At 36.3% G+C, this 144179-nt stretch overlaps 1 protein-coding gene and 1 long non-coding RNA gene across 3 annotated transcripts; one reads left to right on the top strand and one right to left on the bottom strand.

Moving 5' to 3' along the window:
* Positions 1–24348: 24348 nt before the first annotated feature.
* LOC121144063 lies at positions 24349–101297 on the bottom strand. The gene is made up of 4 exons (XR_005881402.1): positions 101145–101297; positions 35269–35339; positions 26990–27063; positions 24349–24477 (listed from the first exon to the last, which is right to left on the bottom strand). It is a non-coding gene; the product is annotated as an uncharacterized LOC121144063 (long non-coding RNA).
* A 62-nt stretch (positions 101298–101359) lies between these two features.
* Positions 101360–104317, top strand: Izumo3 (IZUMO family member 3). Of its 2 annotated transcripts, none has more exons than XM_005074302.3 (7): positions 101360–101819; positions 101960–102034; positions 102186–102275; positions 102476–102493; positions 102925–103005; positions 103403–103493; positions 103716–104317. In XM_005074302.3, the coding sequence occupies exons 1-7, from the start codon at positions 101588–101590 to the stop codon at positions 103870–103872; spliced, it is 744 nt and encodes a 247-aa protein (XP_005074359.2). In that variant the 5' UTR covers positions 101360–101587; the 3' UTR covers positions 103873–104317. The 2 variants fall into 2 exon arrangements, with proteins under 2 accessions (XP_005074359.2, XP_040613397.1); XM_040757463.1 differs by having other exon boundaries at positions 103403–103476.
* The last annotated feature ends 39862 nt before the right edge of the window (positions 104318–144179 follow it).

Genomic DNA, 144179 nt, shown 5'->3' on the forward strand with positions numbered 1-144179 from the left:
TCCAAGGTCCCATTGATTGCTGAGGCCTCTACTCTGAGACCCAGGTTTGGGAGTGGGGGTGTCTGGATCAGTCCCATGCTGGCCTCTCAGTCATCAGTCTGGGGTCCATGCGTTCCCTCTTGCTTAGGTCAGCTGCTTCTGTGGGTTTTGACAGCCTGATCTTGGTTCTTTTGCTCATCAGACCTCTTTGCAACTGGGTTCCAGAGATTCAATTCGTTTTTGGCTGTGAGTGTCTGCCTGTGTTTCTGTCAGCCACTGGATGGCATATAGGATAGTCATCAACCCTATCATCAGGGAGGGGCTATTAATGTAGTCACTCCACTATTGCTTAGTTTGCCAGTTGGTGTCATCCTTGTAGATCTCTGGACATCTCACTAGTGTCAGCTCTCTCCTCAAGCCTATAATGACTTGATCTATTATGGTATCTCTCATCCTGCTCTCCTCTATTCTTACCTCGACACAACCTTCCTGCTCCCTCATACAGGTTTTCAAAGTATGTCCTAAAGATTCTCTTTATTTTCTCAGTGTCTGTTGTTATATCTCCCTTTTCATTTCCGATTTTGTTAATTAGCATGCTCTCTCTCTACCTTTTAGTTAGTTTGAATAAAGGTTTGTCTATCTTGTTCATTTTCTCAAAGAACCAACTCTTTGTTTCATTGATTCTTTGCAATGTTTTCCTGGTTTCTACTTTGTTGTTTTCAGCCCTCAATTTGATTATTCCTGGAGTCTACTCCGCCTGGGTAAATTTGCTTCTTTTTGTTCTAGAGCTTTCAGTTGTGCTATTAATTTCCAATGTGATTATTATCCAGTTTCTTCATGTGGGCACTCAATGCTCTGAACTTTCCTCTCAGAACTGCTTTCAAAGTGTCCCATAAGTTTGGGTAAGTTGTGTCTTCATTCTTTTTGAATTCCAGGACATCTTTAATTTCTTTTTCTATTTCTTCTTTGACCCAGGGATGGTGCAATTGTGCATTGTTCAATTTCCATGATTTGTAGGTTTTCTGCAATTTGTGTTGTTGTTGAATTCTAATTTTAAAGCATGGTGGTCTGATAAGATACAGGGGTTTCGATGTTTTTGTATCTGTGGAGGTTTGCTGTTTCTGATTATGTGGTAGATTTTAGAGAAGGTTCCATGTGGTGCTGAGAAGAAGGTATGTTCTTTTGTATTTGGATGGAATGTTATATAGATGTCTGTTAAACCCAATTGGGTCATAACTTCTATTAGTTCCTTTGTTTCTTTGTTAAGTTTCTGTCTGGAGGTCCTGTCTAGTGGTGAGAGCAGAGTGTTGAAGTCTCCTACTATTAGTGTATGAGATTTTATGTGCATTTTGAGCTTTAGTAATGTTTCTTTCACGAATGTAGGTGCCTTTGTATTTGGGGCATAGATGTTTAAAATTGAGACTTCATCTTGATGTACTTTTCCTTTGATGAATATGAAGTGTCCTTCTTCATCTCTTTGGATTGATTTTAATTTGAAGTCTAGTTTATTAGATATTAGGATTGCTACACCCGCTATTTTCTTGGGACCGTTCTATTGGCAGATCTTTTCCCAACCCTTTACTCTGAGATAAATTCTGTCTTTGATGGTGAGATGTGTTTCTTGTATGCAGCAGAAGGAAGGTTTCTGTCTTCATATCCATTCTGCTAGTCTGTGTCTTTATAGGCAAGTTGAGGCCATTGAAATTGAAGGATATTAGTGACCATTGATTGATGATTCTTGTTTGTGCTTGATTTATTGTTAGTGAAGTTATTTTGTGTAGTTTCTCCTCCCTTTTTCTTTTGGTGTTTTGTAAAGTGGGATTATATATTGCCTGTGTCTTTGTGAGTGTAGTTATCTTCCATGGATCTAGATTTTCCTTCTAGCACTTTCTGTAGAGCTGGATTCATGGATATGTATTGTTTAAATCTGGCTTTGTCATGGAATATTTTGTTTTCTCCATCTATGGTAATTGAAAGCTTTGCTGGATATAGTAGTCTGGGCTGGCATCCATGTTCCCTTAGAGTTTGTAGGACATCTATCCAGGATCTTCTGGCTTTCATCATTTCCATTGAGAAGTCAGGTGTAATTCGGATAGGTCTGCCTTTGTATGTTACTTGGCCTTTTTCTTTAGCTGCTCTTAATATTTTCTCTTTACTCTGTAGGTTTGATGTTTTGATTATTATATGCCAAGGTGACTTCTTTTTCTGGTCCAGCCTATTTGGTGTTCTGTAAGATTCTTGTATTTTCATAGGCATATCTTTCTTTAGGTTAGGGAAGTTTTCTTCTATTATTTTGTTGACTATGTTTTCTGTACCTTTGAGTTGTATTTCTACACCTTCTTCTATACCTATTATTCTTAGGTTTGGCTTCTTCACGGTGTCCCATATTTCCTGGATATTTTGTGTTAAGGATTTGTTGGTTTTGAGATTTTCTTTGGTTGATGACTCTATAAACTCTAATGAGTCTTCAACACCTGAGATTCTCTCTTCTATCTCTTGTATTCTATTGGTGATACTTGTATTTGTAGTTCCTGATCGTTTACCCAGCTTTTCTATTTCCAGCATCCCCTCGTTCTGTGTTTTCTTTATCATTTCTATTTTAGCTTTCAATCCTTCAACTGTTTGAGTTGTTTCCTTAATTTTTTTGGTTGTTTTTTCTTGGTGCTCTTTAGATTCTTTGAGAGATTTGTTTATTTCTTGAATTTTTCCCCCATTTCATGGATTTTTTTGTTTGTTTTTTTTTCTATTTCTTTGAGGGATTTCCTCGTTTCTTCTTTGAGGGTCTCTATCATCTTCATGAGATAAATTTTAAGGTATGTCTCTTCTGCTTCGTCTATGTAGTGCTTTTCGGGTCTTGCTTGTGTTGGCTCCCTAGATTCTGGTGGAGTCATGTTGGTCTTTCTATTGCTGAGTGTGCTCTTATTCTGTCTTTTTCCCATCGCTTCTTCCAGTGCGTGCAGGTGGGGTCTTTCTGTCTCCACTGGTCTCCTTCTGTCCTGAAGCTGAAGCTGGGAATGCTGACACTGAAACTTAAGCTGATTCTGGGGTTGCCAGAGGTTGGGGCCTGGAAGGACTGATGTCTTTCCTGTGTGGGCGGGTCTTCTGGATGCCAGGAGAGGCCCCAGAAGATCGAGGGGATAGGTGTTGGGCAGGGGATGGGGGTTGTCCCCGCCGGAGACCCAATCTCACCAGAAGCTGGGCTCGCCCGGGTTTTGGGCCTGGAAGGGCTGATGTTTTTCCTGTGTGGCCAGGTGCGAAGGTGTGGGGAGAGCTGTTGGTTGTGTCTGGAAGAACTCAGCCTTTCCTGTGTGGGTGGGTCCTCTCGATGACAGGAGTAGCCCCCGGAAGATGGAGGGAGTAGGTGATGGTCAGGGAAGGTGTCCCCAGGAGGACCCAAGCTCACCTGAAGCTGGGGTGTAGGTGTGGGCTAATTTCTAAAATTTTAAATGGTTACATAATAGTACAAAAACAAGAACAAATTATTAATTCAAATACCACCAAATATTAAAAACTTTTAAAATCAGTGAGTGAAAACAGATATATTTTGTATATATATGAGTATATACACACATATGCAAAATATATCCATTACATAATAATGTTTTTGAAGGTTGATATTTACAGATATTTAAAATTGGTCAGAAGAATATTAACTTCATAAAATAGACCCTCTGGTAATAATTATGTAAAATCTCTTTCCTTTGTAAAGCTCTGGGCCTTATAAAGACATAAGGTAAAGATATTTGCTTTGAAATTTTACTTTTGCCTCAATTATGTACTTCTGTTGTTGAAAATTAGGTGTTCCTATTCTCACTTTGTGAAAATAAAACTGCTGATTCAGGAATCACAGTGTACATGGAAGTACCTTATGTTTCAAATCTGGTCATTTTCCCATAAGAAATGACATAATTCTGACAAAGAAAAAGTAGGCCTGCTTCTTCCAGGAGGCCCCTAAGTCACAAATACTGTCAGTATACTGCAGCCCAAACACTGGATCAAAAGTCAGTTGTGTTTCAGTGACAAAGTAGCCATTTCTCAGGTTTCAGAAATGCCATTAAACTATCCTTTACAACAAAATTTGAGGTTTATCTAGTTGTTTGCTTTATTCATTTTTAGTATTTTGAGTATGATTGTGTTTAGCGTAACAACATAACCATGCCTTCTACCGAAAACCATGTCTGTTGTATCAATTACTTCATAGGAAATGTTCTTGCAGTGGAAGATATAGAGCAAAACTGGTCTGCTTTGATAATCAAGAACAAAACAACTGTGTTTTGGTAGTGAAGAATTTTATAGCTCTTTTATTCAGTTTCTACATGTTCATTTTATCCAGGACATCAGAGGATGAGGTGGCCAAAAAAATAACTTCATTTAAAAGGATTACATAACAGGTTAAATGACTTACATATATTAAATACATACCAAACATTTATGCCAAAATATGAAAGTGTACCATTTTCTGCATAAATATATACTTATTCATAGGTATATAATTTAATATAAAAATGTCACCTTTGTTAGGAGCCCAAATATAACACAAAATATTTTGCTTAATTTATCATTATTTGCAGTTTATTTTAAGAGAGACATGCTATTGTATCTTGATTTAAGTTTATTTATTCTATTTGGGGTTTGCCTGCATATGCCTATATTACTACTTGCATGCAGTATCTGTAGATGCCAGAAGGGAACATCACCTTCTGTAGCATTGGAGTTACAAATGTTTGTGAGTGGCCACATCATTCTGGGAATAAAACAATTTTTTTCTCAGAAAGAACTGTTTCTTAACCACTGAGGTATCTCCAGATCCAGGATTTTTATGTTACATCAGTTTCCTGGTTTTCATCATGAAAATGTAGACAAATCTTAGTTTTCTTGTTCTAAGAGGCAATTAAAAAACAATCAGTTACTATTATGTGATATAATCGTCATCCTTGTGAACCATACAAGAGATCTATAGACTATAAGTTTATTGTCTTGTGAGAAAATGCAGTCATTCATTCATGTAGTTCTAAATAAAGGGGATTTATTTTTCTGTTTTCAAATGGTCTCCATTTAATTATTTCCCTAAATTTTAACATTTCAATTAATTTGTCTTTTTTCCACTCTTTATGAGACTGAATCTGAAGTTCATTGACAAAATGAGATAACTGCATAGAATAGTGGCTGGCATAAAATTGTAACAAACGTCATTCATGTAAGTTAGCAGCAATCACTAGTGTTAGTATTGTTAATCTGATTGGGGTAGAAATTTGTAGTTTTTTTTAAATCTGTATTATTTCCATGCACTGTCTGATAATTCCCTTTGAAATGGAAGTGCAATCCCAGGCTTGCTGTTCTCAGAATAATGATCTCTTAAATCTTCCTGGCACTAACAGCATAAAGTACTTACTATAAAAGTCCCAGTCACTGCCCACAGCAGTCCAGCAAGAAAATTGCTTATTACATAGATCCTTTGTGTATCTTGCTTGCCATGATAGACAGGGACATGAAAGAAAGGGAGTTCCAAGTACATCACATTATGGCAGATATTGATAGACTGGAATACACACTCATAGTTGAGGTGATGAAGGAAAAACGCTCCAGTAGATTTAGAGGGAAATTGTCTCTCAGTGAAGCAAGCAATGGGTAAACAGAGCCCCCAGAGCTTGGGAGGCTCAAGAGATGGATAGCCTGAAGAAAAAAGTAAAATGACATAAGAAATCAAAGAATATTTTACCCACAGAAAGAAGAAAAAAATCAATGAAAATGATTAAGTACTGCTTGAAGAGAATAAAATGATTATTCTGGTTTTACCAAGGAAGGGTTGGGTCATTGCTGAAGTTGAAGAAACCCAGATCTGATCACCTTACTGTAATTATTTTTCTAGGACCAAACTACAAAGTGTCATATACATGTTACAATGTAAAATACATTTCTGTATTGAAATGAGGAATCTTAGAAAGCACTTAGTTCCATTTTTTTCTAGGTTTCTGTTACATACTTCAAAATAAAATGTTCCCAACACACAAAGGACATTATACAAAATACATGCAGAATTTTTAATAATAATAAACAACAATAATTATGGAACAGAATAAGAATGTGTTTACCTAATTTTTAGGAGCCTACTGAGTTCTTCAATTCACTTGTCATTGATTTAATATGGAGAAAGTATCCACTCCAATATTTCTAATTTAATCTTGTAACTTGTAACTTGTTTCATTTATAATTATAAACATTGAATATCTAGATCATAGATAAATAATAAATGTATGAAGAGTATACGAGATAAATGATGGGCAGACAGTATACTATTCAATGTTTTCTTCTTTAGCCTTTTTTTCTTTTACAAATGATTTAATGTAAAAATTGAATGTGAGATTTTTTTAGAATTCTATGATTTTGAGAGTTATGCATGTTTATATTTTGGCAAATGTGTGCTCTCCATATTTTACCCACTTCATATTTGAAAAGTGAGTGCTTTAACGTTGCTAATTACCAAAAAAATCAGCACTTAATGCAAATAATAGGTTCTTGGCTACATTCCGATTATACAAAAACTTCTCAGAAGTGTGTTTCCATTTTTGAACCTCTAAAACTTGGAGAATTTCCCTTGATCTTCACCCTGGAAAGAACTTAACACTGTTCTATTATACAGCTTTAATCAAATGGCTTATAGTTTTGACTATCTGTCAGTGTATATCTTAATTATTATCTAAGAATATTGTTGCAATAGATAACAGTTAGTACAGAGGACATTCAGTTGACCAACATGCAAGAGAATAGGAGACTAGAGGTTTCTCAACCGTAAATAGAAAGCACATATTGCATGCCCCTTTCAAGGCTCAGATGTCTTTGTATAATAGAGGATAGAAAGACTATACGGCCTGACTGTATGACCCATACATGGTGGGTGACTTCAAAGAAACAATGCCTCAAGGTTAAAACAAGGTAGTTACACATATTATCTCAGAGTGCTTGTGTCAACATTTAGAAGAGTTGCTCTATCTCAAGACAGATAAATGCCTCTCATTGAATCAAAGATGTAAGCACAAAGCCCTACCATTAGATAAGGGCCCATTATAATTGGATAGGTTCTGGAAGATGTCAGAATAAATTGTCTTTAATGGTATGATTCCTTGTAGGTTGACCATACTCCAGGACAGGTATTTTGCCAATTGTTTAATAACTTAATGGCAACATATTTTAAAGCATAGACCTTTTACTTGCATGAGTAGAGAAGTCATGGCAGATCTAGGAGGAGTTATGAAGAAGAGGATGAATATAACCAAAGTACAAGGCCTAAAAATTTCAAATAATTAAAAATATATTAACTCTGCAATCTGTGTCATTTTAATCCAGTTAAACAACAATAGAGAATTTGCCTCTCAAGCCCATGACTTTAGTGAGCATCACTGATCTGAAAACAACCATGAGGAAAATAAATATTTGAAATAATGAAAACAGTTTCCCTAAATATTTCATTTAACCTTGTTAGATCAAGGAAGATTTTTTAAATTCAAATTATTTCAACGTAATACAGCTGTAAGTTCAGATTGCATTTCTATCCTATGAGTGCTTTTACGACACGCCCCAACTCTCACTGTCCATTATTCTTCAGAACACAACACATTATAGATGTGTCATCTGGTATGGAGGACATACAACTGTGTTTTCTTTTTGAAATATGTTTTATTTTATACTCACAACAGTCATTTTGTAGATGAAAAACCAAAGGCCCAAGGGTTATGCAACATACTCAGTATCAATTGGTCTGTCTGTAATAGAACAGAAACTTGACCTGAAGCCCATCTTATTTCAAAGCCTATTCCATTTCCATTTCCCACGCTAATGTCTCACAAAGACCTGTTAAGAGTGATTGGCATTTTCTGAGTGTGCCAGACACCTCACTGCTTTTACTGAATGCTTAAAACCACTCTACTGGGAATCAAGGATTAGTGGAGTGAGAAAACTGAAATTCTGTAAGGTATTTGTCTAAGTTAATATCAGAGCCAGGATTTTAATCATTATTTGGCTCTAAACACTGTGTATTCATTCCCTGTAATGTTTTACAATAATACTACAAGATATGCACCGGGCTGTTAAATTTTTCTTATTCCATGCTTATAAAGGTCTTTGACACATCACAAAGCCTCCTATCTTATAATCAAATGTTTTTTTTCAAATTAGAGTAGCTGCACCTTTTGTGACTGTGAATTGATTAAAAGTATGAATTCCCAGTTCTCAAAACAGACCAATTGAGTCAGAAGATCCCGTGGTAAAGCCCAGCAATACATGCTCTATCAGGTTCTGGGAAGTGTTTGATAAATGCAAATAACAGCAATTCATGGGTTCCAGTCAAGGTTCAGAGTGTGCTCTGCCAAAGAGACAGTGACTAGATAAATTTCCTTCCTGGCTTTTGAGAGCCAAAAGCCTGAGATATTATAATATACTATGTTTAAGAATAGAAAATACATAAATGTGAACGGGGAGTTTATTTCGTTGATTAAGTACATGTACCCATGCTGGATCCTGAACTTGATCCCTGAATCTGCAAAATTAGAGGAGAGAAATTACTGTGGCAAAATAAAATAAAATTATTTTATAGAATGTATAAATGTCTGGGATTCTACCTGTGCATATTGTAATTTAAAAAATAAGTAGATTGAGAGAGAAAGATGTCATGTAACAGAGGTCAAGAGGAAATTTTGTTTTTTTTTAGGAGGGGTAAAGGGATCATAAAAAGGGCAAGGGGAGGGTAGAAACCATCCTCCAGGGACAGGAGCAACTGGAGAGAGGAAAGAAAGGCAGAGAGAGGGGGGCAGAGAGAGGAAAGGGAGAGGGAATGGGATGTGGGCAGGGTCCTTTTAAAATGGAACATAGTGAATATGTACAGGTGGTGCTCTTAGTGGCTGCAGCTGTGGGCATATCCTGTCAGAACCCCAAAGACAGGCCAGTACAAATGCCTAAATACTAACAGACATGACTGCCTTTGTGAGAATTGGAGTATCCCTCGTGGAATATTCTCATCTGGTAATTATTTAGCAACTTTCTCCCCTAGAACATCAAATTAGCAGAAAAATTAAAAGTGCTATATTTTAGAATCACATAAATGGGCCCAGTAATTTTTATTAAGTCAAAGAATCTCTACCTAAAATGAAGATGATATTATGAACAGAAGTTGGGAATATAAATATTGATGACATGGACTTCAGTATACTATTTGTACTAGGATTTTACAAAGAATTAAATAAAGGAGTCATTTGCTAGAGAGATAACAGTTTTAAAGAAATGCAGTAACCAGTACCCATCCTCTCCTCCAAAAGCTATTTGGTAATAATAAAAGAGAGCACACCACTGCTATTCTCCTTGCTTGAATTAGGAAATCACAAAATGGGTGTCTCATTTCTTCTTTCTGTTGCATAAAGAAAGGATGTTAGGGGCTGTACAGACATAAAATTATTCCAATTCCTCAAAGCCCTAGACCTGTTGCTGCTTTTAGAAAGAAGCCAGGAAGAATCAGCAGTATTTCTGGTTTGAAAATACCTTATCAGTTTGCAAAGAGAGATGGATTATTATTGTGTGTAAATTTGTTTGATGGTAAATTCTTTGTGAAGAAATTGCTTAGAATGAAATATAATCTGAAGTTTTCCGTGTATAAATTTGGTAAAAATTCGGTTGGTACTTAGCACCAACACAAAGTTGTGAGACTAGTAAGATAGAAGACCAAGGACAGAGAGAAAAGCAGATAAGTAGAGCTCACTGACCATCCAGTGTAGACAACCTGAGAACTTCAGTGACAGTGAGCTACCATGTCTTCCACAAATAAGGTAGAGAGCAAATAAAAAAGAAACCCTACATTGACCTTTGACCCCACAGGGATTTAAGTAAACTGTGCATGTGCCAAACACATACATTCACATATATACATGAGCATGTATGCATATACATTTGTACACATTTAAATAATAGTTAAAATTGTAAATGCTATACATTTTATTGCACTAATAGAAGAGATAAGAATTGTATCTCGCCCGGCAGTGGTGGCACATGCCTTTAATCACACTAATTGGGAGGCAGAGGCTAGTGGATCTCTGTGAGTTGGAGGCCAGTCTGATCAACAGAGCAAGTGCCAGGACAGGCTCCAAAGATACAAAGGCTCCAAAGTTTGTCTCAAAAGAAAAACAAAACAAATAAAAGAAAAAGAAAAAAAGAAAGACAGAAAGAAGAAAAAGAATTGTGTCTCTTCTATGTTATCTTTTTCTCAACTTTCCATAAAAGGAAAGTGAGAAGAGCAAAGAAGTATGAGAATTAAACACACAGTTATTTAGTAGGTACTCAGATCTACTCACTGTAGATAAAATTGCCTTTTATTTTAGCTTAAAGCTATAAAAATATAATATTGAAGTTTTCTAGTTTAATATGTATAACATGTGTTATAATAGGTATTCAAATGAATTTGGAGAGATTCATGCTGTCTTCCAATACTGGAGGGTTCTACAGAATTTAAATGAATGTTTTTTTACAACACCAAGAAGCCTTACATTGGAAAATGATGAATATCACCTCCTTGAAAATTCAATGACCTTCACATAATATTAATTACACCCACAAAAATTATAAATCTGTAAGATTATTCCACAGAAACAGTTGACCAGAACAAGGGGGAGCTCTTTGACCCCAGATTGATGGCTGTGTGGAAACCATGGACTGACCGAGACCCCTTGAAGGTGGGTGTCAGTAAGGAGGCCTAGGTTATCTATGCGGCCTTGCGTAGTATTTATCCATGGTGTATGAATAGATATTGAATGCCAATGCCACAATATGGGATGCTCTCTCAGCCAGGACTCTTGGGGTAGGGCCTAGGCCCTGCCCTGGATGAAATGATAGTCCCTGGAGATCCAACACTCTCCCTGGGGATCAACGTAGAGATTGGGTGGGGAACTGGGAGACCTGGTGGGGAGGGCAGTGGAGTAGGGGAGGGAGAGGGAGCTGGGATTGACATGTGAAACAAGATTGGTTCTAACTTAAATTAAAAAAAAGAAAAAAATCTACCAAGAACAGCAATGTATAGCTTTCTCTTCATAGTATAGTAATACTCTTAATATTATTTATATAATATATTAAAATATAATTTATATAATAGTATGTGACTCTTAATAAGAATATTGTCCACACCCAAGATTATGAAATAATCCATAGCAAACTCAAGTCTTCACTTCAGTTTTGACAGTAACTTAGATGATGAATGCCAAAGCAAAAATGATTCATCTTATCAAAACTGGTTCCATGTCAGCATAAATACATAAGATATTGTCACTGAGAGCAAAAGCAACTTTGATAACCATTGCAGTGAAGTAACTATGAACAGAAATTTTATTTGTAAGATAATGTATCATTGAGTAACATTTTACATATAAAATAATTATATGCAAAACATATTGCTAATATATACACAATTATATATGTTTCTGCCTATGCTAATATCAAATCCCCACATGGTAGTCATTTCAGAAAGAGAAAAATGAATAATATGATGTTGAAGATAACAGGGTAACAACTTCAAAATGAAGTACACTTGTTATGAAAAAATGTGTCTGTTTGATGCTTTAGCTTGGCATTAAGAGTTAGATATATGAACGAAGTGGAGAGCAATTATTATGGTACATAGCTCTTAGTTCTATAATAGGGATTCCCACTACCTATACCCAAAGGAATGTAGACCAACTTTTAAAAATGCTGGTGCTGAGTGAAAGGTTTTCTGTAGAGCCCAACCCTTGTCACGGAGTTATTGGTTGTCAATAATGTGTATAGATTATTCCATATTTTGAAATAGACTGGTGAATAGTCACGTTTTTAAAATGATAGCAGTCTTCCTTAGAGGTAGAGACACAGCTTAGATTTGTTCACAGCCATGTTATTTGGGATAAAAAGAGAAATACAGATGAACCTCAAGAAGAAATACTCTTGAAATTGAAATTCAACAGTTTCTCAGCACTTTTGTACCCTGAATATTGTGGCATTTGAGTAAAAGTAACTAAGTATGTAACTGTGAGGGATGTTTTAGATTATGAAATTGGTGACTCTCAGCATAAATTCCTATAATTTATAGTTAAATTCAATGCATATGTTTTAAAAATATTAGAACTGCATATGCATTGGTATTGATTCACATATATACCAGTGTTAGATTAAAGTATATGTGAGAGTAGTTACAATTAAAAAAACTAGTACATAAAAACAATTTATAATAAAAGTGAATACAAACTCACAAAGCTCTTTGAAATTTAACCTAACTCATAAATTTAGTTTGAGATTAACTCTATAGAAGTAAAATTATAGTTAAGACTAGTTGCTGTATATTCAGACAACAAGAACATCTGTTCCACTATATTCATAGCAGCATTATTTGTAATAGCCAAAACCTGGAAGCAACCTAGATGCCCCTCAAATGAAGAGTGGATAGAGAAAATGTGATACCTTTACACAATCGAGTACTATTCAGCAGAAAACAAAAACACAATGGAATCTTGAAATTTGTAGGCGAATGGATGGCACTAGAAGAATCCATCCTGAGTCAGGTAACCCAGTCACAAAAAAGACAAACATGGTATGTACTCACTCATATATGTATTTTAGACATGGATCAGGGGAGTGTCAGCCTACAATCCCACTGCCAGAGAGTCTTGGAAACAAAACCTTCAATAAATGACTGATGGAAGCAGAGGCAGACACCCACAGCTAACCACTGAACTAAACTCAAGGAATCCAGAGACAGAGAGAGAACACTGATGAGCAGAGGGGTCAAGACTGGGCTTGTTTAACCCTTGATCTGAACAAGAGGGCGCTCTTGATCCACAGACTGATGGCTGGGAATCCAGCATGGGACTGATACAGACCCCCTGAATGTGGGGGTCAGTGAGGAGGCCTAGGCCATCTATGGGGCCTTGGGTAGTAGATCAGTATTTATCCCTGGCATACAAATAGATTTTGGGTGTCCATCCCACAATGAGAGATGTTCTCTCAGCCTGGACTCTTGGGGGAGGGCCTGGGCCCTGCCCTGGATGAAATGATAGACTATGGACACACCTAAGGAGTGCCTCACCCTCCCTGAGGAAAGGAGTGGTGATTGGGGGAGGGGGAATGGAGGTTGGTGGGAGGACATGGGAGGAGGGGAGGGGAAGGGAGAGGGAGCTGGGATTGACATGTGAAGCAACCTTGTTCTAATTTAAATTTAAAAACAAAAACAAAAACAAAAAATAGACTGGTTACTGTGTGGTGAAGTTATCAGAAAATGAAGGAAATTTTAAAATATGTATAAATGACTTCATACTGGAGCATAATTTATTTCATTATTAATAAGTTGTTTTTATCTTTAATATTCTAGAAGTATTACACACTATTAAATAGAGGAAATAGTACAGCAGAGTATTTGTCATAGTAATGGATTAAGGAGGCAAATATACTTCAGTGTAAGGAGTATAGCAAGAGCAGGAAGCCACTGTCACCACTCCCACCTTGTACTTAAGGTAGACAAAGGGCTGAGGACCACCATAACATATGGTTACAGGGACAGCAACATCCTCAAAAGTATTGTAGAGGGTTGGGGATACAGCATATGGATATTGTACATGCATAGCATGTACCCGGTATGATTCTAGTACAAAAAGAATAACAGGAAGGAGAGAAGGAGGGAAAGTAAGGGAGGAAGGGAGAAGGAGAGGGAAGGAGGAAGGGAGGAGAAGAGGGAAGAAGGAACCACAGATTTTTAGTATGTAAAACACAAACATTATCAGTAGGCACTGATCTAAAAAGAGGGACTTAGCAATCACCTTGAGTAAGCTGAACGCCAAAGGTCAGTGAGTCCTGTTGCACTGGTCTTTGGACCTCTGCTTCTGGGGACCAGAGCAGAATGAAGAAAGGCGTTGTCCCCAAATTTGGAATCCCCAAGTCACCAAGAGGGCCATTTCAATGCAAAAGCAAAGAGTCTTTTATTGAAGTTGTTTCATGAGCTAAACACATTAGCTCAGGCCCCTTATCCCTCCTCCATGGCAGATGGCTGGAGAAAGACCCTGAGCAACCTCAAGGCAGGAATCTTTTTTTTAATTCTTCTTTTTAAATTTAAATTAGAAACAAGGTTGCTTCACATATCAATTCCAGGTCCCTCTCCCTTTCCCTCCCTTCCTCCCATGCCCTCCCGCCAACCTCTCCAATATCCCCTCATTTCCCCATGGAGGGTGAGGCCCTCCATGGGGGTGTCCATAGTCTGTCATTTCATCCAGGGCAGGGCCTAGACCCTCCCCTGGGAGTCCAGGGTGAGAGTGCAGCTCTCATTGTTGGATGGGAGCCCAAAGTCCATTTGTACACCAAGGATAAATACTGATCTACTACCCAAGGCCCAATAGATTACCTAGGCCTCCTCACTGATACCCACGTTCAGGGGTTCTTGATCAGTCCCATGCTGGATTCCCAGGCATCAGTCTGGGATTCAAGAGCTAACCCTTGTCAGGTCAGCTGTTTCTGGGAGTTAAACCAGCCCAGTCTTAACCCATTTGCTCATCAGTTCAAGGCAGGAATCTTAAAGGGCAGCATAAGGGTAATTGTCTAAGGGAATGAAACAGTCTCAGGATTGATGTGCTTCCAAGTTTGGGAGACCTGACTTGTTGATTGGTCAACTGGTTGTTATGACCCATAGGTTGTCCCAGGGCGGTTTCTATGCTCTGCATGTAATTGCTGTGCATTTGTCCATAAAGTATACCCAGAGCCATAAAGCACAGTCACGTTAGCTAACTTCTGATTTGTTTCTTGCCACGAGGAGAGCTTCTGACCTCCTAGTGACCAGGACATGATCCACAAGATCATGCAAGCACACGGTAGCATTTCATGGCTGCTAAAATGGGGGGCTAGTTGCTACAAAGGAAGATCAGAATGTCAAGAGAAAAAAAAACAGTGACAAGCTAACATTCCTACAGTGCTCTTAGCTCTTACACATTTCATCCAAATCATTTGGTTCAATGAACTTTGAAAAAAATTAGCAAGACTTTCTCAACAATGCCCAATTCATGTGTAAATAAGCAAGTAAATCAGCATTCTTACAAGTCTACATTGTTTATAATATTTGCAAGACTTTGTATCCAAGAAAATGCCATTGTATAGGTTAAAAGGGTGCTTCTCAAAGCTTTCTGGCTTTAATGCTGGGTAATTAAAATATAAATGCAAGAATATGTAATGGGGACATAGGTTTCAAGTAAGCTTTTCCAGTTATGTGTCCATTCCTTCAGTGCTTAAGCATACATGCACAGGTAGTGAGGTCCTGTGTGAATCTTTTCAGAGATCTTTCACTGAAGTGCCTATCAGGAGAAAAGTAAGGAACCTAATACTGTGTGTGTCACCTGCATGTTCATTGCAATGCACTACAGCAATAAGACACCCAGCCTACTGTGTTCATGAGAACTAACTGCAAAGAAATATTGATCTCAACATCTGGAAACCTAATAACAGACAATGAAAATTGCAGCTCACCCCAGGCACAACAATATTCGTCTTTTTTTAGGAAAGAAAAGCTCTTTTATTCAAAAGCTATCAAGGCAAAATAATCTGCATCAATGTGAATCCAAATACTAGATACTGTTAAATAAATTAAACTGTTTTGTATACATTTTTAGACTAGCTTTTGTTGGAAGAAATTGTTATTTCAGAAATCTAACATGTATAATAAAACTAGCCCCTCATAAAAGTTCTGATTTATTTTGATAGAGCCTGTTGTATAGTGTATGATATTTTGAGTTGTGTGTTTGAAGGCAAAGTGAAAGGAATTTGAGGCACATTGCCAAAATTATAGACTTTGAGTGATAATCCAAGGCTACTTCATAAATTATAGGAAACAAGAATTACCCCCTTCCTTGTTTATCCTGGAGCTGAGTCTTACCAGTAAATCTCTTTGGGGACAGTTCAGCAAGCATTTTCCAATCTTAGAAACACTAAACAGCACACACATTGCAACTACCTAGGAGGAGATGGCTATTTTGTTACTGTATGCTGGAAAGATACTGCACCATTCCTATGATTTGTAATAAATCTTTTGTGTTTTCCCCCACAATAATTTATCTGAAATAGAAGCCAACACCTTCCAGGTTACTGAGCCTACCTATTGAATTAATTCATGAGCCACACTGCAAAAAGGGCCATTCTTCACCACCAGGATCATGAATATTTTAATGTCTGAATAAAGATAAGACAAAAGTTGAAGCCATTCAACTTTGTAGAGATGCTAACAGGAGAAAAACTGAGTTAGATGCTATAGTCAAATTCATTTTATATTAGCATAATTGAAATGAATGAGAAATGTATTTATTGTTGTGGATCAAAACAAATCATAATCTAAACACCAGCATGGTTGTTTCATGGAAAAATGACTAGTGTCCCCTTATGATCTAGATCAACCTCCAGAGAAATTATTTTGTTGTTGTTTTTAATTGAAGGTTCACACAACCTCATTATATAATGAAGTTTGGTCTGTGACATAATACCAGTGTTATATCAACTCAATAACAAGAAGTGATTTTAGAGTAATTCTCCAAGGTGACGGCAGGCTTCTTTTGAGTATACAACTAAATTGAGTATGTGACGGCATATGCCCAAAACTTACAGACACAGCTATGATGAGATGTTGCCAACCACAACAATCTGACAACTCAAAAAGAGAAATGAGAAAAACAGGTATTTTTTTTAATCTGCTGTCAAACACCCTTTTCAATATGTTTTCCAAAATCAGAAAAGATAATGCAAAGGAATGTCCACAGGTAACTGATAAATATGATTATGTTCAACTGTGTGTAATACTTTACTACCCATCCTTTAAGTAGATGAGTTGGCTGGCTTCTCTGACGTAAGAGTACTCAGCACATGCCTGGCAATCAAGATAATGGTAAATCAAACACTTTCAAATCACTGCTAAATGAATAGATCCTCAGTCTAGCCTTGGAGCCTGAATTACTTACACTGGTTCACTTTCTTTGTGTTTTCACATTTAACTGTAATATTTCTATGTTACTTTCATGGTTTTCTATAATTTAATTCTTATGTATACAAACATTAATTATAACCAAAAATTATTTAATTGCTCTCATGTCCTAGTATCTTCTGTATAATGGGGAATTAAGATGAAACAGATAAAATCATTTTTCCTTACTCCTATATGTGCTATCTATTTAGAATTTCCAGGAACTTTAATGAATATTATAATAAAGTTGCCAGTCATTTTGAAGAATGTGTGTTATAGTAAGTTCAGTAAAGAGGTTATACACACAATTAGTATTGATTTCATAGTTTAGATACAACGTAAAACTTAACCCAAAGGTGGGATTTTTCATGCCTAAATAACAGAGAATGTATTTTAATAAAACTATAAAAATGTAAATATTTTTGAGAAGTAACATCATAACACAGCAAAAGGGAGATACTTTGGAAAAGTACTGGAGTAGAACAGCATATAATAAAGGGAACTGAGGAAACAAAATGAGAGAACCCAAGACAAAGAAATATCTTCATGTTACAGTTCTTCCAGCATGACCAAAGAATGTTGAAATATTTACTGTACACATACAAAATTCTTAATTTAAAACATGATTATAACACCATAGTCTCACTTTAAATATACACACATTGTTCCTTCTTTAAAAATGAAGACATCTTTATTGTTCACTGATTTTATATAAAATTTAAGTCCAGGATTGTAAGGGAATAAAACAAGTTTTTGGGCAATTATAACTGCCCAAAAGAGGAATTTAAAGTCAGGAAAAATTATGTGAAGGATTAATGAAAATGATTTAAAACAAACAAAAAAACAAATGAAAGACTTACAAATAGTGCTTAATTAAAAAGACATCATCATTACCTTAATTACAAAATAAAATCCTGTGTAAGAAAAGAGGTCTTGAAGATATACTATTGTATCATCTTCAGTCAAACTCCTTAAGTACTAAAACAAACATGATCATTTCCTTTGGCATAATGATCAGTTATAAGACCACTCTCCATTAAAGGTCAAAATGATATCTAGAGAAAAAATTATCTACTAAACAATTATTTGAAGGGAAATTAAGTTAGAAGCTATTCTAGAAAGGAGCTGATATGACCTAGCAGCAAACACAAGGATATGGATAAAAGGTTTCATGTGCCCGTTGGGACCACTTTAGTTGCCACTCTGAAATATAAAATATTGTAATTGTGTTAGCATGGTCATCAACTACAGGCAGTATAGAATATCGTGCTCTTAAGCAGTCATTCATTGTGCAGCCTGATAAAACACACTGTCTGCCATTTTAACTGCTGATATCGGAGGTTCTTGCACTCTGCTGAAAAAAAATAGTGTATTTGATTTCTTTCATGTGAACAAAACTGAGTTAATAAACTTACAATTTCCCTGAAAAAGGAGGACCCAAAGAGATACACATGGATCTTCCTGAGAATTAGATGATATCTACTATGCAAACAGGGTGGGAGAGGGGGTAAGGGTAAGGGGACAGGGATGAGAACAGGAGGGAATGAGATGGCTGAGGCAGTGAGGGATGCAGTGGAGGAGCAATGAAAAAGATACCTTAACAAGGAGAGCCACTGTGGGCTTAGGGAGAAACCTGGTGCTAGGGTAACTTTCAAGAACCACAAAGAGGATCACAACTAAGACTCCTAGCAATAGTAGAGAGGATGCCTGAACTGGCCGGCCCTTGTAATCAGATTAATAAATACCCCAGCTATCATTATAGAGCCCTCATCCAGTAATTCATAAAAGGATATGCAGAGATCCACAACAAAGAACCAGGCCAAGCTCTGGGAGTCCAGGTGAAGAGAGAGAGAAGGGAACATAAGAGCAAGGGAGATCAAGATCATAATGGAGAAATCTATAGAAACAGTTGAACCAAGCTCAGGGAAACTCATGAACTCTAGACCTACAGCTGTGGAGATTCCAGCAGACTGATCTAATCCCTCCACATGGGGAAACAATTGTGAAGCTTAGAGTATCTAGGGGACCCTGCCAGTAGGACAACAATACAAAACTGGTATATGAGCTAGCTTGCTGGAGCCCATTCCCTACAGTGGGAGGCCATGCTCAGTGTTAATGCATAAGAGAGTGGCTGGGCCTTGCCCCAACCTACCATAACAGACTATGTTGACTTCTCATGGGGCCCCTTATCTGTGAGGAGCAGTGGACTGGATGGAGGTGGTCTGTGGGGAGGTGAGGGACGGTGGGAGGAGGCAAGGGGGAATGTGAAGAGGGTTGAGAGGGAGAACTGCGGTTGGAATGTAAAATGAAATGAAAAAAATAATACTCATGTTATAGATTCCTGCAGATTTGTGTTGAGTAAGTAATGTAAGTGTCTTATAATGGCATATGCAATCCAGTTATTTCTCTTTATCCCTCAGGATAAGAGCATGGGAATCAGAGTGCTACAGCTATAGGAGTTATGGAGAAGGGTATGCGCGTGCTTTGCACTCTACATGACATTCAGCTGACTCAGGCTTTATTGAAGCTGCATGTTTGTTACTAATGCATGTTCCAAGTGTCATTACTCACATTTATTTCCATATATCATGGCAAATCACAGCTATCATATAACACATAGAATCTTTGGGACAATGAGTCTTTCACTAAACTATAAACTTAGGTTTTTGATTTGTTTTTGCCTATCATTTTACTAGGCCAAATAAAAGCCATGTAGGTCACAAATATATTGAAGTTCATAAAAACATCATATAGTTAAATAAAATTAAAATGAACCAAGGCATATTAGGACTTTGAGTCCTAGGTATATATTCAAGACAAATGAACATACATGTTGATTCAAACATATACACACAGTTATTATTAACTAACCTCCACATAATAACTAAAATTAGATATAACCTGCCAATTACTACTTAATGGAAAAATATGCCTATATATTGAACGAAATATCCTTCAACAATAAAAAGGAATGTGGATCTGATACATAGTCTTGGAGATTATCGTGTACCATGGTTGACTATTATCATACAATGTTGATTATATATTTTTATAATAGTTTTTTACAAACCCTTGCATTTTTGTGTTTTTAGTGTAACATCTTGAAGTTTGCTCTCTGATTTTATTAAATTGGAATGTTTTTCTTGGTCAGCTGATTTTAAAATTATCAATTATATTTATTTTTAAGTATCTAAACTTGTTGATTATTTATATAATTTTTAGCCTTCACTAGGACAATTTCAAAATACTGATGAAACTGAAGATGTCATAGAACAGGGGTTTTCAATCTTCAAATTGCAGCAACTCGTTAATACAGTTTCCCACGTTGTTGTGACCCACCCAACCATAAAATTTTTTTCATAGCTACTTACCTCGTAACTGTAATTTTACTACAGTTATGAACTGTACTGTAAATATGCAGGATTATAACTGAATGCGTGTTAGGATGATGAATATTGTGAAAATCTATATACTATACAAAATGATCTATTGAAACAATGTAATTATTATTAAAATACGATTGATATTATTAAAAATGGAATAAAAATCTTAAATTTATCTGGAAATACAAAAGACCCTGAGTAATCAAACTATGGGAGCAAAGGAAAAAAGCTTGAGGTGAAACACTAGTAGTTTCACTGAGTTCTACAAAGCTGGTGCAACGGAATGGAATGGCATGGGCATCAGAATACAGAACAGAGGAATGGGACAGAGAGCAAGTAACTTCCAGGGTCTTGATATTTTGTCATTGACATTTGTGTCATGAGGACACACTGAGAAGGGGCATTTGTGTCATGAGGACACACTGAGAAGGGGCATTTGTGTCATGAGGACACACTGAGAAGGGGCATTTGTGTCATGAGGACACACTGAGAAGGGGCATTTGTGTCATGAGGACACACTGAGAAGGGGCATTTGTGTCATGAGGACACACTGAGAAGGGGCATTTGTGTCATGAGGACACACTGAGAAGGGGCATTTGTGTCATGAGGACACACTGAGAAGGGGCATTTGTGTCATGAGGACACACTGAGAAGGGGCATTTGTGTCATGAGGACACACTGAGAAGGGGCATTTGTGTCATGAGGACACACTGAGAAGGGGCATTTGTGTCATGAGGACACACTGAGAAGGGGCATTTGTGTCATGAGGACACACTGAGAAGGGGCATTTGTGTCATGAGGACACACTGAGAAGGGGCATTTGTGTCATGAGGACACACTGAGAAGGGGCATTTGTGTCATGAGGACACACTGAGAAGGGGCATTTGTGTCATGAGGACACACTGAGAAGGGGCATTTGTGTCATGAGGACACACTGAGAAGGGGCATTTGTGTCATGAGGACACACTGAGAAGGGGCATGTGTGTCATGAGGACACACTGAGAAGGGGCATTTGTGTCATGAGGACACACTGAGAAGGGGCATTTGTGTCATGAGGACACACTGAGAAGGGGCATTTGTGTCATGAGGACACACTGAGAAGGGGCATTTGTGTCATGAGGACACACTGAGAAGGGGCATTTGTGTCATGAGGACACACTGAGAAGGGGCATTTGTGTCATGAGGACACACTGAGAAGGGGCATTTGTGTCATGAGGACACACTGAGAAGGGGCATTTGTGTCATGAGGACACACTGAGAAGGGGCATTTGTGTCATGAGGACACACTGAGAAGGGGCATTTGTGTCATGAGGACACACTGAGAAGGGGCATTTGTGTCATGAGGACACACTGAGAAGGGGCATTTGTGTCATGAGGACACACTGAGAAGGGGCATTTGTGTCATGAGGACACACTGAGAAGGGGCATTTGTGTCATGAGGACACACTGAGAAGAAGGGGCATTTGTGTCATGAGGACACACTGAGAAGAAGGGGCATTTGTGTCATGAGGACACACTGAGAAGGGGCATGTGTGTCATGAGGACACACTGAGAAGAAGGGGCATTTGTGTCATGAGGACACACTGAGAAGAAGGGGCATTTGTGTCATGAGGACACACTGAGAAGAAGGGGCATTTGTGTCATGAGGACACACTGAGAAGGGGCATTTGTGTCATGAGGACACACTGAGAAGAAGGGGCATTTGTGTCATGAGGACACACTGAGAAGGGGCATTTGTGTCATGAGGACACACTGAGAAGAAGGGGCATTTGTGTCATGAGGACACACTGAGAAGAAGGGGCATTTGTGTCATGAGGACACACTGAGAAGGGGCATTTGTGTCATGAGGACACACTGAGAAGGGGCATTTGTGTCATGAGGACACACTGAGAAGGGGCATTTGTGTCATGAGGACACACTGAGAAGGGGCATTTGTGTCATGAGGACACACTGAGAAGGGGCATTTGTGTCATGAGGACACACTGAGAAGGGGCATTTGTGTCATGAGGACACACTGAGAAGGGGCATTTGTGTCATGAGGACACACTGAGAAGGGGCATGTGTGTCATGAGGACACACTGAGAAGAAGGGGCATTTGTGTCATGAGGACACACTGAGAAGAAGGGGCATTTGTGTCATGAGGACACACTGAGAAGGGGCATGTGTGTCATGAGGACACACTGAGAAGAAGGGGCATTTGTGTCATGAGGACACACTGAGAAGAAGGGGCATTTGTGTCATGAGGACACACTGAGAAGAAGGGGCATTTGTGTCATGAGGACACACTGAGAAGGGGCATTTGTGTCATGAGGACACACTGAGAAGAAGGGGCATTTGTGTCATGAGGACACACTGAGAAGGGGCATTTGTGTCATGAGGACACACTGAGAAGAAGGGGCATTTGTGTCATGAGGACACACTGAGAAGAAGGGGCATTTGTGTCATGAGGACACACTGAGAAGGGGCATTTGTGTCATGAGGACACACTGAGAAGGGGCATTTGTGTCATGAGGACACACTGAGAAGGGGCATTTGTGTCATGAGGACACACTGAGAAGGGGCATTTGCTCGGTTTCCCATTTTAAGAAATTCCACCTGTGGTTCATGGGCTTTGTCGCTTTGTGCCAAGGCAAAACAGAATGTCACAGTAGTACGAGCTTAAGATGTGCGCCTTGTGACATTTGGAAAGATTTCGTGATCCAGTTCCTTCAGTAAGGTCCCATCAAGTTTCTACCACATACCAACAATACCATCACATTATAAACTCATCAGTTTGCTAACCCATCACTGAATGTAGAGACCTCAGACTCCAATGACCTCTTTGATTTTGTCTACCATCTGGAGACTAAGTTTTCAACAGGTGTTCTTTGTGGATACTCCATTTACACACTCTCCTCTCTCTCTCTCTTTCTCTCTTTCACTCTCTCTCTCTCTCTCTCTCTCTCTCATGTGTGTGTGTGTGTGTGTTTATTTCCTTTGTGTCCTTCTTTTTTGTTATTTTATAATTACTACATTTCTCTCTTCCCTTTCCTCCCTCCAAATGCTCCCATATACCCATTCATATTCAACTTCAAATCTGTTGTCTTTTTTTCACAGATTGTTATTGCATGTATACATACATTTTATAAACATATTCCTAAATATAACCTTTTCAGCCTGTAGCACTTGCATATATGTTTTCACGGGTGGTATTTTGGCACTGGACAACCAATTTGTGTGCTCTTCATTGGGCAAGACCATCTTTCCTGATCCCAGCTTTCTTCAGTTGCCTCTTTGTGTAGGCTTTCCCCCATACATTTTGAAATATCCATTAGTGTTATTTTGGTCAGCTCACATTTAGGCAAATAAATATAATCTTTACTCGTCATCTCCCTCACCAAGGAAACTTTCCTTTGCAAACAAAGAAAACCACAATCAATCAAAATACAAAATTTCAGAGCTCATTTCAATGTATTATCTATTTAAAAAAACAATCTAAAGTTCAGGAATCACTGAGGAAGAGAGAGCAGAATGATTGTAAGGACCAAAGGATTAAGGAGGTTTCAGTGAGATCGTGTCTCTTACTGTCAGAAGCTACACCCATAAAATCTGACAAACGTGGAACACATTTTTAATGAACAGTACTTGAACACTTGGGCATTCACATGGCAACAAGGGAAACTATATCCCTATAATTTTCCATGTATAAATAGACAACCAAAATAGAACAAAAAGCTCAAAACTTTGAAACTGCTAGAAAGAAGAAAACAAGCAAAAAAAAGTTTCCAGACAATATTCTCAGAAAAGGTATTTGGGTGTGAATCATGAATATAAGAAATGAAAACATAATTGAGAAGTAGGATAAATCAAACTAAAATGCTTTTTCAACACAAAAGAAAAAGGCAACAGAGTAAACAGAAACATGAGGATGAGGTAAAGGTTTCTAAACACACCAGAAAAGGTAGTTAATATATGCAGTATACAAAACACACTGGTCACTTGGCATGGATCTGACCTAAATACCTGAAAGAAACCCTGATGGCAGAAAAGATTCAATCTTGTCTCACAGTTGCTGTGCAGGATTCCTTGGCTCCTTGTTCATTCAGAATGATACGTTGACGGCAGGGTTCCATGGTCTGATGCATGCTCTCACTTCCCGGAAAATAAAGTGGGACAAAGACAGGAAGAGACAAAGGTCAATCTAGTTCCCAGTTCTGTTCTCCACTGTCCTGTTACCTCGAACTAGGTCCCAGCTCCTACCTTTCACTAGCTTCAAATAATCCATTGTATATGAGCTCATTAAGAGACTGCCTCATTCATTATTTCAGAAACCTTATGAGATCCAATTATCCCAGAGCCACCATTGCAGATAATCTCAGAAGTGTTCTTTTGTGATTTCCTAGGTGGTTCCCATCGGCTAGAAATCAATAGGGACCACCACAACTAAGAAGCCAAACAAATAGAATTCATATAAACAAACATTCTTTATTTAAAATTGAGCAAATAAAAAACTGACTTTCAGAACCTGCACTGTGCATTCTAGAGTAAACTAAGATACTAAGCTACAGGAATTCAGGGTCTCATCCACTTAGGCCATTAAAGTCTGCTCTTAAATTTTTGAGGTCAAGTTGAATTGATTCTTTCATTTTTCTTTGCTGACTTATTTCACGCAGTTCCTATGCATATCTTAGGCAACTGTTCCTACAACCTTGCTTTGAAAAATAGTGTAACCATACAAGTTTGTTTTGATTCCTCTCAACTACAGTGTGATAACAGTTCTTCTCACAAGTGGCCCACAAGGAGACATGTGTGTCTCCTCTGATGCCAGGAAGTGTGTATCACAATAGATCCCAAATGTCCCAAGGCTCAGTAGCACCTTCCTGCTTTAGGCCTTGGGGCATCTAGAGTGGTAATGTCTTGTTTGTACAAATAAAGTTTGCCTAAAGATCAGAGTATGGAGCTTGGTACTAGCTAACCATGGAGGTCTGGAGATCTGTACAGACAGACAGGGAGATAGCTGGACAGAGAGAGAAAATAAGTGGGAAGAAAAGAGAAACTCACTCTTTTTTTCTACTGGGAAGCTAATGAGATAAAGGTGACTTTGACTTTTCTCCTTCTTCTCTCTGATCTCTCAGCATTTTCCTCTATATCTGATTCTGAGTTTTTATTGTTTAGACCAATTAAGAACTCAATTTACAATCCAGTACACCAAGAAGGCAGCAGGTGGTCTGAGACACCAGGAGGGAGCTGAGTATGTTCATACATGGGGAAACATGTACACCACCTGGAAATGCAACTGTACAGCCCAAGGTGGGTACCTTTGTCTCTGTGTCAACTCTTCTAATCAAGGCTCTGGGTTTGAGTAAGTGGAGTCTAATCTTCCCAGGCATCTCATTCACTAACAACTGCCCAACTCACAATAAACCCAGAAGGAGCTTCTAACCACCTCCCCATTCTCCATGACCACCCCTGCTTCTTTCTTTACTATGACCCTGCAGTGATCCAATTGTTTATCAGAACAAGATGGAATGTCTTTGGAGAAAAAAACAGTATGTGATAACTGGAAGAAGTGTTCTTTCCTACAAAAATAGCATAACTGCATAACTGTGCAAAATAATCTTTAGGCAAGCAATTATATCCCCGTTAAAAGAAACTAAGAAGAACCAAGTACCTTTTATATTATCATCAAAAGAAACTAGGAAGAACCAAGTACCTTTTCCCAGAGAAATGGAAATGTACAAATTGTGTAGTGAATAATTCAAGAAATTATATAGATAAAGTTCAAAGAGATATAAAATAAAATGATACATCTACAAAATATTTACAAACCTAGGGCTTGCAGAATATTGCAGCAGAAAGTTGTAGAAAGATGGTAAGAATCAGAAGATAAGGGAGTTTGATATGAGACTGAGTTTCCTGGTAATATCAGAAGAAACACCTAAAAATTCTCACCAATATAGTGCCCCAAATATGATCTGAAAAGGATGAACTGCAAAACTGGACAAAGAAAAGCTCATGAGGCCTTAAGTATACACCAGGAACTATAATGAGAATGATTTAAGTGAAATAATAATGCGAAAACTTACCAATTATTAGCAAAGAAATGGACATTTAGACTCATGAAGCTCTTTGAATTTCAAGACAGATAAATCCAAAGACTATATAAAACTATGTTACAATAAAGCTCACCTAAAAGAGATCCTACCTACATGGATCAGCAGAAATCTTGCAAAGAAGGAAGAAGAATACTCATTCAAGGTTCTGGGGGGGGGGAAGACTTGCAAATCAAGCATATAATCGATGCTCAAGATGTCCTTCAGAAATGAGAGCCAGATAATGGCATTCCAGACAGAGCCTGGTACTTTTATCACCACTAGACCTATATACAGCTTGCTAACAGGAGTGATATAATGAAGGATGCTAAACACCAACAACATGAAAGTGTGTATATCTTGTAGAAGGAAATGCATAGTTCAAAACAGAGCATCTCAATATTGTACTAAAAGTGGATGCATCGCTTATTCGTAGAAGGAATGCCACAGATCTTAATAGGGAAATCAAATGCAGATATTTCAACTTTAATAGATATACTATAATAAATAGTTTCCCATGGTGAAGCATGGTAAGTGTAGCCTGGCAAGAGGGTTCAGGTGTATTGCCTCACCTGTGTTGGAGACATGAGGCAGGAGTATTACTTTAGCCCAAGAGTTTAAGATCTGTCCAGGAGGAGAAGACATTCTAGAAAAGAAAAGAAAATATGACTGTGATTCCCATAACATAAAAGGTTCATGGATAGAAGAAATCTTAAGTGTTCTGAATATACACACACACGTAAGAATGTACACACATGTATATATTCGTGCACACAAATACATATGAACATTCACATGCACTCATGTGCATTCACATTTATGTTTATATATATACCCAAAGCCACAGAGGTTCACATATAGGCACACACACCTACACAAACAATAATAGAAATCATATATTTACCAACTAAATATTATTCTGATCATTGTATAATGTATATATGTATCTAATTGCCACATTATATGCTTTGAGTGCATAGTACACCTAAATGTTATTTCGAAATAATATGCCCTTGATTTAAGTGGAAAAATATGGGGAAAGTTCAGAAAGGCTAGTAGATAATGAAATATAAGTCATCTTAAATTATGAGGTCTACACTCACTGATAATGAACCCAATTCTTAAGTAAATGAAAAACACATACGACTAGATACATGAGAAAATGCAGACCCATGTGTAGAGTAATAGTGCTTTAAAAGTAAACTTGTAGGAAGGGGCTGTTTTCTCTTTTTCACTGTGTTTTCAAACAAGAAAGAAGTATCAGGGTACACAGTCCAACCTCCTTCCGGCTCACACAGAAGAGCTGTAGGCAAGCAGCAGCTACCGACAGGATAGCAATTAAAGCCCACACAATTCATTACCCCTTTAAAAAGAGTTCTTTTGTTTTGTAGCACAAAGGGAAAAGAAACTATGAATTGACACTCAGTCCCATATCAGGGAAGCTATAAATTCTGTAGAGTTATGTAGCAAGCTAACATTTGGCGTCTCAGCTGAACACTGTGTTTATTTGTTTTCTGCTCTGCTTTGACTCAGGCAATGAGAAGTCAGCTGGAGAGTCAGCTTGCCTGCTTTCTCCAAACGCTGCCATTATTCTTTCGCTCCACAGTCTGACTTGGGTCATGTTTTTAAAACTATGTCAATTCTGAGTTCAAGTTTGAACAGAGACACGAGGTTTCAGTCCTTTTTTTTCCTCTATTTCGATGAAATAGAATGCTTCCTCTCTAGGAAAAATACAAATATAAGAGGCTTGCCCAATATCTAATTTTAAAACATTTAAATAAATCAATACCATATGGATTCCTTTCCCTTACAATATATATTTTAAGAATCCTGTAAAGTGAAATGTCTTACTTTTTTTTTACCTAAAACAAAATCCATCAAGGTAGGTTCTTAGCTGCTCAATACAGAACACTTACTCCCCTCTCCAGGTGTCCAGTAGCTGCTGGGACCTGCTATAAATCACCTGTTAAAGATACCTGCTAGACTAGACTGGAGTAGGGGGCGGTGACTATGAAAAGAAGGAGCCAACAAATAATGATCACTTTGTCTGAATAAAGTTTACAACATATCAAAGATAAAAAAATGGTTCCCAAAATTCCACAATGCTTTAAGCGAATAGAAAATATTTTAATAAAGCATTCTTCTTTTAGATGTTTTTAATATTAAACGTGATCCATAATCACTACATATTTAACTTTGTAAGCAGTATTTCTTAAAAGAACAGCAGTAAAGGCTCTTGGCCAAGTCCATCTATACTCCATTTCATTATCGACTACAAGAGGTATGTATTAAGGTCATCTTCCCTGGTTATGAGACAGAAAGTATTCCTATCTTATAGTCCCATGATATCAGTTCACATTCAAAAACTTCAAACTGTTTGTACAGGTACACTGTACATTTGTATCTTCCTGACTTCCTCTGCTTGTTGAAATCATTTATTCATCTAAAGATAGGAGAATATCTCTGAGATAAAACAACCGTTATATGTAACCAGGTTGGAGGGAGAAGGAATCATGATTTCATTGAGAGGTGCAGCTTTGACTCATCACTTGCTGCTTTTGCTGAGGACTCTTGTTTGCTTTTCCATGTCTAGATGGTAGCTCCTAACTATTTGTAACTCCACTGCAAGGTATCCACTACCCTCTTCTAACCTCTTTGGTCACCCTCCAGGAAGATAATACACATGTATACAGGCAGGCAAAAACTAATACACTAAAATTAAAAAAAAAATCAAGGAAGCATTAGGGTGCCAGAATTCTGATTCTAACCCTCCAAGCTAAGATCTACCTTGTCATTCTCCCAGACTCAGTGATTATCATTAAGTAATAGTCATTTGCTATCATATGGGTCAATATTTGTGTTATGGTAGTTACAAAACTTCCTAAATTGAAATAGGTAAGGAATATCTAATATTGCACTAAATTAATTCATACTTTACAGCATAGAATATTAAATGAGAAAAATTCAGCTGGCAGGATATAATATAATTCTGTTATTTTATAGGTAAGACAACTGAGAACTGGAGAGACAAGTGTGTTCATTGATGTTCCTCACATGTAGTGTAAAAAAACTGATGTTTGGAATGGAAGGTTGGCATCCAAGTATACATGAATTTCTCTTTTACTTTGCCACACAAAGGCAACAGAATGTCAAAAGTGATAGGCTTACTGGGTCTCTGTGTTCATATTTCTAGGCTTTCAGAAAGTAAGGTCCCAGATACTGGGGGCACAATTACTACATATCATATGTGCACGTTTCCTCAACCAGCCTAAAAGGAAATCATACTTCCATTTTGATTCTGAAATCTCCAAGGTTGCTGCTCCTATGATGATGTATCTGTTGCCTACATATCTCTTATAGGCAGCATGCAGGACAGCAGAACAGTTGTCACTGAAGCACACCACAGAACTCCTGAAAACTTCAGATTTCCTTCCCTGTTATAACATAAATACAGCTATATTTTATGAGTCACAATGGCCTGAAACAAAATAGAAACATGAAAACACAAATTGTAAATTGAATATGTAACCCCACATATCTTCACTTTTGAAACACAAACGCTTCTAGTAATCCTTAAATCTTTCTCAACTCTAAATTAGTTCTCTAGGACAGTGGTAAAAATTGTTTTTTCATCTCTATCCTTTCAGCTGTTAACTCTTACAAGAAGCTCTCTTACTAGTGCTCAGCAAAATCAGTGTAGTATTCACTGCCTACCATAGCTTCAGGAATCTGCCCTGAAGCCCAGGGCCCCGGAAAATAGAGGCCTTTCTTCAGGGAGGCAGGGTCCATGGTGACACAGCTGATTAGTTAAGCCACAGAAAATTGCCAATATCTGACTGTCTGTGGATAATTATGTGGGCTTTAACCTAGGATTTCATCAAAAATTCATGACATGATTCAGAGAGTAGCCATCAAGTTGGGTTAAAATGTGAGGTGAGAATCATGAATCCTTCCAATGCAAAATCGTTGTTTTAACTGACTTCAGACTGTGCCTTCTCATAGCAAGAGCTACTTCAGGGCACTGCCCTTTTCCTCAGGATGACTAACACCATTGAATCCCCTTGGACACATTACAGTAGAAATATAATAACAGTTTAGGGTGATATTTAGTCCTTCCTTCACATGGTGTTCATCAGTCCATCACAAGGAGTTATGCACACAATGAAAAAATAAAGAGATACTCTTCATACCAAAATTTTTTGAAATTAAGTACGTGAAATACTATAGTCCACCTTAGCTATGCTAACATTACCACCACAGCAGTATTATTTGTTTGAAGATTTGTTTAAATAGGACCCTGTTGATAAATCTGAACTATCATAGTCAAAATTCCAACTCACTGTCTCTCTGCTGTCTGACTCCTTTAACTCTCTGCATATTTTTCTTTACTCTGGTGTCAATGGCGCTTCCAAATTTAGTAAACTGGTGAGTATAATTAATGAACTTTTCACTCTTCCTTCCAGGCCATTAACAAAGGTGTTACATCAAGTCAGTCCTAACACACAGTCCTGCATGTTCCCACTGGCTTCTTCCTCCCAACTGTACACACTGCTCTACATTATCACCATTAATTTAGAGTACTTCAGCCAAAAGCAGTCACAGCTGTGATCATTTGTGGGCTATGTTTTAAGCAGTCAGTATTGCATCAGTAAATTTCGATAATTATAGTTAACCATAGAAGAGTATGCAAACAGAGTAGATCTACCTTACAAAGTCTACATACCATAACACATTAAACCTTTAATTAAAACCTGTAAATCAACCGGGCGTTGGTGGCACACACCTTTCATCCCAGCACTTGGGAGGCAGAGGCAGACGGACCTCTGTGATTTCGAGACCAGCCTGATCTACAAGAGCTTGTTCCAGGACACAGCCTCCAAAGCCATAGAGAAATGCTGTCTTGAAAAACAAAACAAAACAAAGAACAAACAACAAAAAAGCAAACAGTTCATTGAGTCTGGGGTAGAGAAAACACCTGAGTTTTTGAAAATCCCTCAAGATCTGTCAGTGCATCACCTTTGTGCAGAAGGAAGTTTCATCCCATGCTTCTTGCGTTTGGTGTACAAGTCTAGAAATGGCTTCTAGGGTATCTCAGTCACAACAAACTCATTATTAATGTCTGCATCAAGTCTATCACCCATCCCCTTTACACCCCACTCATTGTACACATGGCCATCTGCAACCTCTGTGTCTACTCTCAGGAGATTATCAATACATTTAGAATGATAAGTTAATACATCAAAATGTAATCCCTCTATATTTATGTTCAAAGAAACACCATTTTCAAATAATTTATATTTGAAAACATGCTTTAAGGAACTAAGGCCTTTTCACATACACTCTCACGGTTTAACCCTCCAACATCCCTGTTACAGAAGTAAGGCCGGTAACACTGGCACTGCTTCGTAGCTGAGAAAAAGTAAGTTGTAAGGCCACAAAGGTAGGTAATGATGAAATCTCAGAATCTCAGGCCTCTTAGGCCCTATACTACAATTCTTACCAATGCACTCCCTGTCTTCAGGTATTCTCCACACACAAACAGGGAAACCAAAGCTGGAGCACGCACGATAGTCTCCTAAAGGACTAGAAATTATGACTTTAAATTGTCCTCACTGTTGGTATTTCTTTGTGGTGCAAGGTGATGTTATTTGAAGTCACAAACAAATTTAGGAAGTGAAATATTATAATTTTTTCAAACTCTCTGTCTTTCTCCCTCTTTACCTCTCCACATCTTTTATTCTCTCTCTAAATACACATATAAATATATATTTGATAATTAAGTCAATATGGAGGAGCACTTGTAACTAATTTGCCACCTCACAGAGGTGTTGTAAAGATTAATTAAGCTTAATTAAGTAAATTATTTGAAAGCATTGCCATGATCAAGGAGCTAAGCATTGTTATCATTTGCTTTCCAGATGAGTTTTAAGTTAAAATGACAATCTAGATAATACATTCCTGAATATTATTTCAACTATAGACACATTCACTTTGTTCTCAAAGAAGATAATAAACAAGACTATTTTAGTTATGACCAAATACAACAGGTAAACAGAAACTTGTTATCCTAAGAAAAATGTTACAGACGAGAGTTGGTTTGCAATATGTGTGTATTCCTGTTTTTCATCACTCTCCTCTTCTGCCACCGTGCTATATCTTCTTAGTCTGGATATCACTGTTTCCATCACACACAACCTTGCTCACTTGACAGAAGTCTTCCGGAGAAACAAGGCTGTGTTCAGCACATCTGACATCATTTTAAATGTTCCTTTTGTTTTTTTTTCTGGAATGTGGTTTTGTAAAAATAGCTTTCATTTCGAATGTCAAAAATGTATGAAAAGCATTGAGCAAAACTATAGCTAGTCTACCTGGAGATAAGAAATCTTGATTTCCTAGAACATTTCCTAACGCGTGTCTGCCTCATTTAAGGCATTTCCATGTAAATGTTTTCACATATCCTCTTTCCTTTGGCTAAGTTTGTTGTCAATTCCACTTACCTAACTTATCTGTAAGAATTCATTTTAAACATGCATTTGAAGAAAAGCAAATCAATGTTAATGACTGTTAGCTATTGACAACAGTAAATATTGAGGTAAGTTTTTATTAGTATCAAGGCTCAAGCATACTATTCAGTTATTTTAGGAAATGTAATACATATCTAACTAATATAGGTCTAATACATTTAATTTCATGCAGCAAAGCCCATGAATTGCAGTGGAGTATATTCATGGGGGAAAAGGAAGCAGTTGGTGTGTATTTCTCTGGTCTCAGGGTACTGATTATCTTCCCACTCCCCATAACTGGTTAGTTTGTTTAGTGGATGTTGAATAAATGGTCTGATGGCTAATACCTTCCTCCTATGATTTCTTCTGAGGCAAAGTAAAATGGGTGTTTCAGAAGATGATAAAAAAGTAATCACTATGCTGGGTGGTGGTGGCACACGCCTTTAATCCCAGCACTCGGGAGGCAGAGGCAGGCAGATCTCTGTGAGTTCGAGGCCAGGCTGGACCAACAGCCTCCAAAACAATACAGAGAAACCCTGTCTTGTAAAACCAAAAAAAAGAGTAATCACTACATTAAATTAAAATTATGAAGCTTTATTATTTGTTTGTTTCTGAAAAAAGTAGCACTGGGCATATTGTCTTTTTTGGAATAAAGATCAGTTTTTAAGTTTGGGAAATTGGTATTCATCATGTTTTGTTATCAATCTAGCACTTACCTTCCACAGTATTACTATCAGTGTAGATCATGGTTCAGTACAATTTTTTTCAAAATTACTAATCTTTCTAGTATATATTAGATACTGCTGTTATCACAGCATTTACGGAAAGCAGAGTGTGAAGATTTGCATTTAAATCTCTCATTAATTGATGTGAACAATTTCTTTCCACTTTCTTGTTTTCTTATTTTCTGTAGGAGAATACATGAGGAGACAGAAGGCTACAACACCTTGTGAAATTGGCCAATCCCATAGTCGAAAGTGCAGGTTTGATAATTAGAGAGTACTTTGTGTAAAAGTAAAGCTTCTACTGAATGTTGTAGATTATCACTTTGAAGACGCAAGCCAGGAACGTCCTTTTGGGCAGGTGTGGTCAACTAAAGGCTGGATTAGCCTGAAAGCACATTGATATTTCACAAACTGCCCATTTAAAACTGGGTGTCACTGATCACTCAACTTGATATACATGTGTAAGTGTAAAATAACACTGTATAGTTAAGCAGGAATGAGGAATACAGTAAATGAGTCAAGAAAATGCTTATCAGGAAACACATTTCTATTTCCTGCAATATTGTCAGGATGTCTCAAATGGATTACAAGACTGAGTTATGAATGAGTCATTACCCAACACCTCTTTTCTTGATTAATATATTTATAAGCTTAATGCAATCTTTGTTGGCATGAGACCATAATTGAAATGTATAAACATCTTCAGCAGCCAGCTTTCTTAAATATTGCCTGTTTCCCTAGTTTTTGCAGCAGTTTTAGCATTACAGATGCTTGTAATCCATCATAAATAAAATATTTAATCTGCAGATGAATATATGTATGGATGAATAGATATACCCACTTGAAAAACACGTGTTTTGGAAGAAAAACATAGTGTGTCTTTTCAGCATCTTAATTGAGTGAAGTAATTGGATCATTACCAATTAATTATTAAGTCATCCACATTCACTTCCACATTATAGGAGTCTCACTCTAACATTTAGGTATTATCGTGTGTGTGTGTGTGTGTGTGTGTGTGTGTGTGTGTTCTGATGTTTTAAAACTCTTTCAACTTCTACTGAAATGACTGACCTGTATGAGTCCCAAATATCTCTCAACTAACATTGTTAGAGTGAACTTGTATCCCATCCTACCAATCATCTTCCCCTTTTCCAAGTAATAATAACCCTGTTTAAATCAGGACACAAAATAGAACTGGTAGTGATAGCTTCTCCCTTCTCATCAAGCAATCACCAATTCAGATCAATTCCTAGTCTTATTCCAGACTTTTATAAAATCTAGTATATTTTATGACTTTAATTTGGGCTCTACCTATTTCCTGGCTGCACTATACCAAATCCTTCTGACCCAATAGATGGTCAGGATAACTTTCTTTAGTGGTTTTGGCTGAGCAGAGAAAATGCTACCCACAATAAGCTTTGAGTTCTAGATGACTATTTCCTATGTGCCATAAAAGGCAAGTGTTTCGTCTAAGTAGAATACAGAGAACGACATTTAAAGGGGGATTCATTATTTGCAATATTGGCAAATATTAAAATGTTTAACAGTATTTAACAAGTTAATTCATGTTAACTTAGAATTCTCACAAAGAAGGTATTTAAAAGGTTTTTAAATCACACATACCTGGGGGGATGGATGGAGGGTGGAAAAGTGTGCTGGTTAGATTTTGTCAATTTGACACCAACTAGAGTAACCTGAGAAGAGAACACAACTGAGTTATTACCTTGTCTCCATCAGACTGACTTGTGGGAATTTCTGTTGGGCATTTTTCTTGATTAATGACTGATGTGAAATGTCTCAGCTCACTGTGGGTGGGGAAACCCTGAGGCAGACAGGCCTGGGTGTATAACAAAGCAGGCTGACAGTCATCCATGCTTTCATCCTCAATGGGAAAAAGCTAACTCTGAGGACAGAGACTTGCACAGAAAAGATACTTCTGCTCTCTCCCTCCTGTGCAGCTTGAAGTGGCTATGGATTTCCTCATGTTCAACTCGCTCAGCACTGAGGCAAAATAATACTGACTGTATGAGTCCAAACAAAATAATGGACAGAGCACTGTGCAAAGTCACCAGCATGTAACAATGTAACAAGTCTCATGCAGGTGTCTCCCCCTACTTTGCATTTTCTGGAATTTTTATTTTTATTTTCTGCTGCTAATATGAAGCAGCAGACAGAGTCTTAACTAGATTCATAGCCATTCCTAAATTCCTTATTAGCAAGAATCAAGACCCCTTGTTGCCCAATTGGGAAGGGAGGATGCAAATTTGAAAAACTGTTCTCACTGCTTTTATTATTAAATACAATAGCCAAAACCTCTTATTGGATAACTTGTGGACGTCATGTTTAAGCACTGAATAGATTTAACACTGCATATCTCAAATTGACAAAACAAACAATGCCCAAATGTAGCCAAGGATGTAATTATATCACTAGACCCATGATAAACGATAAATGGGTGTTTATTGGGGAACAATTACACAGAAAAATACAAAAAAAAACCCAGTAATTCTGTGCTCTTCTACCCGACCCACTGACCCAACAGAAAAAGCATTCCAAGGAAAGACATGCCTCAAGCTCTTCTCTTTCTTCTTGTCAGCCTGAAGTCACACCCAAAGGTGTGTGGCGGCTGTTTCAGGTCCACAGACCAGATGCCTACAGTTCCCCTTTAGGTCTAAAGAAGAAGGCTTTAAGCCTGATGCAAAAACTATACACAATGACAACAAACGTGAAGTATACTCTAGGAAAAGGAAAGGTAAACACACATCCTCACCTTCATCCAAACAATTTAGCTTGTTAGATTTCTGACATAATATGCATTTCAAGAAAAATATTACCACCCTATGATTTTGCAAAGACAATATTTTTTTTCTCTCTCTTGTTAAAATCAGTAGTATCAGATAGTATCCACTGGACTAAAGAATTGAAGTTTTTTGGCTGTTTTGCTGATCAAAGTAAAATAAAATCAGTTTAATTCCACATAATTAACTTTTGACCTACTAACATTAGTGGAAACTTTAAGCATTCAAACATATTAAGCAATTAATTATGGCAAAGGAACACTGGTTAGCTGACTTTCACAATATGTAACAATATGGTTTATATAGGTCTGGTGGAAAGAGTATGAACTACACTATGAGAGAAAATCTGGATAACACTATTCTCATGCCAGTTGCGGCAAAAGAAATCTTTTGACTTTTTGAGACTCAGCTTTCACAGCCATAAATTATAGATGATGGGATGATATGATTTCTTATTTGTGTGTGCAGATGAGAATGAAGTGAAAGGATATATGTAAAGATATACTCACTCTGCTTGGGAGATGACAGGTTCTTAATTAATTTAATAAAAAAGTAAGAGAGAAATATATAAAATATACTTTTGGGTTTGAGTAAACCTCTACACATTCAAAGCAGGAAATGTTAAAGCACACCTTTTTTCTTCACTGAAGAACATAGATGCTTTAGATATTGAATTTACTCTTTTGTGTTGTTTTAAGATTTATTTTTATTTTATGTGTTTGAGTGTTTGTCCACATGTATATATGTATGCCTGGTGCCCACAGAGGCTAGGAGAAAGCAATGGATCCCCTAGATCTGGGGTTACAGAAGGTTGTGAGCCATCATAAGGGTGCTAGCAACTGAACTCAGATCCTTTGCAAGGACAGCAAGTGTTCTTAACTGTTGAACCAAGTCTTCAGCCCTCAAATTTTAAATTTCAAGCGGAGTAAGTTCTGGTCTAATGTTAGAAATCCAAAGCATGGCCACCATGGAAAAAAGAGACCTGAACATTTTATTCCTAAGTCAGTTTTGACTAGTGACTTGCTTTAATTGAGATGAATAACTTTTATAGTGACCTTTCTAGCTAGAAGTATAATTCATTCCTGCTTTTAGAATACTTGTGTAAGTTGAACCTCATTGTATTCAATCAGATGATGGCTCCACTCTATCACTCTGGAGGACTGAGTATGAACAAGAGTAGATCACAAGGCCTCCTAGAAACCCACTGGCCACCAGTTTAGCTACATGCTAGTGCCTTTTGCATCCTTGTGTGTTGACCAGAAGGTACGGCTGAGTACAGTGTTTGGTGCATTTAGTTCTTGTTTCCAACTTCCTCCTGTACTCTTTTCTTCAAGAATAGAAACTAACTTTGAGATTATTTAAATACTTCTGTAATGTGGTAAACGGTAGTTGTTTTTCATGCCTTGGAAGGCATCTTGGTGCAAGTCCCATAGATTTCCCCAGAGACCTCATTCTCAGGCTGGCATAAACCTTCTAGGAATCCTGATGCTTCATTTCCTCTGCCAAAGATCTTCAGTGCCTCTCTTCTTCAGAAAGAATGGAGCTCAGGTGCCAACGGGAGCAGTAAATATAATCATAACTAATTTGCATGATAAGTCAATTCAGCTTGCATCATTTGTTAAAAAGCAAAATTCCCTGCCCCCTACTCCCTGAGGATTTGCTCAGGTTTCCATCATATATTGCCAGAGGTAATTTACACAAGAGATAGGGGTTCTTGGTAGAAAAAGAGAAATAGAACTTGAATTTTCTACTTCTTTGAGCAACCATTTTCCCAACTGCTACTGTGGTTGGCTTTTCCTCTAAGAAGCAAGGTCTACTTTTGTAGAGCTATGGTTTTTAAAAAACAATGATTGGAGAAACAGTCAATATCAAACCCAACATATTCACTTCATACTTTTTAATGGCAGATTTGTTAGATGCTGTAATCTGAAGATAGTTGATTTTTTTACTTGTTTTTCCTTTTTAAAAACTATACAATAGTGAATGCTTCTTAGGCATATGCATGTCAGATAGGAGCTAATTTCAGAAAACAAAAAATAATAATAAACAACAGTGTAACTACATTTCTTCCATTCATGTGTATATAACAGCACACATATTAAGGGTAGATTTAAACCTTCTATTAGACATAAATGTCTAATGTACAATAACCCCTTTTATTCTAAACATCTGTCTTCATATGCTGTTGCTGTTCCTTAGGGGTAATGAAATTCTTTGACATACACAGTTGGTATTGCCTGTATTTCAACATAGTATTATTATTTTTACATATTTTACACATAAATTAATCAATTGACATTTGAATTCAGTCTTCATGATGTTTACACTTTTACAGTCCATTTCAACTGAGTCTATAGAAACTCTTCAAAAGTTCTTTCCCATCTGTAATTGCAATTGCAAGGGTGTTGGGGAAGTCCTGTGCATATGTCAATAAAGCACTGCTGGCAATAGGGAATCAAGATAGGTGGGACTAGGAGTCCAGGAGGACTCTGGGTAGGAGAAAGACAGGAAGTCAAGATGTAACGCCATGGGGTAGGAAGCCCGGAAAGTTCTCCGATAAGAGAAATATTTAGATTAACAATTATGGGGTAATTACTTAAGTCAGAGCTAGCCAGTAAGAAACAAGCAAGACCAACAGCTTCATAATTAATATAGCCTCCTGTGTGTTTATTTGGGACTGATGTGGCTCTGGAACCAGGCTTGCGGGAAGGATTCCCTTTACATAATGGTGATCAGAAGTGGGATCATGAATTTCCACATAGAATGACAAAAGCTTTAAAGGAATTTTAGAAACAAAAGAACGGAGAAAAACATGGGTTCTTGGTAGCAGCATTTTTCTCAGATGGGCTCTGTTTTGCTAGCGACAAGCAGAGTCACGCGGCTTGCTTAAGGTAGTCATCCTGACTCCCTGACTCAGAATAAAAAAAAAAAAACAACAAAGTTCTTTTAAGAGGCTCTTCTAACATTTCAAAGGTGTATATGTACAGCTGGAAGTGGCAGAGACCACATCTCCAAGCCAGCAACTTTGGCTGGATGTCAGACTGAGACAGTAAGCTGAAATCACGCTTATGCCTGCCATCTTGGAAAAACGGCAGTTTAAAACAGCTGCGGTTTTACAGATAAGACATGTGGCCAGAAAAACGTAAAGATTTACAGTAAAGTCAGATTTGGATGAAGAAAAACTTCTAAATGTTTACAGTATATTTTAAAATATACAAAAGATTGAGAGAGAAAAAAAATGACATAGTGGTAAGTAAGTAGAGAATCCGGCTGTGGTGGCACACGCCTGTAGGATTTGTTGCAGAGGCAGGCAGATTTCCAAAGAGAAACCCTGTCTGAGAGAAAAATAAATAAAAGTAAAAGAAATAAAGTAATAATCGATAAACAAATAAGCCACGTAAAGATGGAAAATACACAGAGAGTCTGGATACTGTATGCTATTGTGTTTTTCAGTTTTTTGATTGCTCAGGAAGGAACAACTGCTAAAGTACACTTGATTATAAATGCTGCTGAATTAATTCAACTTATAGCTTTTGAAAATGCCTTGACTTCAAAATTTAAGTATAAGGATATGTTACTTGGGAAAGGAGTTTTTATTTCTGATTCTACAGAAAATGGAAAGCTGAGGATTCCTTCCAGGCTTTTGTGGTTTGATGAACCAAGACCCCCGGAAGCAGTGGGCCAGGTGTTCCAACAATAGAGACAGCTAAGATGATGGAGCTTCACAGACCCTGAAAATAAGGACTTATACAGGTTTCTGAGTTTTGTCATGATCCCCATGGTATGAACAGCTCCCCCTTCTAGCACGAAGCAGTTTGGAATGAGCGATGTCCTAATTCCCATCTTGTTTATAAACCTTTGTTTTTATTTAAATGGGATTGTTTATAATTGGTTAATGATCACAACCAATCTCTTTTTAAAGGAAAAAGAGGATTATGGTATGGAAATGAATACTTTGTATTGGTATGGTTTTTCATTTATTGATACAAATTCAAGGTCAATTTTGTGATATGTATATTTTTCCTCTTGATTAAGTATTGTGCTTATACTGATCTTTTAAAACATAATGCATAATTAAATACAGATTATAGATAGTTACTTATAATAGTCAGAATTTATAGTTAGGTAAGTTAGGTTTTCTAGGTATACAGAAATATATTTGAGATAGATAGGTAGTCTTCAAACCATTCAAAGACCTTCAGAAAATGGCATTTAAAATGGTTTAGGGTTTTTCTTGACAATGAGAAATGTCTGTTCCTGGCAGCACCAATTACATCTGAGATAGACATCGAAGAAACTTGATATGGAGTTTGCTTTCAACATGGCAAGATTAGCCATTTGGGCAAGAAACTGCTCTTGCCTGTACTGCTTGACTATTGTTGTATAATTTGAACCTGCAGGACCCACAGGAAAGTGACTTACAGGGTTCCTACTTCATGGAAGAGTCTACAAGACTTTCTGCAGGACACAGAGAAATGACTGACAGACTGCCAATGCAGATGGGCAGTTTTGAAATTTCCTGCTTTGCTGAGAAATCTTCTGGATACATTGGTGGCCTATGGGCTGAAGATGGATGCCCCAACATTACAGAGGAACTTTGGGTGACTGTCCAGGTAGCAAGATGTCTCTGTCAATCCTAGTGTTTATATATTATCCTTCTGTGGTCTTTGATGGAGTTGAAGACAGATAGTTATAGTTACAGTTTTCCTTAGTTATGATAAAAGATAAGCTACATATAGAACTTTAGACTCACAAGGATGGGATGGATGATATTTTCTTTAAATATTACTAAAATATTGTAACCGTGTTCTTACTTGATAACTGTTCTGTTATATACAATTTGACTATGTTAAAGTTAAGACCTTTCTTTTGTTTAGACAGAAAAGAGGAGATGTTGGGGAAGTCCTGTTTATATGTCAATAAAGCACTGCTGGCCAAAACGGGAACCAAGATAGGTGGGACTAGGAGTCCAGGAGGACACTGGGAAGGAGAAACACAGGAAGTCGAGATGTAACCGCCATGGAGTAGGAAGCCCGGAAATTTCTCCGGTAAGATAAATACTTAGATTAACAATTATGGGGCAATTACTTAAGTCAGAGCTAGCCAGTAAGAAATAAGCAAGGCTAACAGATTCATAATTAATATAGCCTCCTGTGTGTTTATTTGGGACTGATGCGGCTCTGGAACCAGGCTGGCGGGAAGGCTTCTCTCAAGGAAAAGGTTTCCCTTTACCCAAGTGTACTTTCCAACCATTACACATTAAACAGAAACATGGGGTAGCAGGAAAGGGTTTAGAGTTCACTATCCTGGAAAGAATAGTTTCTTCTGGTTCTAAAACAGTTTCAAACAAGCAGTTTATTAGATCTGCATGAGGTTCGTCATCTCTACCTTGCAAGTTCAGTTGAGGGATGACAGAAACAAGCAAGTATTGAAATGTCCCAGGGAAATGTCCTTGCTATTCTTGTGAATTCATATCTGGAATGAAATGATACCACTTCCCAGACATCAAATAGCTTAGCTATAGACACAGCTACCCATAGCATTGATTTCCCTGATTCTCAATATTATCACAGACAAGGAGAGACACCCAGCTACTAATAGATTTCAGAGACAGAGCAGGGAAGCTTTTCTTGCTTATGCTTTTGTTTTGCAAAGAATTTTTTTGTTGAAGCTGTTTGCCTTGTGTATATGTTGCCAGCAAAGATAAACTTTAATATATATATATGTGTATGTATATGTATGTATAAATTTATATATATGTGCATATTGCCATGTGAAGTGTTGAATTCTCATTTGTGATAGATTTGAAAACATTGTTCACCTGGTTGGTACAATCATTGTTATTCTTGAAACAAAATACATTTTAAGGACTCTAACAGATTTCCCTTCCTAACCTTCCCAGGGTAAGAGAACTGTATGCTGGTTAGCCTTTGTATTTGCTGCAGTACTCATGCTAATGCTGGAATTCTTCTCTCTCTTGCCCTCTAGTGCAGCTTGTCAATATGACATTGTATATCCCTCACAACTCCTTCAGAATGTTTGTCTATTTGATACAACGATGTGACTTTGTTTGAACTTATTCATACACGATTCACGGCAGACAAGGTTGCAAAAGCTAGTGAGATAAAACTAGGAGATACAATAGCTACACTGAGCAGGGTAGGCATGTGTTGATGTCAAGAAGTTTCCAAAAATGCTGTTACCTTCTTTGAGAAAAGAAAACAAAGTGATAGAAAGGAAAACCTGAGTTTAGATTCACATATAAGGAAAGCATGTTTTCTGGGAACCCAGCCTGCCTTTGTTATACACCCTAGCAAAACTATAGCAGACACGTGTAAAGATAAAAAAGTTTTATTTCCTTAGGGTGAAATTTCGCTGTTTAAATAATATATACACATTTTTAGGAATACTATTGATACTTGAATATTAGTAAGTCATTGTAGCAGATTGGTTTATTCCTTTGTCACTTCCCCTTGTATTTTTACTCAACAGTAACAACAGAAGATATTAACGTCAGTTTTTTTCTTTCTTTTTTTTTTGGTTTTACAAGACAGGGTTTCTCTGTATTGTTTTGGAGGCTGTAGGTCCCGTCGGCCTCGAACTCACAGAGATCCGCCTGCCTCTGCCTCCTGAGTGCTGGGATTAAAGGTGTGTGCCACCACTGCCTGACTCTAATGTCAGTTTTAAGACTAAGAAAACACACACACATCCTATCACTATGAGTTGTGGAATTCAGACTATGTCATATCCGTGTCCCCAACTAAATCAACCATTTATGTTATGTTTTATATTGATATGAACAAAATTCACTAGATTATGTAAAAAATAACATGATGTTCAAAACATATGCTAGTGAAGAGAGTTGTGAGGTAACTTTGGTTTTAGCCATACACTATAGCATTAATTCTGCATAATCCTTCTCATTTCTTAAAAACAGAATGAGGTGAGAAGGTAGTGAAAGACACACCACAAAATAATGATTGGGTCAGAAAGAGCTTCATTTCGTAATTACTCTGTCAGTGTGTTCATGAGGCAATTATACTTAAACACATGGCAACTTTTAATGTGTCTATTAAGTTATATGACATGCTGAATCCACTTCCTTCTAGCCAAACTTTCAAGTAAACATGGAGATCTTATACCCAGAACACTATTTTCTGATAGATCAGCACCCAGGAAACCCACTGTTCTTTCAATAAAGAACGAGAACAAAAACAATTTCAAGTGATTTGATAGAATTAGCATGTATTAATACAGTGCTTTAAAATATTCTAATATGTAAGTAATTCTTAAAGGTTTGAAATGCGACAATCCTGCGAAGAGCTAGAATTCTGGCTACTTAGCTGACCCTCAGTACTATGCTGATGCTAGATCTAGAAGCTAATGTAGGACATACTAATACTGTAAATAAAACTATCAGTGTAAGAAGCTTAAAATAAAACATGATTCCAGTGTTTCTATGTAAAGCTATTCTATCACCCTTGCTTTGTGACCCAGAATTAGGGATGTAAATAATTTACAATAATATAAGTGAGATATCAGCAGGTGTGTATGCACCCAAGATAATTTTAGGTTTAAATTGAGAGACAAACCCATAATGAGTTGCAGAAAAGAGAGGCTACTGTAACCAAAATGAATATATTCAGTTTCTGGTTCCTATTTTTTAAACCTGATTGTCTCTCTATTTTTCAAACATGGTGATACATGACTGATGTTAATTAATATTCAGGCAAGCAATCAGCATTCTGTAGGAGAACTAGCTTTGCTTTTCTGTATTCAGGTATTAGAATCACACAGATAGGCAAATTATACAGCTGGCCACTCTCTTATGTTTATTATAAATATTTCAGAGAATAGACATCATTTATCTATCAAGAAAACAAAATATAGAATTATGTATTTTCCAAGGTATGTATTCTTTCAATATTCCTTAACTATTAGGTTGGGAAGTCTATTAATGTACCAAACTCAAAGAATGATTAAGACCTCTTTCTCATCACAAGAAGGACACTGCATTCCTTTAAGACTTTTGTGTATTTTCTAAATATAATGGTATAGTTGTATTTATTCTTTTTTTTGTTTTTTCAAGACAGGGTTTCTCTGTATTGTTTTGGAGGCTGTCCTGGAACTCGCTCGGTAGACCAGGCTTGGTCTCGAACTCACAGAAGTCTGCCTGTCTCTGCCTCCCAAGAGCTGTGATTAAAGGCATGGGCCACCAACGCCCGGAGTATTTATTCTTAGAGCCACTAAATGAAACTAAGTCAAGAGTAAGTTCTTGTGTCCAGATATGTTGTAACGAATGACTTTTATGTCACAACAGTTTTTTTCCTTTCACATGGAATGACTATCTTTTACTGTTGAATTACAAATTAGGATTTGCCTCTTGAAACCTTTGATTATGGTAGGGACATGGGGGATAATATGAAAACCAAAAATTACTGTGATTCATATGATGATTTTATTTTTGGACAAAGTGATAATAAAACTATAATAATGACTTCATGGAGGAACTATCTATGTGTGTGTGTGTTTGTATTATATATATTATATATATGAAAGAAGATGGCAAACATGAAATCAAAGCAAAAAAAATAATAAGCACCATCATTTGCTTTGCCTATAAAAATAACTGTGCTGGTGAAAAATCAAGAAATACACACTGACATATATCTAAGCACATGTATCATTTACTACAAAGGCATTTGATGTCAGTGTCTATGTTGTTCATTATTCACGTAGACAGAAGATCGCAGAGAAACTTGTTTTAAACACCAAGAATAACTCATTCAGAATATTAACATTTATCCATATTCTCTGAGTTGTGTCTGTGTGTGTGCTGTTTATGTATCAAAAAAATTCTACTTGAGCCAGGCATTGATGTTGCACGCCTTCAATCTCAGCACTTGGGAGGCTGAGGTAGGTGGAGCTCTTTGAGTTTGAGGCTAATCTGGTCTACAAAGCAAGTTCCAAGACAACTAGGACTGTTACACAGAAAAACCCTATCTCAAAAAACCAAGAAATAACTTGAACAGAACCGTGGCAGTAATCATTTAATTTAGTCACTGTTCAAATAATATCCTATTAAAGAAAAAATAAACATAAAGGTAACAAATAGTACTGGAATACTGAGAACAGTGGCTCCTGGCTCTTCTCTTCTCAAACCCCCTTTCCTCAACTATCCATAGTGAAGATCCACACAGCCAAAAGTGTTCACAGGGCAATTTGAACACTGAATTCTAGTCCTCATTTGCACTGTCTAAAAGTTGAGAACCTTGATCAGAAACGTAGTGGGACTTAAGAGAACATGCTCTCTTCATTACATGCAAATTGAGAAGTCACATATCTCATATCACAGCTGGACTCTACAGGATGCTCCTAGGGACTGTTCTCTGGTGAGACAACTCACCAGCACTATTCTTTTATTCCCCAGAGAATAAGAAAGGATGCTCACAAGCAGGATAATTTTGCGCCTGAAACCCTAATTCATGCTTGTTTTGTGTGTATATGTTAATGAAATTTAGCCATGATACCAGAATATACTGATTTTCATTACCTCGTATTATTTTTTATATAGGCTACTTATTTAAGAGATAATTTTAACAAGTATTCATCTAACTGACACAAGCACTAAGGTTGCTGTCACCTGTGAGAATTAGCCATTGAACTAAAATCGGTATCTCTGGTGCAGAAAAAGCACTCTCATGCTAGTCAGTCAAGGCACAGCTCCAACTCCTGTTTCATTATGTTGATGCATAATTCAATACAATTTAAATTTCCTTGCGTGTTTATAGATGAACTTCCAAAAATAAGAAAAGGTATGCGAGAAGACTAAATTCAGATTACTCTTTGATGTATTCTCATGAAAGAAGAAAGATATGATTGGTAATCGTGTTCAAAATTGTAACAAAACTTTTACCTTACAAACTGCTAATGACAGCAGACCAAATTGTTAGGTAAATGAAAACCCAACCCTGTCTGTTGCCGTGGGATAGTTTAGTGTTGTGGCCTTTGTGCAGCGAAGAAGGAAGTCATGAGCATGTGTCTCTGCCTGCTTATCTGTGTTTCGTCTACACTTATGATCATTTAGCTGCTGTTCTAGTTAAAGGAAGTATCCATCTACAAGATAACTAACATATACTCTCAGTCAGATAAATAATTTATTCCCTAAACATTATTTTAAGGAAATATTCTAAAGCCCCTTAAGAGAGAGAGAGAGAGAGATCTCCTGCAAATGACAGCACACCAAACTAAATTCTGTACAAGAAAGAAAACATGTTTTTTTCAGATCAATAAAACTATGCAGATAAAATAAAAGCTCAATTTCTCTCTGTTAGCAGAGAGAGAGAGAGAGAGAGAGAGAGAGAGAGAGAGAGAGAGGAGGAAAGGGGGAGGGAGATGGAAAAAAGGCAATTAAGCTAATGCAAGTTGGGTGTCACAAGGTTATAGATATTTCAAGAGCTGAGCAATTTACCGTCTGGAAAAGGAGAGGAACTCTTGCATAAAATGTCCCCAGTTCAGATTTATTATGCTTTTAGTTGTGTTATATGTGATACAATTAGCAGGAGGTGCCAATAAGGCATTCTCTCAAGGACGTGGTCATCCCATGCCATCTGTTATTAATTGCATTGTCCTTTCCACATCCAGCTAGAGGGGAGAAAGTTCTTTGAGAAACACCTGCAAATTCTCACCACACAATGACTAGAATGTACAAACATTTAAACAAAGAAGAAAGAAAGAACTGGACAGATATCTAACCACCAGGAATTCACAGGGAGAAAGAGAGAAAGAGGGAGAGAGAGAGAGAGAGAGAGAGAGAGAGAGAGAGAGAGAGAGAGAGAGAGAGAGAGAGAGAGAGAGAGAGAGAGAATGAGTCTTGTTGTGATAAATTCTATTCTTGGGGTTGATTTTTTTCCCTTCACTAAATTCTATTGCACTGATAGCTTCTCAAGCAACAAAATATTCTAAAATGGAAAGTGAACAGAACTGACAAAGATTGGATCTATAAATAGGTTTTAGAAATAAAATCACAACACAGACATTTAAAAAATTACTGGGAGTTTTTTATTATTTTGTTGTGGTTTTTTTGCATTTTTGGTGATTCACATTAGTCCTGAGAATTGAGTTCTGATAATTCATATTCATATAACTATTCAAATGATTTCTCAATTTGGCAATTGCATTCAAAGATATCTCAAATATGAATCATTAAAGAAAGCTGCTAAAATCCAAATAGCTGTTCCAACAATTTAAACTAATTCCAGAAACACTAACTTACTTTTAACCATCTGTGCTGAATGCTCTCTTCTGTTTCTTCCAGTCCATTGGAATCTGTGAGGCAGGCACTGCTACAGACCTTGCTGATCCCCTCATTCGTGTTCAAGTAAGAATGAACACTTAGAAGCCATTGCATGAGTCTCTGAAGCACTAAGAGGAATGTTTGTAATGTTCTTGTGACTACTCATTCAACAACATAAGAAAATAACACGAATTCTGTTGACGGGGGAAAAATAAGTATTTTGCAGAAAATTACCAGAATTTTAACTGTTATTTTCCTGTAGTAAAAGCAACTTGTACATATTTTAACCAACTATAGTTCATTTGACTGCTAGATTGCTTATCTTATGCATCAAGTTGTATTAAATTCAAGCAAATTATACACACACACAACCACACACACGTGTGTGTGGTTGTGTGTGTGTGTGTGTTTAAATTGGGTGAGGGGAAATAAAATCTTGCTACAAGAGTTGTCTTGTAGCTAATAAAATAGATATTAAGAAACATTTTCTCCCGTTGAATAGACTTCTAAATTATGAAAGTATCCCGTTTCTCCTACATATTGTTATATTAAAATCTACAGTGACATTAATTTCACATATTAGAAATATACTAGATCATTTTGAAATTTGGTTATAATTGATCTATTTTATTGAAAGAGATTATCCTATATACCAGCACCCTCAGAAACTGCTGTCATGTGTGTGCTGAACAGATTTTTCTGTTTGTATTAATTATTCTCCTCTAATTCATTGATTCTTTCAAGTCATGATTTGTTTTGCCTTCATCCAAAAATATGTTTGCTTTTGCAATTCCAATCATTTCATATTTTCAAATTGTAAGTATGATTTGATGGATAAATTAAAAGATTAAATATAAGATCCAAAACACTATTTACGATGAATATAACACATATCGAAGCTCCTGTTCTCATGAGCTGTATTTTTGCTCTGTGTTTTAGATGCCAGAACCACTTTAGATTATTATGTTTCCACTTTCAGAGAATGAGTATGTTGATTATTTAGCATTGTTAAAAATGATAAAGAATACAAGGATAAAATATACTGATGGACCAATCATTTTAATCTGTAATTACATCAATGCGGTCTAAATAATGACTTTTATTTGTAATGGACTGTGCAACTATTAATCAAAATACTAAACTGCCAAGTCTCCTTAATTTCATTTCTTCCTTTCTTCTTTCCACATCATGCTATTTGGTACTCTCTTTAGTTGACAGCAGAGCCACACATGTATCTGTAGGGCCCCAGAAGTGAATTAGTATAGACTGAGCAAGAGTATCTCCTAGAGGGAGGTTCACATTAGAGCAACGATCTTAAGCATTATTTTCTAAGGGCCTAGCCTTTGGGCCTTTGTCACAGAGCAACCAAATCTCAGAATATCCACTGGATAATGAACCTGATGGATATTTGTGCTTTAGTTGGGAAGAGCTCAATTACAGACCATAATAACCAGGACCATCTAAAATGCTAAGGCCACCTTAAACAGCATTCATAAATGTGGCAATGTCAATTTGTGTCCATTAATCAAGCTCATGTGACCAGAAAGTGCATGCCATGTATTAATTTAAATAGGAACTGCACCAGCCTTGAAACTGAGGATGGAATGAACTGATGCACTTAGAACCTCTCTTCTGATTCATTTCACAGATGCCTCCTTTGTCTTCATTCACTGTCTTACAGAGATTCACTTAGAGTTGTGGTGTCTAAGATTTGAGACATGTCTGTCCAAAACACGAGTATTCACAAAGTGGAGTCCAGGAAAAGTTAGTAATGCAGCTATCATTCTCAAATATAAAATCTCACTACTTTTTACCAAACAAAAAGGGTTGGGTCTATTTATAGTCAAGAGTGAGAGAGTTACTAAGAAGCATCTGCGTCTAAGTTCTGTAATATCTATGAGCTCTGTTTTCATGCAAACAGTGTACAGATTGCTTGTTCATTAACTTCATGAGCACAACACCCCAATGATAACTTAATATTACACTGACTGTATCTGTATTAATAATCCTTTTCTGTGTGTATATACTATGTATGACCTGTGATCAAATACATTGTATGAAATCTTCAGTGATGAGCATAGCATCACTGCCATTCAACCTGCTTTAAAATGTAGAAACTTTAAGCAGGACTGCCTTAAGATAGACGTTAACAAGCTCCACTATCAGACCATAAAGGGGGAAATGGTCCTGTCTAAAACTAAGCTGCAATCTTTATGGATTCTAGAAGAAATTCCATTTTATTCAACTCTATCCACATTTAATATGGAACACTTACACTTTCAGTGTCTTATTGTTTTGCTTAATATATTTATTAAGTAAAATTTTCAATAAAACCCTCTTATTTACAAGGTGGTCTTTTTTTCTGGAAAATATTCTAAGCAGTTTGGAAAGTCCAATTTTAGTTGTTGCCAACAGTGTCTGTATCACTACATGCATACAGCTACAGCATGAACTGAAATATAAGCATCAAATATCCAGTTGATTGGAATATAGCTTTAGGTATTTTGGAGACATTCTCCTGAATTTTCAAGAGTTTAGTGATTTTGTGATTTTTTTCTGTTCATAATTTTATTTTGTTTTGTTGTTGAAATGAATTAGACATAAAAAGAAAATTGATTCCAGCTAAGCTTCATTTCATATAGTGTTTTCTCTTTTGTGACTGTCCAATGTTCTAAATATGTGTGTTTAAAACACTTGCCTTAATCCTTTTGTATAAACTGGCAAACCACTGTCTCCTTCCCCAGAAAAACACAACATTAGTCCCTAAGTGAAATCCCTACAGAAATAACAACAACTGTAGTATGTGTGTCTGAAAAAAATGTATCACTATTTTCAGTTTCTGATTACAGTTTTTTGAGTCACTAAAATTCAGAACATTGGGTCCACTTAGTCTCATTTCTTCCTTTCAAATCCAAAGCAGTTCTTCTCCTTTAAGATTTTTTTCTATCAAGATTAAATCTCAGAATCTAGAAACAGCTCATAGAATGTTCTCCCAACACACACACACACACACACTTTAAATAAGTACAAATATCTACTCATGGCAGAAACAAACAACTGATGCAAAAAAAACCAAGAAAATTATTGAAAATTATTGCGTAAGAACAAGGAAAGGACCTACACCTGGAGGAAAAAGAAATCAATCAGTCAATTAACGTAGAACAGAGAAAGTGAAATAATGCACCACTGTGATTGTGCCATGAGGGAACAGAGGGGAAGACCTCTCTGTTAACACAGAATGAAACAAGCAACTCTTACACCAGGATTACACTGAGACGAACATAAGTGAAAGAATCATGTCCCCGTTCCTAACCTTATCCATAGACGGAACCCTAATCATGATTCCTCATGCACTAACCCCTCACTCTAACCTCAATAGAAATGCCAACCTCCTGAATTGGAACACTGATTTTCAAAACAGATGTCAGACATTAGCCACTTGCCTCAGCTGCCATCAATATTAATCAGCTAATCTTAACATTAACAAAACATATGCATCTTAAGAACAAGGCGTGCTGCTGCTATGCAAAGGACAATTATCAGCCAGTTCAAATAATTAGGATGATGTCAGTACATCCATTATCAACCATAAAAATCTTACTTTACAAAAGATGTTTCTCCTGGTTTAATAGAAATGATTGTCATTTAGAGTTTATATCCTTAAATGTCTTAAACACAAGGTAATGTAACACATGAAGTGTTACACCCCTCTGGGGTGAGCAGAGAAATTTCCTGTTGTTAAGAATCAATTTTTTTAGCATCAAAACTATCTTGGTTGCTAATTTATCAACAGTTATTAGATATGTGTATCCACGTTTAAACATTTCATAGAAGGTGTGTTTGTGTGCTTGGAAGTTGTGTATCACTGTTATGTTGTGTGGTTTTGATAACACTTTTATTACTACATAGATTAAAAGAATTCTTGGAGTTTTGCAATAAATGGTGAAAAGAAAATTAGATCATGTAGTAGGACAAAGATGGAATTTTTGCTTGCTTGGATTCTGGCAACAAAATCCTTTGGCTTCCACCTTGTTTCTGGTCTAGCTTGTCTGAGTCCACATTGCAAGTGGCTATCAAGCTCTCTAAAGGCTGTACATTTCCTTTCCCCTACGTATCCCTGCATATATCTCCATGGACAATTAAGTATTTATAAGCACTTCTGTGGTTACTGCTGTAAGGGCAATGCTAATCATAGTAAATTATTTCCTCTCATGATGAAACATGAGCCATGCCTGATGCAACCCTTAGAAAGAAGCCTTAGCAGTTAGGCTAAAGAAATAATCTTTCTTATTTAGAAGTGAAAAATGTAGCACAATAACAAACAATTATACTAATTTATATAAAATATATAACAAATGTTAGGTAGGTTTTATATACTGCATTGGGGTACATTATTTTCAAGATAATTGAGGCTTTTACCATCAAAGAATTTGAATTAATTCATGGTCTACAGACACACAAAACACTTATAAATAAATGCAGCCCTGTTAGCTGTCATATGGAATGTCAAAGTTACACACTTGTAAAGCTACTAAAGATAGTACAAGAAATGGGTAATAGCATGGAGGGAAGAGAGAGACTAACATATAAAATAACGTTAAATATTGAGAAGGTAATAATTCAGTGTTGGCTATATTTTCCAGGAATTCAATGAAGAAAGTCTGTTTACCTCAGGGCACTGATGATCAAAGAAATATTACAGCCATCTATATCTTGTGGGGAAGAGAATGAGTTTATTGGAGAGTGGTTTGAAGGTTTACTGACAAGACCATCAGGGACTCTGGGCATTGTAAAAACCAAAATGCCTTTACCAAACGTGAATGATAACATAACCACCAAGGATCTTGCCAAAATTCCCAGCTTCAAAGAGTCACTCCCTACAGCTGTTCACTGCATACATACCCTTGGGGTGGGGCACTTGTGAGTCTCCTAAGTTCCTTGAAAGTGGCTTGTAACATTTATTAGATTCTCAGCTCTTATAATCTCTTTCTTGCAGCATCAGTTTACAGGGAATATTCATAGATACACAACACTAAGGATGGGGAGAGGTGGTGAATAAGCAGGTATAGTAAATTAATGGATACGCAATAGACTTATTCTAGCAGCAGAGAAATTTTTCAAATAAAAACAAGATTTTTAAATAAAACGAAGGTCAAATAATAAAAAGGACATAGTGAAGATGCTTTGGGGTTCTCTGCACAGTGAAGATTAGACCTCCTATTGTTTTCACTTATGCTAGAAATGAAGTTCCAATTACCAGAGTGATAATTGAGAATTGGTTTTACTCATAAGCATCACAAGAATCATTAAGAATAGCCACAGTCAGGATGCTAGCGGTACTAATGCTGACTTTGTGTGCAGAGAATAAGCTAACTGGTTATTTACAGGATGTGACACCCATGCCCCTGGACCTAAGTACTATATTGCTGAGAAGTGAAGTAGATACATTGTGACTTCAGTAATATTTTCTCAGGAAAACAGAAGTTTTGTATCCTTTTATTTAAAGAAGGAATTTGATTTCAAATTCAGTCATACAGATGCAAAGGGAAAAAAATTTAAAATTTCCTGAGGCAGCAAGAAACTGGATTATGTAATAGTTCACAATACCTGGCATATACTCCAATAAATGTTCTCCTCCTGGAATATATTCATTATTTTATTTAGATAACTATTTTTTTCATTTATTTTACATACCAACTGCAATTTCTGCTACCTCCTCTCCTCCCTTTCTCCCCTAACCACCCCCAGCCACGCTCTTCCTTTGTCTGCCTTCAGAAAGGGACAGGCTTACCATGGACTTGAAGAAAGCAAGGCACATTCATTGTTTTAAATACATGACATATATATATGAATGGTACGATTTGATGCAATGTGAAATGATATGATGTTATGATGTATGGTTTTTCTCTCAAACTAGTAACCTCCAGAGAGAAATACTCTGGGAGGTATCATTTCTCAGAAAAGTATTTGCCTGCTCAAATAAATATTTCAATGCTTCAAATATTTATTAATTAACATGTGCAATAAAATCCAGACTTTATACATCATTCTGAGTTATATGGGCATTAGTCTAATCTCCTGCATTAAGTTAGGAATCAGAAATTCTTTAAACATAATATAGAGGGGGTGACTTAATGCATGCTTGTGATAAGGGCACATTCATCATGCCAGATGTCTTAGGCAAGTATCAGATTAAAACTGCTGAGAAATTCTAATTCTACAATGAGGAACTGGAGGAAAATATTTACTTGCCTTGTTTTCTTCACATACAGTGACACATGTATGTTTCCCAAGAATACACAGACACAGAGTTATGTGACAGGAGAGTGACTCAAATATAACCTAGCTAACTATATTGCAAGACTGATGCACACCAGATTTTACCCAGCCAGAATCCATGATGTACCCCTAAATTTGCCAGAATATATATAAAAACCACAAAATTATCTTCTGACTTTCCCCACTATTTCAATAAAAGGAAGAGTCAACGCCATAGTTCATAGCAGAATTTTGACAACATGATTTGTGTATTTGTGAAGCAGATGAGAACATTGCCTTAGAAGGGATTACAATTAAACAGTTGCCAAGTCTGTTGTCAACTAACCAAATAAGGACACTGAGCCTGTAAGTAGTATTTGTCTGATTGTACTGCTCGGTCATTTTAACTCAAACTTACACACTTCTATTGAACATGTGTGTACTTATTACCAGGTGATACATATTGCTGGGGGGTTTATTTTTGAATAGTTTCTTCACTTATTTAGTTGTGACAATTACTAAGTGCTAGTTATGTGCCTGGCAAAGTACTCAACCACAGTCATAGAGAACTCTGAATACAGTGATCAAAGATCTACCCTGTGTGGAGGATACAGACTAGATAATACAGTAAGAAAATTATAATTCTGGTTATAAATGTGAGTGCTCACTTAGCCATGTTGATCTCACCGTTCTCAAGTTCAATGGTTTTAAAGGACAGGTAATAGGAGCTCAGAAAAAAGCAGACAAGCCACTTCCATTTTGCAAGACAGGTATCATAAATAGGTAAAGGATGGGTTTACTGTAGGAAAGGATATTAAAATTTCAATGCTGATAGTGTTGAATGGAAAACAAGATGTATAAAGAAGAAGAAATTATAGGAATACAATGATAAAAAATTATATTAACACTTAATACAAAAGAAAAGATAAATAACTTCAGAGGGCAAACATCTGTAGCTTACAAAATTACAAAATAAAAAGAAAATAAATTAAGTATAATGAATTAGTAATAGAAGAAAAATAACAATATATAAATTACTGGTAAGCAAGAAAGAGTTTGCATCTATCAAATAAAATAGTCTTTTTGGATCACACCCTTGTTGCTGTGACTATGCTTTTTTTTTCTGCTGGACAGCACAATATCATCTGATGAAAATAGTTCAAGATTTTGCTCATAGTTGTCTGTCAATGAGCAGATGAAGTCATATGAACTAATCAACTATGCTATATAAAATTCAGCACAACAAAGTGCAAAAGGGTTTATACTTTTCACACATTCCAACAGTTTATAATTATACAAAATATTTGTATTAAAACTAATCAACATTGTTATATGTGAGATTTTGAGAACTTCTACCTTAGGTAGAGGTCTGTTGTACTGTGTGTGTTAGGTTTGTCATCCATGTCTTTAATAAGCACATAAAGTATAAATAAATAAAAACGTAGGGAAAGTAGATTTGTCACTGAGAATTATGAATTAATTTCTATCTCTAAAAGAAATTTTGAATCAACTAAATTTAGTCCTAGAACATGGGCTGATATGCAGAGTTTGTTTAGATTTAGAATCTTATGTAATACGACTTCTTTCTGTAGTGGTGAACAAAATGCCATTCATAACATGAAACTGCCCAGTTGATTTTTTCCTGGGCTATAAGTAAGGGGATTTATATGAAATATGACCTATTATTGGGGTTTGAATTATTATTTTGTTAGTTTCAATATATATCCTAAAGAAACATATTCCCAGAAAGGTCATCCAACCTCAGAAAGAACAGAACCACATGTTTTCCTTCACGTGTACATCCTACCATATGACATACATGTTTATATGCGTAGACAAATGTATGGATGAATATGGTATAATGTATAGAAATAAGAACACGAAAGGGTACTGTTGGCTGATGGGAAAGTATAGAATGTTTATAAAGGAGTCATATAAAGAGGATATAAGGAAATTGTTTTTCTAGTTTTAATTGTCATTTATTATTATTCTCTCTTTATTTTCCTGTTTTGATAGGTGAGCATATAAAATTGTAATTGATAGCAAAACTATAAAATCCAAATTGAAGCTTCACAGCTTCAGAATGGTTATTCTACTGTACAGAAGCTCATTTCGATGTATAGACTTTGGCTCTTTACAAGTATGTTTAGAGGTTATGCTGATTTAGATGTACAATCTTTCAAATTTGCATTTTCTTTACAACACCATGATTAAAACATGAAATAAATATGTTCCCAATCATTATAGTTTATAATGTATGTCTTAGTATTAATATAATTAATAGACATGTTTTACATAGAGCATCTAAATATAATGATTAAGCAGTAAAGCAACAGACAATTAAGGTGGTAATATCACTCTTTAAATTAGCCAAGTACAGATAACTACACACACATGTATATACAAATGTATATTTTCTTATATGCATATTTATGAAGAGTATGTCTGTGAATATGTACATACCATATAGTTATGCACACATATGTACCATATTTCTATACAAAATGTTTCTCAATGTTTTGAAAAACATATTACAAATGAAAGCATCAGACTACAAGATGGAGTTTACAAGAAGCTTGCCCATTAAAGTTAATATCCCTAACTAGAAATAATTCAGTAAAAATTAACTTTTTATTATTCTGTTAAGAAGAAAATCTCTCCAAAATGATGAATATTTTCTTGACTAGAATTATTATTAGTCTTTGTAATGAGCAGTGCTCTCTAAAATGAGGATTTAATATGTAACCAATTAGTAAAAAATTTAAGTCAATTACCAAACATAATTTTCCATGTTAAACATTAATTAAATTCTGAAGTATTTCTTAATAAATTTAATATAGAAATGTGAATTAAAAGAAAAGGGCAATTTACCCTATTAATCAAAATAGTGTTTATTACTACATATACTTTTTTGCCAAAAAAGGACTTTGCATAGTAAATTATTTATTCTTTATTTTAAGAGATTATTTACTATTTGGAGTTCTAATAACACTTCATGCATTATGAAAGTAGATACTTTAAAATTTAGGTTTACTTGACAAATGACCAAATATATGGAGTACTATGATACAAAATAGATATTTAATGTCTGAGAACACATGAACATTTAAAATGTACACTCAAGTAAGTAAAACTGAGCTTGTTAAAATAAGGGTAAGGACCAGAGATTGTGTTTCTGATATCACTGATTGGAGCCATGAACATACACAGACATGTTACTACACATGCAAATTCACATATATCCACTCAGCAATTAGGAAGTCTATGAACATACTTATAACTACAAGCAAATCTCTGTGGAACACTTTGTAGGTTAAGGCAAGAGAGTCACAATTTTTTCAGTCATTTTCATCAACAGCATAGACCAAGGCAGTGATACTCAATATCAGAAATACAAGTGGAAAGAATTGTCAGAGTCAGGAGGTGATGTTGTAACGATAAACGGCACACTTACTGAAAGTAAAACAAGATACCAAACAAGTAACCCAGATGAGCCGAGTAGTTTTCCGCCGCCAAATTGGAAGCCGAAAGCTGGAAAAAGAGACCAAGACTTCTGTTGTTCAGTCTTTTATACCTTCCCCCATAATACCCCTAGCCATGCCCAAAAGTGGGCCTGGCTAGTGATGTAGTTCACCACCTATGTCCATATTCGTCTTTAGTCATACCTAAAGTGGGTGTGGTTAGCGGTGTGGTAAACTGCTCTTTTATTACCTCATCTGTGTCTGCCTCTAGTAAGTCACATGGTTAATGGCAGCATTGTTTTCCTCCTACAAGGAGGCAAAGAAGATGGGAGGGAGGAATTAGTGGAAGAAATGATTCTGGGTGTTCTTCCACCAGGTACTCTGCTTTGATCCACTGTCAGGCAGGCCAAGTAAGATGATGACTTTTATAAACAGCACTCATTTTCTATTTTAGCAAAGAAATGACTGCTAATTCTGAATCAATTGCTTAAATCTGCTCCTATAAGCTGGATAGCAGAGCATTTTCATTCTCTAAAGAACTATTGGGAAGCCATGCCAATGAAGGCAGAAAGACCAGGCGTGTACTGCCCACAAAATAGATATTTCTCGTGTGTATGGGAAAGAAAACCTGAGATATTTTAAAAGAAACCACAGAGATAATAGGCAGGTAACACAAACAACTATGAAAATGTACACCTTAAGTGTTCTAATCTTTAACATAATTAGGCAGACGATCCAAGAGCCTCTTCCATGAAGCTCTGGCATTTGGTAATGTAACATCCACCTTGGGAGATGTCCACTCATTCTGTGATCCAAGGAACAAAAACGGTGAAGATGCCACAATTACAATTTTTGAAAGGATGGAAACTGAGGTTCTGTGATGTAGGAGAACAGTGATAGAGAAAGTGATTGCTGTCATCCTTCTCTCCCACACGTCCAGGTTTGGAGCACAACTGGGAGGGGAAAACTGCTGTGATCCTAAAGGAGAATCATTGGTTTCCAACACTGCATTTCATTTTACAGCCCAACGATCCAAATCCTCCTAGCTACCATAGTGTTTTATGTCTGTTGGTCAATTTTAATTTAATTTCTGGTGGCAAGTTTGACTTCAGCAGATTCAAAATACCTCAGAAATTATTAGTTCCTCCTGGGAGATTAATGATAATCACATTTTCAGTCAAAACACAATTTAGTGTGGAAAAATAGTTGATTTCAGTAAAATATGGAAAAATTATTAAATATCGGATTAAGTTAATTCACACTGGGCAGGTAAATGTCCTGTACTCCTAACAAGCATCATACAAATCCTGTGCAATACTTTACTAACTAGAAATTTTTAGGGCCAGGAATTAAAAATGTGACAACCACTGAAGGTTAGCACTAAAATATCTTAGAATCTAGTCAGGGGATGAAAAACACAGCTTCTGAATATATTAAGATTGATTGTTTAACTCTACTGAAGTGTAAGTACTTTGAAATAATAAACAAATGTTTGTTTGTTGAATAATGATAGTAAATTTTCTAACAAAAATAGCAGAAATGTATTACTTTGGAAAGAAATGAGTGATATAACTGAGAGAAAAATGTGTAGAGGGTAAATATGTTTACTGGAAATTTCCTAAAGATCATTATATATAAGATCACAGAGCTAATGGGAAATGTAGGTGGCTTCTAAATGAAACAGGTAGCATTTATAATCATAAATCAATTCTATAATAGTAAACTCTACTTTTAATAATTTTACAAACCAAAACTTTGGAATATGTTATCATGTTCCATCTTTCAAATCTCAAAGAGAATTATCAATGGTAGTTATATTACCTATGGTGAGATCAGGTTTGCATCATATTTCTTATCTGTTTTATTATTTTCTGTCACACTTTCTGGCTTACCTACTTTTGGATACATGCACATATGTATCATTTAAAGAAACAAGAAAGCAAATAAAATTAAAATTTCTGAGTTTCATCTCTTTTTAATAATCAGACACATTTTAAATTAGGTAAGTCAGCTACAATTAGAAGCAAAAATATAGATTTTGGTATTCAAATGTAATTAAGAGTAACTTTAAAATATGTTGAGATAAATTTTATCAAAAGAATTACTTTATGGCAATTTACACTTCAGAAAATCTGAGGCTCCTATGTGTGGATCATGAGAGGAAAACAACTTTGAAATTGAGCTTGATTAAATTAAAATTTACTTAATGGAATATAAATTGGAGCAAATGATTTGCTAACTGATTTTTTTATCTTATTGCAAAATAAAAGCAGAGAAACAAAATGCAATCATTTTGCTCAATTTATGAAGATACTAACGGGGGGGATAAAACAAACCTTTGGGTTGTATGTAGGTAAGATTTGTAAAAAGAAAAAGTCAGCATCTTCAACTAGTTATGGCTGAGGCTATGTTAAAACAGATTAAAATGATGTTGTGTTTGCCATGGAAAAAAGTTACATCTGAAGAACACATCTTTAATCAAAGGTCATGTTCTGTGTAACTTCTAAATTATTTCAGTCCTAAAAGTCTTCATCGACTACAGGAATTGATGTCAAATTTCATTATTTTATTATGTAAAGATAGTTCTCTTAGCACAATTATTGTACACAGTAAACTTTCTCCAGTGTTTTATAATCTATATTTTATAATAAATTATGTTCTTGAAAAAATGGGACTTTACATGGTTTTTAAAATTATATTTATTCATATATGTGTGTGTGCATATGTACATGTTAGCATGCATGGGGAGGATTCACATGAAACCTGTATATATGGAGGTCAGAAACCACATGTAGAAATCAAGTCCAACCTTCACCATGTCAGTTCCTAGGATCAGATCAACAGGTTTGCTAACAAGTGAGTGTCTATTCCTGCTGTACCAGCACTCTGATCCCTCTTTCATTTATTTTTGAAGTATTTCTTTGATCTATTTTTTCAAAAATCATGAAAACACCAGTGTGTTGATTATAGAAATATTTTATTAATTCACAACAGCTTTGAGAATAGGCCCTTCCTACCAACTCTCCAGTCTCGGCTTTTTGTGGAATTCTGATTTTCCTCTAAGTTTATAATCATTATTAACAAAGAAAGACAATCAAAGACTTGGTTTGAAACTACTTTGATCTTTTCACTATTGAGTCTTTAAATTAATCAATACTTATTTTCTTCTATTCATGTATTTAATCTTTATTATCCCTCAACCTTTTTCTCAGTTTTTTAAATAGCTGACCTGCATAGGCTTTAATGAATTTACTCCAATATTCTTCGCAGTATGTAACTAAACTTCCTATGGGATGGTTCAGCAGGAAAAACACTCACATACAAACCAGATGTTTGGAGATCAATCCCAGAAAGCAATGGAAAAAGGAGCCTACTGACTCTTGAAGGTTGTCAACTAAAAAAGACATGAATGTGTAACATTTGCATGCCTGAACACAAAAACACACACATGATATGCATGTAATAGTAATAAATAATTATTTTTTAAAAACTACTTTTAATTTCATTGTCCAAATATTTGCTTTCCTCCCCTCTGTGGAAATACAATTACTAATTCATTTATCCAGCATATCTATTATACTTAAATTTATTTTAAGTTTCACATCTATACAATGGTTATAAGAAAATTATCAATTTCATAGTTTTATCTCTTATCCTTATATTTTATTTATTTTGCTTGTTTTAATACTATTTATACACCTTTAAAAGAATGTCACTCAGAAAAGTTGATAAACAAAATCCAGTCATACCTGAATTAAAACTGGGCAATATGCCCTCATCATGACATTTTGCAATGGTTCTTTCAGTGCTGTTTACCTTTAAGAAGATATTTAGTTACTAGTGATCAAATTGTTTCACTTTATTTTAATTAATTGATAGTGAATTTACTTGAAAGTATTTTCTTCTCTATTAAAAAGAACATGAAACTACTTATTTTTTTTTCTGGTTTTGGAGGCTGTCGGTCCAGCCCGGCCTCGAACTCACAGAGATCCGCCTGCCTCTGCCCGAATGCTGGGATTAAAGGCGTGCACCACCACCGCCCAGCGAAACTACTTCTTTTATTCTATTAAAATTGTGAATTCTAATTTCACTTAGAATTTTTTTATTCAGAATTTGTGATGAAACCCAACCTATTCTTAATATCTTCATCAGTTTTTAGGGTCAAGTTGATCTGATATCAGAAAAAGTATTTGAAGACACTATTGCGTTTGGAAAATTAATCCCTTTATGACTGGGAAGTCATACATGTGTTTAAGTGTGCACTCAATTTAAGTCGTTAGATCACTCTAACTTTCTATTCTTATTGTCCTTCCATCATTTATCATTAACTAAGAATGTATCCACTTCTTCAGCATAGTCCAGTAAGGATCATAACAATTTTTGTGACATTCTTTGACTTTTCCATAGTCTGTAGATATGTTTTACTTCTATCTTCAGGCTATTTCTATTTTCCTACCTCTTTCTCTATCTTTTTTATTCAATTATCTCTGAAGAGATTTATGATTTATACTAACATATAAAATGCTGTTTCTTTGCAGATTACTTTCCTTGTCTATTTATCTGTGTTACCACTTTTTATACTGTATGATGAGTAATGGGGGAAAACATGTCCGTTAGCTCCTATCTTTTTCTATAGTATACCATCAACTTTCCTTTAGCTAGCTAACAATTCTTTTGTTAATTGCCACATGATACTTAAGTATTTTTCTTCAGATTTTCCCAGTCCTTGTATACATTTAAGTCCTTGAGAAATCTTCTAAGCATGACTTTTCATGCATCATACTTATTTTGATTTGTGGGATTTGTCTCATCTTGTAGTACAAATGAATTCAAATATACACTGAGATTTGTTGTGTGACTAATTATCCTCAGAGCAATAGTTGTATAAGATTCTGTGAAGGCAGCCTAGTGATACCAAAATTATGAGAAAGCTCCTGAACATTATTTCAACAAATATGATTGGGCATATTCCTTTTGTGTTGTCCCTTTGAAGCTCCAAATGCATAAATACACATGAGTATGTTTTATTGAGTTCTTTGTATGTCATATCCATTTTTCACCTTTTAAAACATTTTTGTCTCATTTGGGTCTTTCATTCATTCTTTTGTAGATATGCGTGGATGTTAAACTCCTTTTCAAGTTATCTTTTTAGATTTTTGCCACTATTTTTGCTTTGTTTTTTTGTAAAGACTGTATTCAACTCTCTCTCCCTCCCTTTCTCTCTCTCTCTCTCTCTCTCTCTCTCTCTCTCTCTCTCTCTCTCTCTCTCTCTCTCTCTCTCTCCCTCCCTCCCTCTGTGTGTGTACAGAGAACCCATATGCTGTGTCTCTAGTATGATGTCAGAGCTATGTGTGGTAGATTCTCTCATCTGTCCTACATTTTTATGAGATCAGTCGAGAGACTCAGGACACCAAGCTAGTGTGGCAACCGCCTTTATGGATTAACTATCTATCTAGGCCATCTTTACTCATTTCAGTCTCCTTGAGAATAGCATAATATTTTAGAACCTGTCTCCAACACACAAACTATCTGAGGCTGTGTTTATTTTCATAGCTGCTTTTTGCTGTTTCCCTTTTGTTTCCTTTTGTCTACTTATCTACCTGGCAACCTTTTATAGGATATGACAAACCATGCCAGGAAAATATGTCTTGAAATTGTCTGGGCACTAAAAGAATGTCTTTTTCTAGAGAAGGATTACACTTGCTGTGGCTGGGCTCATAGAGTTGATAATAGCCTGCTGAGGCATCTCAGAGGTACCTAAACTGAATTAACTATAAAACCACTTGAGTTTTTGAAAATTTGCCTCTGTGTCACACAGATTTACTTCTCAGCTGAACCTCTTCTGAGAGCACAAGGAAAGAGGGACAGTTATATATATACCTTTCAAAAGTGCCATTCAGACACACCAATATCATGACTCCTTGATGAAATCTGAATTTATTACCAGGATATAGCCAAGGTTCATATCTCCGGGATTTAGTCTATGTCAAACTTTAAACTCATAAAGTCTTTACTATAATGTTAACCATCTAGACAACAAAGTATCGTCATTACAGTAAGACCAGAAATTAAGTGGAAAACTTAAACAAAGTCCATAGAAAACACTTGTCAGTTCAGACTCTGGTATGGTAATTCTATCTTGTAATCAATAGCCATGTAGGTAAGCTCTATAAGTGTCTACACACAAAACTCCCAAAGTAACAATGCATACTTTGAAATGATATAAAAAATAAAAACAGCCCAAAGGATAGAAAAACAGAGCACAGAACTAAATTAAGGGGTGGGCAAAGACTGTTGTCTTTAGATAAATTTTAAAATCATTTCACATGGCCATATTATATGGATGACACTAACAAACATCAAACTTCATTAAGTAAAGCCAACAAGTCCTCAGTACTACACAAAGAACTGCAAGCAACTGAGTAAAGCTGTAAGCCGATCCTCCTAAAGGAAGAGCAACCCCATAGGTGATCCAAGGGCAAATAGTGAATCCTGAAAATGCACTTACAAGTAACCTGGATTCAACAGGCTATATTTCTGAGTATATAGTATATTTATACTTATGAATATTTGTACATATATATGCATTCATGCAATGATAGTTAAGGAAAACAGAGGCCATGAATTTGAAGGAGAGTGAGGAGGTGTATAAGGGAAGGAATAGAGAAAAGAAAATGAGGACAGAAATATTGTAATTAAAATGAAATATTAAAAATAATAAAGTAAATAATTTTTCAGGTAAAATCTTCTTCAAAGTGGAAAAATCACTAGAAAGGAGATTGTAAAAGTTCATTGAAGATTTTTAACCTTGAATCTCAGAACTGGAAGCTATTACCAGAGACACAAAGTGAACAAAAGCATGGTATCTTCTGTAACACTGACACTGACTACTAATAAAGCAAATTATTCTCATTGAGGAGAATCCACTCATAGTGAATCTACTCTAAAGGTAGATTATATGATGCCAGTTACTACTGACTCATGAACTGCATGGAGATGTTTAAGGGAAATTTATTTGTGATGCTTTGCTTTGGTATTCAAACTTTCTACACCCCAGACCTCAAGATCTAAATTTTCAAGATGCTTATTATTTCAGTGCCAGATGATGACTAATTATATTTGGCATCGAGGACCCTGGCATTCCTTATACTGTCTTTACCATCAATATTTGGACTTACAACTAACAATAACATGCAAGAGGAATAGTTCCCTATTATTCGCAGAGATCTGGTGTCATGCTTAATGTACAGATGCTCCAACAAAATCACTTCTTGCTGAGAGTGTCTGTTGCTGTACAGAAGCTCTTCAGTATCAGGAAGTCCCAGTATCTGCCCTATTAGTGTTAAGGTCAGGAATCAGTCTCCTGTGCCAATTCATTCAAGGGTACTTTCCAATTTCTCTTGTAAGAACTTCAGTGTGGCTTAATTTATGTTGAGGTTTTTCTTCCATTTGGACTTGAGTTTTGTTCATGGGGATAGATATGGATCTATTTGCAGTATTCTACATGTCAGTATCCAGTTATGTCAAGGACATAGGTTCACCTATGTTCATAGCAGGATTATTTGTAATAGCCAAAACTTGGAAGCAACTTAGATGCCCCTCAACTGAATTATCGATAAAGATAATGTGGTACATTTACTCAATTTATACTATTCAACAGAAAAAAACAATGAAATCTTGAAATTTGCAGGCAAATAAATTGAACTAGAAGAAATAATCCTAAGTGAGGTAACCCAGACACAAAAGAAAAATATTATCCTTCATCTAGTAGCTGATGGAAGCAGAATCAGACATTCACAGCTAAGCATTGTGCCAAACTCCTGGAATCCAGTTGCAGAAAGGGAGGAGTGATGAGCAAAGGGGTCAACACCATGCTAGAGAAAGCCACAGAACAGCTGACCTGAGCAAGTGGGAGCTCACAGACTCCAGACTGACAGCTGGGAAACCAGCATAAGACAGAGCCAGTACCCCTGAATGCAGGTGTCAGATGCAGGACTTGGACAGTCTATGGGACCTCTGGCAGTGGAACCAGTATTTATCCCTAGTGCACAAATAGAATTTGGGAGCCCATTCCCTATGGAGGGATACTTTCTCAGTCTAGATACATGGGGAAGGACCTAGATCCTGCCCCAAGTGATATGACAGACTTTGATTTTCCCCCATGAGAGGTCTCACCCTCCCTGAGGAGTGGATAGAGGTCGGATGGGGGATTGGTGGGCAGACTAGCAGAACAGGAGGGAGTGGGACCTGAGATCAGTATGTAAAATATGATTGTTTTTAACTTAAATAAAAATTACTTTTAAAAATCACTCATATGTTAAAATGAAGCAACTTTGCTTGACAGTTTAGTGATCTAGGCTTCTTCTGCATCACTCATTCATTATATTTCATGTTCTTGATTATAAATTAGTATTTTTCTCAATATCAGTATAGGAGAAATAAAATTGTGTAACTATTAATAAAGCGATTATAACTTGTTGGTGATTATATGTCATCTCTTTAACCCTTTTTAAAGTATCAGAATAAACTAGGTATTTCTTTTCCCTTTATTCAAAAAAGTAACCAAAATTTTTACTGACAAAGGAAAACAGTAATATGCTTAAAGAGTGTGAGATAAAGTAACAAGTCAACTAAAGGGGTCATCTTTTCTATCAAGTCTCCAACTCTTGCTTAAACTACACCATGACACTGAGTCAATAAAAGCTTCCTGTATCTCTATGCTTACAGCTCCAACTTTCTCTCCTCTTTTCAATGGATATGTAGTTATTCCCAGGCTGTTGCAGCTCTCTCTCCTCTTGGAGTTTACTTTGGAGGATAAATCACCATTTCTCATGCCTTATGGCAGTGTGTCATTATAAAATATTTCATACCTGATGACCTTTGAACATTTCTTATTCAAAGATTCATGAGAGCTTAGCATGAGGTGCGTCTAATGATCCCTGTGTAAACACACTGAAAGCTCCCTCCTACAAAGTCACAGGCAGGTGGAAGACATATTTTCGACACCCTGTCTTCAATCTAAGTGTCACTGGCAGTGCCTGACAGGTCTCATTTGCTAAATAAAGTACAATGTGTCAATTTGAAATAAATGTAAATTATCACCTTTCTTCCTTGTTAATTAAGGTCTGATTAATGCAATACAAGTGGTCGTTGACAGTACAGTAAGAAAATGGCTTTGTTGAAAAAACAAAACAAAACAAAATGCTTGGCTATAAATCATGGTTTGCCTAATCCATTGAACTCTGGGTTAGGAGGTTATTTGGAAGGGTTTGTGCCATTGAAATGTGAATAGATGTTCATATCTCTGCCTCTTAATAACATGAATCCCAAGGAGTATATAGTAGAAGGTTCTAATGCTTCAGGGGTAAGAGCAGAACAATATCATAAATTTTAGACAATTAGCAAAGGGATAGATTTAGAATACAGAAGCTTTCAAGTGTCTGTCTCAAGAAAATAATGGATATGTTGGAAGTTTGAAAAATAAATTTTTATTTGGGACCCTCTTTACTACAAATTTACAAAATGAAATGTTATATGACAGGCTACTGAACATAAATTTACAGTCTAATTTTAAAAAGAATGACACTTTATGAAAAAAGTTCACTCCTTCCTTAAATTCAATTTGCTCAATCATATAATTGAAAATGCATATTAAGAGAGATAATGTGTCCTTTACCTTGGATTGGAATTTTTAATTTTAATACTTAAGAAATTACCTATTTTAATGGTCTAAGATATAAAATACAACATAATTTGATAAAAATTATGCAGTTAAAAATCATTTAGTGTAGGACGTATAATTCTAGTCTCAAATAAAACATTGTTTCTTCCCCCCCCTAATTTTGCTTTCTTGTTATACATTTTGGATATCTGGTTATTATTTTAAATAACAGTCTTTGAAAACCTTGGAAAAACCACCAGTTTTGTTAAAATCTATTCTTGTATGAATGTGTCAGAAACTATTGCTTAAACATTAAATTTTCTTTCATGTTTTATGCATATGTCTGCATGTCTTTGTATTTGTTTATACTGGGGATTAAATCTAGGGCCTTCAATATGTTAAGCAGCTGTTTTACCAGTGAGATTTTCACTTTTTATTATGAGATATGGTCTCACCAAATTACACAATATAACTATGAACTTTTAAAAATATAGTGTTTTGTTACACAAATATGTAGTTCCATGCCATAATATTGTGACCGATCACTCCACTGTGTATGTATTGGATGATAATAGTATCTAAAAGAAATCGACAAACATGAAGAATTTAACAATGACTTAAGGCCAACAGCTTATAAAATGTACAATGTAACACACACATGATTCGTTTAAATATTCAATAAATAAACTTTCAATATTTATTGAATATAAAATAGGCTTATTTACATTAATTACCCACATGTTACAAAAATGAAAAAGTAAAAGAAATAGGTAACATGCAAATACCATCTCCATATTCAATGATATCCAAATTAAATATATACCAGATATAGAAACAAACTGCATGAAGTAGTAAAATTGTGGGTTAAGAACGTGAAGCTAAAAGAGAAATAGTCACTAGAAAAAACAACATCCCTGCCATTCTTCGGTGACTATACAAGATTTCCCCGAGTCTTACATGTGATCCATTGCATATAAGGAAACTCAGATGGAAAGGTTTGCTATAACTCTCAGAGTTAACTTAAATTAAATTGATTGTGTTACTAACATTAGAAGACTATTCCCCAACTCTGGAGAGACAGAAAATTAGTACAGGAGAGAAAACAATTGACCATTCAAATATGGGAAAATATTACTATTATTGATTATTTTGACTTTTCTTTTTTAGTTTTTTCAAATTTGCACTTTAAGGGGCCATTTGAATTATTGTTTCTCTCTGGGAAACCATTATTTTCCTTCCTTGTTCTGTACCTAAGATTTTTTTCCACATATTGCTTCATGCAACTTGGACCCATAGACTGTCCCTCGTTCTCATTTTGCTCCATTTTTTACCCTTTACCAATTCTTCCCTCTTTTCATTACTTAAATAGTGATACCACCAAATCTAAAGAGACGATAAAATGTATTCCCCTAACCAATGCCATAATAATGCTGTCATTGACCTTCATCGGGGATAAAAATGAAATTCGCAGTCTTTCTTACTGCAAATTCACATGAGGACTGCTGCTAAATCATTATATTTGTAACTAAAATACATCTCTTAACTAAAATGCAATCAGAAATAATAACCTATGTGAAGCAGGACTACTTTGTGACTCCAAAAATTTTAACAAGCAAACAAAAGAAGAGAAAAAGAACACAAAGAAACATGAGCTCAAAATATCAGCATATACCTAAGTTAAAAATACACTAATAATACAGTCGACTGACTATGAAATATGGGTAACAAAAAAAACAGATTCAAAGTCCTTCTTAGAAGTACTGCTAATAAAATGGCAAACTCAAATGGGCAGATAAATGAAGCAAGTAAATGAACTCTTGGATCTAGACAAGAAAGTTATCAAAATACACAACATGTTTAGTAAGATGGAAGGGAAACTCTAAACCATTAGGGAAAAATTCAGGAAGCAAATTTGGATTCTGAAAAAAACCCAAACAGAAAATATCCATTAGCAAATAGAGTACAGAGCATAATCAACAGACAAGGTCAAGTAGAACACATCTAAGACATGGAGGCCAATTCTGGGAAACTCCTGTACTCAGACAGCAAACAGAGGAAAAATTAAATAACATGACTGAAAATACTTAGGCCCCTGTAGCACCTTATATAATCTAAACCTAAGGGCTGTGGGACTTAAATTCTATAATATAATTTATTCAGTAGCATTATATGTGAAAATTCTCAAAAAATAGAAAGAAATAGACATGGAAACACAAGGGATATTTAGAATACCAAGTAAATATTACCGTATATCATAGTCAAAATCTTAACTAAATAGTGAGAATAAATATTAAAAGATGTAAGAGAAAATGTATAAATTAAGGTAGAAACACAATAATACCACCAGATCTTTCATAAAATCTCTAGAAAAAAAAAAACAGAACCAAACCATGGAATGAAAATAAACAACTGTTACTCAAGGTTGTTTTACCCAATGGTGATAATCAATGTTGATTGTCAACTTGACAAGAACTAGAATCACCTACAAGAAAAGCCTTAGGGTACTCCTATGTGGGTTTATTTAGATTAGACTAGTGTCTGAGAATGCCTGTGAGGGACTACTCTGATCAGGTTATTTGAAGTAAGATACACACACATACTAAAGAAACAGGCAATTATTCCCTGGGCTTCATTCAGTTCAAGAGTATTAAGAAGAAGTTATCTTAGCAATTACATTGATTGATCCTTTCTTGGCTGCAGAAGAGGGTGTGATCAGCTGATATGAATATCTGTCATTCTATTTCTTAACCACCATGTTATTCTACTGGAAGTTCATTGTTATGTACATATACTGGTCAAAGGGCTCCTTTACTTAATGTAATAGAGGATAAGAAAGAGTATGTTACCTCTATCCTTGGTGTTCAGAATCCTTGCAAGTTTATGCTTGCTTTTATTTATCCTATATCCACTACATGCCACAAACAGATAACCCCATGATAACAAGGCTAAATTATGAAGGGGAGATATGTGAAGCTATTAGCAAGTAGAAACCATTGCAATGAGCAGACTAGAGCCCAAGCCCAAAATAATAGATTATCACCTTTTAAAATCACTTATTTTAGAGTATTCTACATATGACATTTATGTTCATTCTATATGAAAATGGAAATATAAATTCATCCATAACCCATTCAATAGGCAAAGTAAATATGGAAAGTGTATATGAAGTGAAAAGCTGAGGAGAAATAATTCTCAGCTTAGTGCTTATTATTTGTATTGGTTTGTTTAGCGTTGTGTAACTGAATGTTCACACGACATGATGTTCTTGTGGAGATCACTGGACAACTTTGTAGATTCAGTGATATCGATTCATTTTTATGTGCATTCCCAAGATCAAACTCCAGTCATTGGGCTTAGGGATTACTACCTGCTTGCTAAATCATTAGTCAGCCTGTAGCATACCAAAAACTCTTATACTATATTTAATTATTACGAAACTGATATCTTAAGAACACAAGGTAAGAACAATAGTCCTTTTTATTCTCTGGAGTCAGAAGCTATGTGGTATCATTTCCTTTAATCACTAAGTTTTCACAGTAATCATAAATATATGTTATCCCCACTCTACAATGCATCTCTTCATGAAAGGAGTCAGAGCATTTCTGGCCATACTTAAAGAAAGGAAGGAGGAATGAGTGGAGGAAAGAGGGAGGGAGGGATGAATGGAGGAATGAAGGAAGGGAAGGAGAGAGGGAGAAGGGAAGGATGCAAACAAGGAGGGGAGGATGGGAGAGAGGAAGGGAAGGAAGGAGCAAAAAAAGAAGGGAGGGAAGGAGAGAGGGAGGGAACAACATGGATGGGGAAGGAAAGAGAAAAGGAGGGAAGAAAGAAGGAAAGAAGGAGGGATGTAGGGGGAAAGATGTAAAGAGGAAGGGATATGGGGAGGAAGGGAGGGAAGAAGGAGGGGAGTAAGTGAAGGGGAGAGGAAGGAAGGAAATGAGGCACCTTATCATTAGATCATTAAAAGAGGAAAGATATCTTGGGTGGTGTATACACAATGAATGGTGCTTAAGGTCAGAAGAGAGTCACTTTGTTTTCTATTACCACAGGCAATTCTTTTTCCCACCTTCAATCTCAACTTTTCAGATGTTAGATTACTGTGTTAGTTCTTATATGAAGAAATATCATCATCATCATCATCATCATTTTGCATAAAAGGTTCTATTTCACAAATTTATTTTATGTGTAAGTGGACCTATCACTAAAGTTTATATAGTTTATGTCTCACTCAGTATTCAATTCTGTGCTGCAGCTAGTGCATGGTTTTGGATTTTCAGGTTCTATATTCAGTGGCACCATGTTGGAAGTTGGAATTTGATTGTATTAAAACGTGATGGTTCCACACTAATCATATTTAACTTTTACTGTCACATAATTGTTCATATCATAAGAAAGTAATGAACATTAAGACTGTTTGAGGCTACTGGAATCCAGTAATCATATAGGTCACAAATAAGAAGATTCTGTTAGCATTTTTAATAGAATATAAATAAAAGATAAAACTGAAGAAAATAAATTCAATGAGACAGCGTCATTAGCAGATTGGCTAATATAACTAAGGGAATGGAGCAAAATGGTACTGTACTTCAATGGCATTGGCAATGTCCTGCCTTGTCTATGCAGTAAATTTTTCTACTCACTGAAGTATTTCTGAACACCAAATATAAGGTTAATTTCACAGGATAAAAATATTCTAGCAGATTATTTTAAAGTTATGAAATACCATCAACTTAGATAAACAAAACTCATTTTATATTAGTCAGGTTTTTCACAGCATCTTTTATATAGATTTGCAGATTGCCATATATTTGTTAATTTTACTCATCACCCTGTTGGAGTAAGGGTGAGATTATTGTCAGCCTTACAAATAACCAGCCTCTGGGGTGTGTCAAACACATTTTATGTATACAACAAATATTTGTAGAGTATAAGAGTCAATGAGAAAAAATAGGTTTGGGACAAGGAAGACAAGGTAATTGTTTTGCTATCCAATAAGTGACCTGTTGTGGGAAGCAAAAATTTGATCACTGAAAAGCTTGCAGTTTTGATACTATTTTGAGATAGTTCTATGATGCATCCTGGTAGATAATCACAGACAGGAGCAGGTACCCTGGGTTAGAAGTTCTGGGGAATAGCTGAGCAATGTCCTACAGAATTACAATAATTAGTAATTAACTAGAAAGGGAAAGGGAAACATTTTTATTTTGTTTTTTGTATCTTTATTTGTCCTTTCATCATTAAAGAAGGCTTTGGGATTGCCATAACCACACAAGTCTCATTTCTGATGTTGGCTAATTAAAAGAAAATGTTTTAAGCATATAGTGTTACGAGAAAATAGCTATCAAGTGATTCACTTTAGGAAACATTAAGAAATAAAAGAAGCAAGCTCATATTCATGAAACTTCTTGTTTTTAGTTAACTCTGGAGAAAAGAGACTACAAAATATTTCTGCTATTGCTCATTTGATCAAAGTAGTAAGATTGTTTTTAGAAATAACCTGTCATTTTCTTAAGCTTCAAATGAGATGGTAAAATTATATTTCATGGCAAACACAATCCAAACCCAATAGTTTTTTTCCCAAAATTTTCTATCCATATGAAGTAAGCCATATTTCAGCTGCACCCTTCAAGTTAAATGCATAGGTCTCAATAAGAAAACGTGTTTACCAATACAAAACATAATAGATTTCATATTTATTTAGGGACTTTCTTTTTATTTCAATGTATCTGAATGAAAGCTGCTAAAAAGAAAAAAATGAAGCTTATCATACCACCTTATCAACTTGACTAAATAAATGATCATATGCTGGGATTTCAAGAATTTGCCTGGATGTTGCTATTTACAGGTAGATTGTTCTTCTCATAAAGATCCAAATGGCATCTAATCAAGTGAACCCTGAGGTCCATTTCTTCACCATCTGTGCTAGTGAAAAAGAAAAGAGAAGGGCCTGAGTAAATAGCTCAGTGGGTAAGAATGTTTTCTGCATGAGCATCAACTGCACCCCAATGCCTGTGTAAAGTCATGGATAGCCATGCTGACTTCAGCCTAGCATTTAGGCATGGAGGACAGAGGATCCCAGTGACTCCCTGATCTGCCATACTATCAGAAATGACAAGCTTTGTGTTTGATAAGAGACTCCTACTCAAGTGATTAAGACATTGAGCCATCCAGGAAGACACTCGATATCCTCCTATGACTTCTGCTGTGTACTCGTGAGTGCACAAACATGAAAACAGACATGTAGCACACTACAGTAGGTGGCAGATGTTGTTGTAAGGAGTGAGGGACTCTGCATATTCTTATTTTTCTCAGTAGGTTAGACTAGCACATATGGGTCTTGCCAAACATGTCCAAGAACGCTTCCTAAGAAAGTTGCATGCATCTCATGGGGAGCTGGGGAAACATGTGAGAGGTGAGGCAATTAAATATCACCATAAAATGGAGAATTCCCTTGGTACATTGTCCTATTTTGTATTCAATTGATGTAATAGAGCACTGACAAAACCAACTTGGCCAAAAAGCATATTTGGGCTTCTTGTTCATCACTGGGGGAAAGTCCGTACTGGAACTCAAGACAGGGCTGAAGTAGGGACAATGGTAGAATACTGCCTACTGGCTTACTTTTCACAACTTGCCCTGCTTCTTCCATTATAGCACCCAAGACAATCTTCCCAGGGTGGCACCACTCACAGTGGGTTAGGGTCTACCACTTCAATCAGTCATAAAGCTAATCAATCCCACCGACTGTTTAAAGGCAATTGAATGAAAGCAATGCTTTCATTAAGACTCTCTCTTCCTGGTTGACTCCAGCTTGGGTCAAGTTGACAAAATAAAACTAATCAGCATACATATATTTTATAATACAGGGGATAGCATAAAATCAGATATTCTGGACAGGGTATTGACTACATGCAGCCATTCTTGCCATTGAAATGGGCCAAGAAGAAGCCTTGGTTACAAAGACCACTTGACAAGGTTTTACTTATTCATTAATTTATTTATTTTTCTGAATTTCATCTTCACACTTTAGAATGTTCCATGAAGTAGAGTAAACATAGTCAGTACAGGTATGTGAGATAAGAGAAACAACAAATCTTTATGAAACCTGGGTAATAACTGGATTTATGTTCTCAGGGTCTCTGAACTGCATGAGACTTCCCAGCTTAAATATTTGGAATGGCACACAAGTCATCTTCTCTCATAATAATCTCACCCACATCAGTTTGTCATCACATAAACAAAAAAAAGAATTCTGAAAATGAGTTATAGCTTAAACCTCTAGTTTCAGAAAATTTGGAAAAGTATCATTTCCATATGGTTACATTTTTGCTTTATTGGCAAACTGGCATAAAAAGGGCATTACATTCTGTTTTAGTTAAATATTTTGGATTGTTTTATTTTTATTATAATCTAACATATTCAGTGCTGCACATAAATTGAAAATAAACTTCCATAACTCATTAGAAGAATATCAGAGTTTTACCCATAGAAAAAACTGAAGAAAAGGAGCTGTTTAATTTCTTATGTCCTAACAGGATACAAGCCTCTTCAGTGTCTTTATTTTACATAGTTACAATTGGAATTTTTCCGAATGTAAAAATTTCTTATAGAATTTCAAGTTTACATTAAACAATTTTAGGCCACACAGACGACATTTTCTACATTTCCTAATCCCCATTAATCTTTCAAGCATCAGGATGGAGACTATGCCATTCATAAAGTGATCCCCCACTCCAATGACTTTCTCTTGTCCTGTGTTAGTTTGTGTATTCTTTTATTTCATAGTAAGTAACATAATCACAACAATACCAGGTTTATCTATTACATTCTAAGCACTATGGTGAACAGTTAAGATAATCATCTCATCTTAGCGGAATCTTTTGTCTCAATTACTATTGGAAGTCTCACAGATGTTGAATGACTGCCAAAGGCTATATTTCTGAAAGTGATTGAATTTAAACTCCCCATCCAGTTGTGTTAGACTCCAGAACTTACATTGCCAATAGGTTTTCTATACTCCTGTTTGTAGCTATGTATTATAATTTCCTATTTACTTCACTGTCTCCAACGAATGTCATACACTTGAGCAAAAGAACAGTGCCTTTGATTTTGAATTCCCGACATCTTGACAATTACCTTGCCCAATAGGTAATCATTAAAATGTGTGGAGTGAGAGACTAAATGAATTATTTATACCTCATTTCATGAGATACCTATTGCTTCAACTATTTCATTACTAAGTGCCAAAGGGAAGTGGTGAGGACAAATGAGAAATAACTTAGGTAAAGGCAGCAACATCCATTATCCAGCCTCATGTATGGGAATCAGAGTTTTAGACTTTCATTGTACTTATCACTCTTTAACTGTATGTTTACTCATTGGAACAATGACTCAAATATTGAAAATACACTTACACAATCCTCAGCCTTGATTCCTTCTTAACCTCCACTCCCAAGCTTTTAGTGTTGTTAAACCCTCAAAATACTCAATCAAAGCCATTCCATCCAAACCACTAATATATAATAGGCTCTATTTTAAACTAGCACCAAGCTCTGACATGACTAAAATGGTAGCTACCCTACTACTATTTCCTAAAAAGAAGAAAATATTCCAAGACAGATATCATTTTTCTCAAATATATCATGATTTTGTGACAGAAATCTAAATTGAATTGCACAATATGAGTAAAGGCTCAAACTAAGTGGCCTATTTGGAGCATGCACTTTAGAAATAGAAACAAGAACCAAGGGGTCATATAAAAATTCTACCTACCAGTGTACATCAATGCTCAATTCTCACCATAAAAAGTAAACACCCTTAAAATATAATATGTTGATGATTTCCTGCATAAGTTTTAGAATTTCATACATTTTATTCCAAATATACACTACCTGCTAATTAGATTGTAAAGATTATTTTTGTCTAAAATTTCTAAGTAGAATAAAGTAGAATCTCAACAGTATACAGACTTAATCAGTGTGGTCTTTGGCATGCTCTTTTATTCACACAAGAATATTGATATAGACACTTTTCTACCACATACGGATTCAAACTGTGCAAGGCATGTAGCTTTGGAATTAGCTTACTTGTTGTTTACTGCTATATCCTATAGTTTTGAAAATGTCTAGGACACAGTAGGTATTGTGTAAACAAATATATGAATAATACAGGTATGCCTTTTGAGAATTGTAAAATCTGAGGTAGAAATAAAATCACCATTTATAGGACTAGATACAGAAATCTTAAAGGACTCAAGAACAAAATCATTTTTTGCAGCAGGGCATGAAGCCAATATTGAAGAGTAGAAAAGGAGTAGAATAATAAAAGTATCCAAAGAAAAGGAATGAGGTTTGTCATGCATATTTCTGTGCATGAAATTAAAAATCACCTAGTATCTTTCCCATATATGACAATTTGATATATGTGAACGTGCAAATGTGATACACTTGTGCGTGCTGCAAATGTGAAAGGATCAGCAGCTGGCTGAGTTCATAGTATCAAACTGCACTCAGATTTGATCTCTTCAAATTGAGCATTTGCATGACTTTCGGTTCTGAAATAGCCTAATTAAAATGCAAAATGTTGTCCATGATCTAAGAAAATTGTTTTGATATTATCCTCTTGTACATAAAATTCCTCAAATTTCTTCACTAATGATGATCTTCCATAAACCTGCTTATACCTCTTTTACAAGGTGTCAAGTTTCAATATATTTAGATTCTTCTCCATGCAACAGTCCAGTTTGATTTGCACCATTTGCTGAAGGTGCTATCTTTTTACCACTGTGTCTTTCTGGATTCTTAATTAAAAAAATAAAAGGCAGTTGGGGGTTTATGTCCAGATCTTCAATTCTATTCTGCTGATTAATGTGTTAGTTTTATGTCAGTACTGTTTTTTTATTAGTGTAGCCCTGTAACAAAACTTGAAATCATGATGGAGCTGTCTTATTATTCAAGATTTTTAAAGCTATTTTCCTGTTTCCACAAAAGCTAAAATTTGTCCTTCCAAGATCTTTGAAGAATTGTAATGGAATTGTGGTGGGAGGTGTAATGATCTCTAGTTTGATTTAGTCAGCTGTCCAGTTTTGCTACATTTGTCCTGCTTATACATGAGCATGGTGTTTTAATATCTTGGATATTATTTCGTGTGCAAGATGGTATCTCAGAGTCACTTTTATTTGCATTTCCCTGATAAATAATGATATTGAACACTATTTTAAAGTATATTTTAGACTTCAAGATTCTGGCCAGGCAGTGGTGGTGCACGCCTTTAATCCCAGCACTCGGGAGGCAGAGGCAGGCGGATCTCTGTGAGTTTGAGGCCAGCCTGGTCTACAGAGCGAGTTCCAGAACAGCCTCCAAAACAATATACAGAGAAACCCTACCTCAAAAAAAAACAAAAATTCTGTTGAGAATTCTCTGTTTAAATCTGTACTCCACTTTTTAGTGGGATAATTTAGTATTTTGAAGTCTATTTTCTTGAGTTCTTTATGTATTTAAGATATCAGTCCTTTGTCAGATGTAGAGTTAGTGAAGATCTTTTCCTATTCGTAAGCTCAACCATTCCACAAGGACACTTGCTGAACTTTGTTCATAGCATCATTTTTGTCACAGTCAGAACCTGGAAACAACACAGACATCTCTCAATCGAAGAATGGATAAAGAAAATGTGGAATATCTACAAAACTGAGTGGTACTCAGTGTGGGGGGAGGGAACAGAGACATCATGAAAATTGCATGCAAGTGTATGGAACTAGAAAAAATAATCCAGAGTGAGGTAACCCAGACCCAGAAAGACAAAAATGGTATGTACTCACTCATAAGTGGATATTAGATATAAAGCAATGGAAAACTAGGCTACAATCCCCAGGTCCAAAGAAGCTAGCTAACAACAAGGATCTTGTTAAGAGAGACTAATAGATATACCTGCGAAGAGAAAGTATATGGGATATTCTGTGTAAACTGGGTGTGGGGAGACTAGAGGTGAGGTGATGAGGAGATGAGATCATGAGGGATAATTGTGTTCCAATTTTGGACAGGAAGGGAGTTGAGAGGAATGGAGGAGCTATCTTGATAGAGGGAACCATTGCAAGCTTAGGGAGAAATGTGTTTCCAGGGAGGCTTCTGTGAACTCACAAGGATAACCAGAGCTAAAACTCCTAGCAATAGTAGAGAGGGTACCTGAACTGCTTGTTTACTACCCTAATTCTTATCATGGAACCAGTGCCTGATGGAAGCAGATGCAGAGATCAAGAGTCAAGTACTAGGTGAAGCCCCAGAAGTCCAGTTGAAGAGTGAATGGTGGGATTGTAAGAGCAAGGGGAGAAATTTAAAATAGTCACAGGAAAACCCATAGAGACAGCTAACCTGAGCTTATGGGAGCTCACAAACTGAAATAACATCTAAGGAGCCTGCATGGAACCAACCTAGACCCTCTGTATCTGGATGACAATTATGTAGCTTGTTCTCTTGTGAGGCCCCTAGCAATGGAAACAGCACCTGCTCCTGATGCATAAGATGAATTTTTGGAAACTATTCCCTATGGTGGGATTCCTTGTTCAGCCTTGATGCAGGGGGGGAGGAGTTGGTCCTTCCTCAGATTAATATGCCCTGCTTTGTTGATTCCCATGAGAGGCCTTACCCCATCTGAGTGGAGATGGAGTAGGAGTTCATGGGGGGACAGGGGAGGCACAGGCTGAGAGGAGGGAGGGGAAACTGTTGTTGGTATATAAAATAAATTTTTTAAATTTTGAAAAAATTAAAAAAATAATGTCTTAAATGTATTGTTTTTATCATGCAAATCTGTCAATTGCTTAGTCAGAGTTACCTCCAAAATATTTATATTATTTAAGGCTATTGCTAAAGGTGTTGTTTCTCTGGTTTCTCTCTCAGTATACAGGAAAGTTACTGATACATCTAGCACAAAACTCAACTCCAAATGGATAAATAACCTCAACATAGCCCCAGATATACTGGGCTTGATAAAAGAGAGCCTAGGGAATACCTTTTACTCATTGGCACAGGAAAAAACTTTCTGAAAAGAACACTGTCAGTACAGTCAATAAGAGCAACAATTAATAAATGAGACTTTGTGAAACAGAAAAACTTCCATCATTCATACATGTGGTAGCCTAAACAATGTAAAAGTACTTTTACCAGTTTCATATCCAGCAGAGGTCTAATATCCAAAATATATATATAAACATTTGAAAAGCTAGACATTAAGGAAACAATAGAACTGACTCTATGAGGCTTCAATAACCTTGATCCCCAAGCCACACAAAGATACAACTAAGAAAGAGAACTTCAGTCCAATATCCCTCATGAACATTGATGCAAAAATACTCAATAAAATACTGAAACTGAGAAGCTTCTGTAAGGCAAAGGACACAGTCAGCAAGACAAAAAGGCAGCCCACAGAATGGGAAAAAATATTCACTAATCCCACATCTGACAGAGGGTTGATCTCCAAAATTTACAAAGAACTCAAGAAGCAAGTCTCCAAAACACCAAAGGACCCTATTAAAAAGTGGGCTGCAGAACTAAATAGAGAGTTTTCAATAGAGGAGTCTAAAATGGCTGAGAGGCACTTGAGAAAGTGCTCCACATCCTTAGCCATCCGGGAAATGCAAATCAAAACAACTCTCAGATACCATCTCACTCCTGTCAGAATGGCTGAAATAAAAAACACCAATGACAATTTATGCTGGAGAGGATGTGGTGAAAGGGGGACACTCCTCCACTGCTGGTGGGAGTGCCAACTGGTTCAACCACTTTGGAAATCAGTATGGAGATTCCTCAGAAAAATGGGAATAAACCTACCACAAGACCCAGCAACTCCACTTTTAGGCATATATCCAAAAGATGCCCATTCATACAACAAAGATGTCTGTTCCACTATATTCATAGCAGCTTTATTTGTAATAGCCAGAACTTGGAAGCCACCTAGATGTCCCTCACCCGAAGAGTGGATAGAGAAAATGTGGTACATTTACACAATGGAGTACTATTCAGCAGAAAAAAATAATGGAATCATGGGATTCGCAGGCAAATGGATGACACTAGAAGAAACCATCCTGAGTGAGGTAACCCAGTCACAAAAAGAGAAACATGGCATGTACTTTCTCATATATGGATTTTAGACATAGATCTGGGGAGTGCCAGCCTACAATCCTATAGCCAGAGAGTCTGGGAAACAGAAACTTCATTTAGTGGCTGATCGAAGAAGAGGCAGACTCCCTTGGTTAAGTACTGAGCTGAACTCAAGAAAGCCAGTAACAGAGAGGGAGGACTGATGATCAAAGGGATTAAGACTGGGCTGGTTTAACCCCCAGAAACAGCTGACCAGACAAAGGTTAACTCTTGAATCCCAGGCATCAGCCTGGGAATCCAGCATGGGACTGATCAAGACCCCCTGAATGTGGGTGCCAGTGAGGAGGCCTAGGGAATCTATTGAGCCTTGGGCAGCAGGTCAGTACCCATCCCAAGTATACACACGGACTTTGGACTCCCATAGAACAATGTGAGGTGCACTCTCACCCTGAACTCTTGGGGAAGGGTCTAGGCCCTGCCCTATATGAAATGACAGACTATGGACACCCCCATGGAGGGCCTCACCCTCCCTGGGGGAATGAGGGGATAACGAGGGGGGTTGGGGGAGGGCACGGGAGGAGGGGAGGGAATGGGAGAGGGACCTGGAACTGACTTGTGAAGCAACCTCGTTTCTTATCTAAATTTAAACTGGAAAATAAAATATATAAAAAATAAATAAAACAAAATAAAAAGAGACACACATCTAAACAGAAATCTCAAAAGACCAGACTCTAAAGGCTTAGAGAAATGTTCAATCATCATGGAAATGCAAATCAAAACTCCTGAGATATTTCTTCTGACATGTCAGAAAGGCTAATACCAATAAAACAAGTGATGGCTCATGCTGGGAAGGATGTGGAATAAAGGGAACATTCACACATTGCTAATGAGTTCATATGGAAATTGCTATGGCAGTTCCCAAGAAAGATGGGAATTGATCTACCTCAAGATCCAGCTATACCACTCTAGGGCATAAATCCAAAGGATGGTTTATGCTACCACAGAGACACTTGCTTATCAATAGCCAATGCTGATGTCTTCATAGTAGCCAGGAATTGGAAACAATAATATCTTCACAAGATATTAACGAGTAGACAAAATATTGTACATTTACACAATGGAATATTAATTATAAAAACTAAAATGCAATTCACAGGTAAATGGGTTCAATAAGACAATACAACCCTGAGTGAGCTAATATATTCAGAAACACAAATACTACTATTTAACAGTTAAGCTAAGTGATATATTTATGTATACCATTGACTTAACAGCTAATATCTACGTACAATTAAATATGTATAAGTGGGATATTAGCTGTTAAATCAGTGATAATCAAGCTATAATTAATGGAACCATGGATGAATATGTAGTAAGGTATGGGATTGGGGGACTAAAATAGATAGTTATTGATATATGAGTAGAGGATAGGATCAGAAGTCTCAAGCAGGGAATGGGAGGGGAGGGATTTGGACAAGGATGGGATTACAAGAGGGGACATCTAAAAGTAAGGGTCATTGAAAGATAGTATAGAATCAACACAATAGAAACTTCCTAAAATATATACACATATGAAGGCAATCTAAATGAAACTGACAAATATCAAGATAGATAGAGCCCAAACCTGACATCTCTTGTTACCAAATAAATCCTCCAATATTGTGAATGGTTGAAATCTAATTTGGTTGTTGCCCAAAGGAGCCCAATGAGAACCTTCAAAGTACCCAAGCTATGGGAAAACTATACCTTTCTCTCAACAAACTGATGGTAATGTGGTATTGATGAAGACAACACCTACACAACTCATGAAACATGAAGAAGTAGAGTTGGTGACTGCATAGAGACTCCAACTTGATGTGCTAGTGATCTTGTTATAGGAAGGAACTCCTCACACTCCCAAGGAAGAAATGTAACTACCAAGCTAGCTAAAAAGCCCTTCATTTGCAATGGTATCTTGCCTACAAGATATGCTAGAGCAATGGTGGCACAAAGAATGTGGGAGTAACCAACCTCTACCTGTTTTGACTTAAGGCCCCAACCAGGAGATTGAATTCATACCTGACCCTGCCTGAGCGACCAAGCACCTGAGACTAGATAGCCCGGGGACCTAACGTAAAGCCAAATATTACTGTTCTGTCAAGAATACATAGCAATGAAATGACTCCTAATGACATTCTGTTATATTCATAGATCCACACCATTTTCAGCCATAGTTTAGAGAAGCTTCCCCCTGGAGTATATAGGAACGAATACAGAGATCCATAGCCAGACAATATGCAGGGTGAGAGATATTGTATTGCTCTGCTCTAAATGGGATGCCTCCATCATATCCCTCCACTCTAGGCTCAGAGAAGAATTTCCAAAGAGGAGTTAGAGGGAATGTAAGAGCTAGAGCCAAGAAAACAAGGTCCTCTAAATCAAAAGACTAAACATACATATGAATTCACAGATGCAGAATGCACAGAGACTGCACAGGTCTATACCAGATGGGTTTCTAGAGCTAAAAAGAGGATACATGCCCTTAGTCTTAACCTTACTGGTCATGTGCATATAAATTATTCCCTCTAATTGTATGTTTTTATGCAATTCCCAAGTGCAAATGAGTGCTTCTCTGCATCTGTATTTGTTTCTTGTGCCTTTTCTTGGGCTCTTTTCCTTCTGTTTCTTTTGTCCTATTTTGGCGTGTTTTTGCGTTATCTTATTATATTTTATTTTATTATTATCAATTAGAAGCATGTTTCTTTTCTTTGTTGTTGTTGATTTTTTATTTATGTTATATATCAAACACAGCTTTCCCTCCTTCCTCTCCTCCAATTCCCTCCCCCACCTCCCTTCTACTCCCCCATGCCATTTCACACCTCAGAAAGGGTAAGACCTTCCATAGGGTCAGCAAAACATGGCATTTCAAATTGAGGCAGGACCAAGCTCCCAGCCTTATATCAAGACTGAGTGATACATCCCAATAGAGTCTGTTTGTTTCTAATGGGATCCTGTGTCTTTCTAGTGAGAGACAGAAAAGGGGTCTATATGAATGGGAGGAGAAGTGGGTAGGAATTGGGAGAAATAGAGGGGAATCCACAGTCAATATGTAATATTAGATATTAAAAAGCTATCAACAAAAGCAAAAGTAAAACCTACCTATCACTTTTGATTTTGATGTATTTCCCTCCAAGTTATTTTTCACTGTCCTATAATCTGGAATCTGAGCTATAGCTCCTAAAGTACTATCCTTAATCAGATCATCTCTTACTTTACATGATCTTTCTGATTAATGGAATACAATGGCCATGTTTCTATTAATGGAATAAATTCAATTACTTTAAGCCAAGTTTCTTTTTTACACATGGGAATGTACATTGCTAGTCATCCCTTGTCATTCACATACTTTTGTCTTTACCATTATAAAACACCATGTGGCTTTTATTTCTATGTACCTAGGTATTCCTTTTTAATCATAAGAAGTAACCATTCTCTTCCACATTTCCAGTACTTGATACTGTTCTTCAAAGCTAATTCTTATTTTCCTCTGCACTTTTCTCTGTAGTGTGGGGTATTGATTAGGTCATTATTCAAACTGCTATCCAAATGCTACTGACCCCTACAATTTCTGCAGTCCTATCATATATCTAAAAGAGTACTTAACATCTTTTGGTTTTACAGAGGCCTAAAGTTCAACATAGCACGAGAAGATGGTAGTACCAATAGGGAATTAAATGTGCCAATACACTGCTCAAGGCAAGTGTCACATGACCATCACCATTTTTCTCCATTTTATTAATATGATGAAACATGCAAAGATGATCACTACAGCAAAGTCCCACACCGAATAGATTGATACACACATTCTTGGAACAAATATCTGATTTTAATATTTCTGTTTATTGCCATATTAGGACAACACATCCTTATGTGACTCAGGCTGGCCTTGAACCTACAATCCTGTTTATCAGTATTTCCCTTGAAGAGATTATGAATATGTACCAGTGTACCTGATTCTCCAATATCGATTTTATAATGACTTCATTATAATGCTTCTTACCTATACCTGCTCTTCCTATGTGAACAATCCTCTATTAGTAAGGCCTTGGGAAGTATCACTCTTTCTTCATCTCATTAGACTACTGTGTTCTACAGAGATACTGTTCTTTTCTTCTTCCAGGTAGATCCTAGTCTGATTCATATTTGGTAGGACACAGATAAGATAATTTTACAAGCTCAAATACCAAGGCCTATTAGGTAAGTGAGTCAACATTTGGTAAATGCTAAGTAGTAATTTACCAAAGAAGAGATACATTTAGATATAAATACAATTTCTTAATGTAGACTTATATGTAAATTTTATGTGATGGAATTAAAGTTTCTTCTTCTAGACTGAATGAAAATTAGAACCAAAATTATCAAATTCATTACAAAGAGACACTTATTTCCTCATACAATTCATAGACTAGTTAAAATCTAGTCAGCTATTGTTATTAGAGCTGACATGAACTCAAATACCTATGTTTTAGAATATAGATTCTTTAGGGCATATATGCAGGAGTGTTATGGCTGTGTCCTATGGTACATAATTTTTTTAAGGAGACTCCAGATTTATCTCCAACTTAGCTTCACTGATTTACACTCCATCTAGCAGTATACAAAAGTCTCTTTTACCCACATCCATGCCAGAACTTGTTGGCACTTAATAATCTTGATGGTGGCCATTCTGGCTAGGGTCATATAAATCTTAAAGTAGTTTTAATCTACATGGGAAAGCATGGTGCCCAGCTCTGTAACCAGTGGAGAACATACCAGAATTGATGGTTATTTGTAAACTGAAGTTCACACAGACAACTCTGATTAAACTTGGTGAACCCTTAGTAAACCCAAACTAGCAAAGAGGGAAAGAGAGTTGGAGGGCATCTATTATAAGCAATAAAGAAATGAAGAAGGAAGATGGCAGAGAGAACAAAAGAAAAGAACATGGTTACTAATAAAAATGCAAAAACTCAAAGATATTACAAGGAATAGGGATAAGACTGACAGTGCATGTATTCACAGCTAGAAATAATATTATTTGTGCCCTATGATCACATATCCTTATTAGTTTTGAAAAGTTAGCATTCTATACTCTATACATTTAAAGTAAATATTTCATTAGGCAAGTGGATGATGAAGAATATGGTGTAAATTAAATTAAATGCCATAATGTTATCTCCTATAAGAAAACAAGGCTAAAATTGCTTAGCTTGTCCTCAGAGGATGCTTATTGCTTTCTGAAACTCTACAACTGAGAATTGAGGTAAGTTTCTCATTTTAATAGGGTCTGATACTGCAGCTCAATTATGCCTGTATTAATATCTTGTATAATAATGGGGTTGGGCCTAGTGTGCTAAACTTTTTTTCAGGACACTTTGAAAGTCACTGATGGTTGGCACATAGCCAAGCTCTGCTGGGGATGTTTTATGAGTGACAAATCCATGCTGGGCAATCACAACAGTGAGATAAGAGCAACAATACTGGGAGGGGTTCAAGTGAAGTAGACAGGAGAAAGAATTAAAAAGAGTCCTGTGGATATTGGCATGCAGAAGCCTGCAGATAGATCCATGTCTATCACCTTGCACAAAACTTAAGTCCAAATGCATCAAAGACCTCAACATAAATCCAACCTCACTGAAACTGTTAGAAGAGAAAGTGGGAGATACTCTTCAATGCATTGGTACAGGAGACTGCTTCCTGAACATCACACCAGTAGCACAGACACTGAGATCGACAATTAACAAATGGGACCTCCTGAAACTAAGAAGCTTCTGTAAGGCAAAGGACACAGTCAATAAGACAAATAGGCAGTTCACAGAATGGGAAAAGATATTCACTAACCCCACATCTGACAGAGGGCTGATCTCCAAAATTTACAAAGAACACAAGAAGCAAGTCTCCAAAACACCAAAGGATCCAATTAAAAAGTAGGGTACAGAACTAAATAGAGAATTCTCAATAGAGGAGGCTAAAATGGCCAAGAGACACTTAAGAAAGTGCTCAACATCCTTGGCCATCAGGGAAATGCAAATCAAAACAACTTTGAGATACCATCTTACTCCTGTCAGAATGGCTAAAATCAAAACTACTGAAGACAATTTATGCTGGAGAGGATGTGGAGAGAGGGGAACACTCCTCCACTGCTGGTGGGAGTGCCAACTCATAAAGCCACTTTGGAAATCAGTGTGGAGTTTCTTCAGAAAAATGGGACTCGATCTACCACAAGACCCAGCAAATCCAATCTTAGGCATATATCCAAAAGATGCACATTCATACAACAAGGTAATCTGTTCCACTGTGTTCATAGCAGCATTATTTGTAATAGCCAGAACCTGGAAGCAACCTAGATATCCCTCAACTGTAGAGTAGATAGAGAAAATGTGGTACATTTATACAATGAAGTACTAGTCAGTGGGATAAAACAATGGAGCCTTGAAATTTACAGATTAATGGATGGCACTAGAAGAAACCATACTGAGTGAGGTAACCCAGGTATAAAAATACAAACATGGTATGCAATCACTCATATATGGATTTTAGACATGGATCAGCATTGTGCCAGTCTGCACTTCCACTGACAGAGAGTCTGGGAAACAGGAAAGAACCTAAGAGAGATATGCATGGTATCTCAGAAAAGAGGAATGAGCAAGATCTTCCAAATAGATTGGGAACACAGCAAGATGTGGGGGGAGTGGGAGCTGGGAAGAAGAGATGGGGAGAAGAGGAAAAGAGTAGGTCATGGGGGAACAGGAAGGTTGAGTGGTGGGTAGGATAGAGGAAGAACAGGATGAGAAATACCATAATAGAGGGAGTCATATGTTAGAAGAGAGATCTGGCATCAATGAGACCTCTAGTTATCTAAAGGGATGACACCAACTGGCAAGCTAAGCAATAGTGGAGAGACTACCTTCAATGCCTATTCCTGATAATGAAGTTGATGTCTACCCTATATGCCATCCTAGAACCTTGATCCAGTGACTGATGGAATCAGAGGCAAACACACATAGTTAAACACTGAGCTGAATCCATGGAACCCAGTGACAGAGAGAGGAGCGATGAGTATATTGGCAAAGAATGGCCGGCGAAACCTGCAGAGACAGCTGATCTGAACAAGGGGAAGCTCTTGGACCCCAGACTGACAGCTGGGAGGCCAGCATGGGACGACTGATCCAGCCCCCCTGAGTGTGAGAGTCGGTGAGGAGGCCTGCGCAACCTATGGGGCCCTTGGCAGTAGATCAGTATTTATCCCTGGCATACAAATTGACTTCGTGTGTCTATAACACAAAGAGTTTTGCTCTCTCAGCCTGGGCTCTTAGGGAAGTGCCTGGACCCTGCCCTGAGTGAAATGACAGACTCTAGATATCCCCTGTGTGGAAGGAAGTGGGGATAGGGTGGGAGGCTGGGGGAGATGGGGGCTAAGGGGGGAGGGGAGGGAGAGGGAACTGGTATTGACATGTGAAGCAAGTTATTTAAAATTAAAGTAATAAAAAAAGTTTGAAAAAAGAAAAGAGAAACTAAAAAAGAGTCCTGTGGTTTTATGTTTATGGAAACAAAAGAAAAACTGCATTTTGCAGAAGATACGAAAAGCTAGAAAGCCTAGAAAGCAGCAGTACAAAAAAAAAAAAACTGAGGGGAGAAAGTAAATGTTTCCAGGATGGAAAAGGTAGGGAATTTCTTCCAGATATGGTAGAATCAGTTAGCTATAAAATAGCTCCTAACTGATACCACATAAAGCATATGCATAAATATTTCCTTTCTTTTTAATCCTGAAAATAATCACACTTGAGAAACATAAGAGGAAACCGAGACCATCATTAAAAGTGAAGAAGTTAAGCCTCAGTAGACCTTATAACATGTTGTGGTTACTAAATGAGAATGGAAGAAGCCTATTTTGTTTGTAAAAACAACTGACATTTCCAAATCCTTTTAATCCATTTAAGAAATACCAGTTTTATTGCTAATGTATCATCATCTCACTTATGCTCACAGGGATCTTACAAGGTGTATTTTATTGTTATGCCCAAGTAAAAACATGGCAATTCATTCCCATTAGATGAAACTAACTGCTCAGGATTACATGATGTGTACTTCAGAGAATTAGTTATTTTTGTGCAGTGGACTGTCTATCCTCTGTTTCTAAATCACTTATATAACATTGTATTGGATATTATAGTGTAACAGCCTCCACAAAACCTCTATCTATCCCAAATACCATGTGAAAATAGATACATCATTTGGACTTATATTACCAAGAACCAATGAATACAGAAGTACATTCAAGATATGTTTGCCACAACATGACTGTTGTTTGATGACACTACCAGTATATTAGGCAATTACTGTACTTTCTCCATTTCAGGTTCTCTGTCTTCTAAACAAAGTTAAAGATTCCTTTCTCTCTTAGTTGCCATCCTCCTTGATCTAGTTATCTCCACGTTGGAAGTAAAGTGAAATCTGCATTAATATATGTCTATGGTGAGATTCAATTCACCTTTCTACAGACATTTGAGTTTAGCTAAAATCTTTGCCCCCATAAGAATCAGAAGCTTTAACTATTTTCTTCCCTTTCTTGGTTTTCATTGCTCAGTAAACAGATACCAAGGTAATTTTCCCCAAGGAATCACAATGAGAATAAAATGACATGTTGATTCTAAAGAACCTATAATTCATCTGACATATCAAAAGTATAACGTGTGGTTTAATTTTTATGATGTTTTGTTTATTCCATGTATATGCATGTATGGATCACTACAATGTGGAGTATGTACTATTCTGTGAGTGTGTGTCCTGGGAATTGAATTCTGGCTAAGCTGAAGGTACATTTCCTAACACATCTTGTCAGCCTGGAGTACTGTATACTGTAGCTCTAAACTCTTTGCTAATTTCCTCAAGAAATTCATAAGAAAGTTATGTGTACAACAATCAGTAGACCTATGTTTCTTCATATGTAATTCAAATACTAAATATATCAATGAAAATGATGCAATTCATTTACTCATTGTTGAATCACTGAAAGCTTTATTTTAGCCTAACACGAACTGGGTTACCTTCATTTATCTTTAAAACAGAAGTTTTCATTTGATCACGTTGCTATTTTAAGTGTTTCTATTAAGTGCTATATTTAAAGCTCATGGTCAAATTAGTTAACAATTAATACTGAAAAGTCAATATGATTTTACAAATTATACTACAGCAACACTCAGTGAATTCTGCTGCACTATCCATTACCAATTTTTCTGGAGTAATCCTATAATTGGAATTGCTGCTTAGGTCAAAGTCACATTTTGTTTAATGTTTAACCTTTGCCATTGTGGGCAATACATGTCATCCACAATTAAATTGCATCTTCCAAGTAATGAAAGCTGCACGCACCTTTCATCAGATGTTTCTCAAGAAGCAGAATTACCTATTCAAATCTGCCATTCCCTTTCTTCAGATTGCCAGTACACACATACCCTTTGTCCATAACCTCAATTAGCATTAAGAATGCACACACAGCAACGTTAATTCAAAACAGTCTACCTGAAGGAATAAAAGACACTCACTGTGAACCTTATTGTAAGGTAGTTGCATGCTGTGGAAACACGCAAAGCAGGTAAAGCAAGCCAGTGGTTCACTCAAATGATAGCATCAAAACCTATCTCCAATGAATACCTTTCTCTGATTACCATGTCCATACTTGTCTCTTGACAGTTGACCCTGGAAGGGGTAATACAGATAAATTGTTTCTTCAAAAGCTTAAGAAGTTTTAAAATGTAATAACTCACAGACTTGTGATTTCTGTGTTTTAAATACACCTTTACTGGCCAGTTGCAGGTGTTGGTATAAGACCTGATGTTCTCCTCTGTCGCCCACATAAGTACATGGGTGTGTGCATATTAGATATGTGCACACACCACTGATGTACCCACCCTCTCACATGCACACACACTCACAAAAACATATTAAGTCAGTTCTTTCTCAAAATGTGGCATTATTGAGTTTAATGATAATGGGCCTGTTCATACAGAAGAATATGCTAGCACTTCACCTAACATAGGCTGGAATTTAAAATAACAGTACTGAATTACCTGAAGTGGAGAGAATTGTTTGAAAACTATGATCATTAATTTTGGTCCATCAATCTAAGAAGTAGAATTGAAAAATGAAAAGCAGGTAATTGGTAATTAAGTTATTTATTTGATTTTGTTTTATTTTAATCATTTTCCAGTCAAAACATTTCATGGGCTTCAATATGCTTCATTTTTAGCAATTATTTATTGTGTGTGTGTGTGTGTGTGTGTGTGTGTGTGTGTGTGTGTGTGTGTTTTGGAAGATGTAATGTTGAGGAACAACACTAGGAAGGACACTGGAATAACATTTTTTTTTTGTTCTAGAGGCTCCTATAAATAAGCTCTGGGGTTTGCCTATACATTTTTTTGTGTGTTATAGTGGCACTCTTTTGCTTCTTCACTATTCTCTCTCTCTCACACACACACACATGCACATTTCTATATATGCATGTTTGTTTTAGTTTATCCCCTTTGTCTCAAATGAAAGACCCTCTTGTTTCTGCGTGGGTATGTTGGCATCTTCAAACAGATTTGGAAAGTTTTTCCTCAGGTCAAGATGTGAGCCATGAACTGGTTAAGTCAATTAGTAAAATCTATTCTTCCGGAATCTATATCAGGAATAATTATGTAAAAAATAATAGCTGATTATTAAAATATAACAGATGCCGATGGAATATAGTGGAGAAATGCCATCTCAATCTCTTCCCCAACCATTTATTAGAGGATACAATTTCTCCAGGCCTTGACTGCATAGAAACTCAAGTGCTGGAGGTGTGGGGGCTAGCCAGACCTTAACAGAGCCCAAGCCCAGTTTTTCATTGCAACATGCATTGTCCTTCCTTTTCCACACACCTGTTTTACACAGTTGTGCTTTCGATGACTAGTCACAACAGTATTATAGGAAAAGCAAGAATGCCCAGCAAAAGCCCTGACCCACCCCTCTACAGGCACTGCTTCACCATAAGTAGGCCATGGTTGATTAAATTTAGAGCGTTCCTATTTGGGAGAGATTTAAAACAAAATAGGAGTATTGCAATCAGACAATATATCCTTTTTATTTCTTCATATGATATTTTGAAAATGTTAAAATATCAACACAATTGTTTTCTCTATACTGTCCTGTGTTTTTTTGTAGACTGTGTGGAGATTAATAGCAGCCCACAATAATCTGTTGTCCTTTGTTGGGGGAAAAACTATGCTGCTGTTTCTGGAGAGAAATAATTGGTATGTAGCTTATAGAGTCAACGGCTGAATTTAATGGAGCATAAAGGGGTGGTATCTCTCACGAAGGAGGCATATTATCCGTTTAAACAGCTTCCAGTCTTGCACATAAATTAGACCTTCGACAAGCTTTGGAAAAAGAGAAACTACACAGCAGTGAATTAACATGCATGCATAATCTTAACAAAGAAACTGTCTCTTTTGAAAAGAAGAGAAAGATCCAGTGTCTCTGCTACAGTTAGAAATCTGAAATTAATTATTGACTTTTCCATATTGTTTGCAGCCACTTTGTTTGCCCATTTATTGTAGAATGTATATATGGTAATTGTTTTATGGGAGCTCATAAAATTGAAGCTGCAAATGAGATAGTGTATGAGCAATTTATTGCATATGCCCTTCAGACATAGAACTGAACTTGGTGTAAATGAAAAGTGGTCAATGCATGCTTTTTCAAGATCTTTTGTGAAGGGAGAAGAAGAATATTTTAGAGTATTTTTTCTGTGAAATTCTCAAACAGCTGCAATTGAAAAGCCATTTCATATTTTTATCTAAAGTACACCATTTAGAAAATGATTTACAGTAGTTCTAGGATTCACATTGGTAGACATGTTTAAGTTAAGATTGACTTAGTAATTTGTGGAATATATAATTTGAAAAATTCCTATTTAGTATATATGATACAAAAATGTTCATTCTCTCAAATCACACACACACATTTAGAAACATGCAAAAATAATTTTCTGGAAGCAAATTTTTAAAAAATTTAGTTTAAATTAGAAACATGCATGCTTCAAATGTCAATCCTAGCTTCCTCTCCTACCCCTCCTCACTTGTCCTTCCACCAGCCCCACTCCCCAGCCATCAGCCCAATCCACACATCATTCCCCTCCTTGTGGGGATTCCCAGAATCTGTCATTTCATCCAGAGCTTCACCATGTGTTCAGGCTGAGAGAGCATCCCTCCGTGTGGAATGGGCTCCCAAAGTTTATTTGTATGGCATGGTGAACACTAATATACTACACCATGTCCCAGAGATTTATGAGGCCTCCTCACTGACACTACATTCATGGAGTTTGGATCAGTCCCCTGTTGGCCTCTCAGCCATCAGTCAGGGATTCAAGAGCTCCCCCTTGTCCAGTCAGCTGTCTTTGTGGGTTTCACCAGCACAGTTTTGACCCTTTTGCTTATCACTCCACCATCTCTGTCACTGGGCTCCAGGGGTTCAGTTCAGTGTTTACCTGTGGGTATCTATCTCTGCTTCCATCAGTCACTGGATGAAGGCTCTAGGATGGCATATAAGGTAGTCATCAACCTTATCATCAGGGAGGGGCTATTAATGTAGTCACTCCGCTGTTGCTTAGTTTGCCAGTTGGTGTTTCCTTGTAGATCTCTGGAAATCTCACTAGTGTCAGCTCTCTCCTCAAAGATATAATGACTCCATTTATTATGGTATCTCTCATGCTGCTCTCCTCTATTATTACCCTGACTCAACCTTCCTGCTCCCCCATGTCTTCTTCTCCCCTCCTCTTATCCCTCTCTCTTTTTTCTGGTTCCCTCTCCCCTCCCCCCATGTTCCCAATATGCTCAGAAAATCTTGCCTCAGCCAGGCAGTGGTGGCGCACGCCTTTAATCCCAGCACTCGGGAGGCAGAGGCAGGCAGATCTCTGTGAGTTCGAGATCAGGCTGGACCGATAGTCTCCGAAACAATACAGAGAAACCCTGAAAAAAAAAAGAAAATCTTGTCTCATTCCACTTCTCTGGTGTATCATGCATATATCTTGGAAATATCCCTGTTTCCCAGACTCACTGGCACAGGGATTGTAGGCTGACACTCTCCTGATCCATGTCTTAAATCCATATATGAGTGAGTACATACCATGCTTGTCTTTTTGTTACCTCACTCAGGATGGTTTCTGCTAGTGCCATTCATTTGCCTACAAATTTCAAGATTCCATTGTTTTTTTCGCTGAGTAGTACTCCATTGTGTAAATGTACCACATTTTCTCTATCCACTCTTCAGTTGTGGGTTATCTAGGTTGCTTCCAAGATCTAGCTATTACACATAATGCTGCTATGAACATAGTGGAACAGACATCCTTGTATTAATGGGCATCTTTTGGCTATATGCCTAAGAGTGGAATTGCTGGATCTTGTGGTAGACTGAGTCCCATTTTCCTGAGGAATCTAATACTGATATCCAAAGTGGCTGCACAGGTTTGCACTCCCACCAGCAATGGACAAGTGTCCCCCTTCCCATTTCTCCACATCCTCTCCAACATAAGCTGTCATTGGTGTTTTTGATTTTAGATATTCTGACCAGAGTAAGATGATATCTCAGGGTTGTTTTGACTTGCATTTCCCTAATGGCTAAGGATGTTGAACACTTTCTCAAGTGTCTCTCTGCCATTTTAGACTCCTCTATTGAGAATTCTCTATTTAGTTCAGTCCCCCAACTTTTCAATTAGGTCTTTTGGTGTTTTGGAGAGTTGCTTCTTGAGTTCTTTGAAAATTTTGGAGGTCAGTCCTCTTTCAGATATGGGGTTAGTGAATTTCTTTCCCAATCTGTGGATTGCCTTTTTGTCTTGCTGACTATGTCCTTTGCCTTACAGAAGCTACTCAGTTTCAGGAGGCTCCATTTATTTATTGTCTATCTCATTGTTTATGCTACTGGTGTTATGTTCAGGATACAGTCTCCCATACCAGTTTGTTCAAGGGTACCTCCCACTTACTTTTCTAAGAGGTTCAGTGTGGCTAGATTTATGTTGAGGTCTTTGATACATTTGGACTTAAGTTTAGTGCATGGCGATAGACATGGATCTATCTCCAGTCTTCTACATGCCAATATCCAGTTATGTCAGCACCATATGGTGAAGATGCTTTCTTTATTCCATTGTATATTTTTAGCTTCTTTGTCAAAGATCAGATGTTCATACGTGTGTGGTTTAATATCCGGGTTTTCAATTTGATTACATTGGTCTACCTGTCTATTTTTGTGCCAATGCCAAGTTGTTTTCAGGACTACAGCTCTATAATATTGCTTTGTTGAGCAGGGTTGTCTTGCCTATCCTGGGTTTTTTGTTTTTCCATATAAAGTTGAGAATTGTTTTTTCAAGGTCTGTGAAGAATTGTTCTGGTATTTTTAATGGGATTGCATTAACTTTGTAGATTGCTTTTGTCAGGATTGTCATTTTTACTACATTGATCCTACCTATCTAAGAGCATGGGAGATCTTTCCATTTTCTGGTGTCTTTTTTAGTTTCTTTCTTTTAAGATTCAAAGTTCTTGTGATACAGGTCTTTCACTTGTTTGGTTAGTGTTACCCCAAGGTATTTTATGTAGTTTGTGGCAACTGTAAAGTGCGATGTTTCTCTGATTTCTTTCTCAGCCCTTTTATCATCTGTATATAGTAGGGTTATTGATTTTCTTGAGTTGATATTGTATCATGCCACTTTGCTGAAGGTGTTAATCAGCTGTAAGAAGTCCCTGGTAGAGTTCTTTGGGCCGCTTATGTAAACTATCATATCATCTGCAAACTTAAACAATATTACATATGATGATTACTCTTTCAAGTATTCTCTGTCTCTGTCTCTGTCTCTGTCTCTGTCTCTGCCTCTGTCTCTCTCTCTCTCTCTCTCTCTCTCTCTCTCTCTCTCTCTGCACCCCTATTTCAGCTAAGCTCAAACTATAAGTAGGATCCTCAACCTTGATGAAATTCTTGAAGTCCTGTTATAACTCGTAACAGCAATTAAATGTAATAATTCCTCTCACTAACATCTACTCTCCTCTTAACTGAAACATCATACTGTCCTCATGGCCCATTCAGACTCATCATTTCATTTTATTTGTTTTACTTATTTCTTCAGATTATCACGCATTATTCAACATGTCTTAAGCATATCTACCCCACTGTTCTCAACTTCCTCTATGGCTTTATGCTAGCACATCCCCTTCTTAACTTCATACCCCTTTTAAAAATATATCTATAATATGAGAATTTTATATATGTATACAACTCATGTATGTCTTACTAACCTTTATCATCTCCAATGGATCCCACACAAGTAGATCCTCTCCAAGCTACTTTTCTTATTTTTCATAAACCATTGAATATAATTAGAGCTGTCAGTATATATGTGAGTGAAAGGTTATTCAATGGAGCATAGGAAATCTACCCAAAGCCATAGTTATGAAGATCCTTGCCTGGCAGCTGTCAATTGCCAATAACTCTCATCTAGTGGGTGAGGTCTTGTGAGCCCTTTCCTGTTGGGCTCCAGTCCCCACAGGGTACAAGTCCATCCTGTTTTCTAATCCTGGCTTCCTGCCCTGGCCTTGACCCTGTGACATCAACATCCAGCAGGTTTTTTTTTTTTTTTTTGGTTTTTACAAGACAGAGTTGCTCTGTATTGTTTTGGAGGCTGTCAGTCCAGCCTGGCCTCGAACTCACAGAGATCCACCTGCCTCTGCCTCCTGAGTGCTGGGATTAAAGGCGTGCGCCACCACTGCCGGGCTCCAGCAGGGGTTTTTCCACTGTGCTGTAAACCTGTATATAAAGCTCCTCCCTCCTACAAAGAGAGAGAGACCTCTCAGCATTTGCAATGATCACACACACACACACACTCTCCTGGCAATAAAGGCAGGACATGCATTCTCTTAGTACAAACAGCTGGTCATCTTGTCTTCTTTTCCTGATAACCTTGGAGTTGCTTGTGGTGCAGGCGCCGCACTTTCCCATTCTTGGTTAACTGTTCACTGGTTTGATTTGATTTTATTTTTTTAATCATTTTTTATTTTAACTTTAAATAGCTTGTTTTACATGTCAATCCCAGTTCCCTCTCCCTCCCCTCCTCCCGCACCCCCCCCCAGCCTCCCACCCTATTGCCAATTCCTTCCACATAGGGGATATCTAGAGTCTGTCATTTCACTCCAGGTAGGGTCCAGGCATTCCCCTAAGAGTCCAGGCTGAGAGAGCATCCCTCAGTTCTTCTGTAGGCAGCCCCACAATCCCTTATTTCACAACTATAATGATACTGTCATTTCTAGAAACACTATTTCACAGCAGTTCTCCCTAACCTCTCTGCCTCATACAATTATGAATCCCTCTTTTTTGATGATACTTGAACCTTGTGGGTATGCTGTAATGCCTCATTTGTGGCTAAGAAGTCCACAATCCCTTAGTATTTGTGCTTTGACTAGTTGTGACTTTCTGTAACAATCACTGTCCACTGCAGTGAGAAGCTTCTCTGATGAAAGGTGGTAGTGTAGTGTGTGGCCACACTAAACTTCAAGTAGAACCCCAAATATTTAAAAGGAAGTTTGACTATCAGTCAGTTTAGCAAAACAACAATAGTGGATCATCTATGACAGTGTATAATGTGCCTAACTGAGAATTCTTGGTCAGGTTTAAGGTACTAGGCAAGATCTTACTCTTTGGAGCATCCAAACAGTACTATGTGTAGTCACACACTCGGATGGGTAATCAAGCTGTGGCCCTATATCTCAAGGAAAAATGCTCGTTCTTTCTCCCAGCCACCATTAACCCCTGATAGTTCCTCCTGAGATCCTGCATCATCTCTATTGGAATTTTATCTGACTTAATCTTCTGCCAATATTGTGGAGATAACCAAAGATGCTGTAAGTTCATCTGGGAAGCCGTCAAATCATATCTAAAAGACAACATTATCCTATACTTACTGCCATTCTCCAAATCATACGTTCTTTCTGCCCCCTCATCTTGGATGTTCCTGGGTTTTGTGGATAAGTTAGGAACACAAAAGGACCATTTTTGAAAGCATTATTAGACTTACTTTATTTTCTTTTTAATACTCAGGGTAAGAAAGAACAGAATGCCTTTCTTTTTTCACAAGTACGATTTCTTTGAGTCTCTGTTTTTATGAAATTAAAGCAGTGATTATAGTACCTAGATGCAAACATGCTCAGGAAACATTTTAGTATTGGGTGAAGAATATGAATTTGAAAAACAGCCAAGTTTAAGTTACACTGCTAAATCTTCTTTCAATAAGTGTGTGATTTTCTACATCTCTCCTGGTTTCTTTAAGTATCAAGGTCATGTTTTGTAAAATAAACTAAATAATGCTTAATATTAATTATAGACATACTTCAGTTGCTAGGTCACACATTTATACAAATAGACAAAATGACCACCATTTCCCTTTGTACTCTAAATGGTATGATTACCACTTTTGCCTACCTACCTGTCTTCGTACCACTTCTCACCTCCCTGAAAATAGAAAATAAGCATTGCTTTGATAATGTTTCTATGAATGAATGATTTTTCTTAATACATTAATTTTATTTATTTCAAAATAATACACAGGAATGAGGAGGTTGTGCTATCTCTCAGTACTGTGTAGTGGAGGGCTAAAGGATTAAGAAGCATCTTCTACTTATAGTAGTCTATGTCTAGGAGACACAAAAACTCTTATCATCCCAACCAGTTTTAAATGATGTTAAAAGCCAAGAGCCTTGAGTAACTCGTGGATAATAGATCATTTATAAATGTGGTTAAAAGAAATCCAGATTTTGTATTCATTCTCAGGATGTAACTTTGGAATCAGTCCCTCTAGTAGAGCATGCCAAAGTAGTGTGCTTGTAGCTTCCAAGAGCCCCTCCATTTCAAGTGAGGAGGTAAACACTCTTGCTTTCTTATGAAACTGGACAGTGGATTTTTCAATAATGTTTGATACCTTTGTGACAATGCACACCTATTAATGATCTTGTTTAATCTCCTGACAACTTGTGTCTTTTGAAATGAGGTTGATACCACTTTAATCTTTGACCAGTCCTGGGATATTGTTTGGGAATCGTGTGGAGTTTGGGTCTACTGTGTCTTAATTCTGTTAGCATCATGCTCTTCCCTGTTGACCTGAATATCAAACCCTCGGGCTTGCTGAAAGCTCCGTTTTATTATCTCTATCACTAACCTAACATTTATTGAAGATTTGATGGTGGACACTAGCAACTTTTTATGTCATTTCCTAAGTTCCCCTGTACATCGGAGTGGCTGAACCAGCGCTGTTGTTCCTACATATTATGTGGGAACTGCCACTGTCTCCTGTTAGCAAACCCTCACAAGTTCTCCTCAGTTACATCTTTCCATACACGAGTCTAGATTCAATAGCTCCTGTACCTTTACTATTTTCTGTAGGTCTTTACAGCACATTTGTCTTCTCGGACCTTAACCTAGAGACAACCTGTAAGTCATTTTCTGCTTTCACTACTTCCCATTATTTCTTTCCTAAATAGCATTAACATTTCTTTTAATCCATTTGAGGGTAAAGGGACTTTGCTAGAGATATGATTTTTCTAAGTCTTCCAGGCTACCCATAACTTTTCATACATGACAACAGGATAGGAATGGAGAGAAATACTGAAAATTAAGCATTTTACCTGTGAATATCTGGCAAACAGTAGCTATTTCAATATATCATATGATTACAATGTTGCTTAGAAAGATGGTTTATAATGAAATAATATCAAGTAACATTCCTAATTCCATATTGTATTTGCGGGGCTAGAGAGATAGATCAACATATAAAAATGCTTACTGGTCTCCCAGAGAACATAGGTTTGGTTCTCAACAGCCACGTGGCAGCTCATAATTACTTGGGACTACAGTTCCAAGGAGTCTGATGCCCTCTTCAGGTCGCCATATCCTCCAGCATACATATGACACACATACACTCAGGCTGGCAAACTTAAAAATAATGAAAACTAATAAAGAAATCTGTATTACTTGACAAACTTTTTTTTTTGGTTTTTACGAGACAGGGTTTCTCTGTATTGTTTTGGAGGCCATCGGTCCAGCCCGGCCTCGAACTCACAAAGATCTGCCTGCCTCTGCCTCCCGAGTGCTGGGATTAAAGGCATGCGCACCACCGCCCGGCACTTGCTAAACTTTTAAGTACCCTGTAAATACAGGGATCAGAAACAATATAATAGAAACAATACACTAGAAGCTCTGTGAACTCATATTTATCATTAAGGGGAATTTCTAAAAGGAAACACATATACTTTATAAAAACGCTTTCTTCAAGTAGTAAAATTTAGGGCACTAAATAATTTGTAAGAAAGATCAAATGGATGGGGAGCTCTAACAATTAATGCTTAGCATATAAACAAATATCCTCCCAAGATCCATGTAAGAATCACAAATCAGTAAATATGTTTTTATTATAACATATCCATATACATTAGTTTATATTTACTATCCGACTTCAAGCAAACACAGAGTACAGATAGAAAAGCTAAATGTTTGTACAGATTAGCTGCATTTCTTTCATGCCAATCCAAACTAATATTAACCTAATCCACCAGGCATTTGTCTTTAAACTTTTACATTATAGGAAAGAGTATTATTATTTTAACCAATGAGTTCATTATAGCATTGATCTATTTCCACACAACTCCCCTTTCCCAAGTTCAAATTTTATAGTTATGAAACTCTAAGTCCTGTCCCAAGATAATTCAAGATAATTGTAATTATTTTCATATATGCTGCAACAAGTTATTCTCATACCTGGACTCAAAGCTACCAATATCCTCAACACACTAGTGCTCAAATTTGTTTTCTAGAGAATATTTGATTTCATTAGCTACCTAGCTTTCAGACCTCAGTGTCGGGCAGCTCTTTGTATGGTTCTTTAAGAATGAGAATATCTAATCAAAAGCATGTTAATATCAGATCAAACTTTTACATGTCAGAGATTATTAAAATAATTTGAACTCTTATCTCCTGAACTGCCAAATTACAAACAATTATTTTCTGTCTTATCTCAGAATGTGGTTGTTACGAGACAGTGTTGTTCACAGAATTTGGACATGAGTTCATACCATGACAGACACATAGCTAGTAAATTATGTGACTTTACTTCTGATCCTTAGTTTCTTCATTATAAATTGGGTATGGCAGTTTCTCAAAGAAATATTCTGTCATTAGGATGTATGCTCATATCTATAAGAAAGCCTATTACAGTGCTTGTATACATGGAAGGTATATAGTTAATAGCTCTTTTAATTCCCCTCACAAATCCCCACTCCTTGAATGCTTGGTATTACAGTTGTCTAAATTTTATTACTAGCCTTTCGTCCTTTCTAGGATGTAACAACTATGTAAACAGTAAATAAATTTAAAAAGTTACTAATCATCTCAGAAAAGTCAGCCTTAATTCTTTCAAAGAACTCAGAATATCTTCTTAAATCTATGATCTCATAAACTAAAGGAAACACCTATTTTTCTGTGTTTCATCTATGTGATCCATGATGGCAGTCCATGATAACCGTGGTTACATTTTTACATATGAAATATGGTAACATCAGTATTTCATGCTGTATCTGCTCAGGAACCCTAAGTATTACTGAATTCCCACTTTTCACTGTGTACTCCTCAACTCCTCTATGTAGATCCAAGCTCCATATCTTTGAAGAAGAATGTCATAAAAAATTAGTAATGGCTGAAGGAATTATTGCACAAAACAATTGTTTTCTAAAATTTTCTTATAAGTTAAAAATTATAGAATATGTATCAACTATTACTGTTTATTGGTATATTACTTATCTTAAAATAACATTGCTGTCAATAAGGAAAATGAACCCAATCCATTAAAATATTCTTGACATTTCTTACCTCCTAGAAGTTAAATATGAGTTAAACTCTGTGGTCTCAGGAGATCGCTTCCTTTATACACTTCTCTTGATAATGCTACTCTATGGGGCAGAAAAGATATATCATATAGACAGAGTGCTAAAGAAACCTTCTCCAGATATCTCCATGCACAGAACTTTGATTGTATGAGCTCAAGGCTTTTCTCTCTGTGTTCTACACTCAGAACTCAGGTAACTGCCTACCAGCCAGCAGTTCCCTCTCTCAGGAATGAAGGATAAAAGTGAGAAAACTACTGAAGATCCTTAGGGAAATGAGATTCCCTAAAATTTGGATGGAACAGGAGGGAAAGGTGTACTCAGAATATCCAAGACAAAGAGCTCATTCCTGGAGTTTTGAAGAAAAAGGAACTAAGTGAACCAGTTGCCAGGACAACCTGTGTTGTGGAGAAGGGGTGGGACAAGGAAATGGGTGACCTATGCATACTTCTGTTTTTACCTCTGTCCCTGTCAGCCTTTCATGGGGTCAAAGGCTGTTTGGACTGTGACCCCAAATTCATAGAGGATGTTAGGACCTTGTTGGGAAAGCTGATACCTGTAGAAGTTCCTGGGAGAGCTCAACTGCTTGACAGGCAGCATAAGGAGATAACCCACTTAAGCTCCAAGGTCTCTCACAAGGATAAGACGCTTCGGTTGTTGGGTGAGGGAAGTTTGAGTCCTGAGAGTTTGGGAGGTTAAAGGGAGAAGGGAGGTATGGAAGAAAATACCTGGGTTCACTTCATATCCTTCAAAGATTTGATTATTGCCTGCCCCACATGTACCTTTCTCCCTCCTATATAGCTGTTCGAAATGTTGTCAAATTGAGAGAATGGCTCAAGCATGAATTTTATAGACTGGGAAATGAAACATGGAAAGGTAAGACATTGTTTCACTGTCAAAACTTTTATGGTAGAAACAGGTAAACATATCTGAGGAAATTTGATTAGGGAGAGCAAAGCAAAATAACTAAAATTAAATTCTGAAATAATCACCCTAATTTCTGATACCCTTTCCATTTTTTCCTTAGGTGTCTTTATCATTCAAGGCAAGCTTCTTCATGTCCGTCAAAACCTGGAATTGGAACTGAAAGAAATACTAAAGAACTTCTCTGAAGTTGGTAATGAGACATTTCTACCTAACAACACTGAAAATATGTCAGAGAACAGGACCTAAGGGGTGAGGAGAGGAACGAGGGTCCAGGTTACAATAGGTCTAGTTGGAGTGATAAAGGGATAGATAGCAGGGATACCATGGGTATATATAAGACACATGGGAAGTTGATTCTAAGCTCATTGGATCTTTCTGATTCTCTTTTAGCTTGTTCAGAAGATTGCAGTGAGTACAGTGCATGTGACGCCTTGAGGTTTCAGCCCATATTTTCCCATCTGCTTTCTCTGTTTGCTCTTCTCTCCCAGTATTTAACTTGGAACCCAGTTCCTAGAGCTGTAGAGGAAATATAAATAATACCTGATGACAAAATTGAGCTTATAAGATTTTATTCACCATACAGTTTGAAAGAGTGCTCAATGCCTCCCCACCACATGGCTATACTGCTCCAACATAGGCTATGAAATCTTTGCTCCACTTCATCCATGGGCAGTTAAGATTTTTATAATCTTTGAAATTTTAAGGATCTTGACTGCTGGAGGAAGGATTGTAATAAATGTAACTTAAGAGTCCTGGGAATGTCTGACATCTAATCTATATTTATGAGCTAAGGAACACCCTTGCCATATCCCTTTTATAATTATATTTTTCTTTGCCAGTTTTAACTGAAGGTCCTGTCCTTGACTGTTGGACCTGTCTTCGCATGACCACCCGGTGTTTCAGAGGAGACTATTGTAAAGGTGACATAGGCTGTGATATGGCAATTTGAGGGGCATGGCTCAAGGAACTAGATGGCTCATTGACTTTTTTCTGAGTGCTTTTAACAAAGCTTATAGTAATGCTTAAAAAGAGCTAACATGTTGAGTAAAATGTATATTAACATGAGTAAATTAGAATAAATTCAGTGGACTGGGTGAGAAATGAATAGCTCTGCATTCTGGATACTACTACAGAAATTATTAGCTAAAGGGCAGTAAGTGGAAAAATGTGAAGGGGGACTAAATCAAGAAATCCAGAAATAGTGATGAAGCAGGCAATGGTCAACTCATTTGAAATGAGTCCATTCTTTATAAAGATTCTCAATTACTATTACTCATCTTCCAAACTCATTTACTTTACTTTCTATTCTCCTTCCAGACGAGAATCCAAAGAAGGCTGAAAATCGAGAGATTGCACTATATCTGATATTGATGGCAGAAGCTGTAATATTGGCAAGTGCTGTGTTACTGTGAGTTTTCCACGCTCCAAGCATTCCTTTGCCAAAGAGACTGTCCACACTCCTTCCTCTCTAATGGAAAATGGGGAAAGAAATAGTCAGAAGCTTGATGCAAGTAGTAGATAGAACATAAGAGAACACAAAATAATCCAGGAACAAAGAAAACAGCTATGTAATTATTTTAAAAATATTGCTTCTTATATCTAAGTATGGATTGTCCATTCTCTATTCCAGATTCCATTTCTGCATCTCACATCGGAGGAAAATGAAAGTAATACGAAGGACACTGAAGACATATTTGGAGAAGAAACTTGAAGAATTAGTGGGGATGGTAGATAAGGATGATGAGCAAAAAGATTTGGAGACCCAGAAATCAAATCTGAAGTCTTGAACAGGAGATCCTTCAAGTGTTGAGTCAGAGTTGCAAACTGGGACTTGAGTTCCTGCATGGTTATAAAATCACAGCATCTTAAAAGTGAAATAGAACTTAGGGTTTCTCCAGTGAATATCCTTACTGGCATCCTGAGACAATGGATGAAATGAGAGGTCAAATGATTTACCCTGAGTTATACAGCAAGTAAACTGGTATGCTGCAACACACATAAGAAACAATATGCCATGTACAAATAAAAAGGCATTGTTAGTCACTCTCATGAATGGCAGTAATTAGGGTAACTTCCACATTTATAAATCTGTATTTTATTTCTATTTTTATTTTATTTGTTTCCACATTTACCATCAGGTCCAATGTAGATGATTCCCTAGATAAGATAATTAAGCTTTATCATAATATCTGAATCACATGTGTATGGGTAAAATAAAGTCCAAAAATACTAGTCCCGAGTAGCTCAGGTTTGTCCAAATCACTTTTTTTTCTAAATCCATGTCTCAAAAAAAGTTTGGTATTTTTCCTTATTAGTGTGTCTGGTGTGTATGCTAGCTTACTTCTGTATGGAAGCACGTGTATGAAGATGTAGTGTGTGTGTGTGTGTGTGTGTGTGTGTGTGTGTGTGTGTGTGTTACGACCCTTCATAGATCACTATTACACCTGATACTTTAAGGTTTCTCAGTCAAACTCAGATTTTGCCAGCATGGCTAGTCTTGATAGCCAATTGTCACAACGATCACCTTTCTTGGATTTCCAAGGAAGGAATTACAGGTGACTTGAAACCTTCACATAGTATCTACTTGGATTCTGGACCCCCCCCCCCCCCCAATTCTGGTCTTCTTGCTTTCCCAGTAAACATTTTGTCCACTAAGCTATCTCAAAAACCAATATTCCATGAGACATTTTCCATTGAATATATTTATTTTCATATTATCTTAATTATTGTGTTGCATATGTATATATACATTTATAATCAAGCTATCTAACCAAACTTGTGAGTAATCACTGTTGTCTCAGTAGAGCTGAGGAAATAGAAGATACCTAATGTAAGTATGAAAAACTCCTTTGATGAGTGATAAATTCTCATCAAAGCCTTCTGACTAGTATTGATAAGCAAATACCTAATTGTGGTAGATTAATGAAAATCATAAAAGTAGAATTATATTTGTAACATATTCTTGATTATGCAATCAGCACATAACAAAGTCTATACTAAAACACAGGCCTACTTAGTTCTAACATTCATGGCCATTACATTTTGCCTTGCTTCCTTTTAAAATTTTTTCAGAGGAGAAGCACCACAAATTATCAGCATGAAACAAATAGTAAATCAGTCTTAATTCAGTGATGGGTACTGATGTTGCAAATTATTCCATGCTGTAGAATTCTGAGTGCTTGCTTAGGCCTGCTCCTATGTGAATTACATGCTGAATGATGAGGATTGTCTCAAAGGCACTTGGACGTTAATATCGCTGGGTGATTAATTTGGACTTTATTCTAACAGTCAGAAGATACTGTTATAGAACACCTCTCATTTCTCAATGACTAAAAGCCAACCCTTTTATATCTTACTCTGATATATTATCCTAATTCATAAAATACATAATTGTCTTTACATTGTTTTAGTTTTAATTACAGGAAAATATATACAGGTAATAGAACTGTTAAAATTCATGGTGATGGAGTTTGTTTTAGAGCAATATGCTATCATTTTGTGTTTAATAATATTTCCTGAACAATCAAGGTACACATATGTTGTAAATATAGTGAAATGACTAATGTAAGCAACCATATATTGGCTTGTTATCCCTTATCTTTCCTCTGTTATCTAATGTCCCCTAATTTGTGAATCTTTTAAATCATTTCTAGTGTATCTTCATCAGGTTTTTAGATTAAAAAATAATATGTGGGACTGGAGAGGCTGGTCAGTAGTGAAGAGCCCTTGCTGTTCTTTCAGAGGATGAGTTTTTGATTCCCAGCACCTACATCTCATATCACAAGCAGCTATAATTAAATTCCTGAGAAACTAGAGACCTCTCCTGGTCTCTGGAGGTAATAGACACACATGCAATGCATGTAACTTACATGTAGGCAACACCTGCATAAACATATAATAAATCCTTAAAACATATGTATATGTCGGTGCCTATATCTCTGTATGTGTAACACATGCATGTCTGGTGCCCACTGAAGCCAGAAAAGGGCATAAAGTCCTAGCAATGGTTTCAAAGGTGATTCTGAGCTCTGTTGTGTCTACTGGGAACTGAACCATGTTCCTCTGCTAGAGAAGCCAGTGCTTCTACCATCTGAGACATTTCTCTAACCCCATGTTTCATCATTTTTAATATACTTTAAACACTGAGGAGTGGTTAAGCATACTCATGTACAGTAATAGTTGATTTTATGAATTACATAATTATGTATAAATTTTTAATGATATCAGGCTAGTTTTTATACATTCCTTTGTAGATTTAAAAAACATAGATCTCTGAGCTGCAGGCAATTAATGACTGCTGAGCTAGGTCTTCTCCAGGGAGAAAGACACAACAGGTTATCAGATCCACAGAAGTATATATATATATATATACATATATATATATAATATTTACAAATAATATACATAATTAAATATAATTTACACAATATAAAATTAAGAGATTATGAATTTGAGGTGTGGGAGAATGTGAGAGGAACTTAAATGGAAAAAAGAGGAAATGATTTAAATACAGTACTAAAGCAAATTCTCAAAATAAATTTATTACTTGAAAAAAATTAAAAATAAACAAGTCAAAACATCTCTCCCTGGGCAGAATCCTAGCAAGAGATTTTAGGTAAGATTGCTCTTTATAGATGACGATATCAAATCACTTAAAGAATTGGTAATAGTGTTTTCAATATGTTGATATAATTGCAGTTTGTCTTCTGGAACCTAGAAAAAAAATTTTTGTTTTTTGTTTTGAGACAGGGTTTCTCCATAGTGCTTGCCCTGGACTCACTCCGTAGACCAGACTAGCCTTGAACTCACAGAGACCCACCTGTTTCTGTGCACCACCAACACCCAGCCGAACCTAGAAAATTTGATGGACTATATACCAAATAGAAATAAGTGACTTGATAAACAAAGAAGCCATACACAAAAACATAATAAAAAACCCAAAATTTAAAAAAATAACCCCTATCTCCTCAGGCTTGCTCTTCTCTGTTAATGATACCACCATACTCTTTCTTTATGAGCTCTCATGTAGCCATAGAAGTCAAAAGAAACTGATCAGATATTAATAATATTAAATATTTAAAATAAACCATGTTTTGTGTAAGTAAAACTGGATATTTGATACCGGTGTTTTGGAAATGCCCAAAGTGATTAAGAAATTGATATCAGATTTGTACATTTAGTAACCCCTGAAAGTCACAGAGGTGACAAGATAAAGTAACCTGAGAAACTTCCTGTGAAAATGGTTGAAGTGAGTGTCTAGCAAAGCTTAACCAACAGAAATCAAGGATTTTATTGTTGGTACAAGTCATAAGAGAATTTAAAAATTGTGTGAGAATAATAACCATGATGATAAAATAATAGAAAAGAAATATTAAAATTGAATGAGTCTAGTAATAATTTTGTGATTTAGATTAAAAAACATCAATAATATGTCAAACACATTTAAGCACACCTGTCAAAGAAACGTCTTAATCATCTGGGAGGTGTTGGTACAATCCTGGCACTCAGGAGGCAGAAACAAGTGGATCTCTATGAGTTCTAGGACAGTCTGGTCCACAGAGCAAGTGCCAGGACTCCAAAGCTACAAAGAGAAACCATGTTTCAAAAAAAAATAAAAGAAACCTCTTTATCTATGGAGAAGTCACAACATTACAGAATTATAAAACTCAATGGATGAAGAATGATTTATTGAACCCTGTGCCTAAATGAGTTTTTCTCCTTTCTAATGCAGAGGGAACATTTTAAAAATGTGTGTGTCTTGCTGATTTTAATTGGCTTTTCTTGTTTAACAAGGTTTCAGTACTTCTGGATACCATAACTAGGATATCCTACAGTTAAAAGGGATTTCTCACCAATGGAATGTGGTAGCATATGAGGAAATCTAAGATTGTCACATGGAAATGTAAGCAGCAGGGGTTGGAGAAATTGCCCTGTGGGTTGAAGCAATTTCTGTAGAAGCATGGGAACCTAGATTCAAATACTTAGCACCTAAAATGTCATGTTATGAAGCCATGCATATACCTTTCTGAATTTGAGGGTAGGCTGGTATACTTAGTGAGGTCCAGTCAGCTAGAGGTACACAGGAAAATCCTGTCTCAGAAAAGAAAAGAAAAGAAAAGGAAAAAACACAGTAAAATTCATGAATAACCAAGCCATGTGTTTAACACCAGTTCTGTGCAAGACAGAGTGAAGGACCCTTGGGGAGTGCTGACCTTCAACAAGTAAGAAACCCTGCCCCAAGGAAATAAGAAAGAATGGTAGAACAGGTCACAAAACATCTACAGTTTTCCTTTGCATGTGTAGCATCATTTGTATACACACACACACACACACACTTTAAAAATTAAGAGAAGAAAGTACATTTGAGTGTTTTTCCATCTTCACTAATTATAGGTATTTCTTTACAGGAATATCTTAGAATACTGCAATGTTTGTCATTTGAATTTCCAGCCATTTAAAAAGGAACTAATTTTTTGGAATGTTAGAACTGCCACTAACATATATCATAAAGGTTAAAAAGAAATTTGCAACATATTCTGAAACATTAATATGAATAACAATTATTTATACAATGGACAGTGCAATTAAAACTTGACAACAAAAATATCATGCATTTGTAAACTCAAATTCTTATTTCTAAGTAATTTATGAATAAAGATGAAATTATTCATCAAATAATTAAGTGTTAAAACTAAGCAAGTGGAAACATTACTTATCGTATCTTCTGAACAATGGCTAATATAGTATGCATTGAAGCATGTAACATTCTAACCATCATATCTCAGAACAAGAATATTCAAATTAATTCACCAGGAAATTCAAGCCAACCAAGTAAAAAAAAAAGGAAAAGTAATACAAAAGGAGGAAAATTAGATTACATAAAAAATAAAGCAGCAAATACAGACAGCTAACACCAACTACTAATTTAAAAAAAATCCTACCCAGTTTTTTAAAGAAATGATTTTTTAAAATGTAGGAAAAAACATGGAACAAAACTGTAGGAATGTTTTCTTATTCATTAAAAGAACTAAATGGGGAAGAAACCATCCTGAGTGAGGTAACCCAGTCACAAAAAGAGAAACGTGGCATGTACTCTCTCATATATGGATTTTAGACGTAGATCTGGGGAGTGCCAGCCTACAGTCCCATGAACAGAGAGTCTGGGAAACAGAACCTTCATTCAGTGGCTGATGGAAGCAGAGGCAGACTCCCACAGCTAAGCACTGAGCTGAACTCAAGAAATCCAGTGACAGAGAGGGAGGACTGTTGACCATAAACACACACATTATGTGTGCTACATTGCTTTTATTTTTAAAAAGAGATCTTAAATAAAATCTTTTGTGCAAAGGACAGACTTTCAATGAAAGGATACATTTCTAATAGTGTCACAGGAAAAGAAACCAAAAACATGACAATAATATTTATAGAGCTCTTGAATAGTATAAACACTATTAAAAAATAAATGCTTATGGAAAAGCCTAAACACAAATCAACAGGATGACTGTGATTTTTTGGGTTATTAGAGACAAAGTTTCTCTGTATTGCTTTAGAGGCTGTCCTGGAACTCACTCTGTAGACCAGGCTGGCCTCGAACTCACCGAGATCCACCTGCCTCTGCCTCCCGAGTGCTGGGATTAAAGGCATGTGCCACCAACGCCTGGCGATGACTTTGATTTTATTGTAAGGATTAAAAAGATACTTTCTTCCCCAATAGTTTTCATTGACTAGTTGTATACTTATACAGGAAATACAAGAATACCAAAAGAAAAAGCTTAATTGAAAAGGTACAGGCTTCATTTTGAAGCAGTAAGTATAGAGTTTTGACTGACTATTAACAAAAGTTACTTGCATTCAGTGCGTAGACCTTTATTTATGATCCAAGGAGCTGCAAGCAAATAAAAATATGTTAGTGGCATAAGAAGAAGCTCAGTAGCAAAGATAAAAGCAGGCCTTAAAATCACCAGGCAGGCTGGGCAGAATTGTGGAAATCAATGACAGACTGCTTCAAAGTCTCATTATGGAAAAAGTAAGCAGAACTCTTAAATTCACTGGAAATGAGCAGCCAGCACTGTGATATGTTAGTGAGGTACATATGAGTATAATGTTAAGGTGCCCAGAAATACAGCTTGTTCTGTTAAACTTAAATTAGCTACTTAATTTTATACTAATATTATTTTATATGTATTTATATTTTATATATAGTTGATAGTTTTTTATTAATTTTTATATTTCTTTGAAATTTAAACATTTTAATATATTTTAACTAAAATAGAAGTTTAGCATTTTACTACCCTCTTTCCTCTTAACAGCTCCTCCCAGATTCACTGTCTCATTCCCTTTTCAGGTTCCCAGTGTTAAGTTGATAGATGTATGTAAATGTTACAATCGAAACAAAGATACTATGTTTTTTGTGAGAAATTAATATTTGAGTACTATATTTGCATCACATACCCCTCATTTATTTACAAATACTCTCACATCTCCATATTCCTCAATTTTACTGCCTCTTGTTCTTTGATTAATATGATATACAAATTTGTAAATACTACATGCAAGTTCCTTTACAGTTGCTCATGTGTATTTATGTTTAGGGCAGATTTCTTGAGATGAGGTCAACTAACAGGTGCTCATCCTTGAAGAAACCTTATTATCCCTCTCTCAGTAACCATTAATTGCCTATAACTCTTCATCTATAGGGGGGATGTTATGAGATTTCTCCTATTTACATTGTCATGCCAATTGGTGCTATCACTTTTCAGGCCTGTTTTAAGCAACCATATTATTGAAAGTTCATTGGTGCAGCTGCCCTGTCCTATATAGAAGATATAATCACATTGAAGATATTTTAGTATTCTATATTATTACACTGTATCGTCTATTCTTCAGCCATGCTCCCTGAGCCTTGCGTATACACGTTGTGTTTTGTCAATTGGACCAGAGTACAGAATGGTCAGTTGTACTCTGCATGGTGGCTAATTACAGGTTTCTGTACTGATCTCTGTCTGCTGAAAAATTAAGCTCCTTGTTAAAGAGTAAAAGCCATCTTTAACTATTAGTATCAGGATAAGTGTTTAGAATGAAGTTAGTAATTATAGTGATTTAGGAAAATGGTAGTAATAGGGTCTCATCTAGATTTCATGACATCTTCAACCATAGGTAGTGGGTAGGTTTAAAGTACTAGGCATGAATCTCTTCCCGTTAAGTAGGCCCTAATCCCCAGTGTATAAGTGCCACTATTGACGTTCTTTGAATATCTTGCAATTCTAGAAATTTTTGTGGCCCATGGGCACTAGAGCTGGACAGGACAATTATTTTCTTTACTTTCTTGGAGACTTGGAAGCCTCATCCCTGAGAACTTACTCTCAGAGTGCCAGTATAGTATTTTACTTAAGATGTTTGAGTTCATTTCCTACTGAGTCATGACAATAATATTTTCTTTTAATATTTACTTTTATTAATTTTTAAGAATAATTTACAATGCTATCATCGTCACTCATGCCCTAACTTATCCACCAACACGAATCTCCTCACTAAATTTTGTGTGTCCAAGGTTTTTTTTTTTACAAAACTACCAAATCTAATTTGTACTGCTTATATATTCTTAGATGTGTGGCCTCCCACTGGAGCACGGTCAATTTACCAGTGGATACAACCTTAGGGAAAACCCACTATGTTTCTGCCAGCAGCTATTAATTCCCAAGAACTCCTCAGCTAGTTGTAGGACTTCAGGTGTAAATCCTCTTTCCATGCTTGGATTTGTACTGGCTTCAGAATTCATAAGTTTTGTGCATGCTGTCACACCACCTGAGAGTTAATATAGGCAGCTTCCCTGTTTTGCCAAAAAATATTGTTTTCCTGTCGTTATTCATTGTCTTTGGCTCTTACACACTTTATACTCCATCTTCTGAAATTATACTTGAGTTCCAGAGGTGGGGTGCCTAATAAATGTCCCACTAGGGTTGAAAATTCCATAGTACCTTCCCTAGTAGTGAGTCACTGAATAGAACCTTCAACAAATAGAAGCTTCTCTGATGAGGGTGTAAAGACACTTTAATCTAAGAGCAGCACAATACATCATTAGAAGTCAGTTTCGTACTGTGCCCATTTAGCATAATAATTGTAGTCGGTTTTCCCCATGACATGTCTAACCATAGCTTTTGGGCCAATAATGATGTCAGGAATGGGATTCATATGCAGAAGGACTTAAAATCTATCTGAATGTGGTTGCTTACTCCAATGATGGTCTGCCACTGTTGCACAAGTAAGCATGTCCTATCAGGTAAATCATTATTATACCTCACAATGATACAGACTGAGTCATATTGAAGGATACTTTTTTCTTCCTCCAACTTTCATAGTAACTTCCAGTACTATGAAAGCTAGCCTGTAGCAATGAAGTTTCCTAGTCCATAGCACCTGGTTCATTTCTCTACTTTCTTTGATTCAAGCATGTGGGTATTTCAGCCTTGAGGTCTTACTGCCATGTTCTGGAGGGTAATTAGGATTTCCGTTGCTATAATAGAACACCATTACCAAAAGCAATTTGAAGATAAAAGTGTTTAAATCCCTTTACATTTCCACATCAATAGTTCATCACTGAAGGAAATTAAGACAGAAACTGGAATAAAAGTCATGGAGGAATACTCCATACTAGATTGCTCTCCCTGACTTTTTTTGCCTGCTACTTTTTAAAAATTTTAATCTTTGGGAATTTCACATTATGCATCTCAAACACACCCATTTCCCAGTCCCTCCTCATTTGCCTCTCACCCTTGCAGTGCCCCCCATAGAGGAAAACTAACAAAGATATAAAAGAAATATAAGATAAAAATTAAAAAGAAGAAAAACTAACCCAAGAATGTAAACAAGAAATACAAATAAGTATTGAGGGCCCCACTATCCCTGGGCAGTAGGAGGAGGTGGGTTGGGGAGTTGGTGGGAAGCATGGGACGATGTCTGGGTGAGGGAATGGGGGAATGGATATGTAACTGAGTGTTTCTTAAATAAAAATAATATCCCCCCCCGAAAAAAGTAATTTAGGGTATAGGAAAATTTGTTTCAGATTTCTTTCCTTCTCTATGTCATTGTTATAATGAGACTTGAAAATAGTTTTAACATTAATAAAATTCTAAAAAGCTATTACAAAGAAATACAAATAAGAGTATCAATTTCAATTTCAAAATCCTACAAAAAAACATACAGCAAATAAAACCAAATAACCAAACAAAAAACACTTCCCTCCTCAGTCTTTTCCCCTTCACCACCTCCTCATTTGTCTTAATAGTGTTGGGAGCTTCTATGTATTGTGTTGTATACCCTTTTGTCTAAACAGATTTCCTCGCAAATTTTCATTGTACCAAGTGTTGTTGGTTATGTTCAAGGCCCCTGGCACACCATCAAATCAGTACTCCTACAGAAATTCCCCAAATATCACTATTGGAACCTAGTGGCAGCTTATACTTCTCAGATCGGCCTGAGCCCAGAAGCAGCATGGTCCCCAAACTTTATTATGGTCCCAGATGGTGGTACAGACCATGAGCAGTTGCATGGTCCCCAATGGCAACAGCAGTTACAGACCTCAACAAAGATCTTGGTGGTAGAAAGGTCGTATACCCAGACATGACTCCCAGACACAGCTTGGCCCTGATGTCAACATAGCCCCAGTTGGCGGTGCAGGCCACATGCTCTGCCTGGACACGATAGCAGCATGCTCCTTGGGCACCAACATGGCCTCAGACATTGTCCAAGACTCAGGGCAACTCTATTGCCTTCTGTGGTAACCTGAATCATGGACATCGACACAAACCATGGCCACCGTGTGGCCAACAGACCCAGATATGACCCTGAGCGATAGCTGGGACCCAGACGACTCCACGGGCATCTGTAGCAGTGCAGGTCACTCAGGCCGACACCCTCCCCCTGCCCCACAGCAGCTGCACATCCCTCAGGCCCCAACATGGTCTCATAAGGCAACCTGGAAGTCAGAATCCTTGTGTTCTTTGTTGGGAATTGGGCCATGGACATCTGCATAGTCTCTGGCTGCACTAGGACCACAGACCCAGTCATGGACCTCAGCAGCCCTGGGTCCATCCTTCTGAAATAGAACACAAGTTTCTAAATAAATTTCCCAAAGGGTGTTTGGTGTTATTTACCCCTCCTTGTATATCCTCCTTTGCGCTGTCCTCTACTCCTCGATGCCAGCTTAACCCCTTTTGATCATTTGTACTCTTAACGATAGCACTGCATTCTATCTCCTGTCTCTTGAAACATTCGTCTGGTATCTCCTTACTAATGTTCTGAGCACTATGGGCATTCCAAAATGAAATATGCATATCTGCAGAGTCCAAGCTAACATTCATAAATGAGGGAAAACCTGTGAAATCTGTCTTTGTGGGTCTGGATTACCTCACTCAAAACATTTTCTAGCTCCACCCATTTATCTGAGAATTTCATAATGGGTGATTGTTCTATTTGCTTGACTTACTATAATTGACATTTATAGTAAATACAGAAGCAAGCTTAAGCATTTCTAGAACTACCCATAGGATGAGAAGGTCATTGATTTTTGTGTTCATACTACCATAAAATAAAGATGATCTAATTAGAGTATTTGTTTATCTCCTACAAAAGGCCTTGCAATATTTCTGTTTTTCAAATGTAAAGATGATACAATGTTAATTACTTACAACTCTAATTTAAGCCTTAGATAATGAGTCTACTAAAAGAACCAAACTCTCATTTATGGCGATACACAAACAAAGCAAATCATTTTGTTACTGGAACAATTATAACTTGAGAGTTGTTATTTACCTGGAATCAGTTGCACAGGAAGCATATTAACATTACTCTGGAATACACCAATATCCACTAAAGCTACTTCTTTATGGTCTTGTTTCTCAACACTGATGATGAACCTCTTGAGGTTCCATTACGTTCAGGGTACTTTTAATTTTCTTGGTTTTCATAAGTTAGAGGAAAGTGGTAAGTTTGTAAGTTTTACTAGGCAAAACCTATATAAAAATTAAACAATGTATTTTATCTATAGACAGTATAAAAATGTCATTACCAAAATAATTAAGGTGCTCAAAAAAAACCTTAATTTTTATTACATACATATATGTGTACACATAAATGACAGGATTTCTCTATATTGTTTTGAAGGCTGTCCTGGAACTCACTCTATAGACTAGGCTGGCCTTGAACTCACAGTGATCCACCTGCCTCTGCCTCCCAAGTGTTGGGATCAACGGCGTGTTCTACCAATGCCCAGCAAACATACATATTTCTAAATCCAATCTTCCAAGTCTGTATGATGTGATGTTACTTGTATCTATCTCTCCAGAACTGAATATTTGCTATTGGATAAACAACTTGCGTGCTTTTCCCTGGCGAAGATTATTGCCACCTCTCTCAGCTGTCTTTAATTTTTGGAATTTGAAAGAGAACAAGAATGTGTATATGAGAAAGTGTGGATACAGGAAAGGAAAAATTATGTAATCATATTATAATCTCAAAACATAGATGAAATAATTAAAACAAAACTTATTAGAACATAAATATTAAAACTTACTAATAAGTTACTAAACTTTACTAATAAGATAAAAACAAAAGTTCTTTCAATACTAGAAGCTAATCAATTTCTAATCATTATTATTCTTCTTATCCATCTCCCTTTAAATGATGGAAGGAAATTTTAGGGTGACTTTACCCTGTCTATGAACTGACTGTTTCTGAAATATAATGGATTTTGTCTAATTTCCTCAATCAAAAAAGCATCGTGAATTTGAAGACAATTCTATCACCACACTCGTTTATGCCAGACTTTTTATAAAGCCTTGACATTTTTCCTCATGTGTGTTTTTGCTCTCAGCTTACCATAAGCTATGTTCTGCTCACCAGCATATGGAAATTGTTCTCCAAGGTTGTAATATATTTTCAGTAGTTATTTTCAAATGAATCTCGGTAGCCAAGTTACTTGTAAATGTTATGATTTTCCAGACTGCTAATAGCTTTCTGAGTAAAGTCTCCCCCATGTGATATCAAGGACTATTATGTACTTATTTTGCTATTTTAAACCATATTTTTTGGCTGCTTTTCAGAGCTCTTTTTCTGCTTATCTTTCTAGTGTGGGATACTAGATAACTCAATCTGATTTTCTCTCAGTTGATCCATGGGTAGTGAAAACCACCCATGTGATTATAATTAACATGATGATCATTTCTGAAAATTCTGTGAAAGTTTTATTCCATGTATTATTTGTGGTTTTTGTGTATACATGTACACACATACACATGTGGGTGAAAGAGGCCTGCAGCAGAAATTAGGAAGTCAGAAAAAATTTTCAAGTTTCATTTCTCTCTCCAACCTATGGGATCTGTGGATCAGCTCAGGTCATCGGGCTTCCCATGAAGTTCTTTACCACTGAGTCTCCTTGCCAGCGACATACAACCCTTAAAAATATTACATTACCTGAAATATCTTGTTTGGATTTTCAACCCCTTCTAAGCCCTCAACTTTTGTCTCTGAGCCTGCTGGTTATATCTATCAGACACAATAACTCAAGCATAACTAAATTTATTCACATAGACACCTTCAGCAATCAAAGAGCCTATTTGCGATCAGGATATATTCAGAGCCATGAAGAGGATGCACATTGCATATAGATTACATACAAGGTCCTAAATATTTTATAATTATTTTCAAAATCCCATGAAATTATTAAAAGTAATTTCTGTGTAGATGGGAACATTTCATTTCAATGTGTTTACATAATTTCTTTAAAATGCTGTAAGCTGCAAAGAGTGGTATCCTGGTTGAATTTCAAAACCTTAAGTCCCTCCCCCAGTTTGAACTGATTCTATGGGTATCATACCTTAAATAGAGGACATAAATCTCAATGTGTTCTGAACTCCTCTCTAATTCACTCTCGCCAGTTACTTATCAATTAGGACTCATTTTCATTCCAGAACATTTTAATTTCCCTGGCTTTGCTACAGTGCCCCATGTCTCTAAACTCATGGTAGTGGCTTTCCTCATCAATCTCTGTGCCTCCAGCTTCTGCAGGAGACAAATTTGTACTTCTTTAAAATTTTTTCAGTCCTAATATAAAATACTTCATTACCTCATTCATTCAGGAAAGTGTTAATGCTTACATGCTCTATTTTGCCTTAAATTCACCAGTATGTCTTACATATAATATCATAATTTTCTACTACTTTCTCATCTCTTCCCTCTCTACTTAGAGCCTGTGGAACTTCTTACCTCAAGACATTCCTCACTGTGCTCTCTCCTCCCTCAGTTCCCCAACAATCCTCCTCAGGCTTCCAAACTAATTAATTCAATCCTTAGAACAGGCAGGCCTTGAAACTGTAATACTCCTTTCTCAATCATCCATGTAGAGTAGCTGAGATGTCCATGAGAAATTTGTTGAGATTTTTACATGGAAATAATCACCACAATTTCCAGTATCTGCTATGATTCACAAGCATCTACATAGTGTTTTTCATGAAGAATTGCTATTAAGGTTTGCACATCACATGCCTGGGCAGGAACTCCTAGGAAATGCAACTATCCCATAATTATCTTAATATAACATGTTTCCTAGAATTTTAATTTCATCTCCCCTGAGTGAGATAACCCAGACCGAGAAAGACAAACATGATACATACTCAATCATAGGTGGATACTAGTTGTAAAATAAAGGATAACTATGCTACAATCCACAGACCTTAAGAGACCAGATAACAAAGAAGGTTCCTGGGAAGAGGAAATAGAAGATATTTTTGTGGTAGTGATCAGAACATGAGCAATCATGTTGGGGGGCAACACACAGGAGGACTGCTGTGGGCAGAGCATTTTGGGGCCCAATGGAAGCTTGGGGCAGGGGAGTCTCCCAGGAGTCTACAGAGAGGACCAACTTAGACTCCTGGCAATAGCAGGTAAGCATTCATTCTGAACTGGCAATCTCCTGTGACCAGATTGGTATCTGGCCCAATTGTCATTGGAGAGGCACCATCCAGAAACTGAGGGAGGCAGATGGAGAGACCCACAGCCAAACATTAGGCAGAGTTCAGGAATCCTGTGGAGGAGGAGAAAGGAGCATAGTAGCTACAGGTCAAATACATTAAAGGAAGATTCACACAATCAACTAACCTGAGCTCACAGGGGTTTGCAGAGAATTGCTCAGCAACCAGGGAGCCTCCATGGAACTGACCTAGGCACTCTGCATATATGTTACAGTTGTGTAGCTTAGTTCACTTGTGGACCTCCTAACATCTGGAACAGCAGCTGTCTCTGACTATTTACTTGTTTTGGGGACCCTCATCCTCATATTGGGTCACCTTGTCATCCTTAAAACATTGGGAGGGGCTTTGTCGTATTGCAACTTGATATGCCATGCTTTGTTGATATTCATTGGAGACCTGCCCTTTCTGAGATGAAGATGGAAGTGGAGGGGACTAGAGGTGGGAAGGGAAGGAATGGTGGAGAGGGACTAAGAGGTGTGCACGTGGGGAAAGCTGTGGCTGGGATATAAAATAAATACATGAATTAAATATATATATATATGTATTGTTTGAGGAAGTTTTTTCCAAATCCTTGTATTAGTGGTTCTTCAAATAGAGCTATATTTTATTTACTTTGTAATAGTTAGGGATTATTATATAAGTATTAATAGCTAACTCTAAAAATGTTAGAAATCTGCTTCTTCGTGAATTCAACTATACATAAATGTCTTTATAATGTCAGGCACAGAATGGCAGAAAAATATGATATAAATCTGTAAATGAAATCATTGATTAATGCTGTGTTTTTGGAGCAAATATCCTGTACTCATTATTTCAAATAGTTGGCACTGATTCCCACTGTAATATCTAAAGTTACTTAGACTTCACATTTGTTGGTAGCTTGATGACTAACACTGCCCTGGAATAAAAGTCAACTTTGGAATGCTTAGAACTGACAAACTTGATGGAGTTAAGTCAGATTTAAAGTAAGTGCCATGTTCTTGAATCAAGCAAGCAGGCAATATAGTTCAAGGGTATTTGTGGGAATTACGAAGCAACTCCCATCGTCCCTCAGGATGGTGGACTTTTCCCACCAATATGTCCTCATGTCAATTGAAGCAGATACCTAAAATAAATCCTTAGCTTTTTAAGAGAGATGGAGGTGTTCATCAGTTATCTAAAGGCAGGAATTATCTTAAAGGGCTGCAACATAAATTTCTGACACTTGCCAGTTATTCTCTTTCTAGAAATCTAAAAGGGGAAGTAAAGAAGAGAGCACTGTGTAGCTGCCTAATGGCGTTAAAGTACAATTGTCTTTAGTTTTCTTAACTTCAAGTGATAGGAAAATACGTTTAATACCAAACTGAAAGGACAGCGACAGTGAACATCAGAATAATGGAAGCATCTGCAGAAGTGATGGCACTTTTCAGTCCACTTCATCTCAGGAGTCTGTCTGCTGTGGGTTCTTGACTTTGCATCTCTAAGTCTGGGTCTGGGAAATCTGCAGGGTGATTTTACACTTGTATGCACATCTTTCTCTTAAAGAGAAAACACATCCAACTCTCTCCAATCAAAGGCACTGACAGCAGGTAGATACATTTGTCTAGTATCCACTTTAGACTGTGATGGAGCTTTCTGTGACAGATTACTCTCTAAACACTTGAAACCTCTTCCTAATGAGGCTTCATCAGTCTCCTGATGAGATGGCCCTTACTGGGTTCTGCTCAAAGCACGAATAAGTACAGGCTCTTCAAGATGCAGAACCCATGTCTTCCCTTTCATCCATTCTCTTCATCTCACTAATGGTGTCACAAAAAAAGTTCCACTGGATATGCTATTGAATACAACACTTCCTGGATTTACACTTGGCACTTTGGAGATGTTCAGATAATACTTTCAAGTCAACAAGACATCATTTATTAAGCTGTTCTTTTTGTGACTGAAAACTACAATTTGGGCATTGAAAATAATCCAAAGACATTTTTTAAAGGATCAAAAAAATAACAAACATGGGGTTTGTTGGAAAGAGCCTATTAAAATATATCAAATTTGGCCAGAAATGTAACTATATTTCCCTGAGGGAATGCAATGAAAAGTCAGTCATTATCTCAGAATTCTCAAAGATACCAGTGAATATTATTTTCTCCAATTTCCTTGTTGGAAATTCTGTTTTTATCTTTGTGAGCTTGCATTTTATTTTAATGCTGTAGGGTGAAAGGCTATTTTTATTGACCATTAGGACAACAATAACCCTATGGAAAATATAGTGTAACAGTTCTGAAGTGCACAATGAATTAAATGTAGTATAATATTTACATATGAAGTAGATTTAATGAACCAGATTCACCCCGAGTGAATGTTTCATTAAAACTTCACCCTATAAAATGAAATTGGATTTAACATTTTTTGCCTCTAATCCTAGTGACTCTTTTATTTTAAAGGATATTTTGACAAAAATCTTTTAATTTCCTATATAAATCTTTCTACAGTTGTGAAAACCTGAAAGAATATACATAATCAATAATAATTTTAAAATTTCAAACTATAAATTCTATATATATACATTATAAAAATACATCATGCTTTTGACTTACCATAAGGCATAAAAAGGCTGCCAAGCCCTGGCCTGGATTCTGAGTCTAACTAACTTCAAAGCAGGCATCACAAGCTCTTGAATTGATGAAAAGCAGGCCAGCATTAGATATTTTACTACTTTAAAAGTATATCATGTGCTGCCTATGTCTACTCTTTGTAACTATTCCATGACTTTTACTTTTGGTATGGTTTTTAATCAAATCCTATCTCTGGTTTCAGTACCACTAGGATATCTCTATGCATATCCCCTGTATGATAAATAACACTGGTCAACAGAGATACATTTGAGAAACCAATATAATTTTAAATTCTCTATTATTATAGCAACATTAAGAAAAATAAAACCAGACTAAAGCTAACTTTTTAGACTTGTCTATCATGTATCTCTCTATTTCTCTAATCTATCTCTCTACCTATCTATTTATTCATCCATCCATCCATCCATCTATCTATCTATCCTTCCAACTGTCTATCTACGTACATGTGTATTATTTTATGTACTTCATGAGTGCATGTGTCCTTGGTAGTCAGAAAAGTGTGCCATATTTACTTGAACAGGTTCAGCGTATCTCATATGAGTTCCGTGAACAGAATACTGGTCCTATGCAAGAACAATTGAATGCTTTAAGTACTGAGACAACTTACTAGAGAAAGGCTATTTTATGATACATTTTAACCTATATATGTGAGTTAATACCACTTTGTGGTATAATCTATACAAACACATATATTGGCTATTTATTCATTTTCATACTGGTTTAAAAATCTGGTCATATTTTTTCATACTTTCAATACATTACAAGACAATTTTGATTGGAAATATTTGATCTATGTTTAGGTTTAATATGAGATTGATGACTACCTTAAATACCATCCTAGAGCCTTCATCCAAAGTTTATGCTTTATTTTGCAGTTTATCTACCCCATGTATATTTACATATGTATATTTATAATGTGTGTATATGCATGTACATCCACAGATATAAACCACATGGGTATATGTCATTGTATCTCATTTTTCTCATGCACCTTTTAATGCATAACATAAATCTGTGTTTTATATGTATATAATATAGCCATTTATTAACAATTGAAGTTCAATGCTATGATCTAAATGAGAGCTGCTTCATTCATTGCTAAAGTCAGAAAACTTTGCTCAGAGTGGTACATTCTTCATGAATGGTTCATGATAAAAATCACCTAGCACAGCACTGTTCAACAATATAATAGCATCTGCCAATTTAGAGCACACCACTCTCTCCTTTATATTTTAATACTTAACAAAAAACAAGCAAGTTGGTGGATTCCCTTAACTCTATTTAAGTGAGGTATTTAATTGTTTTTTATAAAAACCAAGACATTGTATTTATATATTTGGGTATGTAGAAAATATATAAACAAAAGATAGAACAATTAAAAAGATGCCATATATTTGAGAAAGAGTGAATGGGAGCACATGGGACAGGTTGGTGGAAGGAAAGAGAAGGGGAAATGATACAATTATATTTCAGTTTATAAAAACATTAAGTAATGCTGGCATTGGAATCTGTTTTGTACTCTTTCCCTTGGAGCCCATTTCAAGTCAACTACACATATTTCAAGTGTTACATATGGATATACAATGGTTACATATGTACTAGTTCCCATACTGGAGAGCACAAACTACATTCACGGTGAAATTTAGCTCTAGTTTGTTGAATGCATGCCATTTTGACTAGCAAACTGAAACATAAGACCAGGTCAAATTTATTTTATTAATATGTTCTGGGCAAAATTAAACAGAAATCTTCAATTTATTTCTAAAGGAATCATAGCCTAACCTACAGCAGTACTCTTTCATTCTTTCCCATTTGTGCTCTTGGAAAGTTTGGGAATAGACGCTCTAGATCCATACAACACTGACAATTAAATGTCTGTGATCACAGTTAAAACTGGTCCTTTAAATTAGTTCACGTAATTACCTGTCAGTGGAATATATCATTGATTTCATTTGTTTTAGAACTTTTTTTAAATTTTAACGTTGTTAGAGAGCACTTAGAAAATGGAATGAAATATTGGCATGACACTATGAGTGAAAAAAGTACTCAATTCTATTTCACTCTTTCTTCTGTTTAAATGTATGAATTTCCCAGTGTTGGAGTCTTGGTAGCATCAATCGATGTGACTTAAAGAACAGCCTTACTTTGAAGCAGGATTCAGTGAGACATTGCATATAGTGCAGTCAGTCATATTTACAAAATTAATATATCCACAAGCTGATGCATGTCATACACTGTTGCTATGTTTGCTTCTGTGATCTTCTTCTCTGAGTTCAATGGTGCATATCAAGTTTACAACAACAGTTTATTATTAATGCATTGTGTGATTAATGGGATAGCTCATCTTTAATCAGTCATCGATTTTTTCCCAATGAGTCTTCTAGCCTTAAGCACAATATCGTCATAGGCTTAAATTTTTACAATAGTTTTTTGTCTATTTTCCTTTCTATTTATTTTTAACAAAAGAGCTGTCATGTGAATACTGCTAATAGATTTAATAAATCATTCTATGATGCCTCTGTATTTTCAAGGACCTATTTGTTTAGCTCTGCAAAACTGCTTTGTGTTCTGAATTAACAATAACTTTTGGGAAAATGATAACTCTGGTACATTGCTTGCTTTGCAACAAGTCAAAAGGTATTCCTCCCTGCCCTCACCCTCAAAGAATATTTATTTTCCTACTTGATTTTACCTATCTCAATTTGAGTTTGAATCTCTTGTGTCTCACCCTTGATGATTCTTATAAAGGAATGACATTATATCAATTTTATTATCTTTTGAAAATTAGTAAAGTAGCATAAAGTTTTACAAAAATACATAGGTTCTAGATATGAATAATTGCTATACCTGGAGCTCATTGTTAATCTAACAGATATGGTCAACAGTCATAATCAAGAGTTATATATCACTCCAAAATTTCACACTGATTTCTGTGTTCTAGAAATTACATATTTGCTATAATATTTTAGTTTCCCTACAAGAGAATTATGTGATGTGAAAATATAAAACAAGCAATAACAACAACAAAACCACCCAAAAGACCAGATAGTCTTTCTACATTATCACAAGAGGGAAGCTGATAGACCAAGAGCCCAGCCTAGAGAAAAGAAGGCTGAATATATGGTCTAACAAATAAGGTGTCTGGTGACAAGAAATAGAATTCTTGGCTACAGAGCAATACTGATGTTCAAACGCCCAACCCTACGGAGCTTAGATAAGAAGGCCTTTCTCCAGAAGCTATATAATTCCATAGATACTTTCACTGCATGCCACCTACTCGACTATTAGAAAATACCAAATAATATGCACTGACCCTAGTTACAGGAATATTGACAAACCTCTGTAATTTTACCTTTATCATCAACTTTTCTGTTGTCATATGGGGGACATTATCACTCTATTTTCTTTTCTGAGGCCACCATACTTACACAATTTTCTTTGTTGTTTTGATTCAGTTTTTCTTTTGACTGAGACAACTTCTGACCTTCCATAAGGTGCTCAAATTTGTTATTGGTTTAGTCAAATGTGGAGTGTGCAGAGACAGTTGAATTGCTCACTGACCAGGGTAAGCATTCATGTGAGCACAGTTCTTTGTATTCACTTTTGTTCAGGGTTGAAAGCTCACTCATTATCCACCTGTTATGACATCTGTTGAGATACATTCCTAAGGAAACAAGTAAACCAACTGGAATTAAGACAACACACAGAGATTAATATTAAATTCTATGATTCCTTTCATTTGACAAGCTTCTTGACCCGAATATGTTTTTCTGAGAAATTACAAAATGTGATCCTTTGTTCACAGCTGTGAGTGTGTATTTTTCTTGCATGGCTAGTGAAAAAGCAGCAACCCTGGCTCCCAGCTAGCTGTCTTACATACACATGTGTGTGACAGGCAGTGGACTACATATATTGCCTAAAAACCATGCAATTTGTACTGTAAACATCTATATCAAGACATAGATTAAAATTTCAAGATATAAGCAAAAGAATGCTTGCACATTATGCAGCAATGTGTGGCCTTCATATTACAAGCTCCACTGGTTCATTCCGGGGATCCTAAAAGCATGATTCTTTTAAATGCCTCCATCTGGACTAGCAGGAAAATTAGAACATCCATTTTCTGCTATGTCCCACTGCATCCACTGCCAGGCCCAAATTGAGCAGTGTACTTGTATTCTGTATTCAAAGAAGCTTTTTGTTCCCAAGTACTCCAGTTTCTCTTCCATGGTGTAGAGTGAGGATTGAATATGGAAGCGTCCTGGCAGCTCCCTGGTGTAGTCTGTTTCCACAAACAGAAGAGACAAGTGGTTGTGACTGAATAAGGGTTTCCAAGTGAGCATACTGCAGCTTGCCAAAGGTCACATTTCTGTCAACTAAGGCTCTTATATCATTTATTACTCACACTCTTAATTAGAACTCAAAAAAAAGAAAGAGGTATGCATGATTTTTTTCTAAGTGGAAATCAGCAGTTTGTTTAGTATGCAAGAGAGATGAGAAATTGGAAATAGATGACCCAGGAGAACACAAGCATGTCCTGAGAACAATTACTTTACCAAAAATTGTCATCTCATTCTCAGAAGTCCCTTAGCCAGGCTCACAAATTGGCCCTGCTGCAAGCCTCCTGCTGTCTTATCAGATGGGAAGTAAGCTTAGACTGCAAGGCTCAGCACCAGAGATGCCCTGATTGTTTCCTGTCCATTCTACACCTTTCTGAGTCTTCATTCTTTAACTGCACATCACCACCAACTTTAGTGTACTGACCTCACAGAAACCCTGGGAGAAACGTAACCCATCAACAATCATTTTAGTCCTCTAGGAAGCTTTTCTACCTCCTTTCTCCTGCTGTTTTACTGTGGATTGCCACTATATTATATTATATTATATTATATTATATTATATTATATTATATTATCACTGAGCAACTCCTCCAGCTCTTGTGTTTTTGCTTGTTTGTTTTGGTCTTGTTGTTGTTGTGGTGATGGTGGTTGTTGTTGTTTTTCTTTTGAGACTGAGTCATGCTGAATACCCAAGGCTGACTTTGATACACTCTGTAGCCCTTCCAGGCTTTCTTTAGTTTAGTCTCCTCCTAACCCAGTCTCTGGAATGTCTGGGATTATACCCCTGCCTCAGGCCATGAAACCATTGCCTTAACTGCATGGAGACTGCAAGAGGACCAATGCAGGACTCTGGGCTAAATATCTTACATAGATTATCTCTAATATGCACCAAAATCTGTGATATGGAATTTAGTATGACTCTAATCTTCAAGGGAAGCTAAAACTCTGAAATTTTAACTAGATATTTATCATGAAGCTCATATGTGACTCAGTTAACATGCGTGACATGTGCTATTAAATATTAGTAGAGGTACATCTCTATATCTCTCTGTAATCGGAGACAAGAAGGGAGTTCAGTGTTCCAGCCTCTGGATGTTCTTCATTTTTTGAATCCTGCATAGTAGTGTTGAAATGTCACACAGTTTGATATACATTCCAGAACCATCCTGCTGCTGGTGACTTCAAATGATAACTCAGAAACAGTAAGTCCATTGTACAAGTGCATTACACTTTCTCATTTCCTTCTCGGACAGCACAAAGGACCACAATGACTCCTCCTATTTCCTAAAGGTGGAATTCATTTGAAGAGAACAGCAAAGGATCCTAAAGGGGAGAAAATAATAACAGCCAGTATAAACCAAGCCACTTACTCTGAATTCAGAGGTTCTGGCTGGTTCAAACAACTAATAAAGACAATGGGAAGAATATAATTTGCAGCAATTTTGCAAAGGAGGAGAAATAAAACTTTACTTTCCAAATAACCCTGGCTGTGCATCAAGCCAGCAAGCAGTATGCTGGGGCGGATGGTAATGTGATTACCCTGGTAATGATATGCATTAGGTACATTATGGGAAACAATAATGTTCCCGACCAAACGCACTCAATCTAGTTATTGATTTTTCCTAATGTTAAAAGCACTACTCTAAAACCGAAAAGAGATATCCTTTATTTATTCTCTTTCTCGTTCAGTTTCCAAGTCCACAGATCCTTAGATGCAGAGTAGTATAGCAAGATAATGGAATAATGTATATCTAATCTGACACCTACTGGGCCAAGCTAATGTTTCAGATAGAAACTGTTATGAACTGCTTGGGGGAAGGGAGAGTCATATATAACAAAGAAAATCCAACCTCAACATTGCTTTCTTTTTATGTCCTCTAGTTTTCTAAAACACCTTTGCAAATCAAGGATCTTTTTTATTTTGACAAAATGGTAACTCGTCAATTATATCCATAATTCCAAGTTTGTACATCTATGTCAACATTTTCTTCTCCCACAAAGCATATTCCATCTAATTAGGTTATTAACATATTGTTATTGTGAGAGTAAAAGGTAACTCTTTTCTTTGGCTCCCTTTTCCAATCTTGAACAATGTTTACTGTTGAAATCACATTCTCTTGTATACATGTACACACATGTGCGTGTGCACACACACACACACACACAGAGACAGAGAGAGAGACAGAGAGAGAGAGAGAGACAGAGAGAGAGAACTACTCCATCTTTCTCTCATTCAAGCTATAATTCCTTGATCACTTCTCTTAACACTAAGTAATAGTTGTCTTCTAACAAATGTCAGAAAAAAGTCAGTAAATCTGTGACATAGATGGCATAGTAAGTGTTGATTCTAATTCACTTCACATAATAATTTTTAGGTCTTCATTAAATGTTACTTCAAGTTGTGTTTGTCAACTTAATAATCAACTAAAATAATAGTATGATGTCAAAAATCGCCTGTCTGACTTCGCAGTTCTCTGATTAAGAGCAAGCAGTCTGTTTGTACTAACCTTTAGGCAGATGACCATACTCATTTCCCTCATCCATCTCATTCCTCCAAAGCTTTCTTTTAACAATAAAAGAGAGTAAAAAGCATTGATTCTTGTCATTTTTCACTTGGTCAAATCATGTAAACTACCCCCAGAGGTTGTGAAACAGTGTGTCCTGAGTGACAGACCCGCAGTCAATAAAACTGATAATGGGAAATATCTCAGTTGTTTCCTACAACCAAAGAACACCAAACACATAATTCTGATGTAGTTTTCAGATGTGTAGCAGTGCACAATTAACGGTGAAAGGAAATCAGCTCTACCGATGTGCCTGAAATGATGCTTTTGCTTAGTATTGGAAAATTGGTTATTAATAAAGAAAAAGGGTATTTCATTTTTAAAGATCATGCTATTCTACAAATGTTTCATTTGGCATATAACCCAATTGACTTAAAAGTATTTTGGAATACCAAATATTTGACCTGCTATAAGAAAGCACACTGAAACAGGAATTAATCTGTTTTTCTAAGTAGCTATAGGCTGAATTAAAATGATTTCTCCCAAATAGAATAAAACAGCAGATATTTTAGGTAGTTAGAGGGAAGTGTATTTCCTTTGTTTTTCAACCCACTGCCAATAATTCAATAATTTCACCTTTGCACCCTTGAGTCTTTGTGATTGACGTATACAGACATCTTGACATTAAGGGAATTACTATAGAGAATATGCTCTGTGTGTGTGTGTGTGTGTGTGTGTGTGTGTGTGTGTCTATTTGTATGTGTCTCTCTTTGTGTGTGTATATCACTCAAGTGTGTATATTTGTCATTCTACTTAAACTTGAAAGTTTTCCTTTTGAAAGGACTCTCTGTGTTCTCTGTCTTAGCCAAAAGAATTTTGCAATCCATTATTTATGGACTATTCAAAATGAGACACATTTCCCTAGTAGTTTGAACATGAGTTAAGTTTTGTACTAACAGCATTAAATATTAAGAGTTCTATAAGCTTATATTATTTACTAAGAGTAAATAGAAGAAATTAGTTTTAGAGTACTTCCAAAATAATGGTGGTACTCTATTTAATTTATCCTTTGCCGAAAATAGTATTAGTTGAATCTGAAATATATAAAATATTTATAAGATTAATACTTTTACTTTGTAAATGTTCTCTATGCAAAGTAAAATCCATGAAATTTTCTACCATCCAATAATATAAATTGTAATGTGTTAAGAATAATTTTTTAAAATGTTTTTAGTTTAAAGTATGAGTTGTTAGATATTAGGATTGCTACAGCCTTGGGTCCATTTGATTGGAAAAATCTTTTCCCAACCCTTGATTCTGAAATAACATATGTTTTGAAGTTTAGGTGTGTTTCTTGTATGCAGCAGAAGGATGGATTCTGTCTTCATAGTAATTCTGTTAGTCTGTGTCTTTTTATAGGCGAGTTAAAACCATTAATATTAAGGGGTATTAATGATCATTGATTGTTCATTCCTTTTTGTTTTGACTTTGTTGGTAATGGTGGAACTGTGTGTGAATTTCCACCCCTTTTTTCTTTACACAAATTAAGAGACATTTGGAAAGCAGTGCTAAGAGGAAAGTTCATAGCACAAAGTGCCCATATGAAGAAACTGGAGAATAGTCACACTAGAGAATTAACAGCACACTGAAAGCTCTAGGACACAAAGAAGCAAACTCACCCTGGAGGAGTAAACGCCAGAAAATGATCAAATTGAGGGCTGAAATCCATAAAGTAGAAACTAGGAAAACAATATAAAGAAAACTCCTCCACTGCTGGTGGGAGTGCAAACTTGTACAGCGTGGGAAATCAGTATGGGGGTTCCTCCGGAAAATGGGTATTAGTCTATCTCAAGATGCAGCAATTCTACTGTTAGGCATATACACAAAAGATGTACATTCATACAACAAGGATATCTCTTCAACCATGTTCGTAGCAGCATTATTTGTAATAGTCAGAACCTGGAAGCAATTTAAATGCCCCTCAACTGAAGAATGAATGGAGCAAATGTGGCACATTTACACAATGGATTAGTACTCAGCAGAAAAAAATAAAAAAAGATGAAATCTTGAAATTTGCAGGCAAATGAATGGAACTAGAAGAAATCATCCTGATTGAGGTAACAAACTCTATCTTTGTTCCTCTTTCCCTCTCTCTCTCCCGTTCGTACACTCTCCTTAACACACTCATACACATATGCAGAGACAAATGAATAAATAAGATAATTACTTTAGTTTTACTTCCTCTTTTTACATGTCTAAGCTTACTAACAAAATAGAATAGTTCTTCTGGTTACACATTATATCCATCTATCAATTTATGTTTATTGTAGGCATTCATTAATTACTAGTTGATTATTTTAAAATTAATATAGGTATTTAAAATATTTTGTATCATTAATATTTCTTTCTGGCCCTTTAATGAAATTTTATTTTACAAGAGTTGTAGACATTTTTAACCAACTTCTTAACCCACAGAAAGGGAGTATTAAAACCCATTTATCTGGCTGATATAGGGATTACATAGCATATGCAAATTATTTTCACAGATGGATGCTACATATTAGGTTTACACATATAATAATTTTACCTGTTTCTATTAATTTTCACAGTTACTAAAAGAAAAATAAAATTGCTATCATCGCTTACCTAAAATTCAGTAAGGAAAATGCACAAATAGTCAATAGATTAGCTCTTATCAGGACAAAAAGAAACAACTTGGACCTCTGTACTATGCTTCTGGCAAAATTTAATCACTTATTTAATTTTTGTGCTACAATTTCTGGGAAAGCAGTAACCATAATGCTTATGTTTTAATGGGAAGAAAATAACTGAGTCTAGAATGTGGTAGTAAATCAACCTAAACCAGTTTAAAGGGTAACATGGAAGTGGGTGAAAGTAGAGGGAAAGTTTATGTAGGAGGAATGGGTGCAGTTGTGTAGTCATACTGGAGGGGACAGGTGGAGGAAGTAAGGGGTGAGATATGTTGGCATTTTCAGTTGTATTGTAAAATTTTTACATGTTCTAGAAATACTGAGGTACCTAATCCCTTTTACCTAAATCACTGCCCTGCTACTCAGACAACAGTGTCAATGTTTGCTTCCTCGCATAGGGACTCTTTTCAAAGACTTTTCCTTTTTGCATTGTGTCATTAATCAGTGAATCTTTTCAGTGTACCAGTAGTAATAATGGAAGATGTAAAGTCTACATTATTCCTCCAAATATTCTATTCTCCATTATCACTGCAAAAAAAAAAAAAAAACAATGTGGTCAGTGACATTTCACAGATGAGAAAATGGCTGCCCTGAGGCACTGGTTAGTTTACAGTAGCTGCAGTACCAGGACATTTGGAAACTCCAATTCTTTGTAGTTTGCATCTTCTGCCTTGCCACCCTGCTGCTCATTATGTTCTTCAATATAAGCTCTATTGACAGTGATTGTGCTAGGTTTAGATGGATGTCATCTCCCAAAGTCACCAAATGCAGTTAAATACAATGGGTGTGAAGCACCATGTATCTAGACCATGAGAAGAATTTTGATTTCTGGTGAAAAAGAAAACAAACTACTTGACTGACTTTTAATAGAAAACATTCACATTTACATGCTTATCCAAAAAGTCCACCATTTGTGGATCAGATGTAGTTCATTTTACATGCACACAGGAGAGACATAATCAGAGACAAAGAAAATGAAGTCTGTAAAAATATATGTAAAACCCTTATCTACTTTTAATGTATCAAGTTTTCTTCAAATAAAGCACCCATAATACTACATTTTGTACAGGTCCCCAGTAACCCTGACAATGTAGTGTCAGTATACCACTCGGCTTTGCTATTGATATATGAACCACACAATTAATAAACAAGAGATGAGATTTGCTCTTCAATGACAACATTTAAAGGAAAGGTTCAGGGAGTGAAACAGACTATTAGGAACTTCCACAATATTTTCTCTACAGTCAGAAATCATTCAAGAGGTTTTTGTTTTGTTTTGTTTTTCCAAAGCTGGAATCATCTACATGCTGGTAGGCTATCATACTTAATTAAATTTGTAAGGGTCACATCAGCAGTAAAGAATATTATCCATACAAGTAATGCAGTCAGAATACTAATGCACATAAAGAATTTTCTACTGCCCTTTCTGCTTTGTCCTTCCTACAGTCATTATTTGTCAGAATAAAAATATCAAGCTAAAAAGATCCACTAACTCATAACCCTTGTTTAAACCTAATTGGAATATTTCATAAATGTATCAATTACTGTGGGCAATAAGTATTTATATTGAGGTTTCATCCATATGTTCTTATTCAAATAGAGGAGACTATTGTTTGTTTCGGGAAAAAACATATCCAAAGTAAATGTGTCTTTGCCATTTGCTCACTACAATTAATACTTAAAGTACCATAATTTCAGGATACTTCATAACTGCGGGGCAGGAGTTATTGATGTGAATATTACAATTAGCATCTATAAAAGCCTTATCAAGATTCATCACTGTACTCTGGTGATTCCTTTAAGCGGACTGTTCCTTTATGACACCATCTTCCTGTCAAGCTGCTGCTTCACACAAGCTGATGTTTGATGTTTACAGCTCAGGTTCTACCCTGAACTGTCATGAGTTTATAATGAATAGTTTAAGCTCATTTAGATCGTGAGACTGTCAACATTTGCCAAAAGATTACTAAAGAGATAACTTCTTTACATTGCTTGATTTTTTAAGCAGGAAGTCAATGAAAAATGAACATAGAATTTTGGAACAGTTAAATATCAACCACCCTAAAAATTATTTAGAATCATGAAAATCGCTCTTACTTCACTGGGAATATGCTGATAGTAGGGCATATAACATTGTAGTTCTGATGGCTCACATGACACAAAATCCCTAAATTGTCTTCTGTTGGATAAGTAGTTTATGTAATCTTTCCAGCATATGAAATATAATGTAAGGAATAATGTGTGTGTGAGTGAATATGTATGTGTGTGTTACTGTGTGTGTGTGTGTGTGTGTGTGTGTGTGTGTGACTTACAGTTTGAATTGGTATGATAAAACCCTGTGACCATGTCCATCATCAAAGAAAGTCAAGAAAGGAACTTGAGTTAGTAACTTGGGGGCTGGAAATGATGTAGAAGCCATGGAGGAATGATGATTACTGTCTTGTTTATCAATGATTGTTCAGCTGGCTCTCTTGTACACCCAGGACTACATGCTGAGAGGTGTTACCACTCACAATGTTCTGAATCCTTCCACATGAACCATTAACCAAGAAAATATGCACAGCATATTCTCTCAGTTGGGGTTCCCTCTTACTGAATGACTCTAGCTTGTGTCAAGTTGATATAAAACTAGAGATAACAATATCTATTCTGTTTCCTGTATGTATATTACTTCTGTGAATATTACACAAATATTCAATTAACAAACAGAAATGAATTTATTTAATATGATCACAAATAATAAAATGTAAGTTAAAGGGAGGATGTCATTACATATCACAAGCAAAAGAAAATATAAGTTTGATGCCTAAACCACTGTCTATCTCATTCATGACACTGACTCCCCTCGATTCCATAAATCCATAAAATATCTCCAAAGTTCAATCAATGTGACAATAAGTATAGCATGAAGATGAATTTTATTCAAATAATCCTAAGGGATGATAAATGAGGAAAAGTCAGGGAAACACCCAATCTGTACTTTCACATCATTAATATAAACAGTGGTACGTAGAGCAAAGTGTAGCAAAACTCAAGATCAAAAATCGTCCACATAAATACCCAAAGTATTGCTCCCGTTAGGAAACAATACATTTTATAATCAATATTGTTTTGGGAAATGAAAACTATCCTAACACAAATGAATTCTAGACATTATCACATTACACTGCTCTTGACTTCTATTGATCAGCTTGGAGAATAAAGTTTGAAATGTCTAATTTTTGTTTTGTCTTAATCTGCAAATATTAGTTTTCCAAACTTTTCAGTAATTTCTTCAACTGAAATATATTTCAGTCTAGTTGAATTAAATAGTATAGTATTTAAAATTATATTTAATGATAGTAATGTTTATTTTTCATGTAAAATTACTAAAGACTCACAAACACAAAAAACAAAATCTATAGCAATATATGATTTTTCTAGTAATATTCCATTTACATAGGTTGAGACATTTCCTAGACAATTTTGATAGGAAACTGTCTTTGTACAAAGGTAAAATTATAACAACAGATTTCTTAACATCCACTTTGTGATATATGGAAAACTTTCTTTTAGCACTCACAATTAATTTTAGAAAAGACAATATACAAATATTATTCAAAATTAGGACTGACTTTTTAAAAAGTTGCTTATTTCATCTACTATGAAAACACATTAGCTAATACATACAAACCAGCTACAGAATGAAGTGTGGCTCTGTAGGGTGTGTGTGTGTGTGTGTCTGTGTGTGTCTGTGTGTGTGTGTGTGTGTGTGTGTGTGTGTGGTGTATCTTTCACCTGATATAAGAAAAGGTAAAACCACCAGGAAAAAATGTCTTTTCTCATAATCTTTGGGTAAAGAAAGTGACTGTTTCATTATACTTGCAATTGTCATTTCAAAGCCCTGTCTCTGGTTTCTTAAGGCTCTGCTAGCTTTCTGATATAACTAGATGGAGATCATTCTGCTGTGACCAAGTTACATCTCAATACAGAACCCTCATTTTTCATGTCTCCTGCTTACAAACAAACAGTAAGCTTCAGAGAAAGGCTTGTGCTTAGCTGATTTGAACCTAGACAATAACAGTAGCATTTTCAGAAATGAAGCAGGCAATTCTCAAAGGACTCACATCTTAAATTTTTATCTGGAAGGAACATTACAACATAGATTGATTTTGAATATGAACTAGATTTTATCTTCCCAGACAGGTCAATATGCTTTATGATACTGATTTAAGAGACAACTCCTGGGTACTACCATTATTTTCTTCTGTATATTTTACCTAATAGCTACATTTGTGCCTTTTTGCATAAGAAGTCCTGCTGAAGAATTTTATACTCAGCAAGTAAAATTTCAAAAGCAGTGCATTATCTGAGCTAATAATTCACATGTAATCAGAGCACTGTATAAAAATAACACTTGGGAAGTAATCAAATTGCAAGTTTATTTTTGTCTTCTAGTACCCATTTAAAATTTATCCAGTGGGAAAAGCAATTCCTTTTACATTTTGGTAATGATAGTTCTACAATAACTATATTACAAATTCCTGTCTCAATTTAGTAATTAGTTATATTCCATGCACATGTCAATTCTTTTCAGTTATTTTTTTTTCCTGTGGAGCTGAAGGCTATCTTTCATAACCTGTTTGCCTTGAGGGAAAACTCAAGTTCTCTCCTTGTGTCTTTCCTACTCTGCTTTTCCATCCTATTTCCCAAATGATTAGCTATTTTCACAGTCTCAGTAGGAACGTGGGTTAAAGTGGACAGAACCAGAAAAGTATTACCTGACATTCTTGGTCCGGTGAGATGATGTTATGACATGTACCTGCCTCTACAGAGTTCCACAGCACCTTCCCATTCCAACCTTTCCCTTCAGTGTCCATGCCTCTCCTTCAAACTTAGTTCCAGTTTTCTAGTTGCTTGTGCTTGACATAGTTTGGGGCCCTCTGATGGACTCCAAAGAAATCATTTTTTACACTATATTCATATTCAAATACAAAAACTTTAAAAAGTAATGTATATTTATTCCATATGATAACCCCTGCTCTTATAAAGCTATTTTAATACCATGCCTCTTACATACTTACCTATATGTATCTTTATGTAATGTAAAAACAAAAAGATCACGTTTACATAAAAGCACTAAAATTCAGCTACTGTTGAAAATAAAGTATTTTTAAAAAATAATTAAAATAACCTCAGATTTTTGCATTCTTTAGATTAGAGCTTGTCTCATCAAACAGTAAGTCTACTTATAGAGTGTTTTAAGGAAAATACAAACTATACTTATATAGATATCATCAAAAGTTTGGAAGCAGCTTCTTGCTCCACCTTTCTGCTAGTTAAATGTAGGAAAAACAGAATCAGCAACATCATCAAATAAGAAGTGTCTAATTTGGAATTTAATGATCTCTGTACAATTCACTGCTAACCTCAGTTGTATAGCACATGCCTTTGAGTAAAACTGTTGAAGAATAAACCCTCCTCTCTGGGTGCTAACTTCAGGCAAAATTTCTAGTCATTTTATGTCAAGTTTCTGAAAGAGGCATCTCCATATTATTGCCTTCCTTGTCAGGCTGCCAGAATGGCACAATGAGATAGTACCCATCAAGGTCAGTTTAAATCCTGGAACATGAAACATGCACAATAAGCACTATGTTTTGTACTATATTATTTAAATGAGCAGTAGCAATTATTTGTGTAAGTGCTGTGTAAAAGCTAAGCGATACTCAACGATAAGAGAATTATTTAGCTGTCCAGGTTTTTTTGTACAGTCTGTTTTTTCCTGATGATCTTGAGTAACAAGCATGCAATATTGAAATGGGATAATTTAAATATACAATACATTTACTGCAGAGTAAAGATTTATTAATATGAAGTAGAACTTTATTTTATGTTACACAAAGAAAGCTTGTTATTTTCTCTGATAAGTTATTCAGGATTCCAGTGATAGTAGAGTATATCTTTTGAATAATAAAATTCCACCATTTCAAAGGGAAATTTAGAAATAAAAGTCGAAAGACATTTTAGTACAGCAAGAGAGGTTATCATTGCAGCCTTGAAAGCCTGTGCAATCTATCATATAATTATAAAATACAGACATGAAGATATTGTTCCTCCCCCACATACACACAATGAAATCACAAAAAGAAAACGAAAGTAAATGTATAAGCCTGGTGCTTAAAATTAAATAACTCAGTTTTCAGAATGCTGTTTTGTGAGGCAAGCTGGTCCAGTCAACTTCATTTGCTTCTGAGAAATTAGAAAATAGTCTTCCTTAAGGGGTTCCTATTGTCTTTGGGAGATAATTGTGACTGGCATGTAACACATGGAAATTCCCTTTCCCCACCCAGTCAAGGTTCAAGCAGCTCTTTTGATCAAGTAGGTGTAAGTGGTAACCCACTGCCTAATTTTGGCCTGACCAAAAATTAAAGTTCTGCATACTTAAAAACACTGCTGGAAGGATATTATATTTCTTAGGCAAGAGGGTAAAGAAAGTGGTATAGCATTTAATGGAAGGGACACTAGACAGCTTCTATAAGGGAAAAGGAGTGCAGGATCCAAATATGGCAAAAGGCATAGGATTTAAAGCAAGACTGTGTGCAATGATTTGCCAGGTCTTGATAAGATGGTAGGAGGGCCAAGCAGAAGGCCTTGCGAGTTGGGTGATTTGGCAAAATGGCAGTAAACAAGTGTCCCATTTCATCCCCACAGGTGTAATACTACCTAACAGGATTATACTTTTACCTTGTCAATGAGGCTGTCTTGACACTCCACTTAAATTACAATTTCTTTTAGTCCCATCTTCCTTCTCAACATTAGCCATGATATTTACTCGGGTAATCATCTGCCTATGTAAATCATGAGCTTACTGGATACAAGAACCTTTATGCTCTATTTATTGTTACTGTTATATTACCTACATCATGTGAGAACATAGGCACTCTTCATTTGTTGAGGTGGTGATGAATCAAGTTAGTGATTGTGAAGTTGAGGGTAGCTGAAGGAGGAGAAACATGTTTACTCCACCCACAGCTTTCTGTGTCTAACTACTCATTTAAAAGCAAACATCAAGACCAGTTGTGATAGTGCACACCTATGATCCCAGAACTAGGTGGGTGGAGGCAGGTGGATCTCTTGGAGTTCATTGCCAGGTCGGTCTACATAGTGAGTTGCAAGACAGGAGAGTTACATAATAGTGAGACCCATGTAAAAAAATGGACAAGCTCCAGAAATTAAACACACACCTTTAATTGATTCCAATTTGGAAATAATTCATTTCACTAAATCTGATTCCTGATTCCAATCCTTAGTGTCTTGGGCATTTCATAACATCCATTACTCCATATGAACCGTAGTCTACAGTATAAAGCACTATACTTTGCATGTCACCTGACTTCTTAACACTTCATAAAAAACATCAGCACCAACTCTCAGGAGGCTTCTTAAAATATGCTGCTTGACATCCCCTTCTGTCATTTTTTTATGAGCAGAATTGTTATGCTATAATTTAGTAGATTTTTCTTCTATATTTAATCCCAAATACATAGATATCATAAGAGTATGTATGAATTAGTTTTATTTCGCCATCCTCCTCCCAGCTCTTAGAAGTGTGAGCAACAGACATGTGATATGAACTAATATTTTTGTGAATGAAATATCTTCAATATTTTATATTCATAAGGAAATAATTTTATGTTGTCTCAATGTCTTAAATAAAACTGGATAATTTTACCAACATATCGTAGTAGAACGTACAATAAAGGAAAATATTTAGAAAAAAGTTTATATATTTAGAAAAAGCTTACACATATCCATAAACTCAAAAGTAAATGTGTGGCTGCTTTCAAGGACCCTCATGCAAATCATTCACAGGTGAAATGAAAGTTGTATGAGGAAAAATAGAAAAATTCTATCCATCAATATGCTTTTTTTATTTACAAAATCTGGTATAGACCAATGTTTTGAAACATCTGAAGCTTTATACTCTTATACCTTTCATGAATAAATAACTTGTCTCCTGCAGAGATAATAACCATGGCCATTCTAATAATATTTTGAGAAATACATTCTGTGAAATTGGTTATAGTGGCAAATTACCTACAAAATACTGATATTTTTCTTCCATTTTTTTCTTTCTCTGCAAACTCTCTGGCAAAAGACCATTTGTCTTGTGGCAAACCATGGATTTGCGAGAAGGAACAGTTATTTTTGTGAGATCAATCCCAACTTGCTTTTCACAGACATCACACTTGGAGCTCTGATCTGTCCTGGACTGCTGCAGAGGGATTTCAGCTGTAAAGCTCCATCAGGGCTGATGGCTGTTCTGGAACCATCAGGTCCCAGACCACAATGGCAGAGGTGACCCAGCAGCACACTCTTGCTGACCAGCTGGGAGGATGGTACTGATGCTGTCCTCTGTAGCATGACTGATACCCACTCATTGTTCCCCTCTGCATTCAGAAACTCAGTGGCTGGGATAGACTTAGTGCAGAAACATCAAGCAGTGGTATCTGATCCCAGCTGCCCTCGCTGGGGAAGCTGAGACTCTACAGCAGAGTTCTGTTATTATTCTCTATTCAGTACAATCTCAAGTCATTGTAGACATTTGTCCACTGGAGCTCAGAAAGCTGACTTTTCAAAGACATCAAATATCACCCAGGCTTGAGTTCCTTGTCTCCTCTGCTCTTGTAAGTGCTAAGTGTTTCTAGGATTAGTTTTGTCTTAGTTAGTTTTTCTTATTAAATAAACAAGAAATGTCAGCTGCCTTTCAAGAAAGCCACATTGTGTGAATGTGCCGTATGGAAAACACTAAAGTCTGTCGGTGACTAGCAACAATAACAAGGCAACTAAAACATGGCCTTAAAGTATATTTCTTATCTTTGCCATTTGATGGTAACCTTAAATTGAAAACATGATTGTAAATTCCATGCAAGAATCCAAGTTCCTAGGAAGTGTACCACCAAACATGATTGATATATGACCTGTATTTTGTCTAAGAAAAGCCAGTGCAATTAACAGCCACTAAATCGGTGTCTAGCAGACAAAATTTATTCATCAAAAAATGTTAAACCTCTAAAAACCCTCCAATCTTTAAACTTACCTGTATGGAATATTCATTTTTAATGTATAATAAATTACATGCCAAACATCTATCTTATGCTATATTTTCAAGAACAGGATGGACATAGCAGTACAAAAGATAAAAGGCCAAATTTTAAATTCTGGGCTCAGTAATTTATAAGCTGTGGCCTTAGGAAAATTTTGTAACCTGGGTAAGATCTCTCTATCATAAAAGGAAGATGATTGTAGAAATAGATCTGTCGGTAGCTATTGCAAAGGAGCCTCCACACAGAGGAAGGTGAGCATTTGTTATTTTGAATCCATTAAAACCATAATAAATAAACATCTTTTTAGTGTTTGAGGAAGAGTGCTATATTGGATTTTCATGTGTACATTCACAACACAAATGAATGGAAATGTTTGCACCTGTATGTGCACATAAGCAAGCATGTCATACAAGAAACCCGTGCTTAAAATATTTTATTTTCTATTATGATAGGATTTAGAGTATATGTGAGAAAACCAAAGGTATGTCAGTACAAAATCTGTTTATGCCTTCAAAAATAAGGACAAAATATTGAAAATTTGAAACAAGCTGACGTTTTAAAAACACTAATTTGAAATAATTGTGTTCATTCTACAGCTAACAAAAATCATTAAGGGTTTTTAAATATATACCTGCTTTATATTTCTTTTCCACCTAGTCAATTCTGGAAGCTAGCTAGCTTCCTAGCAGTAGGTTTCAAGGGGAACGCATCTCCTGAAACATGCCTGCTAAATTCCCACCTTCGGAATCAGTCATTCAAAATGCTTCAAACTAAATCTATCTACTTTTCTTACTCCCCATCCTGGGGAAGAGTGCCGTAACCCATGTGCTCCTGTTTATACTGATTTCCCAAGAAGCCATCATAAGAAACCATGGCTTGAACTCTAGTCAGGAAGTCTGAAACATTCAGGTGCACTTAAGCGGGAAATACTGACTCTGGCACTACCCACCCTTGTGTAATTGCCTCAGTGCTGGTTGGTTTCCTGTGTTTGTCTTTCAAAAGAAGGGAATATAATGCGATAGCTTGAAAAATGAAAGACCTTCTCATTTACACATGAAAAACCATCTTATGTGGTAACACCATGGGGTTGTCTGCAGAGCTCTGTGTATACATTGCATTTAAGGGCTTAGATCTCCCTGCACCTGCTGTGTCACTACAGACCCCTAACAGTTTGAAGCCTGTTAGAGCAGGAGACTTTTCAGGCCCTGTCTCCAGGATGCCAATACAGCTGGTCAGTTCAATTCATTTGATGAGGAGAGAAGAAGAAGAAAGCAGTCACTCCAGTAGTGGGAATTCATGGAGACATTTCTTTAGTGGTGTGGGGCCAAACAAACTGGTTTACCTTCATTTTCCATTTCACCACCTGTTCCGTGGGGTTTCTATAGTCTCTCAGCTCCAGGCTCATCATTTGTTTTAATCACACTATATTCAGCACTGAATCAAGTTTCCAATCAGAAAGCTGCCATCTGCTCAACTCTCCCACCCACCTCCCCAAAGAGATTTAGAAGATGCTACCAGTCCCAGCCCCAAAGGGGCCTCGGGCAGCTTTTCCCAGTGACAAATGCAATACTGGTTGCTGTTTCTCTGTGATTGCCCTTAAGACAAAGTATTTTGTGCATGGCTGTATAGAGAGATTTATGTCACTGACCAGCTGTTTATAATGGGGATGTAGTGTTTCTGAGCTGATAAAAAGACAGTAACCATTACCCAGTTAATAGAGTTATTAACTAGAGTTAAATTGGTTCGATAAACTGAGGCAACAGGGAGTACCTCTCAAAAACTCTTTGGCCACCCACACACTGCCAAGGACTTTAGGGATAGTCAACTAAGTGGCTTACAAAAATGAAGAATTCATGAATAATGCAGCATACCATCCATTTGCATTTTATGTGTTGGCTTGTCTGTGACCTACTGGAGTTTATACCTATCTTGGAAGACTTCTCAGTAGTTTCATTATTGATAGCGAGCCCTGGCACAAGGAATCTATCCCTGGATGCTAAGATGTAATAAAACTGTGATGCTATTTAATCTACAGGGTACACATATATCATTACTAAGGCTTCAAAAGTTGCTTGTATCACATAGAGCTATTTGATACTGTGTATTAGGCTTATGCATTGTAAATATCTAAATTTTAACTTAATAATAGATTCCACAAGAATGAACATTCGTTTGTATTTTTGTTTTTAGTATAACAGTTATTAAAAGTCTCTATGTATGTTATTATCATAATTACATAAAAGAAGAAGGGGCCAATAAATTATTAAAATAATTTATCACTGAACTTGTAGTTAGCTTGGGTGGTTAAGGAAATACTTGGACAGTCTCAGCAATGGACATAATATGAATTTCCAGGAAGGTAGTCTGTTCTAAAAAGTAAGTGGTCAAAGCAGTAAGACTTCAAAAGATCAATAAATGGCAAATCCTCTTCATTTTACAAGATTCAAAGAGACAATATACTGCAGAATTTCCCGGTCTTAAGACAGAATTGAAAAAAGTTGTTAATTGCCAAAATTATAGTCTCCTATAGTTCATTTGATAGATGTCAAGCCAGAATAAGACAAATTGTGTGTACCCGTCAATGAAAAGACATCTGGACTTGAGAAAGAGGCAAAAGAAAGAAAGGGATATGAGGTGCTTTAAGCATTTCTATGACCCTCTGTTATCCAAGACAGGAAACAGAAAGAAGGTGGGGAAATGGACTGAACTAGCAGTTGGAGAGTTTTAACTGAGACATAAAGTAGAGATTCTTTAGCAGTGGGGAACTGTTAAGTGTGAGAATGGGTCACATAGGGAAGAATGAATTTTCTCCTTAAAAGCAGACTTTAATTTGTCTAGAACATTTAAGTGCAATCCTGCCAGCAGTAAGAGGCTGAATTCTCAGTGCCTTGCTGCATAATTAACAATTCATATTAGCAAAGCTCAGCGCTATAAGTACCACACATTCATAAAACGCGTGGTATGCTTAAAATGCATAATCTAAAGACCAAACCCCTGCATCCAATGAGTATTCACAGCATCAAATACAGAAGCCAAAATGCTACTGTGGTTTTGTCACATTATAGAGCCCAGGTTTGCTCCCCAGCTCCTTAAGAAAACAAAAATTTCTTATCTGATACAGTGTTGATACTAAAAGCCCAGGGAGGGCTACTTAAGAAATCAATACTTGGTGTGGTAAAATACATTTTTAAAATTTTTGGGGCTATAAATTCTGGGGCTAAACACCAAGAAGTTATGGTGTCTACTGCATTTTTAAAAAACTGTCTAATAACTAAGTATTTGAATTAAGACTGCTTAACATCAAATGGGAGTCCTACCTGTTGATTCCAATTGTCAGTGCTGAAAGCAAGAAAGAGAGTGCAGCTATTGAATTCTGGTTCCTCTAGTCTGTGACTTGTTTAGGTGCTATCATTAATCTCTTTCAACCACTTTGTAGACTTACAAAATTCAGGCACCATTACATTTCAGAACCCAGTTACCCTGGGAAGTAAGTCTTTTGTTGTAGTTGGTTTTTTTTTTTCTCACAGTGTTCCTTCTCAAAGCCCCTTCCCTTATACTTGCCTGCTCCTGTGTGGGGCTTCTCCTTCTTTAAATTTGTTCTCTAATTCTGTTTCTGAGACTAATTATTTTGGTCTTAATCATCCATTTTGTTTTTCTGTTAGAGCTTAGCCATAGCAGCTAAGGCCCATCAGAAGGAGATTCTCATGATCATTTATGCTTTTGAACGTCTTGACTCTATCAGATTTATTCAAAGTGTGTCTGCATGTAAAAGATATGTTAATTCAAGTTTTGAAGAGAATTTCATTTCCATGTTATTACGAAATTCAGTGACTGTTTAATCTTGACACATATGCATCTGTCTAACTCATTTTTCTCCTCTAAACGTATCTAGTCCTTCTCAGATTTGTTTACACTGAGAAATATTTCTTTACCTTGAAGAGAGCTTTCCCTCAGACTCTATTTGAGTGGTTGGTGGACTTTTTCATTTTAAGACATTGTAACTCATATATTACATAAATATATCTCAGTGTTTTGATGCTGCCATGCCCAGAGTCATTCTTGCTATTCCCAATATAAAAATTTTTGGTTGGGTACAGGGCTATATCTATTAATCATCTGGTTTGGTTTTCCATTCTGGGAAAATCCGTCAACTTTTTCTTTTTTTTACTTCAATTTTTAATCATTATATTATTACTTTTGGATAAATTTTGTTCTTTTTGAGTTCCTCTTTAATTAATAGCCTGCCTGCTCTCTTCTGTTTCATTAGTGCATTTTCTCTTATCTCTTGAAATATTAATCATAGTGTTGTGATGCTGTTCTCAGCTTATTGCCTAAATTATGTTGTACCTGAGTTTCTTGCTGTCTTTTTGTATTATACTGCTATTTCACCTACATTTCTAATGCCTGCAATCTCTCACATTAACATGAAATTAAAAAACTACCCTAGAACCTTGTGTATTGGTGGAACTTACGTATTCATTGACTGCTTTGTAAGTAAATAAAGTATGGAACCAGGATTTTTTCCTTTTTTTCCTTTAAATTAGAAACAAGCATGTTTTACATGCCAATCCCAGTTCCCTCTCCCTTCCCTCCTCCCCTGCCCCCCATTAATCCCCTATCCCATCCCCTTTCTGCTTCCTAGGGAGGGTGCGCCCTTCTGTGGGGAATCTTCAAAGTCTGTCACATCATTTGGAGCAGGGCCTAGGCCCTCCCCATGTGTAGAGCCTGAGAGAGCATCCCTCTAGGTGGAGTAGGCTCCCAAATTCCATTCGTGTACTAAGAATGAACTAATCTTCTACCAGAGGTCCTATACACT

Source organism: Mesocricetus auratus, unplaced genomic scaffold (genome assembly GCF_017639785.1).
Source record: "Mesocricetus auratus isolate SY011 unplaced genomic scaffold, BCM_Maur_2.0 Super-Scaffold_100014, whole genome shotgun sequence".
Lineage (NCBI taxonomy): Eukaryota > Metazoa > Chordata > Mammalia > Rodentia > Cricetidae > Mesocricetus > Mesocricetus auratus.

Excerpts from the sequence above, each read along its gene's own strand:
- Izumo3 (XM_005074302.3), top strand. The coding sequence starts at position 101,588 with ATGGGTGACCTATGCATACTTCTGTTTTTACCTCTGTCCCTGTCAGCC. Across the intron at positions 102,035-102,185 it reads GGGAAATGAAACATGGAAAG|GTGTCTTTATCATTCAAGGC; the intron begins GTAAGACATTGT and ends TTTTTTCCTTAG. Across the intron at positions 103,006-103,402 it reads CAGAGGAGACTATTGTAAAG|ACGAGAATCCAAAGAAGGCT; the intron begins GTGACATAGGCT and ends TTCTCCTTCCAG.